Raw genomic sequence first — 144179 nt, forward strand, 5'->3', positions numbered from 1 at the left:
CCAGACAGCACCATGTCCTGGTTTGCCCATGGTGAGGGCTCCAAAGGCAGGAAAGATTTTTTGGGGCTTGCTGTCACTGCATGGGCGGTGAAGTCTCCCTCTATGGCAAAGAGTCCGTAACCCCACGATGCCTCTTGAATGGAATGTGGGCGGGGGGGGGTAGCCACACACAGTCAGTCAGGGCTGCCTCCCCACCTGAGCAACACACTGAAGGGTCCTTTTCAATTGGCCCTGCAACTGACAACCCCACACCCCTAATAGAATGGTGGGGCAGATGTGGCAGTCCCATGCCTGGAGCACTAGATGGCTTATCAGGTAGAAGCTGTACTATTCTGCCCAGGTAGGGGTGTTTTCAAGGGGGGAAAACATGGCTGAAGGGCCAGTTGAAATGACACAGACAGCTGGATGATCCCAGTGCACAGAGTCATTCATGCGTGTGGAAATCTGGCAAGCTTCAGTCCCTGTGTTGGACACGTCTGTGTAGCAAAGTGGGAAGCTAAAAATCCTGCATCGCAATTTGTCGTCTTACTGCTGCCTGAGGGAGCTGGCTTTAGTTGTTGTGGTTTGCACTGTCCTCAACTTTACTGTCTTTCTCTTTCTTCAAGCTGTGCTCTGTTCCTGTAATATTTTCAGGGATGATGTTTCTGGATCCAGGATAGGGAAATGTGGCTGGAGGGCCAGTTGAGATGACACAAACACCTGGGTGATCCCAGGGCACAGAGTCACTCATGCATGTGGAATTTGGCAAGTTCCATCCCCCATGTAGGGCACGTCTGTGTAGTGAAGCGGGAAGCCAAAAATTCTGCATCACAAATTGTCTTTTTTTCCTCAACTTCACTATGTTTCTCTTTCTTCAAGCTGTGTTCTGTTCCTGTAGTATTTTTCAGGGATGAAGTTTCTGGATTCAAGTGGGGTGGGGAAAGGGGCTGGAGGGCCAGTTAAGATGACACAAACACTTGGGTGATCCCAGATCAGGCTGACAGACCTCCTGCCTGGCTCACTACATCTTCTGTAGCCAGCCTATTTGGTTTTCCTTCACCTGGGATTCCCTACTTTTATTTCTGTCACTCTGAAACAATGTCCGTTTGCTTTCCATGGGAGGGAAGGAGGACAATGCAATGTGGGAAGATGACATCACATACCCACAACCACTTGCAGGGCATTTTTCCCATACTGCACCAGAAAAAAATACTTAGAATGCTAGGAGGCTGAGGGAACTGTGGAATAGGTTCCCACAATGCACTGCTGCAGCAGTCACTGTTTGGCAATTTAGTGTGGCAGCATTAAATAGACTTTGTGGGGACTTTGTGGGGAGGAGAAGATAATCAAATTTGAATTTATAAAACCCAGCTTTATAAAATCGATTTAAATAAAATTGAATTTATATTGTAGTATAGATGTTGCTTCGGATTAAAATCGTAACCCTGTAAAAAGCCATTAGTTTATTTTTGCTCCTTAATTGGCAGCCCCTAAAATTGCTGCTGCGTTGGAAGCTGCTAGCACTCACAGGACTGGTGGCAGCTGTAACAATGATGATCCAAAAATGACATCAGTCTTATAAGGGATTTATTCTCCAAATAGATTTCAAAATAATACACATTTCTGCACCTTGCAAGTACATGTGCCCATTTCCACGGGTGACTCCTGCCAACCAGGGTAAAACTGCACATGGCCTTAGATTTGGATCCTCTTAGATTGTGGATGTGAAATACTTGTAAAAATGAAGTCTCATGAGGACTTTGTTCCTCACTGGGTGGGGTCCGACAGCCATCGACTTCTACTTTGTTCAGAAGAGGGCTGACTTCAAATCCCAACAAGGCATGCCTTATTTAATCAAGTTTGTCCACTAAACTTGTAGTGGAATTGGAGTTCAGATGCTCTGTGGCACCATGTTTCCCATGGAAGCTTTGTTACGTGGCCTGGGGTGAAGTAGGAGACAAGGCATGCCAGAGAGAGAGGGTGGAGTTGGCCACCTGCTGTGTCTGGAGGAGGTGTTCAGGAAATGACCATTTATTGCCATGAGGAGAAAAGGAATTAGTGACAGAAGACAACCTATGATTTAACCAACCTGAATAGTTACATGATTGTTATGTATAAGTGCTTTTATGTTCTAATCTTTAACACACAGGTACTGGAGTTTGGGGTACAAGGATGCTGCAGCACCGCATGGCTTGAACTGGTTCCCATCAGCTACAGAGGCTGCTGTTTTGTTCAGTGCCTTTCAGCACCACTGCATTAACAAGCATGTTGCTTCTGCTGCTACAGTGGAAACTCTCCTCATGAAATTCAGATGATCTTATGAATCTTTTTGCAGCCACGCACTCTGCAAGAGTTGGCAAGAAAGCCCTGCAGCCCCAGTCTGCTGGCTCTTGTCTCACAGCTTCAGGAAGTCTCCGATTTTTACACAGACTGAATTTTTGACTGAAATAATTTCCAGGAGCTACAATATGGGAGCTGTAAGAGAAAAAAAAATCAAAGCGGAATAAGTTAAACCAGTTACACTGTACGTGGATACAGTCAGAGTTGCAACAGAAAATCTAATTACTCTAATTATGGAGACAGCAAGCCCCCTGCAAACCTAAATGTAACTTAACACCATTTTCCTTAGAAAAGACTTTGGCTATGTCTGGTAATCAGGGTGATGGGAGATTACTAATGAAGTGCTGCAATGAATATGCAACACTTTATTAGGCAAATTCTCCCCCAGCAACTTCGAAGTGTCAAACTTTGAAGTGCCGGCATGCTGTGTAGCTGCGGTTACTCCTCAGAACAATCCCAGCTACAGAAACATTGATGACAGTTCAACAGATTCCACTCCAAGGAGAAAAAGGGCCCTCGTTGCAAGGTAGTAAGATGTGAAGACAAGGTACATCCAGTTAGAACTGGAAAAGATCATCCAGAGCAGGGGATGCTGGTGAACAGTTGTCAATGGCCTATGCTCCAAGACGTAAGAGTGGAAGAGGTTTGAAGCAGGGATTATGGGCGACTGTTTTTCAAGAGGGACTGGAAGTTCAGAGGATCCCTTTTTTTTCTTCTTTTGCTCCCTGTATGCAAGGAGCACCCAAAAGAGACCTTGAAACGTTCCTTTTGGTAGCCAGTGGAAGTGGTTATAGAGTGGGAGTGAGCACTGGAGTTCAAAAACTAGTGAATTAGTCAACTAGGACAGCAGTAAATAGGTGACCTATATATATATAAATATAAAATATTTGACAATGGAGAATAAGTCTATAGAGGAATAAAGAAATTCTCATAATATATGGATAATAGTTCTAATAATTTTGTAATGTTCTGTGTTCAAAAGCCCAAGGCTCTCATAACAAAAACAGAACTAAAAAGAAGTCCTGAAAAGCAGAATGCAACATGTCCTGATCAAACAAAACAGCAGAACTATTGGAATCAAGTGACAAAATACCCTACACACTGAGCCCTGCATTATACAATAAATAAAACTCTATTGCATGATTTCAATACCACTTGGGCAACTCAAATCCAAATTTGTCAACACGCATCTTCCCCTGTTCCTATTGTAACATTGCCATGGACTCCTAGATTAAATCTTATAAAGTTAAGTGCCTCACTGGTCTTAGGCAAGCAAAACTGATGGATTTAATACATGACAAATCACAGACTGAGAGAGTGCTTCGATCTAGAATGACCCCCTGCAACCCAAAGGAAAGTCCTGCTCCATCCCAGACAGCAGCATGCTGTGTACAGACAGAATCTGTGCAGCATTTAGTGGCCAAAATTTAAGACGTCTCTATTGAACATGTGTGGGCTTTTTAAAGGGCTTTCAGCCTGACTGAATTTGAGTGGATATCAAAAGACACATCTGTGGCACAAAGGCCACCCCAACCCCTGCCAACTGTCAAATCCTTGCTCCCAAGCATGGTGATGCTAGATCTTTTTAAAGGAAGGTCATCAGAATTTTTTAAGAAGAGAAAAACAAAATATTTTTCTTTAGCCTCAGAAATAGTTGAACTATTTTGGCAGAAATTTTCCAGGAAAATTCAATCAGAGGCAGATACCCTGAGTGGAAAGTTTCAGCCTGAGTGGTTAAAGTCTGGCAAAGTTATAAGAAACTGAAACCAAAATCTTACAATGGGCAATGAAATTAAACTTTGCGAATAGGCAGCTCTACCAGCTCCACCCATAATGTGGGGAGCCTGACCAATGAACCGGACTTGAACTCCCTCTGGAGTATGAAACTGAAAATCATTCCATAGATCTTTGGAAAGTTGATTTTTCTATAGAATTTTAATAGCGTTGGATGTGGCGTCACATCACAAGGAGCTCCCTACTAAGTCAATATACAGGCAAGAACATATTTTTAAACATTTTTCTAAAATATTACTGATTTGCATTAGAACACGTACATTTATACAAATTGTTCTTGTTATAGATACTAATTTCTGGAATAAGGCTTCTTTTCTACTTTAAGAGCGATAAATCAAATGAAGACTACTGAAGTGACTTCTTAGGCTAATGAACTCTCTACCATCTGTGAGCCACTGTAAGTACAAATCATACATTATTACTAGTCTGCATAGATGCTGGTAAATATAAGAAATGGGAAAAGGTTGCGTACTGCTATGATGAAATTGTCATTTAACTGCGAAAAAGAAGGTGATAATGTCTTTGATGGAAGGTGTGACTTTTCTTAATTTTAAATGAAACAAATAACCATGTGGCTGGCTGCTTAATAAGCCCTTGTTTATTCACTATATTTTACTCTTTTCTATCTCGCATGGCAAAGAAGTAGTTTGTTTAATTTTTTTACATGCTGCACTCATTAAGTGGGATGCTTTTTGCTGTAGGCGAAAATTAGACTGATTTTGGCTATTAGAGCTTCAGAGCTGTTTTAAATCACTCAGAATATTTATTATTTTATGCATGAGTAAAGTATTTCCACTTTAGCAACTTCAAAAATTCCAGTATTTCAGGCGGTGTATACTGTGAGTCTGAACTACATTTTGGTATATATAACAGCAGGGCCAGTGGACTATTAAAATGTTACTGGTGGGTCAGATAGATTTGGATGAGCACACGGTATTCACAAAAATATTAATGAAACAGAAAATGTCAATACATTTTGTCACAAACAGTTATTTGTCTGAAAATTCATATTGGATGGGTGTTATTCATAGTTTGCTATTCATTAGTGGATTATTCTCCTCTTTGAATAGTTTCAGTCACCCAGTGAGAGAGCAGAAAAAAACACCATTTGATTTACAGGACCAGCCATACAACCTGAGCAGTGAACAGATGAAGTAAACAACTTCTGGGTAACCCACAGTTTGAAAAATATTGTTCTATTTTCATATGCAGTCAAGATGGATCTAAGAACATTCAGGCTGCATCTATGCCACAGCCCTGTTTCGAAATAAGATATTTCAAAACAGCTATTTTGAAATAACACAACCACGCACAGGCTGCATCCACACTGCCGCTCCCTTTTGAAAGGGGCATGCAAACGTGACTGATCAAAATGCAAATATGGTGCTGATTTGCATATTCAGTGATCATTCGCATAACGGGAACCGCTCATCATTCTGGAATTGCTGGTTTTGAAATGCAAAACAGCTGTGTAGATGGGATTCCGTTGAAGGGAAGTCCCTCTTTTGAAAGTACATGTCTTCCTAATTTTTTTTCCAAATTGAAGAATAAACTAAAATGTGCAGTGTTGCATGTGCACACGGATTAAGTGAGATTTGCAGAGTCTGGAATTAAAATAACAACTGCAGTGGACACATGAACTCCTTTATTTACCAACCAGTGTGAGACTTATGCAAAAAATCCTGAAAAGGGGCCTCATAAATAGAAGATGTGGCACAACCTTCTCATTCTCCAGAACACTTTAAGGGCTCTTCATGTTCATCCATGCAGTATAAATATATATTTCCAGAAAAACCACAGAATTACCCTTCTGTTGATCAAGGTCCTGAGTATTGGGGGACATAGGTGGAGGATTCTGGATGCTTTTTCGAAGCCCTAAGGCTGGCAGGTCTTGGGTGGGAAATAACAAAAAAGGTGTGCTGAAGCTTTGTTGAAGGGTTTGCAGTTATGCTGGCGGTTGGATGTGGAGCTGTTAGTAGGTGAAGGAAGTGGTGTAACTTCGGGATGGGACCAAGGTAGAGTTTTGTGTTGGAGGCTAGATGTGGAATTAGGTGAGAGACTGGAAAGGGCACTGCTGGCAAAGTTAGGTGGAGCAGAAATCTACTATGGTCATGCTTCCTAGCTCTGAGCAGGAGGAGGTTATCCACCAAAGGAAGGAGTGCTGTCTCTATACCATATCCTGGCCTGAAGCTTATTTGTGAGAGATCCAGGCTGCACATGGCAGAGGGGTGGAACTAAAGACTATTTTTAGATAGCTTTTTCAAGCTAGCTTGTTTAGGGAAGGCGGTTGGAAACCGAGTAAACAGTTTGTGAGGCTGCTAGCACTGTGTGATGGTTTAGTATTGGTCAGACAATTGCATGTTATAGGGAAGAGGGTGGAATACTTTTTTTTTTCTTTTGGTTGCAATTAATTTTTATTTATTTTCACAAAGACACAAATGGTAACAAAATACAAAAAGGTAAATGACTTGTGTCTTTTTATATGTTACCAAATACTGCACATTCCACAGGATACCCAATAATAATGTGCAATAGTGCACCAATACAACTTGCCACAGCTTCAAGACAAGACAGTACAAAAAAAGAGAATATTACACAACCGTAACATGGTAGGGTAGGGGGAAACAATTAAAAAAAGATAAGGGAAGGAGGGAAGCAGGGTGGCAGTGATGAGAAGAAAGGAAAAAGGTGTCAATAGTGACATATGACAGAACAAGGAGCAATGGTCTGAAGTTACAGAGGGAAAGGTGGGGTTGGATATTAGGAAAAAAACCTATTTCCTCAGGAGGGTGGAGAAGGACTGGAATTTGTTACCAGGAGAGGTGGTGGCATCTCCATCCCTAGAGGTTTTTAAGTCCTGGCTTGACATAGTCATGGAGGGATGATTTATATGGGGTTGATCCTGCCTTTAGGCAGAGGGCTGGACTAGACGACCTTCTGAAGTCCCTTCCAACCCTATGGTTCTACAATTCTATGGTTGAGATCAGGTGGAATGGAGGACTGGCATTATATGAGCTGCCTCAGTATTCTTTACTTAAATGTATCAAGAAAGAGGGACCCAAAAGTCCTGACATTCATATAATTTTTTTCTGCATTGATAAGACATTTTCTTTCATTGGTAACTCGGATAGGTCGAAATACCACTGCTGTATCCTGGGGATAAATTACTTTTCCACTTTTCTAAATTCAGGTGCTCAGTGATAATTGCAGCTGTCAAGAACCAGGTCTACGTGGTAGAGTTACTACCAGCATAGTAAGTACTTTGCCTAAGATATTATATTTTGCACATCTGTACTAAACGCCTTCCTCATGGTTTTAAAATAGAATAATGATTGAGGCATGTTAGTAGTCTTCCAGTTTTTCCAGATTGCACTGCAATTTTAACAATCAATAGCATTGTTATTATGGTTTGCCCCCTTATGATCTGTACCTTTCTGTTGTCATAGAAATGCCCAATGAGGTAATAGAAGGCATAAGTATAAGTATACGAGTAGACTGTAACTGGCAAAACTAACCTTGTATTCAGTTCTATACTTAGCTCAATTCTGTACTTAGTGTTTGTTGTTCAGCCAGACTCGATCCTCTGGAGTTTGATTTTGCTGCATCTGTGAAGACATGGCAAAACTGATCTCTCTGGGCTCTGCTGTTGATACTGGTACTCCATGCTATTGCATGGAGTAAGGGGTGTTGGTATGAACCAAAAGAGCCCCGATTTTCACTGGGGAAACAAAGCAGCAGAAATGTAGCACTTTCAAGACTAACACAATGATTTATTCAGTGATAAGCTTTCGTGGGACAGACCCACTTCTTCAATTGATCTGAAGAAGTGGGTCTGTCCCACGAAAAGCTCATCACCGAATAAATCATTTTACTGGTCTTTAAAGTGCTACCTTTGTTCTGTTGGAGTACAGACTAACAGGGCTGCCTGTCTGTTACTATTCTCTAGGGAACAAAGTCAATCCTGATGCATCAATTCTAGCTATGCTAATAGTGTAGCTAGAATTGCCTATCTGGGATCTACTTTGTTCCCCGTGTGGACCAGGCCTAAGTGGCTTTTGTCACTGACATCCAGTTACATAGTGACAAAAACCACATGAAAGCAGAACTGCTCTACAGTTCATCTAGTACCCACTGGTGCACTATCACTGCATCCTTTGCAAGAGGGAGCAATAACAAACTACTGAGTATGGACTGCTGGCTGGTGACTGCTTGGGAGAAAATCCAGTGTCTCAGGGCTGCTTAGCAGCATATTTCTCTTTATCATTGTTCGCAAATGCACTTCTTGAGATCTCACTGTTATTTGGGAGGCACTGAGACAAAGAGTTTGCCTTGGACACTAGCTTACGTATGAAGCAGGAATTATAAATAAAAGATTGGAGTAGACTCACTGCTGCCAATTTCACTACTCACCGCATGCTATAACTACACTCTCCAGGGCTCCAATGAGCAGGCTGGGTCCTGAAGCCCTTCCACAGGATATCATAAAAATCACCAGGCTTATTTTTCCTGTACGACAGATGGTTCCTTAAAGGCGAATTCCTCCAACTCTCTTCCAAGAATACACATCTCTCATTAGTTAAGGCTGGAACCAGTCATCTCTTCCACTATGTATTAGTTCCACTTATATTCCTTCTAAGAGATCCTTAGCACTTAGAATTTGTAATATACAGTCTTACACAACGGTTTTTGAAATGTTGGGATACACTCGGGTTACATTTTCAAACGTCTCTATCCAACAACAGAGGCTAGAAAGCTTCAGTGCCCTGAGTCATGTCATTCTGTGAAAACCTCCACTTCTATTAAAAACAAACAGAAAACCAGATTTTCACAGAATGACATGACTCTGGGAACTGAAGCTTTGAGAGAAAAAACAAAAACAAAACAAAACAAGGCAAAACCCTCAAATACCAGGAGACTGGAGACTAAATCAGGAGAATTGGCAACACTGGTCAGTCAGTGTGTGTAAAGAATGCTGAGGTCCTTTGATGACAGACTCTAGACAATGTGTCTTTTAATAGGTTTAATTAATAGCTGTATTACTCATACTTGTGTTTGACACCCAACTTGCCAATAGACGGACTGTTGGGTGAGCTTTTCAAAGGGACCTGAGGAAATAGGTGCTCAGTTCTCACTGAAATTAGTGACACTTTCAGTTCCCTCAGGCAATTTTAAAAATCGACCCAACTTCTCACAGGAAATATGTACTTACATGTAGCATTTCGTTCACAAGCCACACAGGAACAAAATGCAACCTTGAAAAATGTTATGACCAACAGTATTTCTAAGCCAGTCATGTGCTTTGGCACAAATACGTAATATTTGCAATATTATGGAAATGATGCTGTTGAAGGGCTGAAAAATGACATGAGCCTAGATACTGTTTTTGAAAATTCTTTAATGCTAAACTAGAAGAAGGATTTACCCGGTATTGCTTGGGTCCTTCAGGTGTGTGTGTGTGAGTGTGGAAGGGGTGGCACATGAGTCAGGGCAGGGGGTTGGAGATGCTTGAACTCAGGGCAGGGGCTGGGTGTTTTGGAAGTGCAGTAGTCAGGGCAGGGGTTGTGAAGTGTCAGGGGCTCATTAAGGAAGGGAGTGTGGGGTCTCAACTTCAGGGGTTGGGCTGCTGGTGGCTGCTATCTGAGACCAGCCCGGGGTGGCTGGGGCTGTGCTGCGCAGGTACTGGTGTTGCTCCCAGGGGCTGGCTCAGGTGGTGGGGCTGGGCTGGCTGGTGACTGCTCCTCGGCCAGGCTGGGGCGGTGTGGGCCATGCTGCTCTATGGGGCTGTTGGGGGCATGCTGTCCCTGCTTTCAGGCCCCTCCCTTTCTGTTTGATGAGAAACAATCACATTCCATGCACGTTCGGTTGTCCTGGCACAACCGAACTTTGACCTTGCTTTAAGTTGGGAGAAGAGGAAACTGCAAACCAAATTTGGTGGGCCAAGCTCTTGCCATGTAGGAGGAATTCTTGAAAAAAATGAACTCACAGCCTGACAGACAGATACACAAACTGTCCCAAATATATAGCACACGGGCGAGATCTGCAGCACTTAAAAAAAAAAAATTGAAGATCTTTGAACATTCCTAAGTCAGTGTGGCTCTTTATTATTATGTAGTTATTTCAATTTGTGCATAAAAGCACAAAAGTGCTTTCCCCGCTGTTCCAGGTATCCTTGACAAAACGTTTAAAAATACGATTCTTACAAATAATATAGCCAGCAAATGTGTGCTGGCAGGCTGTCAGCCTCATGGCTTGAGAATTTAATTACATTTCAGCTACATAAATACTTCCCTTTGTCTTTCTTCCTAGGCTTTTTGTTGAGGATTCCTCCGCACATATGTGCATCCATCTGCCCAACCGCATCCTAAGGGACCCGGAGAGAGGCAGAGGGAGACTGTTTTATGTCTGTGTAAGCAGTTGTTCCACATCTACTCGTCTCTGAACCACAATGTAACTAAAAACCTATTAATTTAAGTTCTAAAATATGTATTTCATTAGGAATGCATTACCCTCCCCCCTCTTTTGACCACATACTTATAGGGCTATTGAATCTCGAGCACAGAGTTCAGTTTTTGGCAGCTCACCCCTGCTCCGAGGCCTGCGTACTCTATATGTTTGGGTTCTTTTGTGCTGATCCACGCAGATTGTGCTGGGATGGTCATGAAAGCGCAGATGCGCCTTAACACTGCTGAGGACAGCGTCAATTTCAAAGCTTAAAGGGGACAAAAAGAGTAAAGATGAAGTTTGTCCAAAAAGAGTTTTAGGGAGCAAGCCATAAATAGGATATTATTTTCCATTCTCTCTGCTTCAGTCCCCCTCTCTGTGAAAAAAAAAAAAGGGGGGGGAGGGAAAGAAGTTTCCAGTAAAAGCTAAATGTGTCTCTAGAAATTGTTTCCTTTCTTTTCATATTTTTGAAACTCTTATGTGCTTTACTGCTCAACAGAACCCCTGGCGTCTTTTGTCAGCTTTCATCTATCTCTGGCTGATGTGTCATCTGTTGGCAGCGTAGGCCAAATTCACCCCTACCGATGCAATGACTGGCAATCTGCACCCACCCCATGCTAGCATTAGGGGGAAAGGAGTAGCTGCAGTGCAAGAGATTCCTGGGAAGTCAGCTTTGAAATGGAATCAGAAAGCTCTACCTGTAAAGAATGCCCAGGACAAAATGCAAATGCACTTTGAAACTCTTGTCTGGCAACATCCCTTGTCTGGAAGGACCACAGATGTTGCTGGGCCAGAGAGTGCCTGGATGAGAGAGCTCCAGATGCTTGAGGAGCCCTGGTTGGTGGCAGGCAGCTCCAGTGACACCTGGCTCTGGGGAGCCCCGCTGGCAGCCCCGGTGCAGGGAGCCCCAGTATGGGGAGCCCAGCCTGTGTTGCAGAGCCCCACCAGCAGTCCCATGGCAGTGGGAATCCTGGCTGGGGCTAGGGAGCCTGGCAGCCCAAGATGGGAAGGTGGCTGGGGCACAGACCCTGCCAGAAGCCCCACAGCTATGAGAAACCTGGCAAGGGCAGGCAAGCCCAGCAACCCCATGGTGGGGAGCTTGGCCATAGTGGAGACTCCCCTCCCATAGGCAACCTGTGGGTAGGGAGCCTGCAGCAGCCAGGAGGGGAGCCCGGCCAGCAGGTCCCCCCCAACTGCCCCTCCCCACCTCGCAGGGCAGCCTGAGCTCCCCTCATCTGGCAAATCCCCTTGATTGGGACCACTCTGTTCCCAAGGGTACCAGATGAGGGAGGTACAACCTGTACAATGTAATGCAGACCTAGTACCAACTGTTCAGTGCTGCATTCTGTCTGAGTACTTGTGATGATGTTATAGTGCTACACCTATTCCCAAGAAAGCACAGCTGGAATACACACACACACACACACGCACACGCGCATGCACACAGAGGCATGTTTGGCTCACTGGGTGGTGGTAGTAGTGGAAGACAGACTAGGCCCCTTCAGAATGTCACGAACCCCTTTTCAAGAGCAATATTTGGCCCTTTCAGGTCTTTACAACCTACTTCCTGTTGTAAAAGCTAAACTGGGATCTACTCAACAGTCCAAAATATTATTTTTAGCAAAAGCAGGTGAGTTGAAAGTGATCGCTAGGCTCTAAATTTCCCTCATGAAAAAGAAATAATGTTAGAAAAATAGCAAAGAACTTATTCAAAATACATGAAATATGACGTTTGTGATCTTTTTGCTACTATTCCCTCTCATTGTTTTACTATGAAGTACTTTTCATAGGGGAAGGATCAATAATGTGAACCAGCACAGAACCTTTTATATATTTATGTTTATTTATAATTAACCATCCATAGTCAGATATAAGCCATTCCACTCCAGTTGTAATATAGCTTATAGAGACAATCCTTCTTATATAGAAGTGTTGAAATGTAGTAGGCCCCAAATTTTATTGCTTAAAATAAGTAAGACAATAGGCCAGCAAGTTCACCGGGTAAAATATGAGTGAGGAGAGACAATCAATCAATCAATCAATAAATAAAAGGTTAGGGCAACCCCCTAGCACATAAGGTAAACATGTTTTAGTTCTCACTGGTGCTTACAAATATTTTAGATAAAATGTTCATGTTTTGGAAGATGCTATTGATATTGATAATTATTGGTGTGGCACTTGTGTAAATATTTAGTAATGTGATGCTTTAGGATACATAGCCAGTGAGAAAATATTTAATTATGCAAAATAAAGCAAGCAGTCCTGTAGTACCTCACAGACTAACAATTTTATTTATTAGGTAATGAGCTTTTGTGGAAAAGACCCACTTCATCAGATTCTGGAGAAGAACTGAGAAAGAACAGAACAGAGAAAAATAGCTTCCAGGGGCTCAAATCCAAAATAGGCTCTACTGTGTGTGAACACATGATTTTGGAATAAGTTTTGCTTATTTTGGAACTTCTCTGTAGTGTGGACACATTATTCTGCTTATTTTGGAATAATAACTCTGGAATAAGCTATTCCGGAGTAAGTCTGCAGTGTAGACATACCTCTCCAGAGTTTAGGAGCTTAAATGCGTCTCAGTCAAATTAAATATTTAATATTCAGGATATGGTCTTAGAATCTGAGGCCTCCCCCTACCACTCAGTAAGGCTATGTCTAGATAGGAGCGGTTTGTTGACAGATGTTTTTGTTGGAAGGTATCTTCTGACAAAACTTCCATTGACAGATTGCATCCAGACTGCAGAGTAGTTCACTCTTTCAATCCACTCTGTCCACAGAGAGCAGCCAGACTGCCCAGCCGCTCTCTTGACAAAATGGCCGCACAGAACCATAACAGACAAGGTCACAGGTCAGCATTTCCTTCCGGGAGTCCTGGTGAGACACATCCTCCCTGCCTATGCTGAGGTGTGCCAGCCTCCATGAGGGACAGCACAGCTGCTAGAGCTTCCATGCTTCCTGGGAGACACAGCTCTTTCCAGCAAGCACTGATGCCAGTGCAACACTGGGACATATGCTGGCCCCACGCAGACATGTTTTCACACCTTCTGCACCTCCTGACGGCCATCCTCCTCTTTCTCAGGGAAGGTGAGCCTGACGCCACCTCTGAGGAGCTCACCATTGCTACCAAACGGTCGTACCTGCACCCCCCTGCTGAGTGCACAGGTGGATCTGGAGGCACCGCACCAGTTCTGACCGGTGGGACCAGCTGGTCATGGGGCAGTGGGATGACCCAGCAGTGGCTCCAGAGCTTCCACACATGGAAGGCCACTTTCCTGGAGATCTGTGCCTGGCTTGCCCCCACCCTCCAGAGACAGGGCACTCAGATGCAGCCTACCATCCCCATGGAGGAGCAGGTTGCAGTCACCCTGAGGAAGGTTGCCACCCCCAACAGCTACTGCTTGGCAGGAAATCAGTTTGGTATGGGGAAGTCCACCGTCAGGGACTTCCCGGTTTGTCAAAAAACCCTCTAGTATAGACATAGCCTAAGAAAAGAATTGGGCTTTCTCCTGGTTTGTGCCAATAATATCATCTCTCTAATGCAAGCAAGAGAGCCAAATACCATTGTAGCCCCAGTTTAAACCCTCTGATATCAAAAGGGTAACATCGAGAATAAATTTAACTCAGTACTGTATATTTAACCTCCTACTGTGTTTGCTACCAAAGTGCTATGAGAGGTTTTCCTTTCTCATTAAATAAATTGGAAGATTATATATAACCTCCACTTTAATTTAATGAATAAAAGGTTAAACATATATAATAAACTTAAAATACATACTAAACCATTGCAGCCCCCTTTTTATGTGTTAGCTGATAATTTACACCAAATAAAAATATTAAAAATCCTGTCTTGGAGCTCACTCCTAAAACTTTCCTAAAACAGGCCTCTCCCTGATTGTACCTCTTTATAGTGTGATAGGGGATAGCACAGCATGTCTGTGCCTAAAACAATTAAATTGTTCCTCTCTGTCCAAAATATTAACAGTTAACTGCTTTGAAAGAAGAGTTAGCTAAATTCCCTTAGTCAAAACCCATGTTTTTGTTCAACCAGCCATCCAATTACTAACCTATCTTTTTCCCCAAACAACAGTTCTAAGGTCAAATTTCACAATATCCTCCAGTTGTAAGGCATTTGGGGTCTGGTTCTAGTTTTAGAAATTCCATGCTGCAAGCATTTCCATTAAGTAGCAGCTCCCTGACAGACTAGCCATTATCATTGCAGAAGGAAGCAAACATACAAGCATTACGAAAGACCTACAACCTATCCTTAATCAGGATGCCACACTCCCGAAGGCCCTAGGTGACGGGCCTGTTCTCTCTTACGGACAATCTCCCAACCTTATGAGGATTCTACCTACAACCACAGTCTATACTGCAGGAACACCAGTCCTGGAACTTTTCCTTGAAACAAAGCTCATTGCCAACTTTGTCCACATATCTATTCTGGAGATACCATCACTGGACCTGACCAGGTTATTCACAGAATCACGGGCATATTCTCATGTTCCTCAGCTAGCATCATATATGCCATTATGTGCCAACAATGCCCAGATGCTTTGTATATTCGACAGACTTCAAACTCTCTTAGACAAAGAATTAATGGGCATAAAACAGACATAAAAACACTCCTGATGCACAAACCAGTGAGTGACCACTTTAATGGAGTGGGCCATTCTGTTAATGACCTGAAAGTCTGCGTTTTACTGAAGAGGAATTTTCACATTACTTCGGAAAGAGAGGCTGCTGAATTCTCTTTTATATTCAAATTTGACACATTAACACGTGGTTCGAACCAACATGGGAATTTTTTAAGTCTTTCTAGGGGCTCTTTGGCATACTTGGCTTAATCTAATTCTTGACTCCCCCGCCCCATTCTGCCCCTCTAATCTCTGATTTGCTCACCTTGATAATGTTGTTCTGATTTGTCAGTCTTGATTACTATTTTTGGTTCTCTGTGCCTTAAATGTTGAGACTGTTCTGGTATGGCTATGGTCTGAAGAAGTGGGTCTGTCCCACGAAAGCTCATCACCTAAGAAATTATTTTGTTGGTCTTTAAAGTGCTACTGGACTGTTTTTGGTTAAGATAAGATAGCTGTAACAAATCATCAGCCACTGTAGTATCAGCTCATTTGCTCTTTGGTAGTGTCATTCATTATTCAAGTATCAGAGGGGTAGCTGAGTTAATTTGTATCTTCAAAAACAAGAAGTCCTGTGGCACCTTACTGATTAACAGGTATTTTGGAACATAATCTTTGTGGGCAAAGACCCGCTTGTCTTTGCCCACGAAAGCTTATGCTCCAAAAAATGGTGTATACAGTGCCACAGGACTTCTCGTTGTTTTTATTCATTATTCAGTAACTCTTCTGCAGAAAGAACAAACCATTCCTTCTAAGTTCTCTAATGTTCAGATCCCTTTCACTCAAGAATCCTAGCTAGACAATGAGACTTGCACTTTTCAGGATTACTGCAGGATATAACAAAGAAGAAAAAGTATTTTGGCCTACAGAAAGCAAAACAGAAATAACATCCACACAAATGGTTTCATGTTTGCCACACATGTATTTACAATGATCTGTATTTTCTCGAATATGTACTTCTACAATCCCTCTCCCTCTTGGCAGGCTCATCACAATATATAAAGCCAGTATTGATACCAAAAACTACCTGACATCTGGCTACAGTTTCTGGATAGAGCTCCTATGTCTAGAGGTAATTAATTTATTAATTTATCGTTATTCAGACTGTAGTAAGTAAACTGAGGGTCTTAATTTTTAGTAAATTTAGGACATTGGTGTACTGAATTTCTTTTTGAGATGAATGGCATTCATATCCTATAGAACAAACTTTGTGCTGAAAAATTGATTTATCACTGTTAACGTTTCAGTATTATTATGACAGAAATCAAATAGTGCATTTGGGAAATGCAAAATGTAATTCAGTAGTAACATGATTACTGCCCACACTCAAACTTCTACCAGGGCCCCATTTTATCATTCATCCTAAATGACTCATATATTGGGCTGCAGTGGAATTGGGGCCAGCTGTTACACACTAATCCAAAAATATAAAGTAAGAGAAGTCCCATTCGCCAGAGAACTATATTAAAGGTAATGATAATATACTTTAAATAGGTTCATGAGGTGTGTTTTATAAATTTGGTTTGGATTTTTCTCCTTTCAATATGCCATTTTTGGTCTTGATATTTTCCTAGGAAGCATTAAGGCCCAGCTGAAGTTAATTTGGAGTTCTCAAGTGGGCTGGAGCTCAACTAACCTTTCCTCTTTCAAATGGAATTATTTTCCTGTTAACAAAAATGACAAAGAAAAAGAAAAGATGGACATCTGTTAAAATAACAGGGACATATTTACCATTTTTATTGTGTAATAATATTAATGACTGTTTAGTGATCTGGAGGTGTCAGACCGTCATGCATACTATGAAGTTAGAAATCTACAGAACCTCATTTATACAAGGTCTTTTGCACTGCACAGAAGCATGGGTGATGAGGAAGGCTGAAAAAAAAGAGCAGACTGACATTTTTCGTTCTCGTTGTCTTCATAAGAGGCTCCATAATAGCTGGCAGAACAAGATCAACATTGAGGATATTGGTAGCGTAAGCAACTAAATGTATCCATCAGCACTGGTTTGGTTTTGCTAGATTTCTTGGTATGGCCATATTATTAGACTGGAAGACCAATGAACTGTAAAGAACATTAATGAACATGGACACCAAAACTTTAGCAGTGCAATAAGATTGCCAATAATGGACGCAGATTGAACATCCAGCCAGACAATCTTAAGGACCTAGATGGAGATTGATCCAGGCAGCAATATAAAGATGTTATATCCCTTTAGATTTGCTTTGATAATGATGATGACAACGATGATATTAAAGAAAAACTAAAGTTACACATAAAATATGTCAGTTATTTGAGCCACTGTTGAATTTTATTTTACTGAAGCTCTGATTCAGCAAAGTACATATGCATATGCTCGATTGAAGGCATATGATTTAAGCATATGCTTAAAGTTAAGCATGATTGTTTTCATGAATAGAGGCCCAAATCACTGAAGAAAAATTACTGTTATTGTTGATGCTTTCAAATTTACGTACCTGTGCATATACAATATAAAAACTGTAAACATATGAATTGAAGCAGGAAGTTATATTGTGAGCCTCATAATATAATTCGAGACAAAGATCTGACACAGAAAGCTGCATTAGGGCTGCAGAGAGCAGCAAGGGATTTCCAAAAGTCTTGATTAAAATACAGAATGTAGCTAGTAGTAGTATGCAAATCCGTTGCTGGTTCTTACCAGTTGCTGCTCGGATCATCCTGTTTTCAGAAATATCATTGTTGGAATTACCATCAAAATGGCCACCACCAAGGATTACATTGCTTCCTGGTTCATATGAATTGAGTATTTGAACCACTGTGAGGTATTTTTAAAATACAGGGTTTTTCAGTTTCCTGGTGAATGTTTCTTTCATCATCCACAATACTGTAGTGAAAAATCACTGCTGCTTTCCTTTAAGCTTGAACTACCACAGAGCTGGTTGGTATATGAGGCATGAGTTCCTCCTTTTTATCTGGCAAGACTGGCTCAGTACAGACATATGAGATGTGGATAATGAACAACTAGCTCACAGAGGAGTAATTATTTTGTATAATGCTTGGTGAAGATTATATCATACGCGCTAAACTTTATTAAAGAGATTTGGGTGAAATTTCACCTCGTGAGGGAGCCTGAGCAAAACCCTCCAAAATGCTTACCTTCCATTTTCTTTGTGAGGGGAGGGACAATGAGTCAGAAGTAGCTCTGCACACTGTCCACATGTCGCCAAGTTGATCTCTGCACTTTGCTTAGCCCAACAGATCGCAGCACCACTGGGGCTTGCTGCCGCCATGGGGCAGTCTTCCACGGCAGCTAAGATAGTTGGGGGGACTACTTCAGCAGCCGCAAACCACAGCACCCCACCACACCCCGCCAAAAATATTTTTGGGAGCTGGCTGTCCATTGAAGACACCTTCTGGTTTTATACTTCAGTTATACAGTCTTTTTGCTAATATCTGCTATCTGTCTTCATGCTTTGACCCCCTCAGAAACATGGGGCAGGAGGTCTAATTGAGATTCCTGTTTATGTTATAAGTTCAGGGTGTGATATTTTCACTGACATCACCCATGTTGGCAACATCTGTGTAGTGAATGGGAAAGTCAAAAATTCTTTTTTCCTAGACTTTTCTATCCTCTTTCTTCTAGCTTTACAATTCAGTCTGGGCCCTTGCGTTATTTTCAGGGATCACATGCAATGATGGGAGGTGGGACCCTCAATGGATGGCTGGTGGAGAACACAGTCATTGCACAGAAGAGATTGGAGATACCCATCTCCTAGAACTGGAAGGGACCTGATGATGCGCCGTAGAGGTTTTAGCTGAGGACTGTAGGTGATGGCTAGTGGTGTTCTGTTGGTTTCTCTCTGGGCTTGTCCTGTACTAAGAGGCTTTGTGGCACATGTCTGGCTCTGTTGATCTGTTTTTTCACTACCTCAGGTGGGTATTGCAGTTTCAAGAAGCAAGGTTAAGGCTTACTACCAGCAGTTGATCTGGACAAGCCCAAGAGAGAAACCAACAGAACACCACTAGCCATCACCTACAGTCCTCAGCTAAAACCTCTACAGCGCATCATCAGGGATTTACAACCCATCCTGGACAATGATCCCCCACTTTAACAGGCCTTGGGAGGCAGACCAGTCCTTGCCCACAGACAACCTGCCAACCTGAAGCAAATCCTAACCAGCAACTATACACCACACCACATTCACTCTAACTCGGGGACCCATCCATGCAACAAACCTCGTTGCCAGCTCTGCCCACATATCTACACCAGCAACACCATTACAGGACCTAACCAGATCAGCCACACCATCGTGGGTTCATTCAGCTGCACATCTACCAATATAATTTATGCCTTCATGCACCAGCAGTGCCCCTCTGCTATATACATCGGACAAACTGGACAGTCTCTACGTAAAAGAATAAACGCACACAAATCAGATATCAGAAATGGCAATATACAAAAACCCGTAGGAGAGCACTTCTATCTCCCAGGCCACACAGTAGCAGACTTAAAAGTAGCTATCCTACAGCAAAAACATTTCAGGACCAGACTCCAAAGAGAAATTTCTGAGCTACAATTCATCTGCAAATTCGACGCCCTCAGCTCAGGCTTAAACAAAGTCCGTGAATGGCTGGCTAAATACAAAAGCAGCTTTCCCTCCCTTGGTGTTCACACCTCCACATCAACTGCTGGTAGTAAGCCTCACCCTTGCTGACTGAGCTAACCTTGTTATAACCCCACCCTTGCTCTGGCTTATTTATACCTGGCCCTGCAGATTTCCAAGACCAGCATCTGATGAAGTGAGTCTGTGCTCACGAAAGCTCATGCTCAAAACTTTTCTGTTAGTCTATAAGGTGCCACAGGACCCTTTGTTGCTGTTACAGATCCAGACTAACATGGCTACCCCTCCGATACTCCAAAATTTTAGACCATAACTATTGTCAGAAGCATGGCTCCACACTAGATAGACAAATTATCTAATCTAAGCCGTGTCTACACGTGCACGCTACTTCGAAGTAGCGGCACTAACTTCGAAATAGCGCCTGTCATGGCTACATGTGTTGGGCGCTATTTCGATGTTAACATCGACGTTAGGCGGCAAGACATCGAAGCCGCTAACCCCATGAGGGGATGGGAATAGCTCCCTACTTCGAAGTTGAACGTCGAAGTAGGGCACGTGTAGCCGATCCGCGTCCCGCAACATCGAAATAGCAGGGTCCGCCATGGCGGCCATCAGCTGAGGGGTTGAGAGACGCTCTCTCTCCAGCCCCTGTGGGGCTCTATGGTCACCGTGGGCAGCAGCCCTTAGCCCAGGGCTTCTGGCTGCTGCTGCTGCAGCTGGGGATCCATGCTGCATGCACAGGGTCTGCAACCAGTTGTCGGCTCTGTGGACCTTGTGTTGTTTAGTGCAACTGTGTCTGGGAGGGGCCCTTTAAGGGAGCGGCTTGCTGTTGAGTCCACCCTGTGACCCTGTCTGCAGCTGTTCCTGGCACCCTTATTTCGATGTGTGCTACTTTGGCGTGTAGACGTTCCCTCGCAGTGCCTATCTTGATGTGGTGCTGCGCAACGTCGATGTTGAACGTCAACGTTGCCAGCCCTGGAGGACGTGTAGATGTTATTCATTGAAATAGCCTATTTTGATGTTGCTACATCGAAATAAGCTACTTCGATGTAGGCTTCACGTGTAGACGTAAATCTTGTATTTCTAACTAATTTTTAGTGTGTTACATCTGAACTGTTGAACACTTTGGTTTCAATCACCGTGCCATGTTTCTTTTTCCCTTCTCTTTGTTCAAAAGTCAGACCAGTTAACCACTGAATGCTTTTTCCATAAACGTACTTAACCTTAAGCATGGCTTTTTTTTTTTTTGACATTAATGGGCTTACACTGCAGCAGGAATTATGGAATTGGTGGTGTAGCTTTGCTAACATACCTTGAGCCCCCAACAGTTTTTGAAGATATATTTAGTGAGAAGAAAATAAGCAGTACTTTGTAAAGTGCTCTCATACAAAGTAATGTTCTCAGCTGGCAGAACTAGACATAGGCTGATGAAAACACATCATTCCATGAACCTTACCCAGACCACAGAAAGGATCAGCTTCAGACAGCAAAGCATGAAATCTAAAACCTGAAACAGTAATATAAATGATCAGAAAAAGACATGGCATAAAAGCAAACATCTTTCATTTTCAGAATAGTCAGCCTACGGTTTTGGACCCTCTAAAATGTTTCAGACCTCTCTTGGAATGCAAGGGAGAGAATGGACACAGAGATGGCAAAGCCAAACAGAAGCTGCTATCTATATAATTAATATTGATCAATCAAAACATTGTGTGATTTATCAAATTAAAGTAATCTGGTTTTTGTCCTTTGCTTACTGCGTGCATGATTTTTCAATGTGATCACTAAGTTCCCATTTTTGAAAACCCAAATACTTTCTCTGTGTTTTTCACAGTAATTTATTTTACTTTCCACTGACACTTAGTGATTTCTATGGACTAATTTCCAGTCAGTTTTTTTTCTGTAAGCAACTTCTTTCTGACTTTCTGAAGCCCCATTTACATTCCATCCTTTAGTCACTTAAGATTTCTAGACACCAGAGGTTTTAAGTGATCTGATCAATGTTTTAGTGGTAGAGTAGAAATGTTGACATAATATATATATATATATATATATAATGTATCCAGTATGTGTATAGAGAGAATGCATCATGGCATGTGGAGATACAGAGCTTTTGTTGGCATTAGATTGTGGTGGCTGCATTACTCATGTGGTAAAGCCATGAGTGTGTTATCATTATTTCGTATTATCATTGTATCAAGATTGTTCTCAGAACCTTGTTATGAGTACAAAGAAACTTTTAGACAATACACATTATTATGTAGTTACACTGTGACCCATTTTTGAGATAATACTTCAGAACATATTTTGGAGTTCTGTAGTTGTCTCTGTTTTATTTTTAAATGTCTAATCCTCTAGTGGCTTTATATACAAATGCTGCTTTCACTCTTGTAATTTTAACCTTCAAAATCTTGTGATTTGCCAGGAATGCTCAGAGATGCTACACCTTTCTCTGGAAAGCTGGAATTCCTCAATATCCAATAGGGTGTAGCAAGTGTTTCTTGCCCTTAGACTCATCATTAATCCAGAATTGAATTTTCTAACTTTGCACATCAGAGCTGTATGTAATTTTCTTTCCCTACTTTTAGCTAATCTGAAAAGAAGGAAAAGAAATTATGTGAAAATAAACAGTGAGAACTTTTAACAGTGCTTCTATACAAATACTAGAAGTATAAATAATAAGATGGATGAACTAGCGTGATATAATAGGCATCACAGAAATCTGGTGGAATGAGGACAATCAATGGAACACAATCATACCACAGTACAAAATATATTGGAAGGCCAGAATAGGTCATGTGAGTGGTGGATAGGCAGCATATGTGAAAGAAAATGTAGAATCAAATGAAGTAAAAATCTTAAATGAATCAAAATGTTCCATAGAATCTCTGTGGATAGTAATTCCATGTTCTAATAAGAATATAGCAGTAGGAATATATTACTGACCACCTGACCAGGACAGTGATAGTGACTATGAAATGCTAACGGAGATTGGAGAGGCTAACAAAATAAGAAAAACAACCTCAGTAATAGCAGAAGATTTCAATTATCAACATATTGACTGGGTACATGGCACTTTAGGCCAAGATGCAGAGATAAAATGTCTCAATACCTTAAATTACTGCTTCTTGGAGAATTTGGTACAGGAATCCGCAAGGGGAGAGGCAATTCTTGATTTAGTCCTGAGTGGAGTGCAGGATATGGTTGGTCTAAGAGGTAACTATAACTGGATCACTTGGAAATAGTGAGCGTAATATAATAATATTTAACATTGCTATGGTGGGAAGAACATCTCAGGAGTCCAACACTGTGGCATTTACTTTCAGGAAGGGGAACTATGCAAAGATGACGAGGTTAGTTAAACAGAAATTGAAATGTTCACTGAATAAAGTAAAATCCCTGCAAGCTGCAGGGAAACTTTTCAAAGACACCATAATGGAGGCCCAACTTAAATGTATATACCAAATTTAAAAACACAGTAAAAGACCAAAACAAACAGCCACAATGACTTGACAACCATTTAAAAGAAGCAGTGAGAGATAAAAAGGCATCTTTTAAAAAGCAGAAGTCAAATCCTAGTAAGGAAAATAGCAAGGAGCATAAACACTGCCAAATTTAGTGTAAAAAGGAAATAAGAAAAGCCAAAGTTTGAAGAACAGCTAGCCAAAAACTCAAAAAGTAGTAACAATATTTTTAAAGTCCATCACAAGCAGGAAGCCTGCTAAACAAGCAGTGGGGCCCCCGGAAGATCAAGACACAAAATTAGCACTCCAAGATAGTAAAGTCATTGTGAAGAAACTAAGTGAATTCTGTGCTTCAGTCTTCATGGCTGAGGATGTTAGGAAGATTCCCAAACTTGAGCTGTCCTTTGTAGGTGACAAATCTGAGGAATTGTCCCAGATTGAAATGTCAATAGAGGAGGTTTGGATCTAATTGATAAACTTAATAGTAACAAGTCACAGGGTCCAGATGGCATTCTCCCAAGAGTTCTGTAAGAACTCAAAATGTGACATTGCGGAACTTTTAACTGTGGTTTGTAACCTATCCTTTAAATCAGCTTCTGTACCCAATGACTGGAAGATAGCTAATGTAACACCAATATTTAAAAAGGGTTCTAGAGGCGATCCTGGCAATTGTAGACCAGTAAGTTTAATGGCAATACTGGGCAAATTAGTTGAAACACTAGTAAAAAATAAATTTGTCAGCCACATAGAAGAAAAAAAACTTGTTAGAAAACAGTCAGCACAGTTTCTGTTTAGGGAGCTCATGCCTTACTAATCTATTAGAAAAAAGCAACTATGTAGCACTTAAATGACTGTGGCAGGCTGGGGCCAGGAGAGGGGAGGCAGGAGTAAGAGGAGAGCTGAGACAGAGCTGGCAACCAAAGTAGGAACAGCTGAGGGGAAGGCTGCCCTAAATCAATTAGGGCCAGCTGATCCTGCTCAGGGCTACATTTATAAGCTCTCCTCCACGCAGGGCAAGGGGAGGGTGGTGAAGGAGAGTTTGGGAGACAAGTGAGGAGAAGGAAGGAGACTGAGAGAAACACCTGGGGCCACGAAAGAGGAGAGGAGCCTCAGCAACCCGGGGGGCTGTACTGCCCCAACCTAGGAGGGTCCTGGAGCCTCACCAGAGACTTGGAGGAACTGGTCAGCTGAAGGAGCCAAACTAAGGAGGGGACTTGCTGTCACATCTACCGCTCGAGGAAGGGGATACCAGGGAGAAGCGTCTGGGGGAAGTGGCCCAGGGAGAGGAGCTGCAGGGGCCAGGGCGAAGTGAGTCAGCCACCACGGAAAGCGGCTGTCCAGGGTCCCTGGGCTGGAACCTGGAGTGAGTGGGTGGGGACCAGATTCCTCCCCAGACTGCCCCCTGCCCCAACAAGAGTAACGTGGTTCATACGGTGGGGCCAGTGGACTAAACAGAGGACCTGGGGCCCAGGAATGAGACTGACTCCACCACATGACTAACAAAATAATTTATGAGGTGAAGAGCTTTCTTGGGGCAGACCCACTTCTTCAGATCTGGAATAGTCTGCTCCAGGAAAGCTCATCATCTAATAAATTATTTTGTTAGTCTTTAAAGTGCTACATGACTGCTTTATTGTTTTGTGAAGATACAGACTAACATGGCTCTGTGACTAATTTATTAGAGTTTTTTGAAGAGGTCAACAAACATGTGGACAAGGGGGATCCAGTAGATATAGCATACTTAATTTTCAGAAAGTCTTTGACAAGGTCCCTCACTGAAAGGTCTTATATAAATTAAATAGTCACGGGTTAAGAGGGAAGATCCTTTCATGGACTGACAACTGGTTAAAAGACAGGAAACAAAGGGTAGGAATTAATGGTAAATTTTCAGAATGGAGAGGGGTGACGAGTGGTGTTCCCCAAGGGTCAGTCCTAGGATCAATCCTATTCAACTTATTCATAAATGATCTGAAGAAAGGGGTAACCAGAGAAGTGGCAAAGTTTGCAGATGATAGTAAACTGCTCAAGATATTGAAGACCAAAACAGACCATGAGGAATTTCAAAAAGATCTCACAAAACTAAGTGATTGGCAATAAAACGGCAAATGACATTTAATGTGGATAAATGTAAAGTATTGGACATTGGAAAAATAACCCCAACTATACACACAATATCATCATCATCATCATCACCATCATTATCATCACTACCCTTTACACCTACTGGCATGTAGGTCAGTATAAAGGCCCTCCACTTCTGTCTGTGACTGGCCAGCCTCTCAACAGTGACTCAAGTGTGATTCATGCTCTTCATTTCTACTTCAACAATCCAGCACCTTGTTGTCTTGGGTCATCCTTTTTCAGGGGTTCAGTGCACAGCAGTCTTTGTAATGGAACTTCTCTCTTTCCTGAGCACATGCCCAGACCATCTCCAGCATCTTTTCATAAAGATGGTGGCCATGTCATCTTGCTTGCACCGTGAAAGCAGGTCCTGATTTGAAATTATTCATGGGGAAAAAATACAAAGGATCCTTTGAAGGCTTTCAGTGTGAAAGGTCGACAATTTTTCAAGGTCATACTCTGTCATCCACCAGCATTCTGATCCATATAATAATATTGGTAAAACACAGCTCTGATAAAACTTCAGTTTGGTATCGATGCTGTACTGTGACGACTTCCATACAGCCTTCAGACCCATGAAGACATTTCTGTCTTTACTGAGTCTGCTCTGGTATTGCCTCTGACACCTCCATCTTGTCTGACGATATTACCCAAGTACATAAAGCTCTCTGTGGCAGATAGGTTGTGGCCATTGATCTTAACTGATGCTGGTGCCTCAAGGTTTAGGGTCATGACTTCTGTCTTCTTCTGGCTAACTCTTAGTCTGACCTGTTTTCTGAAGGAGCAGAGTCAATCTGTCTTCTCTTGCATATGGCAATGTGTATGGGAGAGCAACAGGAGGTCATCTGCAAAATCAAGGTTCTCTAGTGTGGAAAAGATGGACCATCTGATGCCTCTTAGCTCATCTTCTATTGTATTGCTGCATAACCAAGTCTATGAGTTAAAAAGCATCAGAGACATGACACATTCCTGCTTTATTCCAGTCTTAACTTTGAAGTGCAGAGCGTTGTTTCCCATGCTGCATGTGAAATTGTTATAAAAACTCTTGATGAGCTGTACTGCTTGTTGTGGTATTCCATATGCTCTCAGAATATGCCAAAGACTATCCCTACAAATGCTGCTGAAGGCTTTTTCGAAATCAATAAAGTTGATGAACAATGGCTTCTGCCATTCAATGCATTGCTTAATGATGTTATGCAGTACAAAATTTGATCTACACACCCACTTCCTTTCCTTTCTTCCCAGCTTGTTCTTTCTCCACTGAGTTGTCAACAGCATCTGAGATCCACTGAATAATCATCTTAGTGAGGATCTTGCTTCACACTGAGAGGAGATTGATGCTGTGCCAGTTGTTACAGTCATTGAGTGCTCCTTTCTTGGGTATCTTCACAATAATTCTATTTGTCCATTCCTCTGGCTTCTGCTTCCCTTCCCATGTTGCAGTAAAGAGGGGTCTAAGAATAGTGGCTGCAAATTCTGGGTCTGCCTTGAACAATTCAGCATTGAGGTTGTTGTGTCCTGGAGCTTTTACCATTCTTTAAGGATCTTATTGCCATGCTAATTTCTTCCGTTTTTGGTGGAGCAATATGTATGTCAAGTTCTGTTTCTGCTTCTAGAATATTGCCTTCTGAAAGTATTCTGCCCAACGAGCCTGTTGTTCCTTCTCTGTTGCAAGTAGATTTTCCTGCTTGTCCATGACTTTTTGTAAGTAGATTTCCTTGTTTGTCTTGTACTAGCATAACAAAGCAGCAGAAATGTAGCACTCGATTACTATTATAGTAGCATGATACTTACTGCAAACAAGCTTGGTGATTTTAAAAATCTTCCCTAGCTTTCTTCGAGTCAGCTTGTGCTGCTTGTTCTTTTATAGGAGTTCTCTCATTAGCTCTCACAAGTTTCTTGACATGCTGGTCAACTTCTTTGTATTGCTGCTGGTGTCTTTATTTCAGTCTTTCTGATTTGGCATCAGTGAGTTTCTTCTTTAAGGTACATCTATTATCGATTGCCTTCCATGTGTCTGGCATGATCCATACTTTCTTCTTCTGTTTCATACATATGATATGATGGGGGCTAATTTAGCTACAACTAATCAGGAAACAGATCTTGGAGTCATCATGGATTGTTTTCTGTAAACATCCGTGCAGTGTGTAGTGGCAGTCAAAAAAAGCAAACAGGGTGTTAGGAATCATTGAAAAAGCAATAGAGAATAAGATGGATAATATATTATTGCCTTTATATAAAACTATGCTACACCCACATCTTGAATACTGTGTACAGATGTGGTCATCTCATCTCAAAAAAGATATATTGGCATTAGAAAAAGTTCAGAGAAGGGCAACTAAAATGATTAGGGATTTTGAATGGGTCCCTTATGAAGAGAGGTTAAAGGGACTAGAACTTTTCAACTTAGAAAAGAGGAGGCTAAGGGGGGGGAATATGAGAGAGCTATATAAAATCATGAGTGGTATGGAGAAAGTGAATAAGTAAAAGTTGTTCCCATAATATAAGAACGAGGAGACAACAAAAGAAATTAATGGGCAGCAGGTTTAAAATAAATAAAAAGAAGTTCTTCTTCACCCAGTGCACAGTCAACCTGTAAAACTCCTTGCCAGAGGAGGCTGTGAAGGCTAGGACTGTAACAGGGTTTTGAAAAGAGCTAGATAAATTCGTGGAGGTTAGGTCCATTAATGACTATTAGCCAAGATGGGTAAGGAATGATGTCCCTTGCCTATGTTTGTCAGAAGCCTGAGATGGATGGCAAGAGAGACACCATTTGATCATTACCTGTTTGGTTCACTCCCTCTGGAGTGCCTGGTATAGGACGCTGTCAGCAGACAGGCTACTGGGCTGGATGGACCTTTGGTCTGACCCAGTACAGCTATTCTTATGTTCTTATGGCAGTATTGTATCTAGTTCTGGGAACCTCTCCCCATCACAGAAGGGATGTGGATGCATTGGAGAGAGTCCAGTGCAGAGCAAAAAAAATGATTAGCGGGCTGGACACGTGACTTATGAGGAGAAGCTGAGGGATTTAGGCTTATTTAGTCTACAGAAGGGGTTCTAAAGAAAGTGGACAGAGGCTGGTCTCAGTGGTGACAGATCATTACACGAGGCACAGTGGTCTCAAGTTGCAGGGCGGGAGGTCTAGGTTAGATATTAGGAAAAACTATTTCACCAGGAGGATGGTGAAGCACTGGAATGTGTTACCTAGAGAGATGGTGAAATCTCCATCCCTAGAGAGTTTTAAATCCTGGCTTGTCTAAGCACCCACTGGGATGATTTAGAAGGGATTGGTCCTGCTTTTAGCAGGGTTTGGAACTCAATGACTACATGAGGTTTTTTTCAATCTTATGTTTCTGTGATTCTATGATAGTCTGTCAGGCATCTCTGCTAAGCATACCCAAAATGACTCCCAAAGCCCATTGCATACAATATACCCGCTGATTTCCATAAAAGTTTCAAAAATGAAAGGCTTTCAGGATAAGCCCATAATATCTGTCAAGATCCTGATATGGGCAACATCTGTTTCATTAGCAGACAGAAGCTTTTTTCCTATGGCTTGGCAAGTTTTTTTGACGCTTTGGGGGTAATTTAGGATACATTGAACAGAAATGTCTGACAGCTATGGTATGGCAAAAGTACAGCTGCTCAGAGTCAAGTATTCCTTTTCAGAAAAGCTGTGATTTTGTTCTTTTTAAAAATTTCCTTTTCCCCAGCAAAGTGACCTCTGCAAGCCCATTTGATGTACTCACTTCCATTTGTCAAGCCTTTTTAGGTGTAGTGAGAGACAGACACTAACCACCCTTCATCTTCATGAATACTTAATTCCAGCCTCTTTTGGTTGTTGAAAACAGATCTGATTAAAAAGGATCTGATTAAGTTGGAGGCCAAAAATTACATAAAGTACAAAGTATTAGAGAGGTAGCCATGTTAGTCTGTATCTTTGAGAACAACAAGAAGATGGAGTATTTAAAGAGGAGGGGTCATCACAGGACCTAATATCAACCATACTATCTGGGGCTCCTTTACCTGTACGTCTACAAATATAATATATGCCATCATGTGCCAGCAATGCCCCACTGCAATTTACAGAGCCTGGGACTGGTGAGCCCCTTACAAAACCAGTTTCTCTGCTCTGGAAGTTCACTCCTCCACATTACAATCTGACAATGGGCTACATCCCTCCTGACTGATCTGACTTGGTTTTTCTCCTCTCTTGATGTATAATAGTGATAATGGGCCATTCCCACTCTGACTGAATAGACCTTGTCAGCTCTGGCCCTCCCTTTTACTGGACCCCACCCCTTTAAATACTCCTATGAAGACCCCGCCCCCAACTCATGCATCTGATGAAGCGGGTCTTTGCCCACAAAAGCTTATGCTCCAAAATATCTGTTTGTCTGTAAAGTACCATAGGACTTCTTGTTGTTCATAAAGTACAAAATTACTTCTAAAATTCCATTCAAATACTAAAATAGCCTTACATTTTTCATTAGCCCAAATGTTCTTTCTTTAAAGGAAGAAAAGGCTATCACCAAATCATAGAAGATGGGGGTTGGAAGATACCTCAGAAGGCAAGGCCATTCCTACCAGTATTGGTGCCCTATGCCGCCCAGCACCAGCACCCCCACCCATTGGTGGAGTGGCTGCTCCTGGGGGACAGAGGAGAAAGCTGTGGGCAGAAGCTGTGGGTGGGCAGGGGTTGCCAACTCTCCTGGACCCAGATGAACCGCTTGCCGTGTGGTGAAAAGTCATCCAGCCCATCTGGTCCAGGGGAGCTGGCAAACTTAAAGCAGGACTAAGAGAGAGGCTCAGCTGCAGCCCGGGGCAGCAGGCAGGACACATGGGCATGGTCCAGACAGAAGTATCACCTGGAAGAGGAAGCCAGCATTTCTCTCCAGCCTCCAGCTGTGCAGCCACCCCTTGCTCCCCCAGAGTCCTCCAGCCTGCATTTGTGGCTCTCCATGCCTCCTGGTGAGTGGGGGCTGGGCAAAGAGCTTGCTGGGGGTGGGGAAAGGCAGCTGGAGGATGGAGGCCACTGGAGCCAGCACTGAGCCTGTGATGGGGGTGGCTGGAGGATGGGGGCTTCTGGAGCCTGTAGGGGGGAAAGGAGGATTAGACTGCTGGAGCCAGTGCTGCCCACAACCCTGTCGCCAGGCGTACACAGCATAGGGCACCACTGAACTGCGGTGCCCCAAATTTAGTGGTGCCCTATGTGGCTGTGTAAGCTGCAAATGCCAAAGTATGGTCCTGTTAGGAGGCCATCTAATCCAACCCTCTGCGCAAAGCAGGACCAGCTCAGCTAAATCATGCCAGCCAGAGCTTTGTCAAGCCTGGCCTTAAACACTTCTAAGGATGGAGATTTCACCACCTCTCCAGGCAACCCATTCCAGTACTTTACTGCTCTCCTAGTGAAATAGTTTCTCCTAATACCCAGCCTAGATCTCTCCCTTTGCAGTGTGAGACCACTGCTTTTTGTTCTGTCCTAATAGCTTCATCTGAGTGATGCTATTCCAGTAATCCTGCCGCGTAAACAAAAACAACATAATATATTCTCTTTCACCCTCCAGCTACATGAGTATCCCTAAGCACTTGTCAAGAATATATGTAAAAAGTGAGGTAGTTCTCAGTGGTGCCACTACCTAATTTTGGCACTTGGTTGTATTTTATACATTAGCAGCAGTGGCCACCCCTGAAATATGGGGTGAGTGCTTGACCCACCATTTGTTAAATTGTATGTGCCCCGCAGGCATACTAATTACAATAATAAGCCATTAGGCACTGCTAAATGCGCCTGTGGTGCTCATCTCTACAGAAGCCAGGCCATAATGTGCTGTCAGAAAGGATGGTCACAGTTTATTGACTTCTGTTTTGCTGGTTGAGGTTCCAGTTAAGCAAGCTGGAAATTGTTCATACGAGATTTTGAAGAAAAAATATTGCACTGAGTGATTCATGTATGGAAAATATGCTTGTTCTTTCAGTTACTTCACTGCTGTGTTATTACAAATCAAGTATCTGTGCAGCTGATTGATAAGCGTGTCTGCCCAAAGTCTGTCTATTTCTTAGAATTGCTCAGGAATGTGCTTGGTGGTCATAATGACTGGTAGTAAGGAATATGCTACTTTTAGTTATATGTCACATTTGGGTTTGTGTGTGTTCATTGGTACTGACTTCTCTTCTTCAACATGCGGATAAAAGTTTTGTTTTTCTTCTACACATATTTCACAGTGTTTCGAATGCAGAAAAGTCACTGTCAGTTTCTCTATGTATTAAGAGCAAACCATTCTTTCCAGTAATTTCCTGCTGGCCCATTTTGCAAGGTGTTCTAAAAACACGACTGACAAAATCCTTGCACTGAGCATTTTTCTGTCAAACAGAGTGCTCGATTTTTAAGGACCAATCATGAGGTTACATTTCATTTGCATTGATCTCAAAAGGAGTCAAGAGAGTTTAGCATCTTACAGGATCAACATCCATCTATCTACCTATCTATCTGTCTATCCACACGTGTGCATGTGTGCTTGTGCATATGTTTCTCATCTCAGAAGATGAGGGCTTTATAAATTATTAGAAGGATTATTGTGGTCAAACTCTGGGACATCAGGGAGCTTGCAGTGTAAGAGATGGCATATTACTCTTCTTCTGATGGGATCATTTGCACACACAATAGCCGTGTCTACACGTGCACGCTACTTCGAAGTAGCGGCACTAACTTTGAAATAGCGCCCGTCACGGCTACACACGCCGGGCGCTATTTCGAAGTTAACTTCGACGTTAGGCGGTGAGACGTCGAAGTCGCTAACCCCATGAGGGGATAGGAATAGTGCCCTACTTCGACGTTCAACGTCGAAGTAGGGACTGTGTAGTCGTTGCGCGTCCCGCAACTTCGAAATAGTGGGGTCTGCCATGGCAGCCATCACCTGAGGGGTTGAGAGATGCTCTCTCTCCAGCCCCTGCGGGGCTCTATGGTCACCGTGGGCAGCAGCCCTTAGCCCAGGGGTTCTGGCTGCTGCTGCGGCAGCTGGGGATCCATGCTGCAGGCACAGGGTCTGCAACCAGTTGTCGGCTCTGTGTATCTTGTGTTGTTTAGTGCAACTGTGTCTGGGAGGGGCCCTTTAAGGGAGCGGCTTGCTGTTGAGTCTGCCCTGTGACCCTGTCTGCAGCTGTTCCTGGCACCCTTATTTTGATGTGTGCTACTTTGGCGTGTAGACGTTCCCTCGCAGCGCCTATTTCGATGTGGTGCTGCGCAACGTCGAAGTTGAACATCGACGTTGCCAGCCCTGGAGGACGTGTAGACGTTATTCATCGAAATAGCCTATTTCGATGTTGCTACATCGAAATAAGCTATTTCGATGTTGGCTTCACGTGTAGACGTAGCCAATATGATTTAAACAGTGCTGTTATGGAAGTGAAAGGATTTGTAGTTTTTTATGACATGGGACAATGTTTAGAAAATGATGTGCTTTTTATGGAAATAGTCTCATATTCTTTGTCAGAGTGAGAAAAATGTTGCGCAATGTATGAATTAATATGCGTCTGCATATTTTCAAATGCTAGAGGCTTGACATTTATTTATGTAACAAGTAATTGCTACATGAATGAGCCAGGCCACGCTGCAAAGGTACTGATTTTTATTGCTTGTACAATATGCCAGATTAACTGTGCTGAAAAATAAAATTATTTCACCTTCAAATAAAAATCATGGAGAAGTGGCACTATAATGGTCGAGTGATGTAGAAGAGCCTATACATAAATGAGTATTTGGGCCTTACACTTTTGGTGCTATGGTCCTGGAGAAAACCTTCAAAATGTGACCCTAGTGGACTCAGAGTAGTGATGTCTACCTGAGTTGTCAGAGAGCCTAAAACAATAGCTCAGGGGCATAACTGCCCCATTCGTTTTAATGAGTGCTAACTTAATTGCCAGCCATATTTTTAAAATGTGTATTGTTAACCATTTCATTGCTCTTCATGACATGTAATAAGAAGAGGAAAAACTACATCAGTCTGTCCCTTTGGAATGGCTCCCCAAAGGACTAGCTGGAGTAGGGAAGGTCTGGAAAATGTGTAAATTAAAACAGATAAGCTTTGAACTCCACATGGTGGAATTGCAGGGTGAGCACAGATGGTTTCTTTTTTAATAGGTTTTTGCTCAGTTTTCAAAAGTTTGGGAAACACCTTGTCACACAACATTAACATTACCTCTCAGCTTCTTTTCAACTAATTGTGTAGAGATTTGTGGTCTGGGAAAGGAAGATTGAGAATTGCACATACTTTTTATCTATCCCATTAGTTGGCAATGGTAGAGGATGTTGTAGCTAAATGGAGACTTGATCTTACAGCCTTCAGTGCCATGTAATGGTACTAACTTAGCCAGTTGTGTGGACAGATAAATATATTTGTTTGTGTCTGCAATTCCACCTAGTAGATAGCTGTGACAGACATTTTAATTAATGTGCTTTGAACCTATGTAATTTTGTAAATCTTCTGTACGTCCTGTTTCATAATGAACTCTACCCTCTGGTCTACTGTGATGTTAATAAGCTGCAAGAACTGAGCCTAACAGCGGGATGACGATGTTGGGCAGTATTCACACAACATTGTTTGACATATACTATTGTTCTTTGTGTTTATTGCAAGGTGGTTATGTTCAGGTGTTTGGTTGTTACTGAATGATAAATGGGATAAGCTCTTTGGAATCTTAATTGATTACAATATACATCTGAAACTAAGAAGAAATTGTTTCACAGCGTGTATTTTTACAATAGTCAGGATATGCTCCAGCTCTACAGTTTTATATTCTTTGCCCATCTGCTCTCTACTTCAGTCAAGTTTCAAAGTGTGATCATTTAAATTGCACATTGAAATAAACATGTAGAGGACAGTGGAACAATCTCCTAAGGGAAGTGGTGGAAGACCTGTCATTTAAATAATTTAAAATTGGAGTATATAAAAGGCTCAAGAATATATTATAGGGAAGAGTCATGCATTGGCCAGTGAATGGACAAGATGACCTAAGAGGTCTTTCATCTATAATTAGATGTTTATGTTCCCAATGCTATATCATTGTTTAGTAACAAGAAAAATATGTACTTGGAGTCACTATCTAAAATGACCTTTTAAAACCATTGAAAATTATGTAGATGTGCATAATAATTTACAATAAATTATATGATGGCTAAGGCTTGTTTTATTCAGAACAACAGGTATCTAAGAGCCAAATATCTTTATGGTACCCGTTAACTTGGCAAAATATGTAATAATTTATTTATGCCAAGTTACAGTGTATGTACGTAGACACAGTACTGAAGTTTGAGACACTAATCTTGTGAGCTGGGAAGCACTCAGATTTTCTTTTTAACTCTAGAGAGCTTTCCAATAAAACCCAGATGACACTACATTTATTATACTTTTAACAGCAGCAACAAAAAGACCATGTCTTGTTTCTAGTTCTGTTGCAGCTGTATTAGCCCCTGGATGTTAGAGAGACAAGGTGGTTCAGATTAATGTGTTTTGTGGACCAGCTTCAGTTGGTGAAAAGGATAAGTCAATACAGAGGTCTTTTTCAGGTTGTAGAGTAACAGAAAGGTAGTCGTGTTAGTTTTTATTCTATCAAAACAAAACAGCAGTCATGTAGCACTTTAAAGACTAACAAAATGATTTATTAGGTGATGAGCTTTCATGGGACAGACCCACTTCTTAGATCTGAAGAAATGGGTCTGTCCCACAAAAGCTCATCACCTAATAAATCATTTTGTTAGTCTTTAAAGTGCTACATGTTGAAGAGGCCATTCAAGGTGATGTGGCCGGTTAACATCTCAACAGGTTAAGGACAAAGAAGGGGCAGATTGTAGTCATGAGCTGTAAATCCAGTGTCATTAAGTGCATGATTTTCGATGTCTAGTGGAGTTATGATTTTAAGTTCACAGGCTCATATTTTGAGGTGTTGTGCAGGTTTCCTTTGGGGTCAGGGGCTGAAAGGTCAGATATGGTGTGCTCATTCTGGGCAAAGGGTTTGCCTACGGGTGATAGGATGTTTTTATCATTTTGTTTTTCTATCTGAGTGAATTGTAGAGCATTATGATTGTCTGATGCCACATACATAGTTACTCTGGCTTTGGCACATTGGATGAGTTTACCAAGTATTGTGATAGGCATGTGTAGGACCCATAGATCTTGAAAGGTGAATTGTGGAAGGGTATTGATCATCACAGCAGTGGAGATATGTATGCAGGTTTTGCCTCTGTTATTTTGGTAGGATCTGATTTTATTTTGACTTAATGTATCTTGTTCAGTGGGGAATTTGCTTCTGAAGAGCCTGGCAAGATGTTTTTTGAGGGCCATAAGATGGGGTTCAGAATGGATTTCTCTTGGGGTGTGGTCCCAATCAAATATGGATTGTAACTATTTACTAATTTCCCTTACGGGATCCACTGCAGGGCGGTAGATGACAACCAGGGCCCTGCCAGTGGCTTTCCCCCACGCCCCCTTATGTTGAAGCAGGTTATCTCAGATGTTCATAGGGTTAGTCTTTGGCATATTCTGAGAGCAAACGGAATACCACAAGTAGTACAGCTCATGAAACTGTAGCCAGCCACCTCAACAGCACCAAAGAAGGATTCAGCTCCTGGCTCAGGAGGTGCAGAATGACAGCTGAATGTGATTTTGGTAGATTGAAGGGATTCTGGTGTTCCCTCACAAAGCTGGATCTCAAAGGAGAAACTAACCCAGTGACTGTAGCTGTCTACTGTTTCCTGCATATCTGTGTAGCAAAGGTGGGACAATTGCCACAAGGCTGGAGGGAGTGGTTATCTACCAAGTTTGAAGAGTCAGAAACAAATGTTATCAAAAGAGCTCAGCATGGTACATATGGCTCAGTGAGGCTTTAGAAGAACACTTTAACACCGAGTCACAGCAATGTCTTGTGGTGTACCGTGTTCTGTCTACCTGCCCTTCAGTTTGGGGGCCTGTTAGGAATTGCACAGTGCTTGGTACACATTTATGTTTTTTACACTGTTTTTAGCACTGATGCTATATGTTGTGTCAAAGCGTACAACCACGGTGCTTTCAATACTTCAATACCACCAGCCACACTGCAACTTATTTTGGGAATAAAGATAAATTATTTTCCAAATAATAGAAAACACTTTGTGAAAAATGAAAAGCAAATACATTGAAGCATTAATAAGTTTATGCAATAGAGCTTAAAGAAGGAGAAGGGGGTACTCATGTCCACTTTAGCTGCATATACTTGAATTGTGGCTTTCATATATCAGTGTAAGTGAAGTTGTGGTTGTCCTTAAAGTCCGCTGGTAGGGGTAGTGATGTGCTCTCTGATGCTATGTGGAATATTGAGAGAGGATATGAACTACTAAGGGAGATGACCCCAGAATTGCTGAACTTGCAGGTCCACAAATTTGCAGTATTTGTGTTTGCTGCTGGTACATCTCCCTCCCTGATACTTGGGTTTTTATTCATATAGTTCATGGTTTTCATCCTCCAGGCTGTTGCTCATGTCCTTGATGCAGCACTGGCTTTCAGGAACTTGTTGAATATGTTATCCCAGTCCTCTTTCAACTCATCTGGCTCCGGTATTCTGCGGGTGTCGAAAGAAAACTCCTCAAGGATGTAATGACAGTAGCTACAAATATGGTAAAATCTTTCATATCTGGCAGCCCTGGGACTGGGAGGTTGCTGGATATTCTGGCTAATAGAGAGGTATACTTAGCAATGCATAACATTAAAGAAAAACAAGATCAGACATTAAGAATCAAACAAAAATGTATGCAGAGTACTTTATTTACCAACAACAGTAGTATTGTGTGTTGTAAACTTATACTGTATTTGCTGTATTTATTTGTATTTACTTTCACTATGCTGTGGTTATGGAAAACATAGCTAAAATTTACTTATGGTTAAAATGCTGGTTATTTGAGAGATCTGGATAATAGAATGCCAGATATGAAAGAGTTTACTGTATAACACCTAAGTCAAACCAGAAAGCAAAAGTTAAGATTCAGAATTCTCTTGTTAACCTAAAATGTTTTAAAGAAGATGTGGTTACTGACACTTCTGCTTCAGAGTGCTTGTGCATGGTGCCACCTACAGAACGAGCTAGGGAGAATATGGCCTGTCAAGAGAGAGAGAAATAAAGGGGAATTGTTCATTGTATGTAACTGTATAAAGGGCAATGGCTCTGAGTACTGGCACCAGGAGTGGTGGTGTTGGCTGGTATTTAATTTCTGATGGTGACAAGGACAGATGGAGCATAGCTGCTACTGGCATCCTCTATCCAGCCAGGTCCACTTGCTGCTAGCCCGTTGGTTTGGAAAGTGTCCTGCCGCAGAGGAAGAAATAAAGTTGCCAAACCTAGAAACCTTTGGGAGAGGATTTCAGAGCAGTTCCACAAAAGTTTCACCAAAATCACTCAGGAGGATTTAAGGGACATTTTTGTGAACATAAACAAACAGCTCCACATGCCTCCCCCTTTCCAAATGCTGGGGGAATGAAAAGCAGATATAGCAACTCTTCCTTTCTTTGTTGTACTTCTAGTGAAAGTAAATTAATGAAAAGCTTCCTTGCTGTTCATTTTGGGGCCTATGACTTGGGCTTCTCAGAGCATCCACAGTGGAATGTGTGGTGGTAGTGGTGGTGTCCCTGCTTAGAATGTCATAGATCTCTTTGTAAAAGTGCCGAGTGAGTGGCTTGGCACCAGATTGGCTTCCCTGCTCTTCTAATCGCCTACCAGTTTCTCCACTTTTACACAGCACTACTGCTGATTCCTATCATACCTCTTCTCCTGCATCCACCATGCAACCTGCTCACAGATGGTAATGTTTCTATGCCTGGTCCATAGCTGTGTTTGGACACTTCTCCCTATGTCTCCCAAAATATACAAACTTGAACCACACAAAGGGCCAGCTTTCTCCAGGAAACAATTGATTTTCTTCAGAAGTTCAGCAACTTTAACAACCTCCCTCAGAATACCATCCTTACCGCCCTCGATGTAATGCTCCCTATCAACCAACATCCCTCAAAAGGAGGGAACTGCTGCCTGCCTCGAATATCTAGAGAACAATGGACAACTCTCATATATCCACCCCAAACACCGTGACAAACTCATCCATTTAATCTTTGCCCGTACCAATTTTCCATTCACCAGCACCTTTTTCCAAACTATGGGAATCACCCTGGGAATTAGAATTGTTCCCTAATATGCCACCTTCCTTATGACCCACTTCAAGGAAGACTTTCTGGACAAATGTACCACAAAACTAATGATATAACTGAAGTTCACTGATGTTCTTTACATCCTCTCCCCAGATGATCCAAACTACCTCAGATTACCAATACAACTTCAAGGACTACCACCCATCCATCAAACTTTGTCTAGAATACTCCTACATTAGCATCAGGTTGGAGGATAATTTGATCAGCTTCGGAAAAGGAACCAAACATGCAGCTATATCCAAGAAGCCCATGGACTACCATACTTCACACAACTGGTAACCTAAGTTCCCTCTAAACTGAATGGCAGTGCAGCAGCCTGAGAGCACTTAGAGCTTCAGCAGATGGAGGTGCCTCTCCTTGCTTGATCCTTTCCCTCCCAGCCCAGGTAAGCTCACATCAGCCCTACAACTCAGGGCACAGGAATGAAAGTTGAGTTGAAAGTAGAGAAGTAAATAGCATTGACATTGTGGAACCTGGAAATGTGGTTGCTGCTGCTCAATAGGAAATCATTTCAGACTTGGAAAATCCACTGGGAGGGGCCATTAAATACCACTTGATACATAGGACTGTAACTCTTAGCAGTGTGCTGGAGACTATGGATAGATTTTCAGCAGTGGGCTCTCAAAGCGAGCTAGAGATTGGGAAGAGACAGCTGGGGTGAGGAGTCCTCTCTCCCTGCTGAGCCCTAGGGATGCCTACACTCCAAATGCCTCATCGCTGGCCCCATCCCACAACCTGCACACCCAGATAGCCCCCTCACCAGCCCCCTGCACCACAACCCTCTCGGCCCTGGCTTGAGCCCCTTCCCACTCTCCAAAAGCCTCCACTTCAGTCCCACCACATGAATTTTATGTACACCAATATTATGTCTGACACTACCTCCACCTCCATGCTGACAGGAGGGGGCAAAAGGGGCAACTGTCCCAGGGCCCGGTGATTCCAAAGGGCCCTGGGCTCCCAGCTGTCACAGCCTCAGAGTGTTTCCATTGTGTTTATCTGTTAAGCCCCAACATCAGAAGCCTGGTGCAAGCATTGTCTGTTTATGGCTGCCTTGTAGATTTTTCATAGCATAGGGCGGTGCTTAGTGTATGAACTTCATGGAGACAAGCACCACAGCAAATAGTTCCTGAGTTTGAGGAGGAAGGCATGGGAGCAGGAAGCACACCTCAGGCGTTTTACAAGTCTTGTATATTCAGAGGAGTCATTTAGGCAAGTCTGTCATTGGTCAGCTAAGCACCATTACGCTTATATAATATTTAAAAATCACACCCACCCACCACAACACCTGTTCTGTAGTTACACCTCTCTTGTTCTTTTACATGTCTGACAGAGTTTCCAGATCATTGCATCTGAAATGCAGATGCAAATTCTTGGATTATTACAGTCAATAGGGGTTTTGTCATTGACTTAAGCAAAAAGCAGGATTTGGTATGCAAAGCAAATCAATCACTGTAATAAACTGTCTCCCTAAATATTCTTTAAGTCCCTGGCTAGCAATTTCCCTCACTGTTTATATACCTTGCTACTACTAGTGAATGCCAGCTGGTTCTGCATTTCAGTGTTTATAATTCTGTAGAATGGGACGTATATTTTACGACTGGTAACAATCTTAGTCTAGGTAACATGCTCTGGCCAGCAGAACCTAGGAGGAAGGGGGAAAGGCAGCTCAGGATGCAGCCTAGGCTTGGGCAAGAAAGAGTTAAGTACCCAGGTGAGAGCAACAGGGAATGACTGTAATAAATCAATGAGGGCCAGCTGAGCTCACAGCCTGCATGCAGGCAGAGCTTTTAAAAAGCTGTGCCAGTCAGGCCAGGAGGAGAGAGTGAGAGAGCAGGGGGCTGAGGTAGGGAAATGGAGGAGATTGAGATCAGAGGAGAAAAGACAGAAGGAGAGCAGGCAGTGTTTACAAAAGACAGCAGGGGGAAAAGGAGTAGTTCCATGCAAGAGTGCCTGGCCTCCCCCTCCCCCAGTGAGAGTGAAGCCCTGACCCTAGCTAGGGGCGAAAGGAGTGACCAGCTGGCCCAGACAGTGGGGGTGCAGCCTAATTCCTCCAGCAAGAGAGGTGTGGGACAGTGGGAAGACGTGGGGTACCTTGCCACATACAACCAAAATCAACAAGCCCTTGCCAGCTTTGAAGACATTTGTTGATGAAGGAACCATTCATAAAGGTGATCATGTTGTTATTTGGCAAAGAAATGAACTCTAATTAGCTCACCAACTTCTTTAGAACCTGCCTCACGCAATATGCACCATTCATGAAACAGATCAGGCCAGCTTAGCTTGCTGTCAATATACACACTAGCTTGAGGAGCTGTGCAAATGTAGCAATTAGACTTAACTGAAAGGACCAGACTAAAAAACTAGCTTTTGTTTTTCACGTGGCATCTTTCATGAATGAAATACATTAAGATTTCAAATGAGCTGCAAATATGCATAAACAACCTTGCTTTGGCTTTGGCTACTTCAGAACCTGCAATTAGAGTTTTCACTACTCATTTCCAAGGGAGCCTGAGACACCGTTGAAATAATAACCCTGCATTTATACACAGCTGACTTTACTAACAGAAACAGAGGCGCTGTTTCCCGTAATAAACAAATGTTCTAACCCTCTCAAGAGCCAGACCTCTGGGCTGTGTTCCTTGCGCTCTGAAGCTTGATCCTCAATGATCTGATAGGGCATTTCCCAGCATATGTAGGAAAAAATGCATTTGGAAGCTTTTCAAAATGTACCTATCTAAGGGCCAGAGCAGCCTGGCTGGGAGACAGGGTCAGAGCAGGTTGCTATGTCCCTCCACTTCCCACAGCTCCCACTGCTGTCGTGAGTGTAGAGGCTGGGGGAAACCCTTCTGCTAGCCCCAGGTAATCCCCCAGGTTGCCTTGGGCCTCACAAGCCATAGGTTTTAATTCCTTTTGTTCATTTGGCAAGTGGTTTAGGGATCATCCTGGTTTCTGTAAAATCCAGTCAGGAAAGACCAACTCCACTTTTTCATATGACTGATTAGAATGAAATAAGCCTCCACTGTTTAATCCCATTCAAAATGTGAATGCCCTCAATGGCAGCGCCTTAGATTTCAGACCACTTTAGGGCCTAATAATGTTTGGCACATGCATTTAGATCCATTCTAGCAGTTCTCGTCAGTTAACATGAAGGAAGCCCCGGATAAGTTTGTTGATGTTTATTCTTCTAGCTCAGTTTTAAGTTGAGTAATTTGCAGTCTAAAACATGATCAAAATATACCTTGGTCAGAGGTGCATTATGTTGGAAACTGTAGTTCCAGTGTTCTGGCTTCAGGTCTGTAATTGTTCTCTACAGTGGCAAGGGTGAAGTAATTTGACCCAGTAAGATGTCTGTTTTTACTACCAACTTGTCTGGAAAGATAAACCACCTCAGGAGTTACTGTCCAACGATTCATATAGCATAAGAAATAATGTTCCTATATTTGACTCCGCACTAGTCTGATTTTTCTAATTTTGTCACTGTTATGTGGTTTCAGAAATTAGACGTTATTGTGGAAGTGTAACTAAAGAAATGTCAGAAGTGGTAATTCTGTCTGTTAGGCCAACTATGTACATTCTGATCCTTTAAAAAAGACTTTAAACATTTTTGAGAAGACATTTGGATTTTTTTTTAAACCCACCAGAAGTTCCAGTTTTCCATCTTTGTGCTCTGTTTGCTAGAATGTCCCCTTTGAGTACATGTAATAGTCGATACTGTGGCTCTGCCAGAATACTGTCGTTAGAGAATGAACTTTTAAAAATGAAAGTTTAATAATTAAAAAAAAGTTACCATATTACAGATTTTAGTGACTAGAGAATGCCATTCTGAAAATATCTGAAACACAGAGCAAGCTGTAGGAGGCCAACACATAGAGCCTGGAGGATCTGAATTATTTAGTACTGATAGGAATACCACCTTAATACAAAGTCTGCTATCTAAATCCCAATTACCTGACACTTTTGCTACCCAAAATAGGATTTTGTGTATTGATATTTTATGAATTACACTGAAAGTTCTTCTAATTCTTTTAAAGAATTCACTGGGTCCCACTACATTCAGCTACTTGCTGAAGTATATGTGGGGGGGAAAAAAAAGGAACGTAAGACTTTCTTAAGTGGGTGTGGATCCAGAACACTTTGCTGAACATCTTGTACAGAAACCAAATCTCATGAAATAAACAAGTGTGATGTTGGAAAACAAGTCAGTTCGCAAAAATTTCAGACCTGGAGCACAAAAAGTAAGATTATAAGTAATATTATATGGAACTACTAAAAAAAAATTAAACAACCCACTGGGAAAGGTTTCGACGAGGTGATAAAAGTCAGGACCCTTGGAAAATGGGTCTTGCAATGGAAAGGGACGCAGAAGATGTACTGAGTCAATATGCCACAGGCAACACTGCACAGAGATAACTGGTACTTTCTGCCAATCAGCACCTCTGAGAGTTGCTGTGAGCCTCAGTGCAAGGTGAGGGGGGCAGGGTGGTCCAGAAGGGACAGGGCCAATGGTGGAAGGGGAGGGGGTCTAGGGCATTTAGCCCTTGGCAACCTTGCCCTCCAAGCTGTCTGCAGACAGAGCTGTGCTTGCTGCAGCAGTTCAAAGGCGCCTGGGGACAACTGTTCCCTTCCTCCTCCCGCACACCCCATCAGTGGTCTGACTGCCAGTTTGCTGTTGGGTTAGTATCCAGCACGGAGATGAACACTGGGCCCACAAGCACTTCCAGCAGTGACTTAGCTCATGTAACACCATGGTGCAAAGGGGAGGCGTGTCACTGATTTGAAGCACACACATGGCACAGCGTGCTGGCTGTGTAAGGTTGGCATGAGCAGGTTGGAGGTGTGCAGAGCAGACATGGCAGAACTGCATCCGGCATACGGATGGTAGGGAGAACCCAAAGTTTCTGTGGACTTGAGCCCAGTCTAGTCTCAAACCTCTGTGGTGGACAGATAACTGTGACACTGGTAAACTGTGAAAACTGAAGTTGAGTTAAGAATATCAAAAAGTAATTTCATTAGCAATGTAAGGGTCTAAAAATATGTTTGCATTATAAGAATATAAAATGAAAATTGCCAGAGTGTATCTGACATGGTTTACCTAGTACAGGCACACATCTGTAATAGCGGCCAGCAGCAGATGCTTCAGAGGAAGTTATAACAATCCTACTGTTTGTAAACAATCTCTTTATATAAAGATATAGGAATGCATCAGTAACTTTAACAGGTCTTGGAGAAATGTCAGCTGTAGCAGTCACATTTCTTTCTCGTCTCTCTTTATTCTGACACATTTTCTAGCCTTTTATTAATTTTGCTCTGAAGTAAAGAACTCTGGTGTACATCCCCTGCAGTCAATGGAACGTCAGGATGTATCTGGCTTGTTGTATGCACAGCGTTCTGAAATGGACAAGTCTGTGGGCTTGCTCTTCTTAAATTACATGAAAAAAAAGGCAGAACACTTGCTTTTCGGGAAAAGGCTGTCACACATAGGTGTACAGTCCACTGACATATAGGCCTTGGGGTACCTTATTTCAGAGCAATCATGTCTGCTTTCTTAATGACCTTTGGAATTTAGTTTCAGCTAGCAGCTGAAAAGCAGAGTTAGTTCAGTTCCCCAGATTGTTAGTGTTGAGGGAAACAAGGAAGAGGATCCAAGCACGATAAAGAAGGAATTATACTAAGCCTTCCACATACTTGATATTCATTTTGCCAAATGGTTTCCCGAGTCCTGAAAACTTGTCCCTAATTGAAAGTTGTCAATTCTAATGTCTTTGAGATTAATTTTCAAATTAATTTTAGGTTTAGGTTTAAGGATTAAAAAGCCAAAATCAAGAGAGCTGTGAAAAGCAGCCACAAGGGCACTCATAAACAATATGGTTACATTTGCGGACACCACGGCTGAATTTAGTTTGGTGTGGCAGAATTACACATGTACCTTTCCTCTGTTTAGTAGATGAGTCGTTGATTTCTATAGGACCTTCTTACCCTCTCAGGTGTGAAGTGACTGGCTTTTGGTCTCATAGTAGCTCCTGTGCAGGCTAGACCATTAAAATTAGTACATAGATTTAAGAAATTTCATTTTCAAAAGATCAACTTCAGGATCACATACTTACGCAAAAGGGGTGGAGCAAATTCCACAAAATGTCAATACAGTTTCATTGCAAAAGGCAACTTAAATATGTGAGACGATAGAATGGTGTGATCCCAATTGGAAGATCTAGTTTACTGAATCAATTTGTCTGAACTTTTCCTCCCAACTGGGGATAAGGTAGTGAAACATTATCCCAACTGAACATTATTTTCTTGTCTACACTGATTATCACTTGTATTAATCCTTTCAGTCATATTTAATAGAATACGTTGTTTGGCTCTCATCTAGATCATGTTCTGCTGCCCCTTTCACAATCTTCTCCATCTTGTTTCAGAAGATATAAATCATAAAAAGACTATCCCAAAAGAATTAAAAAACTCTCAATTCACCATATTACATCAGATTAAGAAATCATCAAAACATTGTCAATATTCAGGTTGAACCTCTCTACTCTGGAACTGTGTTGTCTGGCAAACTCCATAAGCCGTCATGATTTTAGTTAGGTGGACGACCACTTATCATGGGTGTGGCCAAGTTTCCTGTGGTTCCAAAAAGTTTGTTTACAGCCACCAGTCATGGTTCTCAATGTTCTATGCTGTAATGTTTAGGTTTAATTTACCACTAAATGTCTTCTAAGAGCCCAGGAAGCAGTGGAAGTGTTGGTAATGTGCTAGGAAATATTGTCTTCCCCTCATCTGGCAAATTCTCTCATCCAGCACTATTCAGATCCCAAGGGTGCCAAACAAGAGAGGTACAACCTGTACAATAGAAGTTTCTGAGAAAAGCCCTTCTCTTAAAAAATATGCATTTCCTTCTTGTTCCACCACTTGCCAGTGAGTCTTATGAAATATCGCTGTGGGTATAGGAAAGTTTCATGGCAAGTACGGAGAAACATATGATTAACATTCCACTTTTTTTGTAAAAAGGCATCTTAAGTGAATTACAAATAGGCTCAAACTTTCTATTTACCACACAAAAATGCAAAGAAGAAGGAGACTCAACACATGCAGCTCTTGAGGTTTTTCCTAATCTGTGTTGTGTCACACACAGAAACTCTGGCAGAGGGACCAGAAACAATAGAAATGCCCAATCACTAAATCGGGCTAGAAACATTTCTGAGCCATGGTCAAGTGGTGCAGAGGTAGCCTGATGGCCAAGAAGCTTGATCCAAGGGGCCAGGTGGCAGGATAAATCAGCAAGTTTGGCCAGGGTGACAAGGCAGGATCATGTGAGACAGCCAGGTAGGCTCAGGTAATGCAGTTGGGCAGCAAAGAAAGTTAGATGTAAAAGCAAGGCCGTTTATGCAGCAACCATCAGGCAATGGCCTATTGCTCAACAGCTTCCTCTTCCTCTTTATGGGTGGGTCTACACTAGAGAGTTTTGTTGATGGAAGGGGCCTTCTGTCGACATAACTCGGGGAGCGTCCACACCCTTAAAGCATTCTGTTGATAAAGTCTGGACAGAACTCTGCATTTTCCTAGACAGTATTATCCCTCAAAAATTTAAGGCATAACAATCTCTGGGCACAGCAATGTCGACAAAAGCGCAGTGTGGATACGTCTGTCGACATAGAGGACTTCTGGTTGCTGGGCAGCCCTGTTTGCAGAGCTGCCATTCCGCTTTCTCGTACCAGAGGGCAGTGCAGTCTGGCAGTGCTCTGTCGACAGAGCAAGTAGATGCAATCTGTTGACAGATGTCTGTCGAGATTACTCTGTCAACGGTAACTGCTGTCGATAGATGCTTCTAGTGTAGACATAGCCTCTGGCTGTGTCTACACGAGCCCCTTCCTTTTGAAAGGGGCATGTTAATGAGCGGGTTCGAAAGATGCTAATGAGGCACTGCAATGAATATGTAGCACCTCATGAGCATAATGGTGGCCACAGCGATTCTGAAATGCGGCTTTTTGAATCGCGTGCCACCCGTGGAGACAGGATCTTCCAAAAGGACCCCCCCAGTTTTCGAAAGCCCTTCTTCCTTTCTGGGGTGTTAGGAACATGCAATGAATATGCAGCACCTCATCAGCATCTTTTGAACCTGCTCATTAACATGTCCCTTTTGAAAGGAAGGGGCTCGTGTAGACACAGCCTCTATGTTTAAGGTACTCAGTGAACAGATTGCTGGGCAGGGGCGCTTATTCAGCACGTTAACAAGACATGGAGACTAGGATGCCATCTGGGGACCTGGCAGGTCTGGGTTCGTTCGTGGACCTAACAGACAATAGAATGGGGGTACCATTTAGTAGAAGACGGAGGCCCACAGCAACAAAGCCGTGCATCCCAGAGTGTAGCATGCATTTTTCTCATGTGTCTTCATTTATATGTGCTCACAAACTCTCTAGGACACCTGCTCATGGACCAGGATCCCATAGTGCTAGGCAGTATACAAACACAGAACACAAAGACAGCCCTTGCCCCAGTCTAAATACCTGAAAAGAGATAACGGATGCAAACAAACAGCTAGCGAATCTCAAGGAAACAATGAGACACTACCAGTCAGCATGATGGGCAGTGGTGTCAATGCCTCAGTTGCTTAACTGTTTTCACTTTTTTGTAGGCATCACAACAAAGGAGAGTTTTAAGGAAGGGTTTGTAAGAAGATAGTGAGGTAGCACTGCAGATGTTTACGGGGAACCCTTTCACATGGCAACCTGGAGGAAAGCACAAAGATAACTGGACAGTTACCACGTGGGTGTTGGAGGCAGGCTTTGTGGTTTGACTGTAGCTGGGAGCTGCCTTCTTGAAATGAATGAAGGACGATGGGTCAGTGGTGATCGGATATGAACAGCTTTGTAAGTGAAGACAGTCAGCTTATGTTTGATGCAATATAGAAGGTGGCACCAGCTGAGAGATGAGAGAGAACAGGATGACATAGATCTGGCTGATGGTGCTGGGGGTTCTCGCATAACGTCCACAGTCCAGTTCATCACCCTGTTCCACCAACTTCTAACAAACAACCCTGCAACACTTGCTTAGCTGCTCACCTGTCCCAGTCCTACCTCACCTGTCGTAGTCTCCAGTCAGCATCCCTGTGCCATGTCCTCCTGCTGTCCGAATCCTAGCCAGCCTCTGTCTATCTCTGGGGAATATTGCTTTGGGGTGTTGTGTTTCCCTTCCACAACAGCACTGTGTGTGTTCCACTCAACTTTTTCTGCCCTGGAGCCGCCAGGGTCTTCTTGGCTTCTTAGTCCTTGGACTGAGCTGCTTGGTAAGCTTTTAAACCCTGCCTCCAGCCTGAGCATGGTTGGCCAGGGTTTCAGGGTGGGGCTTCCTCACCCCAAAAATGTTCCTTAGCCCTCTTCTGGTCAGGAAGGGGTTTGTATGTACCATTACACAGGGTCAAAGAAACAAATTGGGAGCGGCACTTGGAAAGAATATGAATGTGCATTTACCAAGGTCAGAGGAAAGGATGCTGCAGTCAATAAGATGCAAGATGATTTCAGATAAGAAAGGCCATATCTTAGATATGTTGTAAAGAAAGTATTGTCTAAATGTAGACGTAGCCTGTATTTGAGGACCTAGAGAGGGGTCTGAGTTGATGATGGCGCCCAGGTTCCAGCCTTGAGTGACGGACGGGCTGATGAGGTTGCCTGTCTGAAGTCCCTGAGGCTACTTCAAAGTGGAAGTACCGCTCCATGTGAGCCATAGGGAAGAATCTGGCCTTTGTAATAAGCAGCCTCTTTTATTGTTGAGAAGTGATGTAAAGGCAATTGAATGTTTATGAGCATTTGAAGAACTTCAGCAATATGTCTATTTTGTATTAAAGCTGCATGTTCCACAACAAATAAATGCATGGATAAGAGACTGGAAAATTTATGCATACAGGCTGAGCGGTTTAAGTGTTGGTCTGTTTTTTAAACTTTCTTTTTTCTAGCGAGCAAAAAAATGGAAACAAAATGTCATGAAGATACCCTACTTTTCTTTTTAGAGGCAACATGTGCCTCCTATTTTATATGAGAAACGGAGGAGCTTAAGATAAAGCCAATCCCAATTCCCCTGAATGATAGAATGTTCAGAGTTTGATCCCTGTTTGAATCCAAATTTTGATGTGTGTCATTATTAGCCATTAATATGTGTGTATTCGTACAGCAGTCGAGTTCAGAGGCCCTGATCAGGGACCCTAGCCCCAGTGTGCTAGGTTACAAAGGACACAAAGATGTTCCTTCCCTGAAGATCTTATACGCGAAGGTAGAATTTTAAGTACTCTGTTTGGCCTAACTCGGCTCCCGTTACAGCCAGTGATTCTACTCTGCCATCAGAGGTGTGACTGCAGTGTGTGTGGACATAAACAAACTAGCTTTACTCAAACTTGTTTGAATGGCAATAGAAGTAAAGCCGCGGCAGCATGGGCTAGCCACTTGTGTACATATCCAAGTCCACAAGAGAGTTGTTTGGCCCATGCTGCCATCTGTACTGCTGCAGCTTCATTACTGCCATTGTTCTAGCAAGATAATTTGAAGTTAGCTCAGGCATGTTTACATGTACTGCAGCCATACTTCTCACAGTAGTGTAAATGTACCTATTCATTTCTGCAGGAGCAGAATTATACCAGTGTGGAGTATTTCTGAAAATCCTGCCCTAAGTAAAGGATTAGGAAGATGGAATTTAGCTAAATCTGAGTCCTGGTTGACTTTCAGAAGCTTGAACTTGGATCCCATATTTACCTAAGCTTTCCAGTTTAACCTTCTCTCACCTTCTTATTTTACCAGCTCTGTAGTTGCATTGCAGGTTAGATCGCCATGGAATAATTTTGTGGTTTATATACTGTATTTCTGCAGTGAAGGTGTATGCCGCTCCTGGATGACAAGGAACCTGAAAACATCTGATGATGTCATGCTAAGGAGTTGGGATCTTTAAAAACATATGGAGAACATTAGCCCTCTGTTTTTGCAGTTTTAGTCACAAAAGCTATGTGGAAAAGCTCCTCGTGGCTGGTATAAACTGATCACAAGGTTATAGTTCTACATTCTTGCCCATAGTTTTCAAAGTCTTACAAAAAGTCATTTACACACAAATCAGAGAGGTAGCTGTGTTAGTCTGTATCTTCAAAAACAAGAAGTCCTGTGCCAACTTACAGACTAACAGATATTATGGAGCATAAGCTTTCGTGGGCAAAACCCCACTTCGTCAGTCTTTGCCCATGAAAGCTTATGCTCCACAATATCTGTTGGTCTATAAAGTGCCACAAGACTTGTTGAATTTACACATGAGTATTCCCAAAACAAAAAATGGTGGAACTGTACAACTCTGCAAGTCGATAAGGAAAAATTCCAAAGTTTCCTTCATTTATTCCTGTATACAGCTGATAATGAAGAAAACAGTTGTGGTCACTAAGTTCCATAGACTTAGCTCTTGAAGAGTTAAAAGCATGATTAGTATAAGACAGCATGGATTGGTTATACAGAGATTTACAACTTAGCAACTGTTACATGGACAGAGTCTTGAACAGTGAGATGAGCCTACTTACTCAGACTTAGATTTGGAGCCTAAAAGACAGACCCACAAACAATAGTTAAAACATACTAGGTAACTGATGGGTGTATTTATCATATGACAATGCATATTTAAACTAAACAGCAGTAGGGCAGTTATTTGAATATAATCAATGCCACCTTTTCATTTACAGTTTTTACTCAACGCTGATGTTGCAGGTATTCTGGCTGGGGTTTTTTTGGTTGGTTTTGTTGTTGTTTATGGCTTGTTCTGTAAGCTACATGGTTTCTTCACCTGTAAATACTTGAAACTGGTTGTAAACTTTACCTGAGATGAATTTATACACTGGATGAAAAGTACAAAAGATGTTACCTTATGTAATTCGGTGTCAGTTTTGTTTTTGTTTTTTTTTTAAATAACAGATCCTCCTTCTTTGATAGATGCCCCAATAAGGTCTCTGGGAAAGATGTCTTCCTGCAGAAATTACATCAAGTGAAACAGTTTATATAAATCTTTAGTGAAGTGACTTTTTATTGCAGTAATAAGTGATTCATAAGTATTATGACTTGGAAAATAACGATTGCACATCTAAATGGAAGTTTGGAAAAGCTGTACAGAACCATTCACGAGAATTTACATTTGTACATAGTGATGATTATACATAGTGTAACCAGAAATGTAAGTTTGTGATTATAATTCTTCTCCAAGTGTATGCAATAACTTGCTCATAAAAATAACAACAAAGTAACCTGATACAAAGAAGTTTGTAAACTTTTATACAGACAAAATGATTTGCCAAAATTTAGACTGCAGCTTGAAAACTTCTTGCAGCTTTCAAAAATGACACTAAAGAGAATGAAACTAAGCTTTGCATCCTTTTGATAAGACTAACAATGTTGAACCTCAAAAGGTAGTTGCGGATGTTGCAGCACCTCACATTAGTTGTGCCAAGAATGTGGGAAACAACAGAGAGGAAGCCGGTGCAGGAAAGAGTACATTGAATGAGTAGAATTAAGAGACAAAGCCTGTGAAGTACCAGAGACCATTGTTGGTTTAAATTATGTCCACCTAGAACTTTTAACTGATGAAGTGGGCCTTTGCCCATGAAAGCTTATGCTCCAAAATATCTGTTAGTCTATAAGGTGCCACAGGACTTCTTGTTGTTTTTTAAAGATACAGACTGACTCAGCTACCCCTCTGATACCTAGAGCTTTTGTAATTCAAACATTTCTTGCAACTTGGTCATTGATCAGCAATGGAGTTTTCCGTGTTTAAAAAACAGTGCAGAAATAGCATCCTTGAGGAAACAGTAAATGAGTGAAGCAATAATATCACAGCCCTTCTCCCATCCTGTGTGAAAATTGTGTGACTGTACTTTTTCAGCTGGTTTGTATTTGGATTTAATTCACATTTATGACACTGCTTCTGAGACACTTGAGTCCTGGAAAACCAGGAGAAAAAACTACCTACACACTGAAGTGTACTTATCTTTACACCTAAAAAGGAAACTCTGCCTTTCAACAACTTCTGCTTTATATGTTTGTTTTTTCAACAACACCAGCAGGTGCTGATTATTTGGTATGTCCTTGCTATCATTCTGAAGCAATTGGAGCTAGAGTGTTCAGAAATTATTATCTATATCTGGGGAATCATCTTCCTCAGGAAACACATAAACATCTTTTTTTCTGGTCTTTAAGTCAAGAATAAATGTATATAATTGTAATACGCCCTTAAATCATAAAGAAAGGAATCTGCACATGCGGTCACAAGCTCCATTAGTGTCCACCATAAGTATCCCCAATGGCCCTTAACAGAGGAAAATGAAATTTTAAAAAATGGGCCCTCTGCCGGGTGGCCTTCAGGGGCTCCCAGGGTCACAAACATGTAAACATTAGTATCGCTAATATCGCTCAACATAGTCCAAGAGAGGTAGCCATGTTAGTCTGTATATTCACAGAACTAAAAAGCAGTCCTGTAGCCTTTTAAAGACTAACAGTATAATTTATTATCTGATGAGCTTTCGTGGGACAGACCCCCTTCTTCAGATCTGGAAAGTCCTGATAAATGATAACTGAGACAAAAAGAATGTAACATAAAGATACAGGCTATGTCTACATTAGAAGCATCTGTCTACAGATGTTACTGTTGGAAGAGATGTTCCAACAAAACACCTTTCAAGAGATCCTGTCTATGCATAAAAGTGGATCGATTTTTTGATCCTTTCTGTTGACAAAAGGGGCCCCTGAGTGTCTACACAACTTTTTTTTGTGGACAGTTTCTGTCTACAAAATGCATTTTGTGCGTAGAAGCTCTGCAAGTTTTGTCTACAAAACTCTAGTGCAGATATAGCCAATAAGGGAAGAATAAATAAATAAATAAAAACTGATGAATCAGCTAGATAGGACACAACAAAAACTCTCAAAGGCAGGCACAGTCCCTAGCAGACTGTGGACTCTACCAAAATAAAATAATAAACTACAATAATCTATCCTAATAAAGTGAAGTGGAATGAGAAATCATGCACTTTTCTATTCTTGGGTATGTCTGCACTAGATGCATTGGTCTACAGAAGTTATTGTCAGAAGAGATGTTACGAAAAAATTTCTGTCAAGAGATCCTGTCTGCATATGAAAGTGGATCAATCTTTTTATCTGCTCTGTCTACAGGGCCCCCCCCAGAGAAGCTACACGGTGTTTTTTTGTTGACATTTTCAGTCAACAAAATGCATTTTGTGTATAGACACTCCCCAGATGTGTCTACACTACAGAATTTTGTCAACAGAAGGCATCTTCTGTGGACAGAACAGAAGAGAGCGTCAGCACTCATAGAGCCTTCTGTCAACAGAGTCTGGACAGAACTGTGCCTTTCCCTCAACAGAGATATCCCTCCAAAATTTGAGGTATAACACTTTGTCGACCGAGTACTGTTGACAGAAGTGCAGTGTCGACACTTCTGTCAACAAACAGGGCTTCCTGTTGCCAAGCAGCCCTGTTTGCAGAGCTGCCATTCCACTTTCTGGCACCAGAGGGCAGTGCAGTCTGGTAGCTCTCTGTTGACAGAGCAAGTTGTAGCAGCAATCGGTTGGCAGAGGTTCTGTCCGCCACAATCAGGGCTCTATGGTCTGGTCCTCCAGCTGCCCCTAAAGACTCAGGGGGCCCAGGGGATATGCGTGCCATTGAATGTGATGATGCAGTTTAGACATCCAAGGATTGCAAAGCCAGCCACCACAGCAGCCACATCCCTGAGCCAGATGGCCCTCCGCAGAAGGATGTCGTTGGTGGCCATGACAACCTGCAAGGGGCAGAAACGAGACACACTTGAGGGGCTGAAGGGGCTGGCCCATGGCTCCCTGTCCCACTGGGGACACCCCCCTTTGCCCCCACCCCTTTCTCCTACCACCCCTGGGGTCCCTCTGCATTTAGCCCCACCACGACACCCTGGGCAAGGCCTGGGGACCCAGAGTGCCTTACCTGCATGACCACAGCCCTGACAGTGGACCTGCCCATGCCAAGCTGGTTCCCAACAGACCGGTAAAAGTTTGGGGTGGCAAGCTTCCATAGGGCCATGGCCACACATTTCTCAATGAGGATGGCGTGGTGCATCCACGTATCCTCCCAGCACAGGGCAGGAGTGAGCCAGGTGCAGAGCTTGAGGAACATGGGTCGGGGAGGGAGCTCTTTAAGGTCGCGTGGGGCTCGGTGACCCAGAAGGGCTTGCAGACCATGCAGCCCCCGTCTGCAAGCTTCCAGGTCCCTGTCTGTCAAAAGAGAGGCCTGGCTGTGTGGATACACTCTGTTGACAGAGTGGCTTACTTTGCCGAGTTGCTTTTATGTGTAGATGCACTCTGTCAACAGCAGAGTCCACTCCACGCAAAAGGTCCCCTTCCTGGACACTGCTGTGCAAATCCATGATGGTCACATAAATACAACCCTACACTGGAAACCCACAGACCGCTATGCTTACCTACATGCCTCCAGCTTCCATCCAGGGCACACTGCACAATCCATTGTATACAGTCAAGCACTAAGGTACAACCACATTTACTCCAATCCCTCAGACAGAGACAAACATTAACAAGACCTTTACCAAGCTTTCCTGAAACTACAATACCTGCCTAAGGAAGTGAAGAAATAGATAGACAGAGCTTGACAGGTACCCAGAAACCACCTGCTCCAAGACAGGCCTCTCAAGGAAGACGAGAACCCCTCTGGCTATCACATTCTGCCCCCAGCTAAAGCCTCTCCAGTTCATCATCAGTGATCTACAACCTATCCTGAACAATGATTCTTCACTCTCATAGACCTTGGGAAGCAGGCCTGTCCTCGCATACAGACAGTCTGCTAACCTGAAACAAATTCTCACCAGCAACTGCAGACAACAACACAGTGGCCGTGTCTACACGAGCCCCAAACTTCGAAATGGCCACGCAAATGGCCATTTCGAAGTTTACTAATGAAGCACTGAAATGCATATTCAGCACTTCATTAGCATGCGGGAGGCTGCGGCACTTCGAAATTGACGCGCCTCGCTGCCGCGCATCTCGTCCCGATGGGGGTCCTTTTCGAAAGGACCCCGCCTACTTCAAAGTCCCCTTATTCCCATGAGTTGATGGGAATAAGGGGACTTCCCAGTAGGCGGGGTCCTTTCGAAAAGGAGCCCCGTCGGGACGAGCTGCGTGGCGGCGAGGCGCATCAATTTCGAAGTGCCACGGCCGCCCACATGCTAATGAAGCGCTGAATATGCATTTCAGTGATTCATTAGTAAACTTCAAAACAGCCATTTGCGTGGCCATTTCGAAGTTTGGGGCTCGTGTAGACGTAGCCAGTAATTCTAAAGCTGGAACCAATCCCTGCAGCAAACCTCGGTGCCAGCTATGCTCACATATCTACACCAGCGATATCACAGGACCTAACCACATCAACCACACCATCAGAGGCTCTTTCACCGACCCATCTACTAATATAATATACGCCATCATGTGCCAGCAATGTCCCACTGCAATTTACATTGGCCCAACTGAACAGTCTTTATGTAAAAGAATAGATGGACACAAATCAGATATCAGGAATGGTAACATACAAAACACTGTAGGAGAACACCTCAATCTCCGTGGACACTCAGTAACAGATTTAAAAGTAGCAGTCCTACAACACAAACTTCAAAAACAAACTCCAAAGAGAAATTGCAGAGCAGCAGTTCATTTGCAAATTTGACACCATCTACCAAGGACTGAACAGAGACTGGGAGTGGTTGGCCAATTACAAAAGCAGTTTCTCTGTTCTTGATGTTCACACCTCCACATTAGCCACTGATAATGGGTCAAATCATCCCTGACTGAACTGACCTGATTTCTCCTCTCTTGATGTTTACAGCTCCACCTTAACTGCTGATAATGGGCCACATCCTCTGTGACTGAATAGACCTTGTCACCTCTGGCCCGCCCCTTGACTAAGACTCCTCCTTTAAACCCTTCTCTGGAACCCCCTCACTCACGCATCTGACAAAGCAGGTCTTTGTCCACAAAAGCTTATGCTCCAAAATATCTGTTAGTCTATAAGGAGCCACAGGTTGTCTTGTTGCTTCTATCACAGAGGTTTTGTCGACACAACTCTGTTAATAGATATTACTGTCAACAGATACTTCTCGCGTAGAGATAGCCCACGAGTTTTGTCTACAAAACTCTAGTGTAGACACCCCTCTCCCATATAGCAGCCCATATGGTGCTAATACAACAGACTGGCAAGTAGATTAACCTAAGGAAAACTGAGTTGGATTTTCCTGATCATCTGTCATTTTGTTGCAGTCTAGGAATTGATAGCTGTCCAGCAAGCAAATGCTCATACTGTTTAAATTATTTGGAGACAAATTTAATGTGTTCCAGGCCACTGAATAAGGGGATGCTCATTTAGATTGTTTTTGTACATGAGTTATTATTGGTTTCTTGGGATGAATATAAAATGTACTGGAAACCCTTTTCACATTGAAAGCTGTAATGAAACAGAAGAAAGATCAAAAATCAGCCCAAATTAGGAAATGTTCCATTTTAAACAGCACTCACTGTATAGATATTAAAACAATAATGTAACAAGGCAAGCAATTGTAATGATCCAGAATACCTTGGGTGGGGGTTTACTGAGAGCAGCAGGTGCAGTTGTCTGTTGCCACAGAAGACCCTCTAGGATCCAAGGTGAGACAAATTAAGATTAGGTCTAGTTTATCATGTTGAGATTATTGAGGCAAATGGATTGTTTCAAACAGACATACTTTAAACCAAATTTTCAGAATGAACAGCGGTTAAAAAAAAGCTCTACTGAATAAAAGTAAAAAACATCCATTGTGTCATGGTACTGGTGAGGACAAAAATGAGACACCAAGAAAATTCCAGAATCTAAGGTTAGTGAGAAATAACACAAACTGAAACTATTAATTTATTACATGACTACAAGTGGAACTGTAAATTTTGTACATTGGGGAGTGTTCTCATCCAAATACGCAGATTAATGCCTCCGGTTTCCACCAATGGAAATATTTAAACATCTCTGACTCTTTCCACCTTGCAGGGAGGAGAAGTCTAGTGAAGGCATATCCAAATGATGTTTGATAGCTGATTTCCGCAAACAAAATAAACTTTTTAAGTGTGTATCATTAATGAGTATAGGATCCTTGCATAAAGGACAGTGGTTAAATCTGGCTGATTGCGAAGAAGTTGTGCTGGTGTCAGGATGAAAATAATGATTTCTTGGGAAAATAATGAAGCCTGCTCCTAAGAAACTAATGAAGTGCCAACAGGCAAACTAACAGTTTCTAATAAATACACTAAAGAACCAGAACTTTGTTTAACAACAGCTCAGTTTCAAAGCAAGGGGACAGTGATGGGAACAGAATGGTAATTGAGCTAAAAGACGCTGATCTCAGGCACATGGGAAACATGCATGTTGTAAGTATAATACACATATGGGCAATCACCTAATGGAGAACTTACTTTTCCTCAGCTATTGCTTTCAAAATATTACATTTGATAATTTTTGTTTTCTAGAGGACACCTTCCACAGTGCATATTTTTGCTCCAGTGTAATTCATTCTGCTTAGCTCAGTTACTGCTAGCTTATCTTTTGTCATTTTCTGTTCTTTGTGACTGGTGAAACTTTAAGAATAATACAGGAAAATAGTGGACATAATCTTAGTCCTCCTCTCCCTCTTTCACCCACCCTGAAAAATTAAATATAGGTGTTTTTGATATAACTTTGTTTTATTGAGCCTTATAAACTTAAATGAGCATCTGTTCAGTTGCTGACATCCTTGTCCTCAGGCATTGACTCTGGAGAAGTTTTGCATTAACCTCATTCATTAGCTTCAACATAGGTAATTCAAAGTACACATAGCTTGGGTAGTAACAGAGAGGAAGCCGTGCTAGTCTATACACTATCAAAAAAAAAAAAAAAGCGGTCAAGTAGCACTTTAAAGACTAGCAAAATAGTTTATTAGCTTGGGTGTTTTTATTTATTTATTTATTTCACTTTCCTCTGTTAAGAGCCATTGGGGACATCTATGGTAGACGCTTCGGCCACTTCTACACATGCACGATTTCTGGAAGAGAGACAGTTTCTTCCAGAAGATCCATGGAGAAGCCACTTTGAAAGCTGCAAGAACCTGAAGACCCCGAGGCAGGAAGCTGAGAGCGTGGAGGCAGGCAGCCGATGCTGCGCTGCCAGTCACACTCCACTGAGCCCCTGCATCAGCGCAAAGCCTCGAGCCAGGCCAGCCGCCATAGATGTCAGTGAACATCCCCTGTGAGTCCACCGCCGCCTGGAGCATGATACCCTGCTGTGGTCCGGGGCCCTGATGGAGATGCGCATTCCGTCAATCGTCCCGAAACACTGGGGGAACCTGAACTCAGTGAAGCCCTTGACAATCGTGTCCAGATCCCTGATGTGCAACAGCCTCCGCACCAGTATGTTGTTGATGTCTCCCATGACCTACAGGGGATAGAGAGTGGGTACACTTGTGGGTGTGCAAAGGGGTGTCCTGCCCCCTCCCGAGGCTCCCCCTTCCTCCCTATAGGGCCCTCCAGCAGAGGGCTTGTGTTGGTTCCCCAGGGCTAGGCCTACCTGCCCACCAAGACCAGGCCCTCATCCCCTGGCTTGTGACGGTCCCTCATGCCTGCCGGCCCTCTCTCTCCTCCTATAGCCAGGCCAGGGCCCGGAGCAGGGCTGACCTCAAGGACGATGGCTCTGATGGTGGATGCGCCCACTCCGAACTACTGCCCAATGGACTGGTAGCTGTCCAGGCTGGACAGTTTCCAGATGGTGATGACCATGCTTTTTTCAACAGAGAGGGCTGGCCACATCCAGGTGTCCTGCCATCAAAGGATTTGGGGGAGCCAGCTGGAGGTCTCCAGAAAGGTCTCCTTCATCATCTGAAGATTCTGTAGCCAGACTTCTCTGTCCCACTCACCCATGACTACCCTGTACCACCAGTCAGTGCGGGTGGCATGGGCCCAGACTTGCAGGACAGCCTCGAGGGGGATGCAGGGGTGGAGTTGGGTCGGGACCCATGGGTCTGGGTCTTCTTCTCCACAGGAAGCCGAGGAGGGTGGCCAGGAGGACAGCCATCATCCAGGTCAGGGCAACACTGACAGTCTGCAACTGCTGGGGGTTGATGACTGCTGGTTTGGGGTGTCAGGACCAAGGACTGGCTCAGCCTCGCTGCATGCAGCATGGCATACTTCAGCAGCTTCGGCAGGGAGGGACTGTTTGGGAGGGGCCCTTTAACAGGCCATGTGGCTGGCAGCCCAGAAACGGCTCTCTGGCCTTGCAACCCTGTCCGCAGCATTTCCTGCCCCTTTCTTACAGAAGAACGTCTGTGCACGTGTAGACACAATCTTCCAGAAAAAGGAGAGGCTGTCTTGGACCGCATTTTGCATGTAGATGTGATCTTCCTGAAGACGATCCTCTGGAAGCTTTCTTCTGGAAGATTGTGCATGTGTGGAAGCAGCCTTAGGGTGGATCTACACATCAAAGTTATTTCAAAATAATGGTGGCTGTTCCAAAATAACTTTGTGAGGGTCTATACAGCAAACCAACTCTTTCAAAGTGATCTCAGGATAGTGGGTGGCTTATTTTGAATTCAGTGAACCTCATTCTGTGAAGAATAGCTCCTATTCAAAAATAAATATTTCTGAATAGGAGCCGTATAGCCAGAGAATAGGGGCTATTTTGAACTAAGCTATAATGCTTCCAGGGGCTCTAATCTGAAGGGGACTCGACTGTGTCTGAATGCTCTATTTTGAAATAGCTGAGCACTATTTCAATAAGTGTTTTGTGTGTAGTAGGCATCCTTCAGTCTGCATAGACTATGGATCGCGCCCTTTAAAGTTTCAATTGAGGACTTCATTTACAGCGTCTATTGTGACTATAAAGACCCACACGAGAGTGACAGTCCTTGCTGCATCTCTTGCAGATGTAGTGGGTGTCTGGCAAGTCCTTATTGTGCTTTCTGTGTGCTCGCTTCTTTTCTGCTAGCTGTCTGGTCTTCAACTCGCCCTTCTGAAGGCCCTTGTGTAACCCCTGCCTCCATCTGCTGCGGTCGTCTGCTAGTTCTTCCCAGTTGTCCAGCTCGATGTCTACCTCTCTGAGGTTTCTCTTGCAGACATCTTTGTAACGCAACTGGGGGAGTCCGGGAGGTCTTTTGCCAGAGGCTAGCTCACCATGCAGGATGTCTTTTGGAATCCTTCCATCGTTCATCCTGTGGATGTGGCCAAGCCAGCGGAGTTGACGCTGCCTGAGGAGGGTGTGCATGGTTGGGATTCCAGCTTGCTCGAGGACGGCAGTGTTGGTAACTCTGTCCTTCCATGATATTCCAAGGATGCGCCTGAGGCAGCGCAAGTGGAAGACGTTCAGCCTCTTTTCCTGGCGGGCATACAGGGTCCAAGTCTCGCTGCCATAAAGGAGGGTGCTGAGGATGCAGGCTCTGTAGACTTGCATTTTGGTGTGAGTGTACAGCTTGTTGTTATTCCACACTCTCTTGCTGAGTCTGGACAGAGTTGTGGCCACTTTTCCGATCCTCCCATTTAGCTCAGTGTCCAACGACAGGGTGTCAGTGATGGTGGACCCGAGGTAAACGAACTCGTGGACAATCTCTAACGTATAGTTGTCAATGCTGATTGATGGGGATTCAGCAACATCCTGACCGAGTACGTTCATCTTCTTTAGGCTGATGGTACACCCAAAGTCATTGCACGCTTTGGAGAACCGATCCAGCAGTTTTTGAAGCTGGTCTTCTGTGTGAGACACTACAGCAGCATCGTCTGCGAACAGCATGTCTCTGATGAGGACTTCTTGCACCTTAGACTTAGCTTTCAGCCTTGCAAGGTTAAACAGTTTCCCATCAGATCTTGTGTGCAGCAAGATGCCCTCTGTTGAAGATCCAAAGGCATGCTTCAGGAGGAGTGCGAAGAAGATCCCAAACAATGTCGGAGCAAGCACGCATCCTTGTTTGACACCGCTCCTGATTCTGAAAGCATCCGATAATGCACTGTCATATTGGATGGTTCCTCTCATGTTTTTGTGGAATGACTGGATCATCTTGAGTAACCGTGGAGGACAGCCTATCTTGTGGAGCAGTTTGAACAGACCATCCCTGCTGACCAAGTCAAAAGCCTTGGTCAAGTTGATGAAGGCTATGTAGAGTGGCTTTCTCTGCTCCCTGCACTTCTCCTGCAGCTGCCTTAGAGAGAAGACCATGTCAACGGTAGACCTCTCTGCGCGGAATCCGCACTGCGATTCGGGGTACACCCTCTCGGCAATCTTCTGGAGTCTGCCAAGGATGACGCGAGCGAGCAGTTTACCAGTGATGCTTAGGAGGGAGATTCCACGGTAGTTGTTGCAGTCACTTCTGTCTCCTTTGTTCTTATACAATGTTACAATGTTAGCGTCACGCATATACTGTGGAACCTCACCCTCTTTCCAGCACAGGCACAGTAGCTCATGCAGGGGTTTCAGGAGTGTGTCTGCGGCACATTTGATTACCTCTGGTGGTATACCATCCTGACCAGGGGCCTTTCCTGCTGCAATGCTGTCGATGGCTCCCTTCAGTTCATCCACAGTCGGTTCTTGATCCAGTTCGTCCATTACTGGTAGGAGCTCGACAGCATCGAGGGCTGTGTCAACCACAACGTTCTTGCGTGAGTACAGCTCGGAGTAGTGCTCAAACCAGCGCTCCATCTGTTTGGCTTTGTCAGCGATGACTTCACCAGATTTGGATTTCAGAGTTTTGTGTATGTGTGCTATTTCAAAATAGGCCATTCCAGAAAGTCTCTTCCGGAATAGCTTATTCCAAAATAACACTGCTCTGTGGCCATAGCCTCAGTAATGTTTGCTATGCTTGAAAAGGAATGGGAATTTGGCTTCCAGATATCTGCCTAATATACTCACTGCATTAGTTTTGTTCACCTTGTGTGCACTGAAATGGCTATCAAAATCCACTAACTGGGTTAAATAAACAAATTACATTGTTTTTGTTAATTAGATTTAAGAATGGAACATTTGGCTTTTCTGTTTGTGAAAATACTGCACTGTTTTATGTGGCATCTGCTATAAATTAAATGTATGCTTTCAATCACTTTTTCACGAATTCTTATTTGCTGAATAGCAAACAAATACAGAATGTTCTGAAGTTGTGGAAACCCACAGCTGTTTATATTCTATGTACGGGAAGCTATGTGCCACTCTTGCTCATGTAAAAGAAGCGTTTTGGATTCAGAATGTTGATCAATGTAAAAATGGTAACAGTCCAAGGTATTGTGGTTGTGACAGAGACAGTTTCTTAAATATATCAAAGTATGCCACAGCTGACTGCTGAATGAAGCTGGATAATTCGGGAATTGAATCAGTTTTGGAATTGGTTGAAGAGGCCTTAGTTACTTGAAATTCAACTACAACAGTATACACTCAACCCAAATATTTGCCAGATTTATAAAATGGAATTTAGCATAGGCCTAGGCTTGGGAAAAGACATCAGAAATGAAGCAGACTAATTAAACAAGATTTTATTTGTATTTAATTGTTTTGGCATATTAAAAACAGCAAAGTGAGCTCAAAATATTATTTCCCTTCTGTACAATAATCAAAATACAATTCTTTCCTGAAACATGAACAAGTAACAGGTATCATCCAAGTGACATCTCAACCTTTAAATAATCTATTCTGATGCAATTGCATTGTTTTACTTAAGCACTGCCATGAAATAAACTGTACTGAAATTAGTAGCTTGGAGAATCCTGAAAGAGAGCTGTATATCCAGGCCAAAAGATAGATAAAAGTTCCTATATTGAGTATTTAGGGCCCAATGCTGATCTCACTGAAGTCATTTGGGAGTTTTAACATTGACTTCACTGGGATCAATATTTAGCTTTAGACTACAAGCTATGCAACCTTAGGAACATGAACATTTTGCGTGGGTAGATTACTCTTTTTTGACCCTTTCAATAGCTGGCCTCATACTTTTCTGGAGGAAGGCTCTGGAAGCAGGGAGGCTGACTGAGGCAGTAACAAAGATAATAAACACATCAGCAGAGAACAAAGATGGAACACCATCCAGGCACTGTGCTCCAAAACAGAGTTCCAAAAGGTGTAAGTGATTCTATAGATCCAGATACAGTCATTCATAATATGTTGGCTAAAGAATGTGGAGGATAACATAAGAACCTGCCATCTCAGAACATTCCATGCAGTTCTCTGGTATATGTAGTCTTATAAGAATTAAAACAATTTTTGAAATCACCAGACCATAGCATTGATTTATGGACAGCATCCATAATGTATGTCAGAACTTGGTGAAAAGCAAATTGATTTGAAAGGCATGGTTTCATACACAAATAACAGTGATTTATAGATGTACTTAAGCACTCTTAAAAGCCACAAGGCCATAAAAATCTAAAGATTGCCTGACAAAGTCATAAGACAGCCATGACTTCCTGTTGTCTTTAGACCACTGGAATTATTAGGAGTATAGAGTCCAGTTTAAAAAAAATAGATTATGATGACCTTAAATAAACTGCACATGAAAGAGAGAAATTTCTATGAGCACACACAAAAATCCATGATCAAAACATTCCATTGGCATTTAATGTGAAAAAAAGAATCAACCCACAGAATATTAAATTAGGTTCATAACTCAATCACTGGTTTCTCAGACCATGAAGGAATCATAGATTTTCTACAGGCCCTACAATGATAAGCACCTTTCAAAATTATTGACTTGAGAATCAAGGACACATGGAGCTAATGACATGGTGATATGGATAAAGCTAAGGGTTGTCACTAATTTCTATTGCCATAATCCTAACAGGTTTAAACTTGAGTTTTATCCAAAGCTAGATGAGTACAACGTCTGTTTACAAAGGGTGAAAATTTGGTTCCTGTGAAGTCAATGGTAAACTCCCATTATATTTAAGATAAAGTTGCACCCTACAGTACATTCCAACCTTTTTTCTATTACTAATAATTGTCTCAGAAAAGAATTCTTGTAGGCTCATGTATCTTGATTTATCACAGCCTCCACATTGTTTATTGCTATTGAAAGATAGAACACATTTTTTTGTAAATTTTTGTTATATGAACACTGATGTTTCCATGAGAAAATTCCTCTGATAACTCAGAAAAATGAAGCTAGGAAATTTAAGTCATTTGTTTTGTAGATACTATTGAGACTTAAATTCATGCCAATTTAGAAAAAAATGGAGATAGAAATTTTATGGCTTAGTAAAGTTTTAAATTGAGATTGCCAAATGTGACAATTTTGTAACAAAAGCATGTTTAACTGGGCTATTCATTATCAAATGAGTTACAAATAGAAAATGCTAATAACTGCAAAGATTGCCATCTTTAAATAATAGTTTTTAAATTATCTTTTGTTATAATGTTCTCAGTTTTTATTATGATATATGATATATATATGATGTATTAGATGTTGTATTGTCTGTCACATCATGTATAATACATATAACATTTTAAGGTAAATACAGAGATGCGAAGTTCTGATTAAAATTGATTAATTTAAATCAGAACTTGTCCTCAAAATACAAAATATTAAATACTGTCCTTTACTTGTATAACATCCTGAGTCTGAGTGCTTAATTTCTCAATTGTATCACAGTATTAACATTATGTGGCAAAAAAGATAATGTCAGGAAATATCAGATTAATCTTCAAAAACAACAAGATGTCCTCTGGTACCTTATAGATTAACAGATGTTTCTGAGCACAAACTTGCGTGGGCAAAGACCCACTGCGTCAGATGCATGAGATTAATCTTGTTGCTATAGTGTGGGATAGGTATGCTTTCTTCAACAACTATAGTTCCTCTGTCCAATGTTTCTCTTCCAATAGCAAGTTGCAAAAGTGATGGACGTGTCTGAGCAAATTTGATGAGACTGATAAAATATCTAAGTGTAAGCCTTCCCTACAGTCATATTTCTCCCTATGTCACTCCCATTTTTTTTTTATTTTTTCCAAAAATGTTCACTTGAGGCCAAGTGGTGTTTACCTGAAATAGTGAAAAGCACTGAGTCACGCTTTCCCTCCAAAAATTGAGATCAGCTTAGAAATCATGAAATTTAGTATAAGTTCTATTTATTTGACTCCTTGTTTCTGAGCCTTCAGGTTATACTCAACTTCATGGTTTTGAGTTTTTATACACAATTCTGACGGCTTGAAACGTCCTTTAAAAATGAAAGCTGAGATCTTCAGGCAATCGCTTGATTCTAGAAGGTGGTACTTTAAGAATCTTAGAAGTTCCTTCAATCTTCCCTCATAGGTCATGTTTTCTAGACCAGACCTTTAATAAATGCTGTCGATATCCTCTCAGAGGATGGGACTATCTGTCTAGAAGCCCAGCTGGGGCCCAGCCACTGGAGGATGCTGGTCCTGAGCTCCCAGGTTAGGAGACCAGTGTAGTCCTGCAAGAGGTTGAGGACTGGCTCGGGCCACCAGGCCTCACTGAAGAGGAGCTACAAACTGGGATAGAGACTTCAGTCTACCCAGGCACAGACAAACCTAATCTGAGGCCCATTGGGATATGATCCAGACGGGGAACCTGGCAGTGGCCCAGATGTACAGCTGGGTGAGCGTGTTGCATTTGGGATCTCTGCTGATCTCAGTAGTGGACTGCTCTGACATGAGTAAGGTGTTGGGCTGGGGCGCAGTGGAGTGAGCGGGCCTCTGCCACCCCTACCACCCACCACCTATAATCTATGGATGGCAGCCTCCCCCTCTCGCTGTTCTAGGCACACGCCTGGGTGTGTCAGCCCTCTGCCTCATGATGAAGACCAATGTTTTTGAACTGCTGTTGTTTGTTGCCCTGTCTCGAGCCAGGGCCTGGGCGTAGTGAGGCCTGAGCACAGTGCCATGCCCCAAAACTAAGCCTTTGTTGTTAATGTCTCACCTGCCATTCCTTAGGATCATGGGCTCTATCATTTCATGATTACTTTCCTCCAAGCTGCCTTCCACTTTCAAATTCTCAACCACGTCCTTGCTATTTTGTTAAAATCATATCTATAACAACCTCTATATCATGTACCAATGATCGCAAAAATCCTGGGAGAGGGCAACACTGTGAGTGCTGCTATCTGAACTGAGGGATTCAGAATGCTTCATCTGACTCATCATTGCAAAAATCTGGCACACAAGTGTGGGGAAAACAATCTGACCTTTATTTCTAAGCCATCATCTCACGATCTGGATAAGGGTCTGCCCTGCCACATGACAAGCGGACACATTCACTAATTCCAGTAGTTAGTGCTATACAATACCTATACAATCTGAAGCCCTATGTAGTCCTAGGTTGTACAACCTGCCAGAATGTTTACTACCTGTCTCCTGATGTATGTTTTTCTGGTTGAAGTCACACAACCCCATCCTTCAGTGAGGTCAGGATTTCACTTCATCTGCTTATTGACTACCTGGTTAAAAAAAAAAGCCATTTGGTCTTTCAAATAATGGTCCATTTTGATTGATTGTAGCACCAAAGGAAAAGAAGAACACACCTAGTAACTTTTTTGAAAATACACTCTGTGCAATATGCTGTATGAGAAGTTTTTAAAAAGTCACCTTCCTGATACTACTGTTTCTTTATCTGAGAAGAAGGCAGTTGACCTGACAAAGACCAGGAGACTTAGCAGGTGTTCTGTTGAGTTCTGCTGTGCTGGAATTAAACAACAGATCATTCCACGCCCCAGAAGAGGACAGCTTTTTACTAACTGATATTGGAGCCTAGCCAGTAAACTAGCAGTTGTGCTGACTTGCACTGAGGTGAAAGGAGGGCGTCGTTACATGATAAAAGTTTGGGTTGGTATGTCATTTGAATTTGTTTGTCTGTTTGAGCTAAGTTGGCAAAAGTGCAAACAAAACTGGGGAGAGTGGGGCACACTCCTGTGAAGGTTTTGCAGATGTGAAACTGAGGCCAGGTCTATACCAGACATTAAAGTTGATTGAAGCTAGGATCAACTTATCAAAACTCCCCTGTTGACCTCCCTTTTAGTGAGACTGAGGAGTACAGGGGTCAACTGCAGACCCCAGATAGTTTGATTTCATGCATCCCTGACTAGGTTGATCTTCCATGTAATATAGACACACCCTCAGTAAGGAAAGCAAACACATTTCTTACAGAAGTAAAACTACTTTGTTTCACTTGCTCAAAAATGCAATAAAATGAAAATACATTTCTAAATTAATCTCAGATTGAGCTATCTATTAGTCACTCTAACAGACAGCATTTTCACAGACACATCCAAAAGCTTACTGTGGAAATACAGTTATTTATATTTCTTACAGTAATTCAGCCACGTATTTATCCTTCCAATTTCAAAATTTAGTCATAAGCTGTGGAGAAAAAAGCCCTCACACACCCCAAATCAATTCCAGGACAAGCACACATGAGTCTGGGTTAATCGCCAGCCACGTAACAAAGAAATATCAGCACAGGAAGAATCCCTGTTCAGATGAAGATCTACAGTAGAACAGAAACCGCAGAAGTGGAATGCAAATGAGCAAAGTTGAAAATGCAAATGAAGCATAGAAACAAAATTGGAAGAAGGGTTCTTTCAAAAATCGAGTTTGTTTTTGAAGAAACCCCATCTACACAGCTCTTTTCTTCCACATATGCAAAACCCGTGCTTCATTTGCATTTCCGATCTCGCTCATTTGCATTCTGCTTCTGAAAGTGGAACGCGGTGGAGATGTAGCCAAAGAGAGCACACTTGGAAAGAATAAAATATATATAGAAAATATATATGCATTGCAGGTAGTTACAAATATTAACAGAAATATTAGTATGTATTGGAAGGGGAGTGTGACACAGAGACAATTCAAGGAATGTCTCCTTGCACATCCTGAGATTCTGGGCCCATTGCTGGTTCCCCCATGACCAACTGATGGGGTACCGCCAGACCCACCTGGGCACCTGAAGGGACGAGGGTGGCTGGGGTACTGTGGTGCTGGTGGCCTGTTCTGCAGGCTGACTATCAGGGTCATACCCCCAGATGCAGTGGAACAGACTGGTGAACGTTAGAGGCAGGAGCAGCATGAGCTGGTCCTTGGTCCAGGGTGAGCCTGGTGGCTGCTCTTGCATGTCCAGCAGTTTGCATAGACCTGGATCTCTCTCAAGCAGCAAGAGAGCCCTGCAGCAGCTTTGCTTTCCCTCAAGGAGGTAGGCAAGCCCCTGCATGGGTAGAGACCATGGATTTAGGGAGGCCTTTCAGGCTACATGGGGTCAGCAGTCCCGGGAGGGCTTTCCCTCCATATGCACCTGCCTTTTGTGGTCATGGCACCACTTCTGTGGACAGAGGGGCTGGTTCTATTAACAGAGCAGCCAGGCCACGTGGTCGCTGTCTGTTGAGAGAGCGGGTCGTTGTTCCAATTCACTTTTGTGTGGAGCATCTGTCACCAGCGGTACTGCCAGGAAGTTTCTTCCAACAGTGACATCTGTCGACAGAAGCTTCCCGTGTAGACATGGCTTAAGTGTATGAAAGAGAGCATGACATAGAGACAGTACTCTGTGTGTGTGTGTGTGTGTGTGAGTGAATGACACAGAAGAGTGTATACATGTGTGTGAGACAGATAGGACAGAGTGTATGTATGTCTGTCTGTGAGAGCGGGAGAGGGAGTGACGCAGATAGGACAGTGTATGAGATGAAATAGAAGTTACCCCAGCTACATTTTATTCCAATTATTAACAAGTATTTACACACTTATTAAATGTGGATAAAATACATTTGAATTACAACATATAAAATAATGTTTATTTATTTCTATATTCTATATTATATTTCATACAATATATAACTATTTAAGTTTGACCTTACAAAATAATAATAAATAAGAAACATCAGTAAAGTGTCTGATAGTGGTACATATTTGAATTTGCTACCATTGCTTTTATCAAAAATGTTTGTATATTTACCAACCCTTACATCACCTCTGGACATTTTGCAGTGCATAACAGCAGGAGTAGGGCAATTTTTTTTCACCACAGATGTTTTAAGGCACTTTCAATGGGTTTAGTTATGCTCCATAGAATAAATGTATATATCTCTTATGGTCTCCATTAACTGTCAGGGAACTTATTATGCCAGACATTTACTAGTCTTCTTTAAGTTTTGGAAAGGATATGGCTATTTTTACTTTTGATACATGGGCAGGTTTGCAGTTTTTGAAGTTCTGCCATCTTGCTGTAAGTCGTCTTGCACAGCCAATAGATGTGCTTAGATTTTGTGTTGAGAGACAAATGAGTTAGAATCAAGGTGGAGGGCTCTCATTCTAGCCCAGGGAAGGCTGGTAAAATGGTGGATGTGACCAACAACAAATACCATTTTATGACCAGCTTCTGTTGGTCACTAATAAGTCTAGGTAGGCTCTGAAATGTATTAAGCTTTATCTTTCCTGACAAAGGCTGCATTTGTCCCATTAAAGGAATTCTCACCCTCTGTAATCACCAGCATTTTTCTTCTGTGCCTTCTGAAGAGAAGCAGAAAATCCTCAGTTCGTGTTTATAATCTACAAAAGGGCTACTACAACATAGTTTGGCATGACATAAGCCGTTTGCATTTTGCGTTCTTGCAAAAGCGTCACAACATAAATACCAGTGCTTCAGTGCAAATGTCTGCCAAACCAAAGCCTTCACCGTCGAACCCCATTCTCAGCACATTTGTTTCCATCAACACACAGGCCCTTGGGGCATGGCGCAAATATTTTCCCCAGCTGCTCACTAACCACTGCTCCCCATTAGTGTTTCATGATGAGTTGAATTATTGTAGGTAGTCTGGGTTGGGAGTTCAGTAAGTACTTTAGGACAGCTTGTCTTGCAAGACTTTTGGAATTTAGAGCCATGATAGAGAGGATGGGTTCAGAGCCCAAAAGAATTATGGCTGCTAATAACATCATCATCATCACTCATGGCTGAACTTTAATCCATGGAGCAACATTGGTAATAAGGTTGCTTATTTATCCTCTTGACTAGAGGATGAGAAAAATAACTGTACATTTGCTATTAAAAATTGAAGGGTAAAGAAGAATAATTTAAAATCGGTGTTAATCTGCTAAAACTACAATAAGATAAATACCATTACTACAGTAAAATACTGAACGGTAGGCTCACATTGCTTTAGGACTTTATGTTGCATTCATTCAGTGTTAGGTTAGCCTGGAAGCCAGAAATCATTGCCTATATGGAAAAACAGAGCATCCAGAAACAAATGATTCTGCCCTCAGTAATTTGTTGCGATGGCATATTAGCAGCTCAACTCTGCAAACACTTATTCATGTAAATAAAACCGTTATGTGCATAGCTTCACAAAAAGCGAAGTTATATCTTCATGTTGGCTGAGCAGAAGTTCCATGTTCAGCCTGTACTGCTACTAATCCACCCAGGGCCTTTCTGCTACAAGTGATTTCAGAAGAAGGCTCTAAATATAAACAAATGAGAAATTTCTGGGTGGATTTCACCTGTAAGAGCAACTAAGATAGGTATAATTTAAAGTTTTAGGACATTGAATTCTAAGAAGAGCTGGTGACAAATTTTTCTCTCTTTTTTTTTCCTTTTTCATTGTAATGGCTATTTTATTCAAAGTGGAAATTTCTGCTGGAAAGATCCATTTCTGACTAAATGGTTCAGTAAAACCAAAAATAGGAAGCAGCTGCCCTTGGTGAGTTTAAGCATAAAATAACATAAGGCATCATGTCATATTACCTATGAAAAGTACTAGTGCATATAAAGCAGGAACATTCTAACAATAGAACTGCACTCATATTATAGTCTACTACTGTTGATATGCCAAAAAAGAATATGAAAAAATAATGAAACTACTGGAAGAAGCACAAGAAGAACAAGAAGAAATAAAATCAATTTTAATTGAAATTTTTATATTCCGAATCATGTCTTAAATTTTCCAAAATGAGATATTTCCAAAACCAAAACTAATTCCTTTAGAACATTTTCTTTCACAAGAAATCCTGTCAAAATTAATGCATTTTTGTGAAATAATGCATTTTTCTTGAAATTTTTTTCTTTGGTTTTGACAAACGCCTGTGTAGACCATTTTTTTTTCTGACCATCTCTCCTTAAAAACCATTGTGCTGATTTCCAAGGCAGCTTTTCTGATGCATTCTAGCACTTGCAGTAAAAAATTCTAAGGCATATGAAGGCAGATAAGTTACACGTGGCTGAATGAGGGATTTGGTGAAAACAGTTGAGAAACTCTGGTCTAAAATTAGATTATTAACAATTTGTTTAACTATAGCAAAAGTGTTACACACAGGAAGCAGAAATGACAGTAATGAAAATACTGACATCAGCTTATTTTTGCCTATTTAAAGAATACTGGAGCTGACTCTTTCTGGTGTAAGGAAATCTCTCAATGGTTTTAATGTCTTCCCTCTCTAAAGAGTGCAGGATTGGGTAAATGGAAAGAATGCTGGGAAAAGTCATACAACGTATGCACTGTACAACTCTAACCCCTCTTGAATTCAAGACTGACTTTGCCAATAATGAAAAGCATCTATGCATAAGAAAACAATATTACTTGTGTGTACTGGAAAAACACTTCTGATCAGCTTCATAAGAAAATCCTTTCCTTCACTGTCAGAAAAAAATTGGCTATGATGATCACTGCATTCTATTTAGCTCTATTTAAAGGATAAAGGACTTTAGGTGATGTATGTGCATTTGTGTACAGGGTTTGCTGAGAACTCTGTCTCTCTATAATCCACAGAACGTAGATGCAGCTGTAGTAATAAAGGGACAGAAAATATTCATAAAAATATATATTGGCGAAAACTGCAAGGATGTCACAAGAGAACTGCCGAATGTTGAAAGGCACTAATATATTTTCCAGGCCAACTGGTTTGCTTAATTAAATTTTTCCTGAGCAGGAGTTAAGCAAATACTTGTTAGAGTATGCAATGAACAACCCAAATATAAAAAGGAATATTTATTAGAAAATGTGGGAGAAGTTCTGTTAAGCAAGATGTGACTGTGATGGTACAAAGCCAATTTGGCTTTTATATGCAACTGAAATGGAGAAAAGATCTGAAGAAGTGGGTCTTCCCCACGAAAGCTCATCACCTAATAAATTATTTTGTTAGTCCTTAAAGTGCTAACTGACTCCTTTTTTGGTTTATTCCATGTGAGTTGTGTCACTAGAGAATTCATCTACCTGCTCCAGAAGTCAGCATTTTACCTAACTGCTATTAACCTGTGACGTATTACCAGTGTCGCTGTTTACGAAGAGTAATGGCTTTAGCGGTGTTGTTTAAGTCCAGGTTGGCCTCTACAGTTAAAAAGATCACAAAATACAATTGGCCCAAATTTTAGCTCTCTTAAAATAAGATTTGGGGAAACCAAAGACCTATAAAAATGTTTCTCTATTTTAAAAAAATCTGGTGGGAACTGATGCTTATAAATTAGCAAATAATCCCTTTCTTATCTGCAGCCCACACATTGGAGCCTAGAGAACCTAAAAGTGAAAGCCAAGTGGGACAAAAGCACAGCTACAATGTTGCTAGTTACCATGCTATGAATTTATGGGACTGCATTGATGCTCCAGTCCATTCACATAGGCAGAATGGTTTTGGTTCATTCAGAATAAATGATCAGTACAAATGATTAGATCTCATCATTTTCTATCGCTAGTCCAGATCTCATGTAGACATGGATCGGATATTTCTGGTATCCCATTGTGACTTGAAAATAACCCCAGGCTCTATGTTCCCAGCAATGGAAAAGTTCTGTATTCTGTGGATCACTCCGCCTACATTCCTGGCATTCGCCCCTAAGCACAGTGGTCAGATCCTGAACTTCTGCTGATGTTGACGAGTTTTTGCATTTCACAGCTGAACTAGAAAATCACTCCCAGGCTTCCCCAAAAGAGGGAGTTTAAATCGGGATGGTGTCCAAGTCAGGGAAACATATTCTTTCCTCACACGATTGTCAGGCAAATACCCCAGGCAGAAGTGTGAGTCCAGAAACATTTTAAGAGAGTACACACTGATTTTCCTCTCAGACATAGAACTGGTTTGGAATTGCTCCCCCCTTTTGCTCCTCTTCAGTTCAGCGCCCTAAATTAAGGATCCCTGACAGCAGCAGTTCTCAAATTGGGGGTCTTAAACCCTTCCACCTCCAGCCCCACCTCAGGATTCTGACAGCCACACAGGGCCCCTGGGCAAGATGAGAGGGGCCTGGCTCTGTCCGCAAACAGGGGTGGGGCTTCAGGCTGAAGGGCTGGGGCCATGAAAACCAGCTTGCTGCCCCCCTCCAGCTGTTAGAGCCAGTGGGAGTGTGATATACAGTGCTCCAGCAGAGCTTTAAAGGGCCCACGGCTCCAGATGCTGGCACTGCCCCTGTAGTGGGAGCACCAGTCAAAGCGCCAGGCCCTTTAGAATTGCAGAGCCCTGAGGAAATTGCCCCCTTTGGCCCCTCCCCTGCAGTTGACCGGCCTGCCCCACTTCTTCTCTAGCATTTGTAATAGTGTTAAATATTTAAAGAGTCTTTAACTTATAAGGGGTTTCACACTCAGGCTTGCTGTGTGAAAGGGGTCACCAGAACAAAAATTTGAGCGCTAAAGCCTTAGAGGTAAGAGGTTAGATGAGAGCCTCCCTCTCTGACTCCACAGTATTGTCACTCCTCAGCCACTTGCTTTGAGGAACTAGACGCTGTGTCTACTGTCCATAAGGGGATTTGTCCTGTTCCCTGCTGACAACTGACTTATTGCTACACACTGGACAGTCACTGGACTAAACACAGCAGTGACAAACCTATCCCACAGAACTCACCCCGCTGTTATTTGGAATTGCTTATATATAAGACCAGAGAGAATATTAAACTGTAAATCAAGATCTTGCACACCTTAAGGTCAAACTAATGGGTCCGTAGTTTCCTGGATCACCTTTTCCCCTTTATAAAAAATAGGAACAGTATTAGCAATTTGCCTTTCACATGGTACGATCACAGAGTTTACAGACTCTTTAAAAATCCTTGCTATTGAGCTTACAATTTCATGCACCACTTCCTTTATTATTCTTGGATGAAGATTAACCAGGCCATGAAACTGAGTCCAATTATGATGTTTAAGTTTGACTTCCACCTTGGATGTGGTAATTTCTATGTCCATATCCTTGTCCCCATTAGCCACCCAACCACTACCTCTAAAGTCATCATTGGCATCATTAAAAACAGAGGCAAAATATTTGTTAAGGTGGTGGGCCATGCCTAGATTCACTTTAATCTCCACCCCATACTTAGTGGTTTAGCTGTACTAATTCGTCTTTCGTTCTTCTCAGATGCTTGCAGAATGTCCCATCTGCACCCTACCCCCCCGGCCCCCTTCTGCTGGACTCTGAGTCCGGCTGCAGCTCTGGCAGTAGTTGAGGCTGGGCTGCCGCTTCCTTCTCCTGTGGGGGCTGCCACTGTAGTGGGAGGGTCTCAAGCACTGTATCTATGATGCAGTGCAGTGGGATGTGTTTCCCAGCCCAGCCCAGGATGCTGTGCAGCTCCCAGTAATAGGAGCAGGTGCTGCTCCAGAACATTGGGTAGCATCCCAGGCTCATACGTAGCCCTGCCTCAGCTCCTTTACCTTGGTCTAGGTGTGCTCCATGCTGCAGGGGTGGGGATGGGGTGACCAACAAGAACAGATTTATTTTCAGAAAATGTTTGAAGTTTGCCAGTTGTTTGAATAAGCACTGGCAAATAGATGTCTCCTGAAGTCTCTTTATCTAAAAAGGGGTGCACTTCTTTGACACTTCAGTCAAAATGTTTTCCTGAAGTTTTTTAGGCAACATTTGTAACATGACTGTGTGCTCCTCAAAGGTCAAGTGGCATCAAATCATTTTCCAATGCTTAAAGCAACAGCTTCACTCGATATTTTATCAAATGCCTCTTCTGAATCTCTCATGTTCAGCAGTTTATTGGTTGGGATTCACAGGAAAATATGCCTGAGAATAGTCACAGTCCACGCTTGCAAGTAGCCATATATAAGGTTAAGCAGTTGAAGAATTTTTGTGATCATGCAAAAATATATTCAAAGTTTAACATAGAACTAAGACCTCATGCCTCCTGGCTTGTTACCACTTGACATATATCAAGAGGTGTCACCAGAACAGATGAAATTGTCTTTTTCACAGTATTACAAGCAGAGACCACACCCATAATGTTCCCAGAACGTCTTCAGTTCAAAGACGTTGGAATGTTTAGCATATATGTATATGTTTGGCATATACTTTCTTTCAGTGAGTATGAATTTAGCATGGATAGCTGATACAGAGAGCAAACTACAGTTTTTCCAGGATAATGCAGGAACTCAGTCCATGTTTGTTTCCTTTGTATACATCAACAATTAATGAAGCCTGTGATTGAAATGATGAATGTATAGTGTTTTAGATGCTTCTTCCTGTAAGAAAACTTGCATTCCATTCATATTTCCGCTCTTGACATTAGCATGGTCAAAAGTCCAGGCAATACAGTTCTGTATATCAATACCACATCATGACCAATGTGTTCTTCATGCACTGTAGGAAATACTTTGCATTAAGTGACTCAGCAGGATTTAAAAAAAGAGAGAGAAATCATTTCTATACAGTGCCATGCAAATAATATCTCAACAACCGACACTACTTCTGCTTTGCTACTGTCTTTAGTTTCATTCACCACTATAGAGAAAACATTAGACCCTTTCACTTCTTGGTTCACATTTCTGTCATAACGTGAATGATTTCATTTGAGATCGACAAATGGATATATTTTGCACTGCCGGGTCATTTCCAATTTTCTTTCTTACCATGCCATCTTAGATGGCTGTTAAAGTCAGGAGCATCAGGAAATTGCCCTTGTCGTAGCAGATTTCACTCACATCTTTTCCTCTTTCAGCAAGCCCCTGGTCTGCAGTGAATCGCAGAACATCTGCCACAATTTCCATATACATGTGGTGCTCTTGCACTGAAGTAAACTGTGCATCAGTAATTTGCAGCCGAATGGAGAGACCTTCCCCTTTTGAGTGAATAACTTTGAATAATGTCCATTCCACTTGACAGCTCTTGGGGTTCTGACTAACTCCATGCAGTTGGAATTCTGCAAGGAGACTAGATTAAAAAGCACAGACAGGCTGGCAAATGGAGCTTTCTGTTGAGATAATTTTAGTTCCCCCTTCTTTCAAGATAGGGTAGGAAACTGGAGGGCATGAACAGCATGACTGACTCTTAAGTAGAAGTTGTGGAGTAAACCACTGTGAAAAAAAAAACCCCTGCATGGTAGTTGTTGGAAACAAAGTCTGGACACCAAGTATGAAACAAGCAGGAGGGTTTATTACATAAAGCTAGTGGAGTGCCACATTGCCTATCAGGACTCAAGGAGCACCATCAAGCAATTAGTTACAACTGATTATATAGGATTTCAACGGGCAGAGAGAAGCAACTAGACAGGCGCTAGCAGCAAGATGAAATGAACACCATAAGCCAGTGATCTAACGGGTTACACAAAAGAATCTGCCCATAGCTCAAATAACGTTTATCTAATTCAGAGATACTACTACTTAACGGTTTAATTAAACAATGAATGCATGGAATTCTAATTAAGAGGTCAAGGACTCCCTTGGTGGTGGTGATTCTTCCCAGGTAGGTGTGATCCAGTGATGCATATCTAGGGATTTAAAGCAAAAACAGTAAAGGTAAATGGCAAGCAAACTGAGTTTGTTATACTTTGTTTATATCTCTGAGAGTCCGGGCTGACAACAGTGGGAGATGTTTGGGTAGAGTGAGAGAGAGAGAGAGAGAGAGATAGAGAATGTTGTTCTAGCCTAGTTCTGTACCCTTGAATATAGCCGTTGCTGTGTTAGGTATCTCCGTTTTAGACTATAAGGCACCGTTTCTGTTTGTGGCCTTGTTGTGCTCATATGAATTAGGTGTGAAAATTGGTGATAAAGGGCAGAGACAGCAGATTTCCATTAACACTGACTGCCTATGAACCATGATACATGTTATGAGATAGTTAGGCCTCATACCAGCCTATGAAATTTAGGAATAATGAGAAGGGGTTCTTAACACAAACCATAACATGCACTGGAAATTTTTACCCTACAGTAGTATCTACATGAAAGAAAGTCTCTGAGTGGTCTATGTGAAGCAAAGGACATGGGAGCAGTAGGTGCCTGTCACACTCCTTTATACATGGTGAAAATATTTTTTCTTCACGGTTAATTTAGAGTTTAACTTTCGGGATTGGAGAAAATGATGGTGGGTTGGTGTCATTAGTTCACATAGAAAATCAAATCCCAGATAATCAGATTTTTTTTTCCAAATAATCAGTTAGAATAATCCTTTTGTTTTCAGGGGTATTTATTGCAAACATCCTGTGCCACGTTTTTGCTCTTTGGCAGCTGATTTCATTATGGTAAGTGGTGTGGGGCTTGTTGAATTCTGGTGAGTTTAGTGCACATGTGAACAAGATACACCATAAAAACAGAATAAAAACTATGACAAATGAAGCACCACTTTTCACACCTAATTCATACGAGCACAAACCCATAAAAAGCAAATTTCTCCTTGACTAGGATATTAGGCACCCATCGTACTCTCCCTTTTCATTATAAATCAAACACACTTGCGTTTGCTTCTCTACCCTCTCTTAGCAGGCTTATATGTCTGTGCAAAAAATGAGATCTTTCCTCGTGCTGTCTTCAACTTCGTACATATCACTGAGAAGGTCTCCATGTGAGATTTATTAAATATATCCATTAGGTCTCTTCTGGAAGGCATTACTCTGTGTTTAGTTCGGACAGTTCTTCTGTATGCATTTGCTTTTTTGTTTTTACTGTTGTCCCTTTTCATCTGATAGCAAACAGAAGCTGGGACACCATTCCTACCCAACCTGGCTAATAGCCAGCGATGTACCTAACCTCCATGAAGTTATCTATTTCCTTTTTGAATCGTGTTATAGTCTTGGCCTTCACGGCATCCTCTGACAATGAGTTCCACAGTTTGATTATGTGGTATGTGAAAAATATTTCCATTTCTTTGTTTTAAACCTGCTATCTATTAATTTTATTTTTATGAGAAGAAATAAATAACATTTCCTTATTGCCTTTTTCCACATCAGTCATGATTTTACAGACCCCTATTGTATTGATCCATAGTCATCTCTTTTCCAAGCTGGAAAGTCCCAATCATATTAATTTCTCCTCATATGTCATCCATTCCATACCCCGAACATCTTGTTTCATTTTTTTGAACCTTTTCCAATTCCAATCTATTTTTTTTTGTTTTTGCTTTGAGATAGCGTGACCGCACCTGCACCCAGCATTTAAGAAATGCATGAAGCGTGGATTTTTTTAGCGACAATATGATACTTTCAGTCTTATTATCTATCTCTTTTTAAATTATTCTCCAGAGTTTTTCACTTTTTTGACTGCTGCTGCACGCTGAGTGGCTGTTTTTTAGAAAACTATTCACAATGACTCCAAGAATCATTCTTTCTTGATTGGTAACAGCTAATTTAGGTCCCTTTATTTTACCTGTATAGTAGGGTGTAGTTGGGGCAGCTGTCCCACTATGGCAAAGGAGGGCTTAAAGCAGCCTAGAAGAAGCATGCATTTACCCTTCCAATTGGGGAGAGTCTCATAAGGAGCCAACCAAAGGGCACCTTGCTGGGGTAGCTCTGCTATAAGGAGCTGCTCACCTGGGGAAGGATTGTTTCCCTGAAAGGAGCCGCTTTGGTGGAGCAGTGCTGGGCAGGCTCCGTGGACCTCCTGACTGATACTGCCTAGGCTGAGGACCCTTATACAAGGGCTAAAAAGGTGCAAGAGTCTCAGGAAAGTGTCCCAGAGAACTCATGCATCTGATGAAGTGGGTCTTTGCCCACGAAAGCTTATGCTCCAAAATATCTGCTAGTCTATAAGGTGCCACAGAGTTCTTATTGTTCCAGAGAACAATGAAGGATCTTAAGGGAAGTGAAGGAGGTCAGGACATGGCTGACACCAGAGGGTTCCTGGGCCGGGACTGAGAGTAATGGGCAGCCCTGGGTCCCCCTATTCTCCTTTACACCACACCTAGTCACCAAGGAGCATGGCCTATACCAGAGGTAGGCAAATAGGCTCCCAGGCCATACGCATTGTGCCAGGGTTAGTTCCCACCTCTATATTTGCTTGCACTTCTGCAGGTATCATGCAATTTCAGCCCCCATTGGCCTGCCCAGCACTGTTCCTGTTTAGCTTATCAATTTGTGCCAAACCTCCTCGAATGATACTTCAATCTGGGAACGTTCCTCAGATTTGTCACTGGAAAAAGAATGGTTTTCATTTTTAAAGAACATTTTAAAGAAGTTGTTGTGTGGCATTTGGAATGTTTTATTATTCCAAATTGTAGAAATACTTGTAACCAGCATGACTTTCTGCTTACTTATATAAGCTCCTGGGCTACTTCCATAGAACTCAATGGCAGAATTGTCAACACAGTTGACTTCACTGGAAGCAGAATCAAAGTCTCTGTGGGATATCTCATGTTAAAGGTTTGGCACATATCTAGGTAAGTTTTTAAAAAGCTAAACCTGTGCTTCCCGAAGTCTTAAATGGGTGTTAAAGAAATCAAAGGTAGCAGAAACCTTACGGTAACCCACATAGTTCTAAAATTCATTTTTTTTATGGCTCATGATTTTATTACAGCCAATCAGTCCTTTCAAGAAATCACTGGGGTCATCAACATAGAGGTTTGAACACTTTAAAAGAAGTTTCATTTTTCAACCACCCACAGAAGGAAAAGGTTGAAAGAAATCCCCATAAAAACACTCTGAACTAACTGTGGGAGCCTTCACAGAGAGTCAGTCTAGACCTGATGCTTGTGGTGTTTAAGAGTTATTAAATCTGCCTTAAAGCCAGCAACGCCTTTAGGATAATGTTTAATTTTAACTTTTTTAAAACTAGGATTTGCATGTGATTCAAGTCAGGAGTAGTGGGTTGCAAAATATGCTCCTAATAAGACTGTTTTCCCAGCACATTATGGCTGCGTCTACACTAGCAAATTCTTTCTAAAGATTTTTCAAAAGAAGGGGGCTCTTTCGTAAGAGCTGATGGTGATGCTACACACAAAAGGCATTCTTTTGAAAGTAAATTGAAAGAATGTGGCACTCCTTTTGAAATCACTCTTCCTTTCCCATTTCAGGAAGAGCACCCCCATTTGAAAGCTTCTTTGGAAAGACAACATGTAGATGCTCTGCAGGGCCCTTCTTTCAAAAGAACAGCCTTCATTTTCAATCCTGAGCTTGTTCTTTTGGAAGAGTGGAGCCTGTGTGGATGCTCTTTTGAAAAAGCAGATCACTCGAGTGTGGACACACACTTTCGAAAGACACTCTTTTGGAAGAGATCTTCCGGAAGAGCTTCTTTCAAAAGATCTCTGTAGTGTAGAGGTAGCCCATTTGACTAACTAGCTGGATAGTCAAGGAAAGTGATTTCCCATTCTCATTTAATCGTTGTGAGGTAGATTAGACCTGCTATATGCAGATTTTTTTAAATTAGGTTCACACATCTGAACTACTCCATGGTATATTGGAAGCCTGTTAGAAAGGGTACAGTACACAGTCAAAAAAAGTAATTGTAATTTAATGTTTGTATATTGAGTAAAATACTGTGATCGGACTGCATGCAAACTTCCAGAAAGAAAGAAGAATGCATTTGATTTGCTTCTTATATAAAGAAGTGTTTTCTCTTTTATGGGGAAAGATGAATTTGGCACTGTCATCCTCTAATACAATGAGATCTTGTCAGCTTTCCCCACCACCAGAAGAAATAAACAAAAAATTGAAAACCAGACTAAACCAAACCTCTATTTGGACTGTGAAAGTGAACTCTGACTATTAAAGAACCTGTATAACCCCCTACCAGATAATTTGGTGATTAAAACTATTAATGCATGTATGAAAAGATTTTATTAATTTACTGACCATGTATGTCAATTAATTCAAGCAGGAGTGCCTATTCTCAGGAAGCCTGCATGTTTTATGACAAGTGCTAGAAGTTAGAAGGCTTTGATTGTTGCTGAAACCTTTGATTTCTAAAAAAATTGGCAGTGATAAGTTGGCTAAAAGAGTCCAGCAGGAAGGCAGTGGGAATACTCACATGAGTAATGGTTGCAAGATCAGGTCCCTTATCTTCATATAGTATGAATAAAGGTTTCTAAGATTCACTAGAGACAGTGTGAAAGGTGAAGGTTTAGTGGGAGCAGAATTCCACTATAAGAGCAGTGAATGGGAACAGACATAAAGGCAGGTGAGGCCAGTACACTATAGTGTGACTAGAACTGACCTATAGCAGTTTATTTTATAGGAAATATGTAGCTAATCAATTAGAAACAACATTTTTGACTGAGTGACTCTTGATCACTTCCGGCCTTGTCAAATGGGTCAGAGACTTTAAAGATCAAAATGTACAGATGAAAAAAACTTTAATATGGAACAACTGAAGGAAAACCCTTATTTCTCTGTGAACCTGAAAATTTCCTAGTCTCTGTGCCAGTAAATATTTTGCAAATTCTCACATTGGTTCAGCTCAGTGATTTAACAGAAGTGTTACTGTCACTGTGGTTTACAGGTAAAACTAAAAGTACCCAATACCCTTAGCTTCACATTTCCACCTGTGTAAAATGGTGGTGGCGTGTTAATATATTTATGTAAGGCATATTAGCATGCCAGGAGACTTGAGACCAGCCAAAGATTTCTTTTCCTTCCGCTCTCTCTGTGTCATTATTTGACTAGCTATATTTCTTCTTTTCAGTGTTTATGAAAAGCACTGAAATGGGTTTTCCTGTGCAGTTGCTATAAATTTAAAAATATAATAACACAGTGAAGATTTTTCATCCAGTTAGGTGGGACAAACCTCAAAAATCTGTGGAGAGAAAGGGAGTCTCACAGTTTTCTCATGCAAGCCTAAATCTGAAGTATCTCTGTTGAAGTCCATGGAGCCCCATAGGTAAAACTGAGAAGAGAACCAGGCCGAGATGCCAGCAGAAGATGCATCTTAATAGTGCAGGTGGCAAATATCTATATAGATATATTATTTATAGATCAGGTGCAGAATTGGAAGTGGCTTCATCACAAGTCTTCCTAGCCACATCTCAGTCCAGAGAAAAACTGCACATATGGAGAGATGAGAGCAGTCTACACATCGGGTTCATTTTAAAATTATTCCTTTTTAATTCCCAGCTCCTTGCTAAAGTGCAGTGTTTGAATTTCACCCTCAATTGTGAATGCTCTCACTTCCACACAACTCTCTATGACCTGTGTCGGTCTGATAGATGTGGTTCTAAAATCAGTGCTTCAAATCTTCAATGTGTCTTCATTATTCGTTTGGCCTGGGGCTAGGTATTTATTTTTACTAAGAGATTCTATTTGTTTAGAGTAGCCGATGTCTTTCACCTACATATATTGGCTTGCTGACACACGGCAGGATACAGGAGAGGCAGTAGTGGCTCTGTGGAGGCTGCTCTCCCTCTTGGTCTGTCACCTGTGATGCAGGCCACTACTGCAGGTGTGTGTGCGGATGTCTGTTATTGAAAGGGGCAGTGGCAGTCCTACCCTGAATAAGTGAGTTATGTTATAGGCAGGTATGCACTTAACTGTATTTCCCTGTATTATACCTGAATTAAAATATTGCATTCCATTCAAAGGGTGGACCCAGTACTGTAGCGTTTGCACAGGCACAACTCACATGTCTTGATTTCAATGGCAGTGACTCTGGGACTGCATCTACCCCAGCAAGTCCTTTCAGAAAAATCAGGCCTTCTTCTGAAGGAACAAGTGGAGCATCCACACACAAATGTGCTCTTTTGAGTTCCTTTCAAAAGAACACGGCGCTTCTTCCCGAGGCCCTTTTCCTCTCCCAAATGAGGAAGAGCTCCTTTTTCCGAAAGATTCTTTCAGAAAAATGTATGTGTAGACACTCCGGGGCCCCTTTGTTCGAAAGAGCAGTTCTTCTGGTACTGGATTTTTTGATCTCTGGCCTGTTCTTTTGAAAAAGTGAGGGCTGTGCGGACGCCGTCTTTCAAAAGAGCAGGTTGCCTTTTTGTGCTTGGATGTGCTCTTTCAAAAGAAGATTTTCCAAAAGATCATCGTTCAAAAGATCACTGTAGTGTATATGTGGCCTGGGAAGACAATGTCCATCATTAAACCCAAACTAAATTGGGAGAGGGAAAGAGATAGGCAGACACAGTGGGTAGAGAACCAAAACATCTTTTAAACTGGTAAGGATTAGAAAGAAACTTTATTGTTGTTTCATAAACAGCAATTTGTTCCTTTCTCTAGAATTGGTCATCATCAAACATAGGATACTGGAAAAGAAGAACCACTGCTCTGATCTGGGGTGGCGATGTTTATGTTTCCAAGTGACAGAGCAATGTTAAGGATGACAAATCAAACATTCAAATGTTAGTAAGCCCAAAAAATTTAGACTGGAACTCATCTTGACCTTCCATGGGATGTGTCTCAAAATACGGCATTTAAAAAAAATACTATCATTTGTTTAGTCCTGATTCTTCTAAATTCTTCCTGAATGAATTACTTTTTTAAAAATATAAAAGCAACAACAGCAAAATACCATTGAGGGAAAACAAGACATTTCCCTCCCTCCCCCGCCTTTTTTTTTTAATTGGACTAGGATTGAAAATGGCATCATAAATGCGTGTAATGCTAAACAAGGCATGTGAAGCATGACTCCTTATCCACTGGACTGCTTGGTCTGCATTGAGGATGCAAACCAGTGGATCCCATCTGATTAAGTCAAGGCTAAGTTTGATCCTCTACATTAATTTGGCATTAATTATTTAATGGGCTAGACCTTTCATTCTTTATTCAGTGAAAATTAATGACTTGACTTGAAGTGAAGTTTGTCTGAGTGAGGCCTGGAGGGCTGAGTGTGATATGATCTGACAAAGAGCTCTGTGTGGCTTGAAAGCTTCTCGCTTTCACCACATACAAGTTGTTCCAGTAAAAGCTACTACAGTTTAAATCTCTCTCAATCCGGCACCCTTAAGACCTGACTGGTGCCGGACCAGAGAATTTGCTGAACCACAGGAGATCAATATTGTCTAGTACGTTACAAACACTTCCACTGCTTACTGGGCTTTTAGAAGACATTTAGGGATAAATTACAGCTAAATAACAGCACAGAACACTGAGAGCCAGGACTGTAAAAATCTTTATTGGATCACGGGAAACTGGACTGCACCCATGGTGAGTGGTTGTCCTGCTAACTAAAATCATGCTGGATTACAGATGTTGCCAGATAAGAGCATGCTGGACTAGAGAGATTCAACTGCTATTGAGGACTCACAATTTAAAAGAAAATAAATGCAAAAAACAACCTTGATAAAAATTAGGTGAAGTACTTTTAATTTGTGTGAAAAATGAGAACACAAAAATATTTCATATAAAATCAAAGTACTGGCTTTCAGTAGAGCATACATTTGTTTCTACAGCTGCAGACTAGCTCATATTTTACTGTATTTTAAGCTACTTCAATAGCACCTTTTATAGCCAGACCAAAAATATGAAAATAATTCACAATGTTTATTTACTCAAGATTCAGTCTTGGAGGAACTCTTGGTTCCAGACAATGGATTTCAGGTTCATAACTTCTCTGTACAGACCGCATCCTTTCTATAGATTATCTTCTCCGTTCAAATAGCTTCAACTACAAACTCACTGGCTACCTGCCCAGGCCGCCAAAACGAAAGTCCCTTTCTGGACTGAGCTGGAGCTCTGTGACCTCCTCAGATTCTGGCAGGACAAGGAGGCCCTCTGGGAGATGACAGGCAAGAGGCAGAATGCCCCTGCCTTTGCCTGGCTGGACACTGGCTTGTCTGCCCTGGGACACCCCACCCAGAGCAGGTCTGCTTCAAAGTGAAGGAGCTCAGGCAGACATACATCCATGCCAGGAACATGGCTGGCTGTTCAGGGGCCAGACCTTCCCCCTTTTATTGGGAGCTCCACAGCCTCCTCAGGCCCAAGGACACTTCTTCCCCATCACGGTCCTGGAAACTGCCACGGATCAGCTGGACCCTGAGGCAGAACATCAGCCAGGACCCTCCGGCCAGACCACCCTCCTGAAGATGGCTTTGCGACCGGGTGCTTGCGAACAGGAGGGAGTTTTGAGACGCTGTCCTGGAGGAGGAGCAGGAAGGAGCAAACTAAAGCACCTTTGGGTAAGTGGCTGCTTGTGTTGGGGGTTCTGGGCTTGTGTGTGTTTGTTTGTTTGGAGTTTGGAGTGCTGAGCTGAGTGTTTGTTTGAAAGGCTGTATGCTCAGGCAGGCAGTTGGAAGCTGTGAGTCTTGATTAGGTTTGAATTGAAACACCGTGTGCTGATTGGCTGAGCTGTAGGCAGAGGGAGGAGCTATCAGGGAGGCCGAGCACTTAAACCCCGCTAGTAAGCGACCAGAGAGCTTTGCGACCGGGTGCTTGCGAACAGAGTGAGTGCTAACAGGAGGGAGTTTTGAGAGGGGAGTTAGAGGGGGAGCTTGGAGGGAGCCAGTGACTTCTATTGCCCTTAAACTTAAATCCTTTATAACAACCTCTATCTGAAACATTTAATTAAACCCTATATGTAATTAGAGTAGGAAATGGAGGCAGAAGCCCAGCAGCAGAGTGGGGGCTATCCTGTTTATTGTGTCGAGTGCAATATGTATGACTACCTACCCTGTGGGCAGGTGGCATATGTGTGCGCTCGATGCAAGGAGCTCCTGGCCCTCAGAGACCGAGTGCATGCTTTGGAGGCCAGGGTGGATGAACTGGAGGAGCTAAGGAAGGCAGAGGTGTTTGTTGATGAGACTTTCCGGGACATAGTAGGGCTGTCCCACCTCCAATCTGTCAGTCCTGATGCTGTTACAGAGGATGAAAGGCTCAGGGAAGGAGAGCAGTCAATGGGAGCAGAGGGAAACCATCCCATAGTTGGGACCCTCCTTCCAGAGGGTGCTATGGTATCCTCTCGCGCCGAGGATACTTCTCCGGGGGAGGGAGCACCAGCTGTTAGGAAGAAGCAGGTTTTAGTAGTGGGGGATTCGATCATTAGAAATATAGATAGTTGGGTTTGTGATGACCGGGAGAACCGTATGGTGACTTGCCTGCCTGGTGCGAAGGTTGCAGATCTCTCGAGGCATCTAGACAGACTTATGGGTAGTTCTGGGAAGGAGCTGGTGGTCGTGGTACATGTCGGTACCAATGACATAGGGAAGGGTAGAAGAGATGTTCTGGGGGCCAAATTTAGGTTACTAGGAAAGAGACTGAAATCCAGAACATCTATGGTGGCATTCTCTGAAATGCTTCCAGTTCCACGCGCAGGGCCAGATAGACAGGCAGAACTTCAGAGTCTCAATGCGTGGATAAGATGATGGTGTAGGGAAGAGGGGTTTAGATTTGTTAGGAACTGGGGACACTTTTGGGGTAGGGGGAGCCTATACAGGAATGATGGGCTCCACCTAAATCAAGGTGGATCCAGACTGCTGGCATTAAACATTAAAAAGGTCGTAGAGCACTTTTTAAACTAAGAGGTGGGGGAAAGCCGATTGGTGCGGGGGAGCACGTGGATTGGACGGAGACTTCTCTTACATGAGGCTCCATAGATAGGGATTCCCTAGAAGTTAGTCAGATAGGGAACGTGGGAAATAATATATGGGCAAGATCAGATGTGAAACAATCGCATATAAAAAAATCCAAGGCGTCTGTGAAAGGCAGACATATAAATAGTGATAGTTTTTTAAAGTGCTTTTACACAAATGCTAGGAGTCTGTCTAATACGATGGGTGAACTGGAGTACCTCTTATCAAAGGAGGAAGTTGACATAATAGGCATCACAGAAACATGGTGGAATGAGGACAATCAGTGGGACACTATCATACCGGGATATAAATTATATCGGAAAGACAGAACAGGTCGTGCGGGTGGCGGAGTGGTACTATATGTGAAGGATAATATAGAATCAAATGAAGCAAAAATCCTAAAGGAATCAAAATGTTCCATAGAATCATTTTGGATAACAATTCATTCCTCTATTATGAATATGGCATTAGGAATATATTACCGACCACATAACCAGGACAGTGATAGTGATGCTGAAATGTTAAGGGAGATTAAAGAGGCTATCACAAAAAAAACCACAGTAATAATAGGAGATTTCAATTATCCCCATATTGATTGGGTACATGTCACCTCAGGACGGGATTCAGAGATTACATTTCTTGATGCCTTAAATGACTGTTTCTTGGAGCAGCTAGTACAGGAACCCACAAGGGGAGAGTCAATTCTCGATCTAGTCCTGACTGGAACGCAGCATCTGGTCCAAGAGGTAACTGTTACTGGACCGCTTGGAAATAGTGACCACAATATAATAACTTTTAATATTCCTGTGTTGGGAAGAAGACCGCAGTGGTCAAACACTCTGGCATTTAATTTCAAAAAGGGGAATTACACTAAAATGAGGAAGCTAGTTAAACAGAAACTAAAAGGTAGAGTAACTAAACTAAAATCCCTGGAAGCTGCATGGAAACTGTTTAAAGACACCATACTAGAGGCCCAACTTAAATGTATACCCCAAATAAAAAAACACAGTAAGAGACCTAACAAAGAACCACCATGGCTTAACAGCCATGTTAAAAAGGCAGTGAGAGAAAAGGGCAGCTTTTAAAAAGTGGAAGTCAAATTCCAGTGAAGAAAATAGGAAGGGACATAAACACTCCCAAATTAAGTGTCATAATGTAGTAAGAAAAGCCAAAAAAGATTTTGAGGAACAGCTAGCCAAAAATTCAAAAAATGATAGTAAAATGTTTTTTAAATACATTAGAAGCAGGAAGCCCGCTAAAAAAGCAGTGAGGCCCTTGGATGATAAATAAATAAAAGGAGCAATCAAGGAAGACAGTGCCATTGCTGAGCGATTAAACGATTTCTTTGCTTCAGTCTTCATGGCTGAGGATGTTACAGAGGTTCCTAAATCTGAGCCAGCCTTTTTAGGTGACAAATCTGAGGAACTCTCCCAGATTGAAGTGACATTAGAGGAGGTTTTGGAGTTAATTGATAAGCTGAATAGTAACAAGTCTCCAGGCCCAGACGGTATTCACCCAAGGGTTCTGAAAGAACTCAAATGTGAAATTGCGGAGTTATTAACAGTGGTTTGTAACCTATCCTTTAAATCCGCTTCCGTACCCAATGACTGGAAGACGGCCAATATAACGCCAATATTTAAAAAAGGCTCCAGAGGAGACCCTGGCAATTATAGACCGATAAGTCTAACATCGGTACCAGGCAAATTAGTAGAAACAATAGTAAAGAATAAAATTGCAAGGCACGTAGAAGAGCGTGAATTGTTGGGCAAAAGTCAGCATGGTTTCTGCAGAGGGAAGGCGTGTCTAACTAATCTATTAGAATTCTTTGAAGGGGTTAATAAACATGCGGACAAGGGGCACCCAGTGGACATAATATACCTAGATTTCCAGAAAGCCTTTGACACGGTCCCACACCAAAGGCTTTTATGTAAATTAGGCAGTCATGGGATAGGAGGAAAGATCCTTTCATGGATCAGGAATTGGTTAAAAGACAGAAAACAAAGGGTTGGAATAAATGGTAAATTTTCACAATGGAGGGGGGTAACTAGTGGTGTTCCCCAGGGGTCAGTCCTGGGACCGATCCTGTTCAACTTGTTCATCAATGATCTAGAAAATGAGGTAAGCAGTGAGGTGGCAAAGTTTGCAGATGACACCAAGTTGTTCAGGACAGTCAAAACCAAAAGGGATTGTGAAGAACTACAAAAAGATCTCAGCAAACTGAGTGATTGGGCAGCAAAATGGCAAATGAAATTTAATGTGGGTAAGTGTAAGGTAATGCACATTGGAAAAAATAACCCAAATTACACGTACTACATGATGGGGTCAAATTTAGCTACGACAGATCAGGAAAGGGATCTTGGAGTTATAGTGGATAGTTCTCTGAAGACATCCACGCAGTGTGCAGCGGCAGTTAGTAAAGCAAATAGGATGTTAGGAATTATTAAGAAAGGGATAGATAATAAGACAAAAGATATCATACTTCCCCTATATAAAACTATGGTACACCCACATCTTGAATACTGCGTGCAGATGTGGTCTCCTCGCCTCAAAAAAGATATATTGGCATTAGACAAGGTTCAGAAAAGGGCGACTAAGATGATTAGGGGTTTGGAACGGGTCCCATATGGGGAGAGGTTAGAGAGACTGGGACTTTTCAGTCTGGAAAAGAGGCGATTGAGGGGCGATATGATAGAGGTGTATAAAATCATGAATGGTGTGGAGAAAGTGAATATAGAAAAATTATTTACCTTTTCCCATCATACAAGAACTAGGGGACACCAAATAAAATTGATGGGTAGTAGGTTCAAAACTAATAAAAGGAAATTTTTCTTCACACAGTGCACAGTCAACCTGTGGAACTCCTTGACGGAGGAGGCTGTGAAGGCCAGGATTCTATTAGGGTTTAAAAAAGAGCTCGATAAATTTTTGCAGGTTAGGTCCATAAATGGCTATTAGCCAGGGGTAAAGTATGGTGCCCTAGCCTTCAGTACAAGGGCAGGAGATGGATGGCAGGAAATAAATCACTTGATCATTGTCTTCTGTTCTCCTTCTCTGGGGCACCTGGCATTGGCCACTGTCGGCAGAGGGGATACTGGGCTGGATGGACCTTTGGTCTGACCCAGTATGACCATTCTTATGTTCTTAGAATCACCCTCCAATGACTCAAGAGATGAGCCATTGGTCATTGCCATTCCTGCATGGTCATCCACTGAGGTGACATCCAGTAGGGTGTCCCCAGACCTTGGTGAGGGACTGTCCAGTAAGTACCTGGAGCGCTGCACACCCTGGGGCATGGGGAGGTGGTGCCGACCCCAGCTGGAAGCAGACCAGCCACATGGCCACTGGACCCAGTCCAGACACACCTCAGAAGGGTGTGCTTCGCGCCCCGCAGAAAAGGCTGCATGCAACACTCAGCACCCACTCCTGCAGGCAGTAGTGTGAGCTGCATGCGCAGAGAAAGGGTGGGGAGGACCTGGATTGCACCTGGGGACTCCTTAGTGCCTGGGATCCCCCAGGGCCACTGGGCCATCAGATTGGCGACAGGGGGCCTGTTGACCACAGGGGGTTGGGGGGCACAACCCTTGGGGCAGTGGTGTGGGACTGACATACCATCTCTCTCTTCCCTTCCATCCCTACACCTGCACCAGCCAAGGGGAGGGTGTGCCCCATCCACTCTGTGAAGTGAGGGAGCCACCAGACACGGAGGAAAGGGCTGGAGCACCCCTACCACCAGCGCCCCAGTGGGCCCACACCAGGAGGCCTTGGAGGCATGCCACTGAGGATGCCTACACAACTGCCATCTGCTGCCAGACTCAGGTGGACGATTGGCAGCTGCAGCTGGAGGAGGAAGACCTGGTATGGTGGTGCGAGGCCTGCGCTGAACTGATGGGCAATTTGAGGGACACGACAGGCATACTCTGGGGGCGTTTTGTCCAGCCTTCTCCCAACCCCAACTGCCCCTGACCCCCACAGCCCTTCTTTCTCTGCCCACCATGGCTGGGCCCATCAAACTCCTCCCATCCTATACCTCCCTGTAGTCCTGGCCCTATCCCAGCCCTGCCAGGGACCCCAAACCCAGGATGGGAGGGGATCAAGAGGCAGATGTGGTTTGCAGCCCTCTATTGCCTCCCTGGAATAATGTTCCCCTGTCCCCAGCACCCTCTTCAGGTTGAGATGCACCCCTAGCCCCAGCCCTTCCTCAGGTTCTGGAGCTGGCAACAGACAGGCTTTCAGCTGACAGAGGCAGATGTACACGACCTGTTTAATGCTGGTGGCAGCCTCTGCCTGCAGGGAGATCGCGTGTGGCTATTCTAATGAGCCCCAGCATTATACTAATGAGCAGCCATTTGCAATTGCGAGACTGCTAATTAGCATGAAGCTGCCAGGAGATCAGGTCAAAGTAGACCTAGCCAGAGAGGTGCTGAGGAAAGCGTGGTTGGCTTCCCACTCCATTATACAGCTTCTATGCATAGTCTGCATTCTCAGCTAGCTCTCCACCAATGTGAATGGGTGCAAAGTGAGAAGAAAGAAGACAGGAAAGGATAGGGAAAAAAGATGTTTGTTCTACGCCTTCACTACAAAGAAATTGCAAACACCGGGGATGTCAGCAACACCCTGAAAATCTCAATTACTGGGAGAGACGTCCCCCGGCAGCGGCTAGCCCTCTGGATCCTTGTTGGAGCCCTAGCAGCACGCAAGCTAGGACATGGTACTGCCTGGCAACACGGTCAGCACCGAAAGGCAGGCACATCTTTTTTTTGGGTTGGGGGCTACCCACGTGATGTGGCTGAGCATGGTAAAGACCCTTCCTGCTTTGCACCTGTGAGGGAGGGAGGGGAGTTTGCACACAAATGTAAACCACTGAGAAGAAGTTTCTCGGTCTTTTATGCATGCATGACCCCTACAACAGCCTTGCTGCCACTTGGTGCAGTGGGGAGCACCGGGCGCTAGGCAGTGCAGGAAAAGATACCAAATGTAGAGGCAGAACCATGAACTCCATGCTGGGGCTATTTGTAATGAGTAGATGCTCTCACCGTCTTAATAGGAAAGAAAGAAAGTTCACATTTCTCAGTCTTCCATACAAACAAGACCCCACAGACACAGGCTTCCTGATCCTGATTTGAAACTCACAGTCTTCCTGTTACCTAATTCCTGTGCACCTGGAAAGCAGTGGTCAGAGCCGAGCACTGAGGGGTATTGTGGGTTACATAGGGAACACCTCCGGAGGCTAATAAATTTGATTTTAAGACATGGTGCTTCCACACTGGCCTCGGTTTGAACTTTTAAATTCGAACTTGCCCTACCCCCAGCAGGTGTACCAATGATATTATGATAATGATTTTAGTGCTCCCTAAATTGAGTTAATGGTATTTACAGTGAGGACAGTCACAGGGTAGTATCAAGCTAACGGCTTCAAATGAGAATTTATCTTGTAGTGTAGATGACTGTCACGGAATCCAAAACATATGTTGCAGATTCTACAACCTCGAGGTTTTATGGACTCTAGTCACAGGTGAGTCCATTTCAGCAAGGTTCACATCTCAAGTCAGCAGCAGAAGCATGTTAATAGGGTTGTCAAAGTAAGGATTCAAATACCCTACAGTGGCTTTAACAAAAAAAGCAACCTAACCATTCCTAACTCATTTAAGGGCAGTCCAAGAAAATTACAGCATGGAGAATCTCAGTGGGCCCCCTACAAATCCTCTTTTTCCTGTCACATGAGGCCTTGCACCTGGGTGTATATCTTGCTTCTGCTGTGATCCTATGTTAACAACATGCTGCCTCCCTGTCTGTCTTTCAACTGTCGGGCTGCCTGGCCTTCCCTCTCCAACCAGTCCCCAGGATGTTACTCTTGCTCTTTTCCTACTGGGCACACAATGCTATATATTTGCTTGCCCATTCCCTCCAGTTCAGCTGTGGTGGAGAGAAGGTACCTAGTTATGAGCCAGCAAGTTCACCATGGTGGTATCAGAGTGGGAAAAGATATTGTTGAACTGAAATTATTCCACCATTTACCAAAACATATTTACTTGGTCTTAGATACAGAGTTTTGAGACATCTGGCTTCCATTAGCCAGGAACAACTGAGCAACTTCAGATCCTGCATGACTGCAACATTATTGACTTCAGGAGAGCAGCTTTTCTTCTCCATTCACAAACACTTATCCAGGCCCCACTTCACCTGGTTTCTCAAACACGGCAGCCTCCTCGCAAATTCAATCTTGCCTGTCTTCTATTTGATCTAATTGCTGCTGGAGAAGTAATTTTCCTGGCTTATTGTTCCAGCCATGTCTTTCCTGTCTTTCCACCCTCCCTTGGCTCCCCCTTCTCCATCATATCAAACACAAACTACTCCTACTCACGTTGAAGGTCCTGCACAATCTATTCGTTGTCTGTACTCGCACCATTATTCGGGGCAAGTGCAGGAAATTAAATATGTGCATTTGGAGGGGCACTTCTGGTGGAGGGGCACACAGTTTGGTGTCCTCACCAGTTACTGGGGGTGGTGGTTCTGCTCGACCCCCAATTCCTTGTGCACATCCTGCCCCTATTTCCACTCTTCAATGGTGCCAGCTTTCATTTTCCCATCTAATAAGTATTCAAACATTTCTGAGTTTTCTTCCATGATGCCCCTCATGCATTAACACAGCTCCCCATCTTCAAACATTGACAAAACCCCACGAGCTGCTGCCAAACCTCTCCTTAACATTCTGGTCTGTAATGATGCGTACGAAAAAATTAACAACAGCTGGTAGATTGTGGCTATGTTGTGACCACCGCTTTTCAAGCTCAATAGCAATGCCTCATGGATTCCTTGTGCTCCCCAACCTGTTTATTGTGTTCATCTATTCTCTTGTCCTACACTTGTAAACTTCTTGGGGCAAGGAAAGTCTTTGCTTTGTTTGCACAGCACTTAACACAGTGGAACCTTGATCAGTGTGTGGCCTCCCTAGATGCCACTGCATTACTATTAGTATGACGAATAAGTGCAACTCGCTTATTCCATCAACTGGGGTTGGCTTGTTGTGCAAGCATCCACCCTCTTAGTGTGTCTAAGGTGACATTATGGTCCACCTGATCATCTTCTTTGCTGTAACCCATCCATTCCTTTCTCACAAAGTTGTCTTCCCCAGGTCCCCATCTTTGATCCTTTGCATATGTCCAAACCAGCTACATTACCACTCCTTGATTGTGTGAGCCACACCACAGGCTTGGACCTTTATCACAATGCTTTCATTTCAAAATCTTTACTAAGTGTAACCTACATACTCAGAAAACTCCTTATTTTCCTTTTTCAGAACCACGTTGAGGTAATTTAACATTTTGCCATTAAGATCTCTATTAAACCACAATTTTAAAGAACTTAGCACGTCTGAGTCTATTCTTCCTTCTTTGACTCCTTTTTGCTTCCAACCAGCTATGTATCTTGTGTCGCCTTTCTCTCCTTGCTTTTCCAATCTCCTACCCCAACTCATTTTCAAATAACTTGTAATTTTCCACCTAAGTCTCTTGAAGCTGTTGCAGAGCCAAGGCCTGGAGTCCATTCCATGTATTCAGTAATTTTGATTGATGCATTTTTATGTATGTTCTTTGTGTAAGGTTTTCCTTATTGCTTTTCCAAATTGTTTAAATGACAGCGTGCCAGTATTTTATGGCTCTAGTCATTTGGTGCTAGCCAGTGCTTATTAAGCCCAGCTCACAGGGAGCCTTGGGGAAACAAATCAACCCATTGGGTACATTCTGCCTCAGGGAACAAAATTCCTTGTCACTTCCCAGCACATAGGGGGAACATCTGCTGCCATTCCTTTTATGGGATGCAGTCTGCTCCCCTCTGCATGCTGGTCCCACTGAGGACTGGAGCTTGAAGTCAGGAGGCCTGTTCTTGTTCCAAAATCCATGGGATATTAGGTGCAGAAGAGCTTGGTGAAATTGCAGTTGCTCATGTGGAAAGCTCAGATAGGAAAGGATGACAAATCTTCTCCTTCACTACCAAGGAAACTAAACGTCAATAAGCATATTCTTTACTGATGTATATAACTTTTGCAACTCAAGCTACTGAGCATGGGACAGTGGAGCAATGCAGTGATATTCCGACTAACTACTGGGAAAAAAATGCAGAAGTCTAAATTGCTAAATATTTTTCAGATTTCCCTTGAAATTGCTTTTCCTCTCTTTTGCAGAAAAAGCTTTCCATATGAAAATGCCAGTTTGAGATACATCTGAATTACCTCATACAGTCTCCACACTGTGGACTTGGCTCACCTGGTTGATCCTTAAATTTATTTTTGTGAAATATTTCCAGACAGTATCTTTCTCGCTCAGAGGCTACAGCAACTGCATATTTTAAGACTTCTTTCAGTGCTATTCTGTGACCTTATTTTGAAGGGATTTCTGGCAATTTTCCTATGTGAAAGTCATCGGAAGAAGAGGACAAATCTGTCTTTCAGGGGAGACAGAACTGAAGTCCTGGACACAGGCAGTCTTCATAGATACCTTTGCAAATTTATCAAGAGTTAGGCATGATTAACTTTGGTGTCTGGGCCACATTCCAAACTAGCTAACTCAATTCTAGTTAGATAAATTTCCCTCAGAAATGGAAACAAGCAGAGTGCTGTACTTCCTTTCCGGCACACTAATGTATGGCATTACTCATTCACTAGAACGCCTATGATCTACTTCAAAGGGCTCTGAGTGGATAAAGAGCACAGCGATGCAAACAACTGAGCTGCACAGCTTGTTATTAGATATGAGGAAACCCCAGAAGAGAAGAGCCCAGGGAGCAATCTTTCGTTGTCTGTGGAGACGCAGCAAGACTAAGCAATACTAACAGCTCCCTATCACGTTGAAGCACTGTCTACACAGCTCCTTTTAGAGCACTAGGGTGAGCGCTTGTAGTCTGAGTGCGTAGACCTGGGCCAGGAGGCTCTCTCCTGTTCACTTCTCAGCGTGTGAGGCACACACCTAGAGTCACGCTCCTTGTTTATATAGGCCAAGCTGTATAGCAGGCCAGTTCTCATCACCACATCCATAGACGGGGGCTTGGCTGGGGTGGGCTGGCCACCACAGGGTGACAAGAAGTTTCCATAAGCTTCATTTGGCGCTGGAGGTCCTAACTCTAACCCTCAATCCTAAACCTAAAACCTCACTCGAAATCTAAATCCTAATTCCACCCTATTGCTGACCTCAGTGCCTCATCACTGTAGTCAAAGCAACTCTGCTCTCCTGCCACAGGCCTCTGAGGTCACTGCCTCATCCTTGTAGCCAGCGGCTATCTAGTCACAATTTGCTTCACAGTAATCAAGCTTTTTTGGGTTTTAACCCAAATCAGTCAGGTTCTGTCCACTGATACCTAGAATATTCCATGAAAGACAGACAGCTAGAGAAATCTCATCAAGTGAAATGTTCATCCTTTCTTTGCAAGGCCAGTTATACCCTAAGAGGGTTGGTCCAGTAAGGGATCCTCTGGCCTCATCACCATATTCCAAATGTGGCCACACCCTCCTGCTGACGTGATGTCTGGACAGGTTTCATAGCCATAGTCTGTGAGTATATGAAGTCAGAATGATATTCCTGTCTTATAGGGCCTAAAACTGGAGTCACTCTTGATTTATACTACTGCGTGCACAAGAAAACGAGGCACATCTCATTCAAAGAATATCTGTCTTGACACAGCCCTTAACAGGTTTAGAAATCTAGTTCTGCTCACTCTGCATTCTCCTGGGATAGAAATAAATAATCCATTGCTCTCAGCCCCACCTCCAAAGAGTCCAAAAAGCCCGTCTATCTAGGGTAAGTGATTTTGATTGGAATCTGTTTAAAATATTTATCTTGGACTTGGTAGAAGTCAGGAATGCTTTAATCCAGGATAAACACTGAGTTAATCCTGCCCTGCAGTTCAAACAGTGGGGTGATAAAGATTAGAAAAAGAAGAGGTATTAATAGTCTGGTATCTTTTTTGTGTTTTTTTCTACCCTGTTCCTTTTATCTCTGAGCTTTCTGAAATTTCATCCAGAGTGTTTTGGGTTTGTTGGTGTCATGGAGTTTTCATAGCTTCATTTATCTTTTATCTGATTTTGCACTATAAAAAACCTTTATTAAAACAAATTGAATATGATGTTATTCATAACTTTGTTTTTCATTGTTTCCTTCATTTAGTAAGGAAAACAGTCCTTTTAAAAATTAATTCCCCTTTTCCTCATTTCAAAAGCTCCTTCTATTGTTCTTAACTGTGCTAGCTATTGATTTTGGCTTACTCCCCTGGGCTTCCCTTACCTTTTTCCACAATTCTTAACTTCTCATTTATATTAGCTACTATCAGTTTCCTCTTTCTGCATTTGATTTGATGTACAAATTTTTATATTTTAAGCTAACTTCTTCATAAAACAAGATTGGTTTTTAAACCATCTTAGCCTTCTTCCTCAATTGTGGGCTTTTGGGGCAGCTAGTAAGGTGTTCTGAGATGATTACTGATCATTCACATTCTTCTGGATGAAATCTTCCAGCTGATTTAGCTCATAATTGTTTTCAGCTTTCTGAAATTGGCCCTATTAAGGCACAAACAACATACATTACTGGCCTGGATTTTATTCTGTTTGCACATTATAAAATGATGGCTGCTTGTACCTAAGTACCATTAATTTTTAGTTCTGTGGCCAATTTTTCTTTGCGTCTTACAACAAGAGCTTATAAAGAATTCGCTTGTGCAATACTTTTGAGTTCAGAATGTGTCAGCCATTATCTTTAGAAATTCTAAAGATGTCTTAATACTGGCAACAGGAGACCACCAGTGTAGGTTACTCATGTTGAAGTGCCCCCAGGCTCATGTGGAATTTTCCCCACATGTCACAGAGCACAAGGAAATTATCATTCTGGTCCCCTGTGTGTTTTAGCGATCTGTAGCAGTTACCATTAAGTAACTTTTTACCCTTTACTTTTGTTGTTAGTTTAACCTTCTCCTTACTGTTGTGATCAGACAGTACCTAGGATGTTGGTTCCCTTTTCACTGAATGGCAGGTCATCAAAATTATAGAGGTCCCTCTCCAGAAGGCAGACCTATTTTCTATAAAACCAGCACCTGTTATCCTACACCACTACTCAGACATCAATTCACTTCCAGAACCTGTTGCCTTGTTTCTTCCTCTGCTTAATGGACAGGAATGATCTTAGAGAAGATAGTTTGGACAGTCTTATTCAGCACACTCCCACATACCTTGACATCATCTACCATAAGCAAAATACATCACAACACTGTCATTTGTGCCAATATGAAGCACCATCATCTTCAGAAGCCTATCCAATATTAGAGTGACATACCACTTCTTTGCCTTTTAGGAGGCAGCACACCATTCTGATGTTTGGGGATATGTCTACACCACAGAGTTATTCCAGAGTTATTACTTCAAAATAAGATATTCTGGAACAGTGCATCCACACACAATAGGGCCCATTTTGGATTAGATCCTCTAGAATCACCGCTTCCAGGGGCTCTAATCCAAAATACTACATCTACACAGCAGCTTTATTTTGGAAAAAGCTATTTTGAAACAGCTTATTTTGAAATAGCCCTTATTCCAAAATATCTATTTTAGGATAGGCACTATTCCTTGTAGAGTGAGGTATACCAAATTTGAAATAAGCTGTCTGATATTTTGAAATTATTATTATTTCAGGATAGTGGCCATTATTCTAAAATAACTTTGCTGTGTAGTAAACATATCCTGTTTGTCTCGTAGACTGTTGTTTTGATTTTTCTGATATTGGCTGTATCTCACAGTACAGGATTTCTACAGAGCAGATATGGGGTCTGGGTGAAGATCTGGCCAATTCTATAGCTATAGTCATTGCATGAGTTGCTAGTGGCTATAAAACACAGCAGTCTTTCCTTGAAAATCCAGAGCAACACTCAGCTGCAGAAATTCAGCCAGGGAGTTGTGGGACATGGTAGACACTGGGGATATAGTATCAACATGGAGTCACAGGACCTCTACATGGATGGTGCTGGACATTTAGATTCACCGTAAATAGCATCCACAAGGAGACTATTGTGCAGATTTCCTTCCCAGTAGCCCTCTCAGTGGTTTGAGCATTGGCCTGCTAAACCCAGGGTTGTGAGTTCAATCCCTGGGCGGCAGCGGGGGGAGAGGGATCTAGGGTAAACAGTTTAAAAAAAGGGATGGTGCTTGGTCCTGACAGAAGGGCAGGGGACTGGACTAGATGATCTTCCAAGGTCCATTCCAGCTCTATGAGATGTGTATCTCCATATAAAAAGAAGAAAGAGGGTGGCTGGGCCCCATAGTCAATGGAGATGGGGAAGCTGACTGGACAAAGTAAGAACTGATTCACAGCTAAGATAAACCTGAATTAGAACCTTTTTCAGCTATTTTGGAAAAAACACTTTTGATTCCAGTGCACCTTTGTACTTCCAGGCTCCATGTAAGAGTGGAAGCGGAAGTGCCAAAAGATTACCAGAAAGAATCCGCACAGTACTGTCAACTTTACTGCGGAAAAACAAGAAATCTGTTTCATAAAAATGAAACTCTTTTGGTAGGATTTTCAGGCAGTGTTTGTAGATTTAAGTGGTTTGTAAAAGTTGCTTGTCAACCGTCCAAACATTACAAATCAAACAAGTATCCAGTTATTTGATTACCACTCCAAACCAAAACCCTCAGTTTTTTGAGTTTTACGCACATAACTAAAGCTACATGTGGAAACTGCCCCATTCAATTAGCATTCTAACAGTAATGCAAAAGAAGAAAAAACATTTTCCTATAACATTAAAGTACATCATAGTACTTGCTGAGAGAGAAAAAGAATGCATTTGTCCTATGTGGTTGATAATTGATTCCATTCATATTTCTCAGTATTCCAAATTCTGAATACATTCTTGAAATGTAACGGCCACAGTTGGATTAAATGCAAAAATATATTACAAGGTTAAGACAGATTTTAAATTCAAAGAAATCGAAATTATGATTTGCAAAGCCACAAGAAATAATAGTACAAACAAATGGGTCTGACAATATAAATATAAATAGCTGGATTTTAATTATTTGGGGAGAATGACTTTGGATTATCTTAAACTTTATGAATCTATCAAGCAATATGTCTAAAGGGACCATCAGATAATCTTTTCTGAGCTCCTGCATAACAGAGGCCACAGAATTTTACTCAGTTACCACTGTATTAATTCCAGTAACTTCTGTTTAACTGAAGCCTACTTTCCAGAGATTTAGCCAGTCCTGGCCTGAAGACGTCAAAAAATGGAGAACATACTACTTCCCTTATGTAGCTGGGTGGTTTCTTCAGTCAGCAGGCCTGCTGATTTGGGGCGAGCTCCAGTCCTTCTATCAGTCTATGGAGGACTGGTTTAGGCTGTCAGCAAGTCTAATGGTCTGGGCCTCTGACTCCAGCCTTTCTGTGAATTCACTGTCTCCCTTTCCTCTGCAAAAGGTCTTAGTGGGACTGTTTTCCTGAAGCCAGGAGGATAGTTCTGGGATGATTAGAGGGACCCGAATCCTCCTCCTCCACAGTCCCAGCTCAAAGCCCTCAAAGTGAAGCATCATGAATTGCATCGAGTTCATCTGGTTCAAGTGTTCATCTTCCCCTGTGCCACTTCCTACCATGCTGCACAGAGTTTGCAGCGTGCTTACAGTCATCTTAGAGCCTTTACTTCCAACACCTCCCTTTCCTCCACAGTCTAGGGCTGACATTGGTGGTCTTCTTGAGCCATTGCTCAGAGTTCACCACTCTTGGGGAGCACGGGAGGGCAGGGAAACTCACAGTCATGTCCAGGGGACAGCAACCTGCAGCTCTGGAGCTGCATGTGACTCTTTACAGACTCATTTGCTGCTCCAGGTGCTGCTGGCTCCTCTTGCAGATCCGTGTCTTCCCACCACTGAAATAATGGAACTAAATTTAATTGGTTTAATGGCTGGCAGGGTGGCAGGAGGGATCCAGATGTTAGACCAATTAAATTTAGTTTTGTTATTTCAGTGGTGACAGAGCAGGGAGCTGCCCATGCTGCTGGTGGGGGAAGTGAGCAGGAGAGCTCCCCACCCCACATCTCCAGCTTTTAGCTGTCTCGGGGCCCCACACACTGCTGTCCACTCCCGCAGTTGATCGAGCAGGCCAGTGCCCTCGTCTGACCCACACAATGTCCAGTCTTGTGAAAGTCTCTGACATCCTGAGGTCGGTGGCCTATGAAATGTGCGCTGGGGCTTCAGCCGGTGGTAAATGCAGGGTAGGCATGGCACGGCTGAGTGCACATGTGTGGGGATTCAAGCTTGCAAAATGCACTGTGTGTGGCTGAGGCCTTAGGCCCCTACAGTGGGGAGCCCCACTCTGGGGGAGCAAGAGCTGGGTTGGGGGGCCCTCCCTAATCCCATCCCCCCACAAGTGAGCAGGGCAAGTCCCCTGCCTTTTCATAAGCACTTGCAAGAGTAGCCTCAGCTGTGCAAAATGTGTAGAAAAACTGCAGAAGGCATCTGAGTCACCAGTAACAGCAACGAAGGGTCCTGTGGCACCTTATAGGCTAACAGAAAAGTTTTGAGCATGAGCTTTCGTGAGCACAGACTCACTTCATCAGGACCAGCATCTGATGAAGTGAGTCTGTGCTCACGAAAGCTCGTGCTCAAAACTTTTCTGTTAGTCCATATGGTGCCACAGGACCCTTCGTTGCTGTTACAGATCCAAACTAACATGGCTACCCCTCCGATACTGAGTCACCAGGGCACTGTGTGAAATAAGGGGCTTGCAAACATGTGCCTGCTAGTGCCCCTGCTGGTGCAGCGCAGCCCCGCTGAGAAGGAGGAAGAGGAGGGGGAGGAGGTGGGGGAGCAGTGAGGCGGAGGTGGAGGTTGCAGAGGAGCAGCGGTAGCGAGTGCAGCTGGAGGAGCTTGTGGGCTGAGGCAGGGTAAGCCTGGGGATGGGGTGCAGGTTTAGGGCTGAGAGGGGCTAAGCTTGGGGATGTGGGGAGGCATTGTGGGATGGGGGATGAAGCTTGGGGATGGGGAATGGATTTGGGGGCTGAGGAAGGTAAAGGCTGAAGATGCGGGGAGGGTTTGGGGTTGAGGGATAGAACCTGGGAATGGCAGGGAGGGTGCAGGAGGTTTGATGTGAATATTTCTCCTTCCTGCTTAAAAGCCTATCCCCAGGTGCCGTGTTTACCTTGTTCTCATTAGTTCTCCAGTCGAGGGGTGAAAGTAACTTTCTAACTGGTACAAATCATTGCATGTGCGCTGGTCTTAAAATACAGGTTACAAAAAGTACGGTTTGAAGATATTTGTTAAGGACTGTCTCGTATTCACGTGCATTGTGGCTCTTGAAGTACTTAGGTTGTAACTGAATTTGAAATGGCTTGTCTCGCTATTTTGGTTGCAGACCTCTGGTCATGTCTGTTGAGTAGAAGCTTCCTCTCATGTTTTGGTGCTCTTCCAGGAAATTGCCTCTTTTGCTCCTTCCAGGCTGCTGAAGCTTCCTTTAACCTGGTCTTCTGCCATAAGCATGCTCAGCAGTGCCTGAGGGGCAGGGCCTCCTTGCACCAGTTTTGCTACAGCCCTTTCATTGTCCCTGCCTTAGTGTGAGGTTTGCAAATCGTGTAACACCTTGGTAGTTTGTCCCAGTATGACCCACACTAAGACATAATATTTAAAGTTTATGCTAACGTAGTCTTTACATTTATTTTTCGCAGATTCTTTTTTAAACGAACACTGCCTGCTGTTTGAGCATGCAATCACAGATTGCAACATCTGTGGATTCTTCCACTTAACTTTTGGTGTAGGCATTGATTCTGCCATGTGATCCAGGCAGTTGGATTTTGGCCCCCGGGAATAAAGCTCTTTGCTACTAAAAGTCCTAAGAGTATACGTGAATTAATCAGATTCCATGGTGATTATACACTATTGAAGGGTGCTCTTCATTTCAGATGTGTATTTCATATGGAAATTAATTGGGATTTCCATAAAGAAAGCTTGAATGGTCAGGTCTTTGAGGCAGAGACCATGAGCCAACTTCTGTTCTCTTACACTGGTGTAAATCCAGAATAGCTCAACAGTGGTCAGTGGAGTTACTCCAGATTTAGCTGTTGTAAACTAAAACCAAAATTGGCCTAATATGTTACCTCAGTGTTGTCAGACCCACATGAGATCACATACTCATTCTACTAGACTGTGATTAGATGTGACTAGATTGTGACTAAACCTTCAGTGCTCTGCAAGAGTTGGAGGAGGACATTAATTTGTATCCCTCATGAATCCTCAGGCACAGGAGGATTGGTCACATGCCCAGTCCTTGTGGGCCTTGAGTGCTAGGACTGCTTTTCAGGTAAGCACTGACAGTAGCGCTCACCTCCCATAGGCAGGAGAAGGTGAAGGTAGGGGCCTGTGTAAGGTGAGCTGAGCTGGCAAATGGGAGGATTGCAAGTTGCTCCTACTCAGAAAGTGCAGCAGGGGCCACTTTGGCCTGTGATCTCCATACAGTCTACAGGTATGGAGCCTGACAAGGTCCAACCAGAAACCCTCGACTGGGGCTGTTCATTTCAGTACCCTCCCCACATACCCATTTCAGACAATGCCTGAAAAGCCATAATCTTGCCTCCTATTTAGATATATAAGATTGTAATATGCTCATTGAGTGTCTCAGGGCTCCCTTTCAGTCAATGGATGTTTTGCTACTGCTGTAGTTTTGTGAGCATGTGAATTTTCAGAATCTTTAGTTGAGCAAAAATGGAAGCAGCATTCTTTGTCGTAAAAGAGAAGACAGAGGAAGATGCTTTGCAAGACAAGAGGAAAAAGTGTAGAGATCTGACAAGGATTTTCCTTTGCTGAAGGGGATGAGAGAAACAAGGATATAACTTAGAAAAGGATGAACTTGAAAGCAAGGAGACAGTTGATGTAAAAAATTTCAAGGAAATCGTCCTGAACGTATGGGATAAATTACCAAGAGCATAAATATGTTCAACAGAGAACTGGTTGAGTTTGAAAAAGATGATAGGGACACAGGAAAAATAACACAGAAATGAGACCCATCTTTGCTGATTCTTTTCCATGGCCTTTTACAGTCACCTACTTTGCAGATGCCTTTGTATCCATCACCTACTGTAGACGACCACATAATTGAACCCATCTATTTGACAAATGATTTCTAAACAAACTTGAGCTGAGGAAAAAACACCACAAGCTTACATTTTTGTTACTGCAACAGCAAAGCCAACAGGAGTGAGGAATCTGGTAGAATGACTGTATTGCCTTGTCTAGGAATTTAATTCCTTTGCCCAAAGCTGGTGAGAAAGAACACATCTCTTTGGGCGAAAGTTCTCATCTGCACATCGTCATTTACATGAAATGTCAAATTGTCATTCATGTCAAATTTTGCTCTTAGTGACTCCTATTCTTTAGTGACTAATTACAGTAAACACTGTTTTATCTGGCACTTGGATAACTGGCATGTCCTATTAACTGGCTGTTGCTTTTGTTTTTTAATTTCTCAGAAATAGACCAGCTGATGTGTGTTATTGTTTTGTTTTTCAATTTTAAATAACATTTTAAAACAAAACAAAAACAAAAACAAAAAACACCACCTCCTCCATTCTCCACAGTAGTTGTTAATGAAATAATATCTTGGGCCCAAACTACCACTGAGTTAGGTAAGACTTAGGGATAAACAATATTTTATGTTTTTCTGCGTGCTTTGCTAGCTCTGAAGCAGTGGTTATCCCAACCAGTTTCTTCTTCTAGAAGTGCTGACTCAGTGGATCGTGTTAGGGTACCTCTGCAGTACCATTTTGTGTTCAACAACAACTATATAAACAACTTAAAGACTCTTCTAGAAAGTTGTTCAAACAGTTGAGAAAAAGAGCAATGATAATCAAGCTTCTTTTGTTACCCACAAGCCTAGAGTAAGATTAAAATGGAAATACTGGTTGAACATCTCCGGTCTGGCAGTCTCTCCTCTGGGAACATCTGTGTCCTGGCATGATTTTGGTAACCTGGATGTCCACTTGTCCTGGGTGTGGCCAAGTCTCTTGTGGTCCCATAAAGTTTGTTCATAAGCACTCAGTGTTCTATGCTCCTATTTATCTCTAATTTACACCTAAATGCCTTCTAAGAGCCCAGTAAGGAGTGGAAGCGTTGGTAATGCTGCTAGATAATATTGACCTCTGTGATTTGGCAAGTTTTCTCATTTAGCACAAGTCAAGTCCTGAGGGTGCTGGATTAGAGATGTTCAACCTGTAATACAATAGAGGTAAAGTTATAAAATTAAACAAAAGGAAAATTTTAGGTGAATACAAAAAGAAATAATCCTTGTGAAGATTTATTCTATAGTGCCATAGACTTCCAAGGAAGAGGCAGAAGCCACGTAACTTTGGTTATATTAAACTGCATTGCCAAAGCACTGGAAGATGGTTAATAGGGAGCAATCCTGCACTCGGAAGGGTATAGATATTTTAGATCTTTCCCAGATGTAATATATCTAAATCTATATTAAGTAGCACACTGTATACTATAGACTGGTAATGAATGATATATTTTGCCTTATGATATATTTTGAATGGAAAAAAATCTACACAGAATTAATTTTTGAAATATGGACTGCTCTATGTCTCCTAATATCCATAAGCACAATATGTTCTTCAAATGTTACGCTCATGTCCTCAGCTTGGATAGAGAAATTCAATATATTTCTGTCTTCATATGTTACTGGCTTTCCTTTTGTTTTAAGGTCAGTCAGGCCTATACACAGAGGAGATGGTAGTAAGAAGGGAGCTAAGATAACAGATTATTTACCGTATTTAACTTTAATTCCCCACTGCCGTACACTAGATGGCATTGCCAGCCAGCCTTAGAGGGATTTCAGTGTCACTGCTTAAGTAAAGCTTGTGGTTATCAGCATCTTCTAGTGCCACAAGAAATAAGTAATTGTCAGAACACTTTTTGACCCCCAGAGGACAGAGCAGCAGATCAAAGGACTTCCCCTGGAGTTGTGTTCTTGTCACCCAACTCCTGCAAGCCTGGTGAGAGGAGTAACAAGTGTAACATTAACACTTAATTCCTCCAAATATTAGTGTTCTTCTGTCTAAACCACAAGACAAGACAAACCCTGAGTTTTGTGATTGAAAGGCATTCTAAACAATGCATGCTGTTGAATGTGAATTTTTATTACCAATGGGGAATGATATATATACCAGAGTTGCTTGTCTACAGAAATGTAGAATAATGTACAAATCTTTTTTTTGGGGGGGTGGGGTGGGGGGGGGTCCATAGCAAAACATTCCGTGAACTCTCATTTCTAATGTTATGTGAACAATTTTGCAAAAACATATTTGGTAATTTTCATCTTCATCTTTTTCCCATTAGAGAAATTTGTCCTTAATCAAAATATCTTAGCAAATGATTTTGATCAGCAAGTCATTCAAGTTGCAAAGATAATAAAAACTTGGATATCGGGCATGCATATAGTGAGTATATTGAGTTAACCAGCATGCTGCAGCTTCTGTACCTGTGCTGCAGGAGGGAAGTGGTGAAGAGAATGTGACATGATTGACAGTACCCCTCTCCCAGGGGTGCCTCCCACCCCAGTGAGGACAGCAAGAGGAGAGGAGAGACCTTGCATGTGACCAGCTGCCTGCTGCCTGACAGGGCTTCTTGGGTGAGTGTCCTGCACAAGGTTGACCTTAGGGAAAATGGGACACAATTTGCATTTTAGTGTCGCAGGTCCCTGTGGTAATGGTGCCCCTGTTGCCCCTGGTCCCGCACAGGGGCCCTATGCTCTCCTCTCCCCTTGCACTTTGCCCCCTTTGCCCCCAATGCCTATGCCTCTCTCCTGTGACCCAACCCTGGCACTCCTGCCCCTTGCACCTCCCTCCTGTGCCCCTAGCCCCTGCACTCTGCCCCTTTACTCCGACACCTTGCATCTCCTGCACCCCTAGCTCCTGCACCACCCCTTACAACCACATGGGAAAACTGACCCTCCTAGATGCACAAAGCTGTTAGCATTGCTAATCGCTCCTACACCGGACTGCTGCTCCTTCACCTCAAGCAGCCCAAGGGTGCACAAAGAAAGGGAGGAGAACACAGCTGGTGATGCTTTAGCACAGCTCAGGTGGGGAAGGGACCTGAGCGTAGGGAATCCCGGCACTGAGTATTGGTGGGAGGGGGTGATGGACTGTTTTCAATCTATGTTTATGTTAATTTACAAGGTAGGTGTGTGGGGGCTTGAAATCATTTTGGGTTCCACCAAAAATTATACAAACTTGCTGCTTCTGAATGCCCCATGAGGTGCTGCCTACGGCCTGTGGGCGTGACAATGTTTTGCAGCTGCTGTGGCTCCACATTGTGCATCATGTGGGATCGAGAAGGGCAACCAGAGGACAGGAAGGCATGTGTCCACTGCATCCCTTTGATGTCCCGTGGGGGAGGCAGTGGCAGACTGCCTTGTGAGACTTGGCCATAGACAGGAGTTTCTGAAAGCCCACATTGCAGCTTGCCTGACCCCTTGGCTATAGGGAGTATCTGCCCTCCTGGTGCTCTCCCCAGAGTGCTTCTGGGGGCTCTGGGTCCAGGGCAGAATCTCTGCAGTGTGTACATGCTCTTTTGGAATCTTTCCACCTTATTGTGATTCTTCCCCATAGTGTTGGCTTGCTATTTCGGTTTAGCTGTTCCAGGAGTTATTACATTGGTTTTAGTTATTTCAGAATCATTTCCTAGTGTAGACATGCCTTTTGACTTAGTTAATTCACTCCCAATGAGTGATGTCAGCTATGTCGGTAGGAGAAACTCTCCACCAACATAGCACTGTACACACTGATGCTCATGTCACTGTAACTTTTGTCACTCAGGAAGCTGGCATAGTCACATCTTTGAGTGACATAAGTTATCCCAACATCAGTGGCAGTGTTGAGTCATAGTCTCTGACTCTTATGGACAAGTGAGCCCCGTCTCTTCCTTTCTTTCTGCAGTTTGAAAGCAAAGCATCTCAATTATATGACCCTCCATGATTCCAAAGTAGCAAGTGATGATATTAAAGCTGAAACCAAGGGGGCTTGCCAATTTGAGACTAAACGATGTTGAAAATTATATAACAACAAAATTGTTTCACTGAGTGAGTCTTCAAGTGAATGCTATTGGTGGTAGGAGCAAAATAGCAGCCCAGACTTCATAAATATCAACTGTAATGAAAAGTACTTCTAGTAAACATTATTCCAAGAAATCTTATAACATCCATTTTTGGGAAGGAGTGATTATATATAAGCAGAAAGAAGGCCAATGAAATAAATTCTCATGAAAACTTTGGGAAAGTACACATTTCATGTGTGACACTTTCCCATTCTAGAATTTTTGGAAGGATAATGAGTCTGAACATTCTAGTAAGTTTTGCATTCTCTTCTGTTCAGAAACCCACATGTCTCCTCACCAAGATTCATGAGATTAATGAAATACAGTTTGAGCTAAAGAAACATTCAGCTAGTTGTTATGTCCACTGGGCAGATGTTGGAAAAAAGTTCTTAAGTCAACTATAGTTGAAGCATAGAAATGACCATCCTTCTGAATGCAATATAATTTAACTATTGGTCACAAATGTATTACACATGTTCGCAAAGGGAAGTAATGCAAAAATTTGAGAAGCTGTTTGTCCCTCCTCCCTGTGCAGTTTGAGTTATTCTTCAAGTGCTCTTGATTTTGAGACTGAACACAAATTGGATCCAGTGTTTGATTCTCCAAGAATGTCACGACGCAGTCTACGCTTGGTCACTACAGGATATAATGTAATAGATGATGCCCAAAATGACAATGTACATAGCAATTCTTATACTGGAAACATGTCTTTGACAGACCAGTCATCCAGAACAGGAAAGCAGCGGAAAAATATGAGTAAGCAGTCTGTCACTATGAAACATACTCCAAGAAAAAATGCGTCCAGCTCTTCTATTTTTAGCCAAAGCTGTTTCAATAGCCATGCCAGTGAAACATCTGTGGTATCTACTATATTGGATGAATCTTTGATTCAGGAGCAAACAGAAGTTGACCATTTTTGGGGGCTGGATGATGATGAATGCGACTTTAAAGGTGGGGACACAACATTGATTCAGGGAAATGGTGATATAGCAACAGCTGAAACACAGACTACCATGATCAATGGCTATACCTGCAGTGACTGCAGCATGCTTTCTGAACGCAAGGAGTTCCTCACAGCGTGCTCTGCTTCTCACATGCCATCTTCAAGAGTTTACTCTAGGGATAGAAGCCAAAAATATAACTCCAGAAACACCTCTTTCTACATGAATAAGATTCTGCGATTGGTCGAATACACTGCAACATCTTTTGCATCCCTGTTAGTGCAACTATTTCAAACGGTTTTGCTGACCTTGGGTTGTGAACTTAAAGCTCACTCGAATTACTGTGGAAGTTTGAATGTAAAAGACTTTCTCAAAGAGGGTGGTCATCTTGGTATAAATGGGAAATCCTTATGGAAGGCAGCTTCTGGAGTATTCTGGTGGCTTGGAACTGGATGGTATCAACTTGTTACCCTGATTTCTCTGTTGAATGTGTTTGTTCTTACAAGATGCCTTCCAAAGATTTGCAAGTTGTTACTGTTTCTCATCCCACTGCTCTTTTTGCTAGGTACTGGGGCTTTGAAGGTTTCCTTTCATTACTGCCTATATTTAGCTGGTCAAGCCTACAACGGCAAACACAAAAACTAGATGAGACTGTGCAGATTCTTAAACCATGTCCTGATTCCTCTTACTATGTTCAGCCTCCACAGGATGCCGTACAGTTCTTTAATTCTAGTCGTGTGAGTGAACTGGAAAAGCAAGTGGCCTTCATGTCTGACAGATGTCATCACAATGATGAAGATTATGGCAAAGTGATACTACAACTGAAGAAGCTTCAGGATCAGGTTGTCCAGATGAATGACAAAAGTGAGATGCTGACACTAATTAAAAATGTAATGGGCCAACATATTAAGGAAACGAAATCTGAGGAAATGGAACATTCAATGACTGATTTTCTGGCTTTACACCAAGAACATGAATTGCGCATTCTAGCACTAGAAGATCTTATTGGAAAACTTTCTGCAAAATCTGAGGTACTGAAAGACACTTTCCTTCTTGCCTACATATAATTCACAGTATAGCCTACAAAATAAATGGAGTAAATTTCAGTCAGCTACTGATATGTTGCTTAGTAAACTTCCCAGCATTGATCTGGCACCACTCCAGCTATCAAGTTTAAGTCTGCACTTCCTGAACTTTCATTAAAATTGCCTCCTTTTCTTTTTGAGAGGCTGAAGACAGAAGTTTGTCCGCAGGTACAGAAAGCTAAAGTTGTTTAAAGTTTTCATGCTTAACATCACTACCAAAAAAAGCATTTTAAAAACCCCTCTTTTCTTTTAATAGCAGCCTTCAGCTTCCTGAAGGGGAGCTCTAAAAAGGAGGGTGAGAAATTGTTCTCAGTGGTGTCAGATGGCAGAACAAGGAGTAATGGTCAGAAGTTGAAGAGGGAAAGGTGTAGGTTAGATACTAGGAAAAACTACTTCACCAGGCAGGTGGTGAAGCATTGGAATGCATTGCCTAGAGAGGTGGTGGATTCTCCATCCCTTGAGGTTTTTAAGTCCTGGCTAGACAAAGTCCTGGCTGGGATGACTTAGTGGGGCGTGAAGCAGGGGGCTGGACTAGATGACCTCCTGAGGTCTCTTCCAGCCCTGCGATTTTGTGATTCTGTAAATGAGGCAGCAGTCCACTAAATTTTTTCATGTAATTGACTTCTAGTTTCTGACTTTTTTTTCTCTAAACAAACAATATAAAGTTATGATTCTAAACTTGTGTGGTCTGCAATGAAATATGGATCCAGAAATTACATCCAATGGGTGCGGCATAGATGAATCTAGCACTTTCTAAGAGCCTGCAGCCATGGAGGGCCAGGGAGGAAGAATCTGGGCTGCTAGTGCATCTGCAGCATTGCTAGAAGCTTAGGTTGGGTACCATGGCTTGGCTAGGAGTACCACGCAGAAAGGTTTGAAGTTGAAGCCTGTTGCAGTCTATGGATTGGCTGATATCAGTTATAAACTAGGAAGCCATGATGGTCATCTGCCTGAGCAACAGCACAGACTGCCAGCCTGTGCTTTAAACCCTCCTGGTGATCGACCCTAGATGCTGGCTTCTGTCCCTGGCCTGCCTTCAACTTTGCTAGTCAGTTGTCTGTAACTTGGCATCTGACCTGACCCTCACCTTTGAGCACTGGTAGTCTGGATATTGGTCCTAATCGGCATGCCAGGGCCAGGGCTACTCCTTTGTCTGGTTACAAAGGTGTGTGTGAGTACATAAGTGTATGAGGATAGGCAAGGACTGATTTCAAAAATATCCCTAATATTGTGTTGTTGCCATTTATGTGGTTTGAACCTTTCTTCTAGTTAATGACAGAGTCAATAAAGTGGCCAAGGATTTCTTTTGTTCTAGTGTATCTTTGCCATACAAAGTGTGGTTGCCTTTGCCAAGAGGTACTGAACTTAGTTTTAATTTTGTTGTCAGATTCCAGGTCTAGAATCCTATTATCCTCCCTTCACCAGCCGCTCCCCCCACACACCCTGTGCGCAAACACTCATTAAGGTAGTATCAGTTGTCAACCAGTGCAATTATTTTTCATTAAACAATCAGGCCACATCCTTCACAGACATCTATGTGCTAACAAATGTGTCCAGCATTAATAATCATGATAGTATTGCATCTGTAATTACTTGCAGGCACAAAACTGCTGTCACAAAAATAGACCATATTTTATAACCGAGCGTATTAAGTGTAATGTTAATGAGCCTGTGGGTACCTAGTAACACCTCTTCCAAGCTCAAAATTTCTAACATTTACACAACATAGTCACACCCTGACATCACTGATTGCTACAGACCTAATGGCCAGACCCTAACAGATTGCCTAGCCAGGGACCCCTTTGAAGCCAGAGGGTCTCTGGTCTGGGGAATACAGCATCAGGTTCTAAGAACACAAATATTTTTCTACAGAACATATTAGAATATCAAGTTTTATTCTCTCAAATTATAAAACTGAAAGTAAATACCAAACAGCTGGATTAGTCTTCCTCTGAAGTCAGTAATAAAGCTTCCACTGAAATTAATAGGAGCAAGATCAGGTCCAAAGTTAATTTGTCTATAAAGTAAAACATGCTTTGATTTTTTCCATATTATAAATGATTTCATTATACAATTGACTTATAAATACGGTCACCCCATGGATTTCTGTCTCACTCACTTTCCAAAGGAGGAAAAAACAAAACAAAAACAAACAAACAAACAAAACAAACAAAAAAAACCCACCCCAAAACCTGGGTGCCATAAAAAAGCACTTAATGCAATAAATTTATATTCAATGAGTTCTTCCATTTTCTGATGCCTGATTACACTGAAATGGCTTAAAATTAACAAGACACATGGCTTTGGAACACATCTAAAGTTATAACATTCTCTCAAATTGGCAGACACAAATCATGAATAATTTGAAAATTGAGTCACTCAGCAGCATACTTGTTAATTCTGCCAGCTCCTGAGAATTTACGATTTGTCTGACTTGTTTGATTTGTTCTCAGTAGCATGGATTCTCACAAAAACATCTGATGTGTCCTCTGCACTCGCTAGGTTTAAGGTTAAGATGTACAGGCTCTCCCTCTATTCTCTATCGGGGATTCCTACTGAATATCAAGTCAAGTTTAAGGACTTGGTCTTTATACTAAAGATGCTAAGTGGACTGGGCCAAGGATATCTCAAAGACTGTTTAAAACTCTGGGACAATGAATACAGACAACAGCTCCATTTATCAGGTGCTGTCCACAGCAAGGAAAAAGCCAATCTGTGCAGTAGACAAAATTTTCTCAGGGTTGGTCAAAGACTGGACTTGGTGGGAATTGGACTTAATGACCTCTTGAGGGAACAGGACTTGATGGCCTCTTGAAATCCCATCCATTTCTAACATTCTATAATTCTATGGTATGAACTTCCACAGAAACTAAGGACCCTCACAAATTTTACCACCTTCTGTTCCGCATGCAAAGTATTTCAACTTTGCTTCCTCCAGTGTAAATGCAATTTGTACATCTAACATGTTAAAGTATTTGACACACACAATTTTCTTCTGGAGAGAAGAAGTAAGAACTGAATGTGGTAGATGTTAATCAAGTCATTTTGTAGTCCTGAGGTCCCTTCCAGCCCTAGAACTCTATGATTTTATGTTCAGATATTATGGCAAAAAGAGCTATCTAAGAACTGGAGTAGAATAGGCTTGGTGGTCCCACTGCACCTCTTGGACCAGTCTTTTGGCCTCTGAAGATATAGTGAAGACTTTTTTATGATATTTTTTCACTTTCAGTTGCAATGTTACTTGAAACTAGGAAAGTAATAAAGCTTCTGCAAACATCCCAATATGTCAATGAATGTATTGATTCACACGTGATAATAAAATGAGCAAAGATTTGGATTCTTATTTTAAATAAATTGGCTTGTCCTTTCTTGTCAGTTAGGTGTCACTTATGATCATAGAATCATAGAACAATAAAGTGGAAAGGAACCTCAAGTACAGTCCCCTGATCTCATGGCAGGACCAAACACCATTTAATGTCACTATCTGCCATTAGGAACTTGTCTGACATCACCAAATAATTTCAGAAATGCTCCTTGCTGAAGTGTCTCCTGTGAAGTATTAGTCAGAGATATTTGAATGAATGTCATAACTGTGACATACACTAAATCCAGTTACCAGTTTCATAAATCTCTGCTTTAGCCTCATTTTTAAACTTAAGTGCGATAACCATTTGTTTATTCAATAAAAATGAGTCTTTTGATCCTCAGTCAATTACACATTAGCTGATTCCATTTTTCAGAGTCCTAACAGTGCAGCTCCTGATTAGTTTTAAATACAAACTTCAAACATATACCACAACAGTTCTGAATACGATGCATTAGGCAGGAATTGGGTGGGGAGGAAGGGTCTTTGCTCATAGTAGCCGTGTCTACACGTGCACGCTACTTCAAAGTAGCGGCACTAACTTCGAAATAGCGCCCATCACGGCTACACGCACCGGGCACTATTTCAAAGTTAACTTCGACGTTAGGCGGCGAGACGTCGAAGTCGCTAACCCCATGAGGGGATAGGAATAGCGCCCTACTTCGACGTTCAACGTCGAAGTAGGGACCGTGTAGTCGTTGCGCGTCCCGCAACTTCGAAATAGCAGGGTCCGCCATGGTGGCCATCAGCTGAGGGGTTGAGAGATGCTCTCTCTCCAGCCCCTGCGGGGCTCTATGGTCACCGTGGGCAGCAGCCCTTAGCCCAGGGGTTCTGGCTGCTGCTGCAGCAGCTGGGGATCCATGCTGCAGGCACAGGGTCTGCAACCAGTTGTCGGCTCTGTGTATCTTGTGTTGTTTAGTGCAACTGTGTCTGGGAGGGGCCCTTTAAGGGAGCGGCTTGCTGTTGAGTCCGCCCTGTGACCCTGTCTGCAGCTGTGCCTGGCACCCTTATTTCGATGTGTGCTACTTTGGCGTGTAGACGTTCCCTCGCAACGCCTATTTCGATGTGGTGCCGCGCAACTTCGAAGTTGAACATCAACGTTGCCAGCCCTGGAGGACGTGTAGACGTTATTCATCGAAATAGCCTATTTCGATGTTGCTACATCGAAATAAGCTATTTCGATGTTGGCTTCACGTGTAGACGTAGCCAGTAGGTTATATGTAAGATTTTTCTAAAAGCTGTCCAATATGATGAAGGCCAGAAATTGCTGTTAGTTAACTCTGCTTCTTCCCCTGGAGGTCTTTAGAAACTGTCTCTATTCTGTATATTATTAAATAAGAGAGGTAATCCCTTTTTGGTGTGTGTAGTTTATTTTCTCAGTAAAAAGTATGCATATTGACTTTAACATTTATGCTGGGGTTTTTTTGAGCACATTTCATTTTCTTCATTAAAATATTTCAAAACCTCAGCTATAAATCAAAGTAGATGAAAGTTCAGTAACAGGCAATGATGAAATAGGTATGTTGTTTTATCTTGGGCACAGCCCATCATCATTTCCTATCCGCTGCAGATGGCCAAGTTGCTAATAAAATTATATGTTTTCATCTGACCCATAAGAAGGAAGTCTATGAAAAGAAAAGGGTGGTCAGAGATTCTGTCTTTAAAGCCAATGGAATGAAATGGGTTCGTTTCAAATGAGTGTACGATAAAGTAGCTTTAGTGCATAATGCTGAAAATGCAGAATAAAAATATAAAAACCTCTCAGAATAAAATTTAAAATCTTCCTGGACAAGGGGTGAAGCCAATTCAGGGAGAACACAGGTTTAAACACCAGCTATTAAGCAACGAGAGGAGCTAGTGAACGGGGGAGTTTTATGTGGGCATTTAGAAGGAGACTGAGAACCATGTACACCTAATAAAATTTTTCTAAACTTAGGCCAGTAATAATCACACGACAAAAGAAAAAAAAACCACATACACAATCATAAAAGCTCATGAAAGAATAAAAATGATGCAGGAAGGAGTCCAGCAGCAAAGTAGGTGTTATCCAGTTTATTGTATTGAATATGTCAAGTAGGATAACCTTATCTTTGGGGCAGGTAACATCTGTGTGCATTCAGTGCAAGCAACTCATGATCCTCAGTGACTGCGTATGAGTACTTGAGACCAGAATAGCTGAACTGGAGGAGCTACAGCAAGCAGAGAAGTACATAGATGTGCATCTCTAGGATACAGTATAGAAGTCCCACAAGATAGTCTGACAGCCTCTCTGGTATGGAGGAGAATGAGGGTCTCAGGGAAGAAAAACATCAAGGTGGAGTTGAGGATATCCTCTTATACTGAAGAAACCTCACCAAGTTGGGTAGTCTAGTTATTAGGCAAATTTCTGAACACCCCCAACTTAGACAAGTCCTTATCTCCTCGTCACTGCCTGTGATGAAGTATGGCCTCTGCCAAACCTTCCTCAAACTGGGTTCTGCAGACCCCAACTCCAGAGGTCTGTGGGAACTGCTGATCAACTCCTCCCACTCTCTCTCTCTCAGATCTTCCCACTTACTCCTGTGGCACATGACCAAGGGCTGAGGCTATAAATCTGGGCTGGAAATCTCATGTGAATAGGCTAGAGAGCCCTGGTTCCACTAGGTCCCTGTGGCCCATAGTTACAGGGAGGGCCTGGGAAGATCTAGATGCTGCCCCTGCTCACGTGCTGACTCTGTATTTCCCACTGGCCAGGAATCGCAATAAAGGGGCGTCCTAGAGCCTACTTAGGTATCTCTATGCCTAAAAACTGCAGGGACCTGGCAGATGCTTCCAAGCACTGCCAGGACCCTAAATTCCCAGCTCCCCTGCTCCAGCCCTGAATCCTTCCTGCACCAAAACCCCTCACCCCACCCTAGAGCCCACACTCCAGCCAGAGCCTTCATCCCCAAAGTGAGAGCAAACGCCAGGTGGAGGTGGGTTAGAACGAGTAGTGGATGGGGCCTCTGTGAAGAGGTGAGAAAATGGGGGGGGTCCCAAAAACCTTTTTAAAAATGGGGTTCCTCAGGTTGCTAAAGTTTGAGAACTATTGACATAGGGAGTAAATGGTGTTCAAAAAGGAACTGGATAAATTCATGGAGGATAGGTCCATCAGTGCCTATTAGGTAGGATGGGTAGGGACGGTGTCCCTGTCCTCTCTTTTCCAGGAGCTGAGAATGAGGAACAGAGAATGCATCACCGTTCTGTTCGTACCCTCTGAAGCATCTGGCCACTGTCAGAAGACAGGGTACTGGGCTAGATGGATCTTTGGTCTGACCCACTATAGCCATTCTTATATATCCAGAATGAGATCATGGAGCTGTACAAGCACAGTTGGTTCCCAGCTTCTGCACATAGGTGAAAACTCGTAAGAAGGACACTAAAAAACCGTTAAAATACATGTAAAAGTCTCTGGTTCCTAGTGCTCTTAATTGGGGGAAGGAGTGGCAGCATGCAGCTTGAAAGGTAAGTGAACCTTACGGGGGTGGGAGAGGTGTTGGAAAAGGTGCAGTACCTGTTGGGGGGGTGCGGTGGGCTGGGGGGTTCTGGGCCTGGGTGAGTGTTGGGGGGTGCATGGGAAGTTGCGGGCCAGGGGTGTTGGGAGTGGGCTGTCTGAGTCTGTTGGTTTCCCCACGCTCTGGCCAGGGACCCCACAGTTTGAGCAGAGCCAGCTGCAGGGCTGCAGGTCTTCCTACGCCCTGGCCTGGGACCCCGCAGCTGGGTCTGCTCCAGCCATGGGACTGTGGGTCTCCCCACATCCTGGCCAGGGACCCTGCGGCTGGCTCATATAAGCAGGGGAAGTTCACTCTTTTTGTGAACAAATGTATGTATTTATGTCCCTTGTTTTAGGGAGTACTCGTAAGTCAAGTACTTGTTAAACAAGGAATGAGTGTAATGGAGCTATACCAGGACCTACTTCACCATCTCTGCCATTATACAGGAGAGGCATGTTCTAGAGCCATAAGAATTTGAAAGGGAAGAAACTCCTTTGGCCATTTTGGATTTGACCCAAAGCCCAATGAAGTCAGAGGAAAGACACCCATTGACTTAATCTCTAGTCCTTACTTCTGTATCCCAAACTCAGCTGGTCTTCAGAGTGTATTCTCCAATTTTTTGCCCAATTTGTGTTTAAATAGCTCAGATGTCTTGGTAATAATATCAAAGAAAGAGTCTGACGTGTAAACACATGAATAGCTTACTACTACTACTTAACTCTTGTACTGCATGCAGAGCATAGGCCATCTACAAGTCTCCTCTACTTCCCTCTGTCTCGGGACAAAACTTCTAGCTGGCTCCAGGAGTACCCCAGTTATTGTCCTTCAGTCTCAGTAGAAGTTCTCCGCTTTGTCCGAGGTCTTCCTCTTTTGTGTTTTCTGTGCGAGTTTCATGTGAGAGCTTGATGGCTTATGCTGGATGATGGTTTTCTGACAGTGTGGCCTAGCGATCCCCACTTTCTTCTCTTGATTTCAATGTCAATTGGTTCCTGCTGTGCTCTGTTCCAAAGCTTCTCATTTGTGATGAAGAGCAATGGGCAATTACCTTTCTGATTTCTTCGTTTGTATGTCTGCTGCTGTTAATTTGCAGCGGTACATTTGCAAATGGGTAACTTGGGCGGTTCCATGTGGCCAGGGCAGTTTAGTACCTCTTCAAAGTGTTCCTTCCATTTAGCGAGCTGCTCACTTGGGTTTGTTAGCACATGCCCCTCCTTATCCTGCCCTGGCTAGCTTCCGTGTGATGTTATAGAGCTCTTTCAAGTTTTCTGTCCTGCAGTTTGTTTGGCTTGTTGTGCAAAGCTCTTCCTGTCCCATTTACAGCCTTTTTAACTTCTTTGTTGGATTCTGAATACAGCCTCTGAGCTTCCTCCTTGGCTGCTCTTGTTTTGCTATTGGTGACTGCTACGTTTCTGTCCTTTCATTCCTTCGCTTTTCTCAGAGTTTCTGCTGTCATGAATAGCTTAACCTAAGCAAATTGAAATCCACTCAGCCTTCATCGCTGATGCATCATGCAGAGAAATATGCCCTAAAGAAGAGGTTTCACGTGGAAATGATTGGAAAAACATGTTTTTCTTGTAGGATTCCTAATCGAGGTAGTTAGATAAATTATAGGGAAAAAAATCTCAGGCTGTATGCCTCTATAATGCTCAATGCGACACGAGGGTAAGAAGCTTCAACAAGTAGCTGCCAATTGGACTAAGATTCCTACAGTTTTCTCCAGAGATCAGTAGTTTGACAGGTCAGGTCTTATGTCTGGCACCATTACTCTCCATTTTCATTAGGCCTTTCTTTTCCAATATTTTCTTCTTACGTGAGCCAAAAGAAACAAGAGGTCAGTAAAGTACAGTTTCAGCTCAATATGATTTTTATCATTTTACCACTGCATTACACCACTTACCAAATATTTAGGTTCTGCTCTGCTAGAGAAAAAATGTGTGTGTCAGGATTTAGATGAAGGCTGTGTTAGGTTTTAGTGCTTATACTATCAAACATACATATGAATTATTATTACTGCGTTATAAGCAAATCCATATGATGTGGGGGCTTCACGTACTCTTTGCCAGTCTCTCACACGACGGTCAGATGGGAACACCACTTTTTCAAATAATGCTCATTACTTTATCTTGGCTAGGACTTTGTAGCCTCTTTTCCCAAAAATGTACGTTCAAGAAGGGTCTTTTTTCAAAAGTGAAGTAACAACTGCATTGTGCAAAACGGAGAGTGTCAACCACAAGATTGAAAGTTAGCGATAAATCTTCAGCTGGAGTAATTGGTATAATTTTATTGATCTTAGTGAATCTGTTTACACCACCTGAGGAGTTGGCCCTCAATGTCTGGATCTGTGCAAGGGGCAGTGCAGAGCTGTGCTGCCCAGAAGTAGCCCTGTACCCCTTTTCTCCAAGTGAAAGTTCGTCTGTGTCCCACACTTCACAGGATACCTCTTACTTCCTCTATGCACCAGCTCTACTGACCAGCATTTTAGGGGATGGAGCAAAATTTCCACCCTCTCCTTGGCCCCTCTTCACCAGCCCACTGGGGACATAGCAGCCTCGAAGAGCTTTCTTTCTCTCCACCTCCATCCCACAATGCTTTAAATTTCAATCATTTGGAGGCACATATGAAGATGGGAAGGCCTTTACATCCCTGTAATACAGTATAGTCCCCACTCTTAGCACTGAGCCAGTTAACCGCAGTTGGAGAGTTCAGGTAGGGCACCTGGTTGCACCTGACACAGTAGGCCAGGCCTAATTAAAGGTCAGTTCCAGCTGGGTTGTAAGTCTGCAGGAAAAAAGCTCAGAATAGGAAGAGGAAAGCAGGGAAAGAATTCTGCAGTCTCTGCTGGTAGTAGAGAGCTAGGAGAGGTCTGGAGAAAGTGCTGGGGTAGAGCAAGCTTTGGGAGTGAGCTTTGATTAAGAAAAAAACAAGTAGCGTCTGCCTCTCTGTGAAGGCATTCAGATGGAGACAGCTTCCAGGGATCAAGCCTCTTGGGAGGACAGAAGTGTTTTCCTTTGAGAAGAGTTGGAGGAGAGTCCATGCCCTGAAAGAAGACTGCTGAGCCTGAGAAAGAGGCAGGTAGGTGTGTTTGCTTGACCTTGTTACAGGGAACTGAGACTTCCATTGACAGCTGCCTTGCTCTGGGCTAGGGCTATAGCCTGTTTGCTCAGCTTTACTATGCTCAGCCCTGTTAAAAGGGCACAGAGCCTTCCACATGCAGTTGCCATGCCCTGCTCCAGGGTAAATTACTGATAACTGTTTGTTTGCTTAGCCCTGTGGCAAAGCACTGAGCTTTATATTCCCTGCTGTGCCAGAGCTTATGCACTGTTTGTTTGCTCAGCCCTGCTACAGGCAGCTGAGCATGTAGAAACCACAGGCAGGCTCCCTATAGACTGATTGCCTGCTCAGCCCCCTTAAAGGAGAACTGAGCCCCATAGAGACTGATGCCAGCTCAGAACCAGGTGGCTGCTAGCCTCTTGTGAGGGTGAACCCCTTGGCAGATACTTCTACAGTGCTAGGTCACATGAACAATGTAAAGCCAGCAAAATAGCTCTCATTTTTCTTCCTGTGACCACTTACACATTCTGTATCAGAGAGGTAGCCGTGTTAGTCTGTAGCTTTGAGAACAACAAAAAGTCTTGTGGCACCTTCTAGACTAAGATATTTTGGAGCATAAACTTTCGTGGACAAAGACCCGCTTCAGCAGATGCATCTGATGAAGAGGGTCTCTACACATTCTGGTTCATTACTGACCCAAATAGCCAGGCATGACCTGAAGTATATCCATTAGGGATGAAACCCATTGCACCGTTCCCAACAATATGTTCATTAGGAATATATTCTGGCCAAGTTAAAATGTTTGAGGAGATGGGCCTTCTGCTTCTTAACCTTGGAGACAGTGAGTACTGTATGATAGTTGGGTGCATATATTTCACGCTGGTTCTCAGCTGATGGCTGCAGCTTGTATTCAGTTTATATTCTCCTTTGCTCAGGTCCATCCCACTTATCCATATTCTCCCTCCTATCTCCAGAAATTTCTTCTCCATATTTGGTATATGCACCCTTCAAATATTTATAAGAATTAACAAACTAGTATACATCATGGCATAGAATAGTCTCCCAAGGAAAATGGTCTCTCAGGGCATTTAAAATCAAACTACATTACATCCTAAGAAATATACAGAGATGGATCTCTTGATGCAAATGAGCATAGTTTCACTGATGTTAATGGACCATCCATGTAAACCTTCTGAAAGTCTGGCCCACTTCTAAATTCCATAATATGAAAAGGCTAATTTAAATGTGCTGAAAGCTGACTTGGAATTCTTTAGCCAAATGTTCTTTTGTTTAAATAATATCAGTTTTCTTAAAATTGAAAATTTTCGTGGACAAGTATCAGTTTTGAAAGTTGCCTTTCTTGAAATAAACAATGGAGGAAAAAAATTTGAAATCGTTTTGAAGTTCTAAACGCTTTTGAAGCGAAAGTTCCGCTTGTGGATTCCAAATATTATTTTGTTTAGAAATAAGTTAAAAATATCCTCTTCATCCAGCTCTTTTAAAATTCCTAAATACAAGTTATCTAGACCCACTGACTTTATAATGTTTAGCGTGAGTAGTTGTTTAATATCCTTCAGAGATATCTGGAGAATGGCGAGATTAGTATCATGGTATGAATATCCTTTCCCTGCCCTCCCCCCCACAATACAGAATAATTTATTGAACACTTCTGCCAATGCTGCTTTATTATTAATTCTGTCATTTCCATCCAGTAATAGATCAATACTATAGTTAGAATTTCTTTTTGTTCCTTATATATCTGAGCTCATTCTTACTGGCTTTAGACAGCTGGTGATAGAGTACTGCTCATCTCTTTGCTTCCCTTATCAATTTTCTACTATTTCTGGCTTCTGATTTATATTAATAGTAATTAATTGTTATCAACTACCCCTGTCTTCCATTAGTTGTTAATAATATACCATTTTCTTCACTTTCACTCTACACTAGGCCAGCTTTTTAACCAACACAGTCTTTTCTCTTGATTATGGCGGTTGGGGTGTCTTGTAAACTGTTCTTGAACTATTTCAAATTAGCATTCGCTTTTTTTGAGTACATTTTTCCTCCTAGATGACAAGGCTCATGGTCACTTTTGGTCTTGCAAAACTGGGCCTTTCAGTGAACTAAGCATGTTTACTACTAAGCTGGATTTTATACTGTTTGGCTACGTCTACACGTGCACCCAACTTCGAAATAGATTATTTCGATGTTGCGACATCGAAATAGGCTATTTCGATGAATAACGTCTACACGTCCTCCAGGGCTGGCAACGTCGATGTTCAACTTCGACGTTGCTCAGCCCAACATCGAAATAGGCACAGCGAGGGAACGTCTACACGCCAAAGTAGCACACATCGAAATAAGGGAGCCAGGCACAGCTGCAGACAGGGTCACGGGGCGGACTCAACAGCAAGTCGCTCCCTTAAAGGGCCCCTCCCAGACACACTTTCATTAAACAGTGCAAGATACACAGAGCCAACAACTAGTTGCAGACCCTGTATATGCAGCACGGACCCCCAGCTGCAGCAGCAGCAGCCAGAAGCCCTGGGCTAAGGGCTGCTGCCCACGGTGACCACAGAGCCCCGCAAGGGCTGGAGAGAGAGTATCTCTCAACCCCCCAGCTGATGGCCGCCATGGAGGACCCCGCTATTTCGATGTTGCGGGACACGGATCGTCTACACGTCCCTACTTCGATGTTGAACGTCGAAGTAGGGCGCTATTCCAATCCCCTCATGGGGTTAGCGACTTCAACGTCTCGCCGCCTAACGTCGATTTCAACTTCGAAATAGCGCCCAACACGTGTAGATGTGACGGGCGCTATTTCGAAGTTACTGCCGCTACTTCGAAGTAGCGTGCACGTGTAGACGCAGCTTTTGTGTGTTATAAATTGTAACCAAGTTATGATCATGTGTATATGAAATATTTTTACTTCTATGACAAGTGCTTTAGCTGTCAAGATGAGCTTAGTATAAAATTCTCCCATGTTGTGTGTGGTGTTTTTTTTTAATTCCTCCACACAGGATGTAACACTAAAGTAATACCACTGTTTATAATGGGGTTTATACTGCCAGTCTAACTGAATGCAGAATTTGGCTCACTGATGTTCATGGATGGTTGGTATCAGTATGAATCAGTTGAAAATAATCCTGCTCCTGTCCTGAAGAAGATTATGGTTTTATGTTTCACATTAGGAACTGGACTGCTAAACCATAATAACAATCCACTATGGGAGGGGATTAGTCTAGACATTCCTGATTTTGCAGGCCTTTCTTTGATTAGAGCAGCTTAAGTACGACATGAGATTTATATTAGTTAGAAAACTTGGATGATTTCATAATTTAGTGATTCAAGAGAAATTATGATTCAGTGGGTTGGCTTTTCATAGGTTGTGGACATTGCTGCATTTGTGATGGGGGAATTTCAGAAGCTTTTGAAATTTGAGGCTGAACTCCCCCATCCCTCCATCAAAATTTAAATGGTTTGACTTGAACCGTCCGACCCTTTTGGCTACATCAATCCACACTAGAAGTTTTTTGAGAAATTAGGCATTTTGTTTACAAAACCCCCAGAGCGTCCTTGCTAAAAATGTGTTTTGTCAACAAACTTTTGACAGAACACGGGACTTTGTCGACAGCCTTCTGCCTCTCTGCCATGACAGAGAATGCCATTGACAAAAAACAGCGTGGACACTAGAGGGGGCCTACTGTCAACAGACAGGGCTTCCGGGTCACCGGGCAGCCCTCTCTGCTGTGCTTCTGGTTGGCTGCTCTGTCGACAGAGTAGCCGGTCAGTCTGGCCACTCTGGCTCTGTCTACACTTGCAGTCCCTTTTCAAAAGAGACATGCAAATGAGGTGCAGATTTGCATATTTGGCACCTCATTTACATATTATTTCAAAATAGCTTCTTTCGAAAGACAAAAGCCAGTGTAGACACTGCTCTTTTGAAAGTAAACCCCATATTTGAAAGAATCCATCTTCCTATTAAATAAAGGGAAGAAGGATTCTTTTGAAAATGGAGTTTACTTTCAAAAGAGCAGCATCTACACTGGCTTTCTTCTTTCAAAAGAAGCTCTTCTGAAATTAGAGTATGCAAATTAGGTGCCAACTATGCAAATTTACAACTCATTTGCATTTTGATTTACTTCATTTGCATGCCTCTTTCAAAAGAAGAATGCAAGTGTAGACACACCCAAGGTGTCTAAAGATGGGACTATCCAGACTCAGTACAGATGGGCAGAAATAGGGCAGACACACCAAACTGTTCCATTCTATCACTAAATTTCACCAAGTCCGTAATAAGAGGAAATTCTTGGATCATTGTACTAGTTTACCATGGAGTACTGACAGTCCTATTGGCATTCCAGCCCCTGCTAACCACCCTGTCAAACTGAACTTTATGATCTAAGTTTATTAAAACTGAAAACACCACACGTGAAGTTCTTCCAACCCCCAAGCATTGGCCATTTTCCCCAGGTCACTGAATACTTCAGGATCTCACCAAGAACAGCACTGTCAGTCAGTCTGTAGTAAACTAATGGTTTTTCTTTTTAAGAAAAAAGAAACGAGAGCTATTACAAAGGTTTAAAACCAGGTAAAATACATTGCAATTGAAATAGAATGAATCCAGTTGTTAGCAGATGTCTGATAATTCTTTGTAAGTTTCTTAGTCAACCTCTTGGGCAGACATCACAGGAAAAAACCCATTCCACCTGATGCTTCTGAAATGCTATATTTTCTCTTGAATATTTTTTGAGCCACTAATGGGACTAGATAATTAATGCTGAAGTTAAACGGCCTATGAAGTAGTTAATCACAGAAGGGCGTAGGACTGTACTGTGTGCTCTGTTATAGCTATGGAGGAGCAGCATATAGGCTGTTCTGTCAGACTGCTTGAAACTTGTGCTTGGAGTGAAGGGAGACAGGGAAAACTGGAGCATTCGTTCTGTTAAACTCGGGTTTAGTTGTTACTTTCTGAGGTCAAGAGAGAAAGGTGTAGGACTGCACTGCATGAACTCTGTGCTTTGCCTGTCTAAATGTATTTATATGGTTGCCAAAGACTAGGGCTGCTGTTAATAATCCATCTGTGGAATATAAAACAAAGTAAAGTGCACATGTGTGCACACACAACCCTATGTGGGAAAGGCACTTCTCACTATCTTGGACAATGATAGGAAGTGTTTATTGCTGTACATGGAAAATCATTACTCATTGACCAGCCAAAAATATACTGATTGCTGCAAAAAGCCTTAATTTTAAGCTTTCAGTGTAGTTCTTCCATGAATTTACTTGTGAAAAATGATTTTGATGATTCTTTACCTGTAGTTGGGGAAAACCTACAACAGTTTTGAGTAATTAATTGTAAAGCCATTGCAATGTGAACAAACTTTAACCTCAGCATTAGCGGATCTGTCGTGTATGTTTTATAACTACTTCTTCCTTTTACATGGAAATATGTAGATCTCTTACAAGTGGAAGGGACCTTGAAAGGCCATCGAATCCAACCCCCAGCATTCCTAACAGGACCTATCATCATCCCTGACACACTATTTTAAAAAAATCTAACCTGCCTCAGACCCTTGAAAAGCCTTCTGAAGGATTGAACTACCAAGCCTCAGTTTACAAGGCCAATGCTCTAAACACCAAACTCTCCCATCCCCTTCTCTCACAACTATTTGCTGAATAGTTCTCAGGTGCAGCTTTTTAATAAATTTTTACTTGTAAGTTGTTTAATTGGAAGCACCAAGTCTGTTTTTTAAAAAAAAGTGAAGGTGATCTTTTTCTTTTGTTTTTACCATAGTTTGGAGTAACCTCTACTGGTTTTGTACCTACAGAACTTAGCATACTAGCATGCTGTTCAATACGGCTTTTATTGGTACTGCTGTAGAAAGATAAACCACAGATGTTAAACAAATACTAAAATACAAAACCATCTTATCTGTCTAAGATTTTTCACTGTACGTCAACCATGGAGGAACTGAAACAAGGATTCAATCTTCTTTTCCACTATTGCACATAAGCCATGATATGAGGACCATTGAAACCAATGATAAAGATCTTATTGATTTCGATAGACTTCGAAACAGGACACCAAAGCAACCAATCAGATGGTATCCACTAATTTAGACCCCATCATTTTGTGTATACAGTATGGATATTTTTTCCCAATGTTTATTACTTTCCCTATATTAACATTGAATTCAATCCTGCTATTGTCACTCTGTTTAGTGAGATTCCTTTATAACCCTTTGCAGTCATCTTTGGGAGTAACTATTTTGAATAATTTTGTGTTTTCTCCATCTTCCAAATCTTTTATGAATATGCTAAACAGCATATTCATGAATGATTCAGTAAAGATCCTCGGGGAAGATACAGTCTACCTTCCTGTAAATTAACTGGTTACTGATCCATGAAAGGACCTTCCTGCCCACATACTTTGCGTAAGAGCCTTTAGTGAGAGACCATGTCAAAGATTTTCTATAAATCCAAGAACACTGTACCAATTGGATCATCCTTGTCCACATCTATTTTACACCCTGTAATAGATAGGGGAGGCACAATTTCCCTTTAAAGTCTGTATTGTCTACTGCCCCAAGATATTGTACTTGTCTACATGTATGATGGTTGAAACTACAGTAAAGAACAAAATCAATTTGCCTGCTTCTGAAGTTAGGCTTTCTAGCCTGTAATTGCCATAACCTTTTTAAAATATGCATTACATTAGCTATCCCCGTCATGTCAGTTGCAGAGGTTGATTTAAGTGATAAGTTACATGTGACAATGGATAGAACTGATTTAGCTTCTCCACAATGGACTTGTCTTCCTGGAGTGCTCCTTTACCACCTTGATTGTCCAATGGTCTCACTAACTGAGTGGCAGGCCCCCTGCTCCTGATGCATTTAATATTTTGCTGTTTTGTGTGCTTAGCTAGTTGTTCTCCAAGTTCTTTCTTGGCCTGCCTAATTTATACTTCCACTCATGACTAGCCAGCATTAATGCTCCTTTATTATTTCAAAATATTCTAAAGAGAAGTTTGTCAAGGGGCAGCCGTAACCATCAGACTTCATGCTGCCACTGCCACCTCCACGACTAATTATAACATGCTGTTGCTGCAGTCTGTCAAGATTTGTTTTGAATCTCCACAGCTTGGTCATATACATCAGGTGTAAAGGGACTGTCAAGCAGGTGTAACACACAAACACAGCCCATTGATAGCATTGTACACCCATTAATGTCAGCTGTCCTGATTCTCATTTACACTATGTCCCTTTATGCCAATTGGGAAGTGTAAAGGGATTAAAGTGGTGTAAAGGCCTTCAGTCTAGATCTACACTACAGATGTATATTGTTATAATTAGGTTGCCTATGGGTGTGAAAAATCCACTACTCTGAGTGATGTATTTATGCTGATCTCACTGCCATGTTGACAGTACAATGCTGAAGGGAGGACTTCTCCCACGGACATAGCCACTGTTTCTCACAGAGATGGATTAAATACACTAGTAGGAGACACTCTCCCATCAGCATAGATACTGGCACTGCAGTGTTCTACATGAAGAGAAGTCCCATGTACAAATGGAAATAATGAATCTGGCCCCTTGCCTGACTGGGAAATGAATCTGTGCTCTGTTACAATGCTACTATGAGATCCAGCATCTCACAACACTGTCCACAAATGGACCAAAGTAAGTTGGGACAACACTGGTGTGAACAGTGTGTGTGACTAGAATCCTGCCTAAACGTTGCTCATTGCCTGTCTTCAGTCCTCATCTTTTATAGCTGGCAAATCCATGTGGTGAGAAACTGAAGACAGGCAAACATCATGAACACCAGCATTATCAGATCATTGACCTATGGAGAAAGAAGTACAGCGCTGTTGGCTTGCTACAAGTGACAGGTCTCTGGCTTTCACTGAGCAGAACTATGCAGCTGTCACTCCTAGCAAGCCAACAGGTCAATGATCTGATAATGCTGAAGTTCATTCAGTACTAACATTAAGTGGGAAGCTCAGACTGTGGTCCTGGTGTCCTCAAAGACCAGTCTAGGAAAGAACAATGAGGAAGCAGGGTTTTTTTTTGTTTAAAGGAGGCCATTGGATGGGAAGAAAACCCACAAGATGGAAATTGACATAACATTGCAACTAAATGGTCTATTTTAGCATCCTCTTTCCCAAAGGAGTGAAGGCTGGATGCTTTAGAGGAAGGCATAAAATGCCACAACCACCAGCTGAAATGGTTGTTAGCATGGGTAAAAAGGCTCATATTTCTTCATGCTTCCAGATGCAAGCTTGACTCTCCCCTGGATCCTGGGTTAGTGTGCCTTTTCGTTTTAGTCTAGCTAGGTAACTCCACGTGTATTAAAACTGTTCAAATATATTTCCAATAACTGTGTATATATATATATATATATATATATATATATATATATATATATATATATATATATATATATATATAAAAAAAAAGTACAAAGCTTATGGCCCCAGTAACATAACGTGACAATGAGTACCACAAGTTAACTCTTCTGAAGCTTGCCGTGAAAAATCATTTTCATATGTTTCAAATTTCTCGGCCTTGTCATCAAGTTCTCCTTTGTGTTTTATGGAAAAAGGTAAATTTAGTGTCCATAAATGCCCATTTCTGTACCTCTCCATTACCTTTTCTTAGTTTCTCCTCAGCCCTGCCCTGGAAGGACTTTCTGGAGAGTGAAGCAAGTTACAACAAAATGTTCAATCAGTTCTAGCCAACGAGCGGCGTCACTTGTGAGAATGTGTAGCTCCTAAACTTCCTAACTGAAATTGGGTGCAGCAGCCACTAAAGATCTCTGTTTAGGGGAAGAAAGGCTCTGTTTTTCATTACTAAATACACACCTCAGAGCTGGAAGGGACCTTGGGAGGTCATCTAGTCTAGTCCCCTGCCTTCTTGGTAGGATCAAGCACCATCTTCCCCCCCCACCCCATTCAAGTCTACTTGCACCATGTTGCTAAATGGCCCCCCTCAAGGATTGAACTCTCAGCTGTGGGTTTAGCAGGCCAATGCTCAAGCTGCTAAGCTATACCAGAGAAAAGTTAAGAACAATAAAAATCCTTATAAAACAATAGTAATAAAGCTTCATTTTTGGTGTGTCTAGGTTCAGAGATATAACCAATACTAATTTAACCTCTACAATTATTGATAAATATATTCCATGACATCTGTTCTTTACAACCCATAACTTTGCACATTTTTGATTTGCCTTTTCAAGATCTAGTGGGAGGAACAAGTCTTGTATCATTTAATTCTCTTCTAGCATCTGATAGCATATGGTGTTCATTATTCACAGGTTTCTAAAATCTTTGCCAAACTAGTTGGGCAAAAGAAACAAAACAAAATTCCCTCAATCAGAAGTCTCTGTGTCACATATTGCTGCTTTTCCAAGAAGAAACAGTTGTGGTAATAATTAATTCCCTAACTATTGTGTTCAAAGGAAGCCGTATATATTCCACTATCACTTAATCTGCATCTGTTTTGGGGGAGTATAGTTTCAGATTCAAAACAAGGTATTCCACAGGGGATGTTAGGCCACAAGACAGAACGGTGGCTATTTCTGAAATTTGTAAAAGTTCAAGAAGTATTGTTAGTCTTGAGTATATTACCTGAAATCTGTCCTGTCCTCCTCAATACCAAATGTCTTGCGTTTGCATAAACAATCATAGCCTAATAATTAGGCCACAGACTTACCATCGCAGCTTAGCTTTCTTGCTGGCTTTGCCCAAAGTTTTGCTGTATGATGTTGGAAACTTAATATTTCCTGTCTCAAATTCCCTACCCTGCAAATTAAAGATATTTATCACCCCTTTCTTCCTAGGGTAGCTGTGAGTTCTAATTCAGTCACTAAATTTTGTCACAGCAACAAAGGGTCCTGTGGCACCTTACAGACTAACAGAAAAGTTTTGAGCATGAGCTTTCGTGAGCAAAGACTCACTTCATCAGATGCTGGTCATGGAAATCTGCAGGGCCAGGTATAAATAAGCCAGAGCGAGGCTGCGGATAACAAGGTTAGCTCAGTCAGGAAGGATGAGGCTTACTACCAGCAGTTGATGTGGAGGTGTGAACACCTAGGGAGGGGAAGCTGCTTTTGTATTTAGCCAGCCATTCACAGTCTTTGTTTAATCCTGAGCTGAGGCTGTCAAATTTGCAGATGAATTGTAGCTCAGCAATTTCTCTTTGGAGTCTGGTCTTGAAATTTTTTGGCTGTGGGATAGCTACTTTTAAGTCTGCTACTGTGTGGCTCGGGAGATTGAAGTGCTCTCCTATTGGTTTTTGTATATTGCCATTTCTGATATCTGATTTGTGTGCGTTTACTCTTTTCCGTACAGACTGTCCAGTTTATTTGATGTATATAGCAGAGGGGCATTGCTGGCACATGATGGCATAAATTATATTGGTAGATGTGCAGCTGAATGAACCCACGATGGTGTGGCTGATCTGGTTAGGTCCTGTAATGGTGCTGCTGGGATACATAAATTTTGTCAGTCTCTGTAGTAAATTTAACTATAAGGTTCTATAAGAGCACAAAGTGTTGTGAGTAATCATGATATCCAAATCAGATGGAGAGAAACTGAGATTTCTCTTGGTATAAGATATCTTTGTGACGTCTAAATGTCTTCTTGATTCCTCTTTCATAGCACTGCCAGCTGTTACCATTTATGCATAAAAGTCTAAGTATGAAAGTACAGCCACAGAAAAATATTTGACTGTAGCCATAAATGTTCTCCTGGGTTAGTGCTCAGCCTGTGTTGACAAACCAGGCTCTATGTCCTTGCTCTCTACAAAACACAAAGGCTGGGGCTATGCTGCCCCTCCCTTTTTGGATGGGCCATGTAAAAGCAGCTGTCTGAAAATGCTAATGAGACAGATTTAAATATCTTGCACCTCATTAGCACATTCCTGCAGGATCTTGCTTTGAAAATGCAAGCAGTCATGTAGCTGGGGCTCTCTTGAAAGAAAACCTGGATTTCAAAAGCACCCTTCCCAATTTTTTGGGGAGGGGATGAAGGGTACTTTCGAAATTGGGGTTTGCTTTCAAAGGAAAACCCCTACATGGCTGTTTTTTATTATATGAACCAGAATGCTGGTGGATGACAGTGTATGACCTAGATAAATTGTCCTCCTTTCAGACCAGGAGCCTTCAGAGGATCCTCCATATTTTTTGGCCAAGAATAAGTTCAAATCGGGACCTGCTTGCCAGGATGACATAGCCACCATCATTATGAAAAGACCCTGGAGATGGATTTAAAATTCCCAAATCCAGCATTTTCTCGTCCGGAAGGACCATGGATCTTGCAGTCCCAGAGCTGGGGGGAGGAGGAGGGGCCAGCAAGATCAGCATCAGGAGCCCAGGCCAGACCAGTTGTGGCTGCCAGCAAGAGGGGTATAGCCAGGGAGCCCAGGCCAGGAGCAGCAGCAGGGAGCAGTGACCTGGGCTGGTAAGTTGGCAGCCCAAGTGGGGGAGTGGCAGCTCACCATGGTTCATCGCAGGGGCCGGGTGGGAAGCTGTGGCCCTGGGAAGCCATGGCTGAGACGGTGCAGACTCCCTCCCTCCACTCCCGCCCCAGGTGAGGAGTGATGGCTCATCTCTGGGGTTGGGCAGGAAGTTGTGGCCCCAGAAAGCTGCTGCTGCTCTGGGTAGCTGTGGGGAAGCCAGGCAGGAAGCTGTGCCCCAGGGAAGCTATGGCTGAGAGCCAGGCACTGGGGATCCTGATGGAGTCAGGAAGCCATGGGTGGGGTACTGGGCAGAACCGACCACCCTTGATTCAACAAAATCCCTGATTGGCAAATGCTCAGTTCCCAAGGGTGCTGAACCAGGGAGATTGAACCTATACTTGCATTTCAGGGTACAGCACAAACAGCAGTATGAACAAGTCTATGTGTATGAAACTTTAGTTTGTACTGACTTTGAGAGTACTTTTTATGTAATCCATTGTAAAACTAGGCAAATACCTAGATGGACTCCCAGGAAGACCTCTGCATACCCCCAGTAGTACTCATACCTTTGGCTGAGAACCACTGCAAGAAAGAGCTCCTGAACTATTAAGGGATAGTGCCTTATTCCTTTATACTATGTAATTCTCCTCTTTGAATCAGCCTTAGTCGATAACTGGTTTAGGATTGCTTCATTTTTGTTCCACAATAACTGGTCCCACAGTATTTCTTTGAATTCTCTCCACACTGGCAGTTTCCTTAATGCAGTCATCTAGTCACAAGTTTCTTTTCAATTTTGCTTGTTTTGTTTGTCTGGAAAAGCAGAAATGTTCTGCAATTGCTAGTGGCTTGAGACAGAGGTAATTTGGTGCAAGTTCTAAAAAAATCTCAGCAAATCTTTAGTTGGCTGGTTTAACAGGAATTAAGCTGCATAACAAATTATACTCAGTAAAATTACCATGTTTTTCTCATCATTGATATCATTATCTATTACATAATACTCGCTTCTCTGCATATAGACATCCTGGGCCTCAACTGAGCTATTTAACAATTTTGCTTTCCCAAAGAGCCAGACATTTTGATCCTGGCTTCATTTGGACCTAGGGATATGATTTGCCTGCTTCTGTTCCTATACGTCCACTAGCAGCAGAGGTATGGGTGAGACTTGTTGAATACTTTCTGGAAACCAATGAGTATGTACCTGGCTGGGCTCAGTCCTGTCTCTGCTGATGCCACCATCAGAGCTGCAGTAGCTATGCTGCTATTTTCACTTGCATGTGTTCAATAAGCACTAATACAAGTATTTCTACATGAGCAGAGAATCATAGAATACTAGGACTGGAAGGGACCTTGAGAGGTCATCGAGTCCAGCCCCCTGCCCTCATGGCAGGACCAAGTACTGTCTAGACCATTCCTGACAGACATTTAGAAATCACACCCTCAGCTCCTAGCACAGCCATAGTATAATTCAGTAGGTTACTTGCAATCTCAAGTTTTAGTTTCAGGTTAACTGGGCTTTTGCAGCTAGTCCACTGCCTTCCTGCATTAGGATCTCCCAAGCATGGTCAAAGGTGTACTTCCTCCCTGGCACAGCTGGATTACAAATCATAAACACTATTAATTATATGCAAATGTGCTGTTGCTCTGGCAGATTTCTAAGTGACCTGGCAATAGAAAACAGGGAAGCCTGGTAGACACCTCTTCAACTTTTTAAAGTCTGCTACTGGTTCCTATGTATAACACCAGATTGTTAGAACTCTTGTCCTCAAGCTGTCAAATTCGGAACATTAACACATGGTTTAAATCGTGATGGGAACTTTCTGAGTCACTATAGGGGCTCGTCTGCATACTTGACTCAATCTAATTCTTGATCTTCCCCCCCCCACCCCTCCACTCTCTGATTTGCTCACCTTGATTATCTTTTTCTGATTTGTCCTCCTTGCTTACTGATTTTGGTTCTCTGTGTCTTAAATATTGAGTCTGTTCTGGTCTGGCTATGGTCTGAAGAAGTGGGTCTGTCCCATGAAAGCTCACCTAATAAACTTTTTTGCTAGTCTTTAAAGTGCTACTTGACTGCTTTGTTGTTTTCATCCTCACAGTGCCCATTTACCAAACTATTCCTGCCCAAAACACCTATTTCTTCACCTTTCCTTCGGTATCACCCTGTACCACCACCACCACCTTGACATGACCACTAATTGTGGAGGCATGGAGTGGGTTGAATAGCAAAGGCCAGAGTCAAGATTACGGGGATGGTGGAGGAGGCAGTGGTAAGGTATGTGACTATGGATTGAGGAGTAGAGTGTGTGTACCATTGGGGGCTTAACAATCAACAGGTGTTGCAATGGGAATAGTTTGACAATGAACAGTTTTGTGTACTACTTTCCTAGTACTTTTCTCTCTACCTATCAAACACCTCATCTACACTGGCAAAGTTTTCTCAAACTAATACAAGTTTAAATCGTGATGGGAACTTTCTGAGTCACTATAGGGGCTCGTCTGCATAATTGGCTCAATCTAATTCTTGACCTTCCCCCTCCACTCTCTGATTTTCTCACCTTGATTATCTTTTTCTGATTTGTCCTCCGTGCTTACTGTTTTTGGTTCTCTGTGCGTTAAATATTGAGTCTGTTCTGGTCTGGCTATGGTCTGAAGAACTGGGTCTGTCCCGCGAAAGCTCACCTAATAAACTATTTTGCTAGTCTTTAAAGTGCTACTTGACTGCTTTTTGTCTTGCAAAGTGTGTGTGGTGTTTTTTTTGCATACTACTTCTGCTGTTCCTCAGTAGCCAAATTTGTGTTGAATCTTGTTTTTTCAGATTGAACTGTTAACCAGGAAAAGTCACAAGAATTAAATGTAATATCTTTTTTAATCTGGTTGCATTTCCCTTTCGGGGGGGTGGGGGGGATTGCAAAAATCCATTGAACACAAACCTTTCATTTGACTTTTGTGCTAAGGTTTGAATATGGGATAATGCGATTAAAGCACAATTTGGATTTGAATGTTTCAGAACCTGCAAATGCTTTCAAAATGCTTCTAATTCAAAACCTTCCTGAACTCGGTTGGAATGGGCCTTTGAAGAATTTATGTAACATCAATTTACAAGCTGACTTAGCCATGATATAGAAAAGGTGAAAATCATTTTTTGTAGGTCCTTCAGGGGCTGTTTAACTTGGTGTAGCTTACTATTAGTGTGAGGGATTAGAAGGTGGTTTTTGCCCCCCACAAATGTGGGAAGTCTTGAAATGAAAGGGGAAAAAAACAGTTAATGAGATTAAGATTTCTAGCATTCTCCGATTTGACTGTGAACGAGCTCCCTCAAAATAAGCTACTTAGGTGCTCTAAATTCAATACTTACAGGGACAACTCTCTCAACAGGGAAAGAAATCAAGCTCTAACATTTCAACTGTGGGAGTCGGACATTGTGGAAATAGCTCATATGTTGTCCTTGGTGAGTGTAGGAAGGCTGGTGATGTCTGAGCTTTCATCTGATGAGCTGCTTCTCTTCCTTCCGCTCAGAGATGACCCTTGGGTAGATGAGAGGGTGATCACTCTGCACCCTGCAGGCCAATGCAACTTGCTGGTGTGACTGGTTAAAGAAGACATAGCCGCATGAACTAGTCATGCAGGAGGAGCTGCTGGTTGCACAGTGTTGGCAGCTCTACCAGTACTGCACCCAGGAAACTGCTTCCACCCTCTCTGGTGCTTAGTCCCTCTGGATGTAATGCTGCTGTAGGTGTGTGTGTGTGTATATATATATATATATATATATATATATATATATATATATATACATATACACACACACATGCTTTAATGAGTAGGAGGAACCAAGTAACACTCCCCCCCACTCAAATTCTCATTGATTCATCCCATTTACAGTGCCAATTTTCATCCAATAATGCAAACGTCATCCTTTCCTGTCATGCAGTCAAACTGTAACTCTGTCATGAAGCCTCTGGGGGTTCCACGCCAGTCCCACCTAGGAGAATCTAGCAAAAAATGGTGCAGACGCTAAACAAGGAAGGGAAGTGGTATGGATTGATTGTGAATGTCGATAAAATAAAAACCGTGGTTTTTGGAGATAAGGAAATAGAAAGGAAGATCAGTGCAGATGGGCTCGAATTAGAGAACATAGAAAGGTTCGCTTATCTGGGGAGAATGTAACATGTAATCTAAAGTGTAAGAAGGAAATAGCAAAAGCAAGGGAAAGTTTGAAGGTGATAAGATCTGGAAAAGCAAAGTGATTAGCTAAGGGATGAAGCTGAGTGTCTTGAAAATGTGTGTATTCAGCAGCATGTTATACAGATGTAAGACATGGGTGATAACAAAAGGTTTGAAAAGAAGAATATTGGCATTCATGAAGAGGAGTTAAAGAAATATCCCAAGAATAGGATCGATGCAGAAGGTTTCCAACAAGGAATTATATTGGAAGAGAACCTACTGCAGAAGGTTATACAATGGAAGTTACAGCAATTCAGGCATATTTTCAGAATGAATGATGAAAGAAAAATCAAGACCCTGGTACTCGGCATAATGGACGTCTCAAATAGGAGAGGCAGATACCCCAGAGAATGGGGTAGGTGATAGAGTAGATTATCTCCACACCACTCTGCACTGGACGGGGAAAGATGGAAGGAATAGTGAGAGAGGCATCAGACACCAACGGGTGCTGAGCCCAGGGTGATGGTGGTTGATGATGAGTCAAACTGTCTTCCTACGATCAATTGTGCATGCAATCCCAGTATTGGCTTTATTTTAATAAAAATAAAAGAGCTGGAGTGAGTTATATACTGAACATATGAAAAATCACTGCTTGACTAGTCAGATGTGACTGTAATCTAGACAAACAATTGTCTACTGTGCCTTCAAAAGATAGAATTAGCAAAAAGTGCATGAAGAAATTTCAATAATTCATGTAGACATATCTCTGCTACTGTATTTCCTGAATACCTAGAATATTTTATGGGTTTTTTGGATATTTCTGGGAGCAACTTTAATTGCAATTTCCTTAGTTTTTATGAGTCCTGTGTATAAGTCTATAAGTAAAACCACACATTTTGTCTCTCCAGGCACTTAAACACTACATTATGAAAGGTACAACAATATAATGTACCAATATGCTATAGATCTTTAACGTATCTTAATTAGATTTAATAATCGTCTTCCTAGTGATGCAAATGCATTTATGGAGTGTTGTACATTATCTTCTAAGAAAATGGAGTTTAGTGATCATCCCACCTCTGGTCTGAAACCTTTGAAATTCTGTCTCCCAACTCTTCTACAAAGATTGATTTGAGATTGAACTACAGAAAGCCGGGTTAGGTCAGTTTTCCCAACACAGTGTTTGAATGGATGTCTGAACTTTCTTTGGAAATCTAGTCTAAGACTGTCAGATAGATTTACCATATGTACAGAATGAAATACAAAGTTTTCTGTTTGTTTTTTTTTCTCTGCCACTGACTCTTTTTGTAAGAATATATGAGGTTAGGAAATGTTACAGGCAAAATGTTTACAGACACTCCTGCAATCAGATTCTTTATTTTCTCACCGGGGTGAGGTGGGGGGATGTGGTATGGCATATGCAGCAAGAGTTTAGACTCTGCAGACAATTGTTTGGCTGATCATGTGCCATCAGTCACTTCAAAATCTAATATAATCTAAAATCTAATTCAAAATCTAATGGTTTTGATCCCATTACTGTACATAATCAATACAGAGGTTCTGAAATTAGACCTGTGGCTAATAGTTTTGACATTAGCTCACTCTTTTCCAGGACATGGGCTAGGAGCCTGCATTCATGGCGCCCAATAACCATTCTAGCCCAGGAAAGAAAAAACTAGTGCTCCTAGAGTGGATAATCCTAAGAGTGCATGGGCAGTGGCTTTGGGTTTTTTGCTTTCCTTAAAGAGAAGTACTTTGGCTCATTTATGGTGTCAGACATACATGCTACTTGTCGAAGTAGTAATTTAATTAGAAATCAGATCATAAATGTTTAAAAAAACAAGATATATACAAAATTATGCTGGCAGAATTTTTAAAAATTACTGAGTTGTTGAGATCTGAGTGTGAGATCTTGGTTTCAGAGGTTACAGGGTAGCCCAAGTTAAAAGGGAACCAGCCTGGGAACATTTAATTGATCTGCTTTCCTCTAAACTGCTCCTAAAAAGAGATTATACAGTAACTTTCATACCCAGCAGCCCTGGCACTGGGAGGTTGCTGCATATTCAAATACTCAGGGTAATAGAGAGGTATACCTAGCAATGCGTAACACTGAAGACAAATAAGATTTGATATTAAGGAAAAAATGTATGCAGAATACTTTATTTACCAACAACAGTAGAGTTTGTATGCTATAAACTTATACTGTATTTATGGAAAATGTAACTAAAATTTACTTATGATCAAAATGCCAGTCGCTTGAGGGATAGAATGCTGGTTATGAAAGAGTTTATTATATCCTTAAAGAAAGGATAGTGACTTTTCAAAAACCTCTTTTATCCTTTATGCTGTGCCAGAGGTTCATTCAGCTGATTGGACCTGGATTCCAGTAAATACAGGAGTTCACAGATAACCAATGGATTGAAGAGAATATCCAGAGAACTAAATATAATTATCAACCCATATGGGGTGGTGATGACATAGTGGGCCACTTCTCCTACAACTATTAGAGGGGAGTGTGACTGACTACCTTGCATTCCTATTTTGTCGGCCTTGTGTTTGCTAACTACTTTTCACCTCTGTGGTCATTAAAGCTGATAGTTACCAGTTTCTCCAGATTAATTTTCTCTTTCTCCCTTGTCCCATTAATGGTTGCATGTTGGAGAGTTTTGAAGCCATTGATACAAGGGAAATCTAGTGGAATTCATTGGTTAAATGTAAAATTTAAGAGCATCTCTCTCTTTGAATTATTTTGCTATGGCTAAAAAATTCCTTTTTAGATTTAAGAAGGAGGGGGAATAGTATGCAGGCTTTGTCAATCTAAAAAAATCAGCCTTAGATTATATTAACTGTGAGTATGTGCAGAGCAAATGGCAGATCGCTGGAATAGATCCTCATTAACTTTTGTCTTTCTAAGAGCTCATCAGGAGTTGTATAAGTGGAGGATCGATGCTCAATACCTTGAACAAATGAAGCAGGTATGGGAACGAGCAAAAACAATTGCTTGTGGGATAAAGTTAATCAAATAACAGGAAAAAAAACTCAGATTCAATGCAAGCTGTTCTGTTTTTCTGAATTCATGCAGGCATGGCTACATAATTGCATCAACTGTTAATATGTGAGGACAAGGTAGCCGTGTCTACACGTGCACGCTACTTCGAAGTAGCGGCACTAACTTTGAAATAGCGCCCGTCACGACTACACGTGTTGGGTGCTATTTCGATGTTAACATCGACGTTAGGCGGCGAGACGTCGAAGCCGCTAACCCCATGAGGGGATGGGAATAGTGCCCTACTTCGACGTTCAACGTCGAAGTAGGGACCGTGTAGTCATTGCGCGTCCCGCAACTTCGAAATAGCAGGGTCCGCCATGGCGGCCATCAGCTGAGGGGTTGAGAGACGCTCTCTCTCCAGCCCCTGCGGGGCTCTATGGTCACCGTGGGCAGCAGCCCTTAGCCCAGGGCTTCTAGCTGCTGCTGCGGCAGCTGGGGATCCATGCTGCAGGCACAGGGTCTGCAACCAGTTATCGGCTCTGTGTATCTTGTGTTGTTTAGTGCAACTGTGTCTGGGAGGGGCCCTTTAAGGGAGCGGCTTGCTGTTGAGTCCACCCTGTGACCCTGTCTGCAGCTGTGCCTGGCACCCTTATTTCAATGTGTGCTACTTTGGCGTGTAGACGTTCCCTCGCAGCGCCTATTTCGATGTGGTGCTGCGCAACGTCGATGTTGAATATCGACGTTGCCAGCCCTGGAGGACGTGTAGACGTTATTCATCGAAATAGCCTATTTTGATGTCGCCACATCAAAATAGGCTACTTCGATGTAGGCTTCACGTGTAGACGTAGCCGGTATTTGCTAAAATTTTATGATGCAGAAATATGGAGTTAGAATGATCTCATGGGACTGGAGATGATTCAAAACAAATGTCTTGAAGTTTTTTAGTCTTCCAGATATAACAAAAGGAATCCCTCCTTTAATTTAAAGGGCAAGGATTCAAATCCCTATTTCAGCATTTACTTCCCCTCTCAACAACGTAACGTAATCTGTAGGCGGTAGATGAGTACTGTTTTATGTATTCTCTTACTATCTTCTGTCAAATGTTTCTGCTACAGCATGAGGGAGATGAGATGGTTTTTTCTGAGTAACCTGAGTTGTGGACGTGTGAAACTTCTCTGCTGGAACAAAAAACTGTCTGCTCTGAAATGCTGGTGTAAAGGCTGAAAGGCAAAAAGGAAACATAGGAATTCCCTGTCAGTTCCGCCAGGTATTGATCACTTGTCTAGAGTTTTGACCTGGAATGGAAAGGAGACCTCTTGCTAGACGAGGTGTAACCACCAACAGGTGTGTGCAAATCTGGGAACTCTGGAGCTTAATGCACCAGCCTCTATAGCAGGGATAAGCAACCCTTGGCACAGGTGCCAAGAATGACACGAGCGGATTTTCATTGGCACTTAAGGCAGGAGCTAAGCCTGGCTCCTCGTCCTCAGTGTAGCCTGTGGATTAATAAAAGACCAGCTAATGCTACCAATCACCACCTAAACAATAAAGCTCTGCATCTTTATTTATTAATGAAGCTGTTGTAAGCAGGGCTAAAAGTATCACTAGCACTGGAACTGTACACAAAGGTCGAAAGATCAAATTTGAGCTCTTTGCTCCAGGAAGGTTGCTGACCTCTGCTCTCATTCTAAGTGCCACTATGTGGAACCACACCCAGCAGGCAGGTGAGTGGATTACAAAAGTATGAATAATTCATAGGCTCAGCAAGCCTCATCTGCTCTGAGCTTACAGGGTTCTTTGCTGAAGTCCTTCATGAGCATGGAGGTTTAGCATCTGTACAATGTCGTCTTTCCTCTTTTGTGCCATGAGAAGGCTCCATGGACGTCAGGGTATTTAAGCTCTGGTTTTCCCCCTCCCCAGCTTGGCAATATGGCTCTTGACAAAGGACAGAGATTGATTCTATACTCAGAGTACACTTCTATTGCAGTGGGGTGTGTGGGTTTTTTTTTTTCTGCCCAGATTTGTCAGTAGTTTCTGCTGACCCCTCTTGGCTTTTTAGTTGACTTCATCGCATTTCTCATCTTGCAGTAGGCACATAGAATTCAGTGTTTGTTTGTTTATAGCCACACCAGAACAGACTCAATATTTAAGGCACAGAGAACCAAGCATAGTAATCAAGGTTGACAAATCAGAAAAATTATAATCAAGGTGAGCAAATCAGAGAGCACACTTTATCTAATTTTTAACCCATTATAATTATAATTTTTTATATTTTTCTGATTTGTCAACCTTGATTACGGTGCTTGGTTCTCTGTGCCTTAAATACTGAGCCTGTTCTGGTATGACTATGGTCTGAAGAAGTGGGTCTGTCCCATGAAAGCTCATCACCTAACAAATTATTTTGTTAATCTTTAAAGTGCTACTGCACTGCTTTTTTGTTTTTGATAGTGTTTAATGAATTTATGGCATATCAAATAGAGCGATACCTGTTGGCACATTGACCTTAGAGAGGGACAAATCTGATCTTCCTAACTGTAGTATAAAATTGGAACAAATCCATTAGCTACAATGGATTATCAGGCTCTGGTAAGAGTAACTGGGAACAAAAAAAGTGGAAGTCAGGAGACAATCAAACAGTCACAGCAAGATACGTTAGAGCATTAGTTATCATCTTAACAAACTGATCAGAGATCATTCTAGATGTACTTTGGCTTATCTTTTCTATCATGCTTAATTATCTGCTTTTATGACCAAGTGCAGGAATTTTCATCGAATATAGGGAGGTTAGCAAATTCTCTCAGGCTGGTCATCTAAATAAAGAACCTTTGAGGGCTTTTTTAGATCTGTCTATATGGGATACTGTCTCTAGCTTGTTCTCCTACTACACCACTAATGTATTAGAACCTAAATGCTTAAAGTGCACATTTACCCAAAATTTATAATTCTCTGGTGACTAGCTCGCTTCAGACCCCATACGCAGAGTGGCAATCAAGGAACTCTTAAAACTAACAATATAGTTTACTAGCTCCCTCTGGTGGATAGACTGTCACTAGTATAAGCCTGATCTGGATAAACTTACTACTAATTAAAGGTACAGCACTAAGGAAAAGGCAAACATTTATGATCAGAAAGATGTAGTACGTTTAGGATTTACCTAATCTTGTCCTCAATATTTTAAAATAAAGGTTGAACCTCTCATTTGGAACTTAATTGTCTGGCAGTATCCCTAATCCGTCATGATTTTAGTTAACCAGACAGCCACTTATCGTGGGTGTGGCGAAGTTTTCCATAGTTCCATAAAGCTTGTTTGTAGCCACCATTCTTGGATCTAAGTGTTCTGTGCTTTTGGTTAGCTGGAATTCACTCTAAAAGTCTTCTAAGAGCCCAGGAAATAGTAGAGGTGTTGGAAATGCGCTAGACAACATCGACCTCCTGTGGCCTGGGAAATTCCCTTGTTGGCACCAGTCAGGTCCCAAGGGTGCCAGATGAGAGAGGTTCAACCTGTATATGTAAAACAAGCAGAGAGTAGTACTCTGATCACACTCACATCTAGCTATAGAAACCTTAGAAATATGAGAACCAAATTAATCTATCAAACTGCTACAAAATTGATTGGGAGGAAAGCAAAGATGTGTATATATAAAATCAGCCATGTGGCCCCACAGGAAGGATGTATTACAACACTTTCTGAGAAGCTCCTCAAAGGATGAATCAATGGGAAGTAGGTGCCTACATACCTCTGAGGATCTGGATCAAAGGTATTATAGTTTTGCACTTCTACATTCCCATATTATGTTTACAATATCACAAGAGAAATCACTAAATATCTACCCATGATTGATCTCAAGCAGGGTATGAAGCCTAAGAAGATAAAGGGACTACTCAGAAATATTAAGTTGCTCAATTATTTACAGGTAGTAGGCACCAGAAATTATTACAGTTTACTTCCTGGAATTGCTGAATTGGTGAACAGGGGAGGACAGGAATTCTGGTCAGCTGGAGGTATTTGCAGACCTTGTGCTTCCTTCAAAACAAATCTTAGAGTGTAGCAAACAATAGAACAAGCTGTTCACTCCCAGGACTGCCAGCATGAGAAAGTAGTCTGCATTTTTTATTGGGCTAAAAGGTCTGGTCACTCTTACAGCAAATCTTTGCCTATACACTCATCCTTTGCTCTATGAGCACAATTCGTTCCCAACCTTGTTCTTGTAGGCAAAAACTCCTAAGAGGAACACCAAATTCTCATTTAAAATGCACGTAAAAGTCTCTGGTTCCTAGAGCTTGGGGAAGGAGTAGCAGCAGGTGGCATTGCTTTTGGAAGGTAAGTGAAGCTGTGTTTGGCAGTTGGAAAAGGTTAAAGGCTGGGAGCAGTTTGGGACCATGAGTGGGAGGGAGGGTTAAAACCTGGGGCTGGTTTGGCCCATGGAATGGGTGGGGGCTTCAGGCTGCTGAAGATTGGGTGTGTGTGGTCTGGCATGTGAGGGGGTTGGGGTCAGGCTGTGATGGGTTAGGTCTACTGGGCTGGTGGGGAGGTGAAGGCAGGGGGTCAGGCTGCTGCGGGGCTGGCAGAGGTGCAGGGCTGCGGTGTTCAGGCTGCTGCAGGGCAAGGGTGGGAGAGGGGGCAGGCTGCCGTGGGTTGGGGTTGCGGGTTGGGGGGGGGTGGTCAGGCTGCAGTGGGTTGGAGCCGCGGGGTAGGGGTAAGCCTTGTATTAGCAGGGGCGGCTCATTCATAGAGTGAACAAAGGAAAATAAACATGTCCCTTGTTTAAGTGAGTGCTCGTTAGTAAAGTAGTCATTTAACGAGAGATGAGTGTATATACGATGAGCTCACTTGACTGTGAGCCCTGACTAGGCTGTTGCTGTGTCTTGTATCCCCAAAGTAGCAACTTTACGGGTATTAAAATAGCTAGTACTGGGTTAATTAATTAGTAATTAAAATTACTAGTACTGAAAAAACACATACACCTCAAGCAAATAGTGTGGGAAGGTGTCCAGAGACTGAAAGAGAGAAAAGCACAACTCATTTCCCCTTAGAAGACTGGTCTAAAATTAGATGAGAAGAGCAGCATTTGTTTTCTGACTTAAGTGCCCAGGTACTCTGGGAATATAGGTTCCACTTCCATTCGGGTTTACTGAACTTTTTCAGATGAGAATCGCAACTCCCTGACATATACCTACTGTCTTGTTAATTTAACATTTTGGCTGTTTTCTATGCATTGCTGTACTTTGAGGTTCCGTAGAGACATGTAAAAGGAAGGAACCAAATTGCTCAAAAACATGCTCGCTTTATGGTTCAAAAAAGCTACAAGTCATGGAACTTCGGCAGAATGCCCTGGGATTTCCAGCTCAGGTTTGCAAACCCAAGGGCTCTAGCTGAGTATGAGAGTTTTGGAAATCTTATTTAAACTCACTCTCTGTTTGTTTGTTTTTATTTTAATCTTCTTTCCCTGAGATGCACCCTTGCATCACAATGAGAGATAGAGATGAGTAAGCTATACAGTGTCATACCATACACAAAGATACCATCTGCTGCAAAATGCTAGTGTGACATACCACAGTTATAGTGCAGATTGGTGGGGACTGTCACCCTCTGTGCAACAGTGGGTGCATTACAATGTCTTTCTGTGGTGGCTCCCTTGTTGGCTGCTCGCAAATAGCCTTCCAGAAATGCAAGCCACGCTCTTGAGAGTCTGTACGTGTGGCCTCTATCACCGTGGCTCACACCTACCATGAAACCAGGATGAGTCCTGGATCTTCCCTCAGAAATGAATGGCTTGTACTACCAGGAGATAGTTGGGAGGGGACAGATGAAATTTATTAAGCCTTAAACTTTTGAAGGGGTAATATGCCAGTATATATCTCCTTAAATAATTTCCCAGACCCTTCACTTTAATCACATGCAGTTAGATGAAATCATAAAACACATTAATTGCAAAGATGGTTTAAGGCTACGGCCACACTACTGAGGGTCTCTCTCCCCCGCGCCCACCCCCCACCGCCAACAAAACCAGAGTCTTGTCAACACAACTCACTGCACGTCTACACACACAAGGGCCGTGTCTACACTAGCCCCAAACTTCGAAATGGCCATTTCTAAGTTTACTAATGAAGCGCTGAAATACATATTCAGCACCTCATTAGCATGCGGGCGGCCGCAGCACTTTGAAATTGATGTGGCTCGTCCCGACGGGGCTCCTTTTCAAAAGGACCCCGCCTCCTTCGAAGTCCCCTTATTCCCATCTGCTCATAGGAATAAGGGGACTTCGAAGTAGGAGGGG

At 42.4% G+C, this 144179-nt stretch overlaps 1 protein-coding gene across 1 annotated transcript; it reads left to right on the forward strand.

The window, feature by feature from the left end:
• The first annotated feature begins 16981 nt into the window (after positions 1-16981).
• LOC142010679 (SUN domain-containing protein 1-like) lies at positions 16982-109347 on the forward strand. The gene is given in 5 exon segments (XM_074989105.1): positions 16982-17167; positions 38703-38884; positions 107875-108476; positions 108609-108848; positions 108851-109347. Coding segments are annotated over 5 exon segments (1707 nt in total).
• The last annotated feature ends 34832 nt before the right edge of the window (positions 109348-144179 follow it).

The sequence above is a fragment of the Carettochelys insculpta genome, chromosome 3 (assembly GCF_033958435.1).
Source record: "Carettochelys insculpta isolate YL-2023 chromosome 3, ASM3395843v1, whole genome shotgun sequence".
Lineage (NCBI taxonomy): Eukaryota > Metazoa > Chordata > Testudines > Carettochelyidae > Carettochelys > Carettochelys insculpta.